The 144,179-nt window shown below is 41.7% G+C and overlaps 1 protein-coding gene and 2 pseudogenes across 1 annotated transcript in view; all 3 read left to right on the forward strand.

The window, feature by feature from the left end:
- The first annotated feature begins 6,257 nt into the window (after window positions 1-6,257).
- On the forward strand, window positions 6,258-17,450 carry LOC113885753 (annotated as a pseudogene).
- Window positions 17,451-51,761: 34,311 nt separating this feature from the next.
- Window positions 51,762-74,372, forward strand: LOC113885998 (annotated as a pseudogene).
- A 65,152-nt stretch (window positions 74,373-139,524) lies between these two features.
- LOC113885744 (pregnancy-associated glycoprotein 1-like) overlaps window positions 139,525-144,179 on the forward strand; it is a 9,200-nt gene continuing 4,545 nt past the window's right edge. Inside the window, exons 1-5 of the mRNA XM_027531358.1 lie at window positions 139,525-139,633; window positions 140,821-140,971; window positions 141,947-142,064; window positions 142,163-142,281; window positions 143,478-143,671. Of these exons, the coding sequence (XP_027387159.1) occupies window positions 139,533-139,633; window positions 140,821-140,971; window positions 141,947-142,064; window positions 142,163-142,281; window positions 143,478-143,671 (683 nt within the window). The 5' untranslated portion in view covers window positions 139,525-139,532. The remainder of the gene's footprint in view (window positions 139,634-140,820; window positions 140,972-141,946; window positions 142,065-142,162; window positions 142,282-143,477; window positions 143,672-144,179) is intronic.

Raw genomic sequence — 144,179 nt, forward strand, 5'->3', positions numbered from 1 at the left:
GGGTTCAGTTTCCCACCTCTTGGATGACAGATACTGGACTTGCTCCAGAATACTTGTTCCAGACTGATGCTCAGTGCCAATCAGTGGACAAGAGGCTCAGAGGTGGGTGTTGCTGAGGATGCTGAGGTTGCCTCTGGTGGGCAGGGGGCTGTAACTGTCTGGTGATGTTCATGGGTCCTGGGCTCAGACCTGGGAGTGGTAGACCACTTGGCACACAGCTGCTGTGACACCGAGGACCTTAGAGGCCTTGCCCCCTCAAAATTACCATCATTTGGATTCTGTGGGATGAGGTCAGGTACTTAAAAGTCAGATGTTACCCATGGGGAAGTTTGTAGATTCAGCAGAAACCCAAATTAGGCTGATGAATCATCTCTGCTAAAAAACTCAGAGAACTAGATATGCCAGGACTCTTAGACAAATTTTGTAGTATTTTAAATACCATTAAAGTAGGTCATCTTTTGGATGACCTGCCATTTGCTCTCTGGCTTGGGATGATACCCACAGTTAGGGTGGAATCAACAGGCTCTGGGGGATGTGGTCCCTCTCCCTGTGACTCAGTAGGAGTGAGTGCAGCTCTCTCCCCTCCATATCTGGTGCAGGAATTTCAGCAGGAAGGATGTGATCTCCAAGTTCAACCAGAAGACTCAGGTAGGTGTGGCCCACAGGTAGATGCTATTGTTTTCCCAATTGCTTTTTCCTTCCCTCCTGGGTCCTGTGAAAGCTGCCCACCTCCTGGTTATTGGGTTCTGAATTCCTCCTCTCTTCTCTTGCAAATATCCATGCAGTCCCACTTGTGGCTTCCTCTCTACCCAGGCCCAACCCTTCACATGCAGATGACACTAAAGAAGGGAAAACAAAGATGGGTCTGCCCAGTTCATTCTTTCTAAAAATGTCTGCATTCCTTCTGCTTCCAGACCCTGTCCTGAATCATTAACATCTCCAGCTAGATGACTCAGCTAAGCAGGGTAATGGAAATGCAGATGGTGGGGGGCGGTAAACTTGTCAGGTGTGTGGGACAGTGTTCAGATAACAAGAGATGAGTTGGAGTAAGGAACATGTTGTCCTCCAACCACTCATTCATTGGGGACCTACCTGAATCTGCTATCTTGGGCTCCTCATGGTATCTCTAAGATAGAAATTCAAAATTAGACTTTCTATAAACTTCTTACTACAAAACGGTTTCAAACATAACAAATATAATAAAGAAGAGTATCATAAACCCTATATTTTATCATTTGGCATCAGTAACTACAAAACTAACCTCTTAGTCCCACAGGTTGTCATAGACTGGAGACTATGCAACATCAAGGTGATGGCCAATTGATATCCTGGTGAAGACATTCTTGACTTGAATCAGTCTTTCTCTTCTTGCTATCTTCTCGCATGTGGTGGTTGAAGGGAACAAGAAGAGGGAGAATAAGAGATAAAAATAGGGAGAGGCTAATCCCATCATGAAGGACCACCATCCAAACCCCATGTCAACCTGGGTACCTCCCAAAGGCCCTACTTCCTAATACCATCACATTGGGAGTCAAGGCTGGACACAATTCAATCCACAGCAGCTATGCAGATCTGTTTTTAAATCAAGACAGACACTCATTTCATTCTCTCTTTTACTTCTTATTCATTTTTCCTGAAGTATTTTAGGGACAAGATGAACAATTCACAAAATGTACATAATGAGTATTTGGGGTAAAATAATGGGATGTTAAAAAAATGCTGTTTCTTCCCCCAAAATTAACATTTAATATGCAGTCCATTTGCAAATTTTCCTGATTCTCAAAAAGCAGATGTCGTTTCACAGTTTATTGAAAGAATGTACTCGTATGTTGTACTTGGTTGTTCTCATTTAAGATGAAATAACTCTTCCTCTCACAATTTTAATGCCATTCATTTGTTCAGAAACTGGGAGGAAGCAGGGTGGTTTGTCTTACAGAATGTCCCACTATTGGGTTTAGAGCAGGAGTTCACAATACCTGCACAGTTGGGCAGGACCAGGACCAGTCCTTGGTCTATTAGGAAACAGACCTCCACAGCAGGAGGTGAGCTGCAGGGCAGTGAGTGAGGTTTCATCTATATTATAGCTGCTCCCCATCACTCTCTCATCAACCCAAGAAGGGGCAGTCTAACTTGTTTTCCTGGAACTGTTTGTAGTTACATAACCTATGCTTAATAGAAATAAAAATAGCTTAAATATTGATGATTATTTTCCTTTCTCAGTGCTCAGAATGGTGAGTTGGTGCCCTAGCAATGTATCACAGTGACAAATTAGATGTTGCCTGTTAACATTTGGACACATTTGGCCAGCTTAAAATTAAATATTAAAAAACTAAGATCATGGGATTCAGCCACATCCTTCATGGCAAATAGAAGGAGAAAGGGTGGAAGCAGTGACAGATTTCTTCATCTTAGCCTTTAAAACCACTGTGGATGGTGATTGCAGCCATGAAATCAGAAGGCGTTTGCTTCTTAGCAGGAAAGCTATGAGAAACATAAACAGTGTGTTGAGAAGCAGAAACATCATTCTGCCCAACAAACTGGTAGATGTTTGGCTTTTCATTTGGAGACCTAAACTATCTGTCCATTCCCCATTGGCCTTTGAAATCCCTTAGCTTTCTGATCCTTCACTATACCCAAGATTACTTTGTGCATTTCTTTACCCAGTCCTGAAATCAGCCATCTCTTTAAGAATCCATGCATCGTCTGATGGGAAATGTATTTAGAAGCTACATGTGAGACCTCAGAATAGTCACTGTTATCAAGTTGTCATTGCTTGTAGGTTTTACATTGGTCAGAGAAGGAAGGACACATTTTCCTTAAAAAACTAAATTAAAAGGAATATAATTAGTTGGTATAAACTTATGCTTTCAGTTGAAGGTTTAAGACAGCAGGGTTTTAATTAAAGTTCTTTATGTTATGAGTGAACCTCTTTTTCTAGCCACTGAAAGGCTTACATCAGAACATTAGTTTTAATTCTTGTGTTGCTTTTACCTGTTAACATATATGTGATTCTGTCACAATAACAGAAGCAATATGAGGAATAATAAGTTGTTGAATATAGTTTCAGATTTCTTTCCTATTTTTCTTTTGATTTTTTTTTGGTTTTGTTTTGGATGGACAGTATTTTTGTTTTTCCTTAGAAGATATTCCACTCTGAATGTAGTCATAATTCTGAATTTTAAAGCCACTTAAGTAATGTGTTGTTATGGGCAGCTAGTCACCGACTTGATGCAATCGATTTATCAGCCTTTGTTCTCAATTTGTTGAGTTCAGTTCAGTCCTTCAGTCATGTCGGTCTCTTTGCAGCGCCATGGACTGCAGCATGCCAGGCTTCCTTATCCATCACCAACTCCCGGAGCTTACTCAAGGTCATGTCCATCGACTTGGACATGGTGATGCCATCCAACCATCTCATCCTGTCTTCCCCTTCTCTTGCTGCCCTCAATCTTTCCTAATATCAGGGTCTTTTCCAATGAGTCAGTTCTTCACATTAGGTGGGCAAATAATTGGAGCTTGAACTTCAGCATCAATTTTTCCAGTGAATATTCAGGAATGATTTGTTTAGGATGGACTAGTTTGATCTCCTTGCATTCCAAGGGACTCTCAAGAGTCTTCTCCAACACCATAGTTCAAAGGGCATATATTTGTGTCATTTGTCAGTGACGTCATAGTCCCCTTGTTGGGATTTACCCACCAGAACGGAATTTAAACAATGTGCAAAAATGAGTGTTATGACACCGTGCCCCATCTACACACATCTGGTGACTAGGAGAGGCTCCTGTTGTATTCAAGGGGCAGTCATTGATAGATCTCATGCAGGAATAGGCCCTGGGAGTCCTGGATGAGTCATTAAATAAGATTGTCTTTACTTGGCTGCCACTATTGTTTTGTCTTCTTTGATTGGGAAGACATTTCAGAATTGTCTTTTTTGTATGTTTGGTTTGGCAGACAAAATTTTTCACAGCATAGACCCTATGAGGAAATTATATCAGAAATATATCTATTTATCTTCAACAGTTAAACTTGTTGGTTTGTATGTCCCCGGTGATATTTCTTTATAAATAGAAAGGAAACACACATGTTCAGTGTGCATTCAGTCTCTTTGTAAATCAACCAACATGAATTAAATTCCTCTCTGTCCCCACTGCACTCCCAACTCTAGGCGAGAAATAAAATCCTGCAGAGACTGAAGGCTGATTCAAGCACATTGCTGTGGAGATTTCATTCCCACTGTTCCCCACCCCCTTTGGAAAAAACAATTAGTTGCTAATATTAAAATCAGTACATTGTACATATGCAACTTCTGACTTCTCTTGAAAACATGGCCAACTGTCCTGCTTTCCAGCATGGTTGAAGTGTAGGAAAGGCTGCTCCCAGTGCTGTGCTGGGAGGGTTCTGTGTTGCCCAGGGCCTCCTGGGGCCATGAGTTTGTGAGAACTAGACTGCTAGCTATCTTAAGATAAAGCCTACTTTTGTCTTGATCAACTTTGGCTTTGAAGCCTTTAACCCAGAACCCAGAACACATTATTTCCTTGTACATTTTTTGGATGATATAAAATATCTTGTGGATGCATATGACATTTCTTCCAATACTGAAACCATACAATTGAAGTACTACTCTGCCCTAAATCTTTGATGCAGACTGGCATCATAGACTTCCCCTGGTATCTGCCATTAGATCCACTACCTAAAGCCAGTTGTATGTCCCTGGGCTGTCCCTGAAGTCTTCACTTTGCCATTTGACAACTTATCCTCCTAGCAATCTCCTCTCCAATGAGGACATCAATGCATTGTCAGGGTCCAGCCTCAGCAGAGTCCAGGGATACCCTTAGGATGAACGGCATCGGCGAAAGATGACACAGGAAGACCAAACTTAGGTGAAGTGGGGTCTGCAGCTTTATTTTCAAAAGAAGCTTTTATACCCTAAGTTACAGATTTCCAAAAGTGAAAGATGCAGAGTCACGCAGAGTCAGCTCAACATTCCATCAGTTTTGACCTTTATTGAAACCAGGATGTTTTCTACATACCTTTCCATTTACAAGGGTCTTATGTTATGTACATTATCTTCTGGCCCGGAGGCCTGTTGACATTTTATGACCCTTTTCTGGTAAAGATTGGTCAACCAGAAAACTTGTTTTCCCTTAAAGTGTTTTTTCTTTATTTTTTCAATCTGTGTCAGCCTCAGAGAGTATTAAATAATGTTACATTCTTATGGAGCAAAGGTGCAGTGGGTTACAACAACAAAAAAAGAACTTATTAACTCAAAGGTCTAATGTTGTTAATGCCAAGGCTACTACTTGTTTTTCCTACATTCCAACCATATTAACTAATGCACTCCCAGGCACACAATGGATAAGGGATATGGAAACTTGGCAGCAAGCATTGGCTCAACAATGAAACCCTTCACCAGTACTATTATAATAATTTTTCACCCCCCGAAGGGCTCTATGTCCATTAGGACTTTTAGAATGCTTAGGCTTCCCATGCCTTTTATGGTTGGGAAGTTGTGAACAATCATGTGAGTTAGTTGCAAGAGTATGGATAAACCTGCCAAGCAAGCTAAAATGCCAACAGAGGGGTTTGAATTAAAATATTCCTTTCATGCCCAAGAGACTTATTAACTAGAGCCCTAAGTTGATTTTCTTCAGAGAAAGGTGGCCAGGGATAGCCCCCTGTTAATGTCAGAAGAGTTGGTGAAAGGCATAATATAGTAAACAGTAGACAGACAGACTTTGGTTTCAGGGTAGATGCTCGAGCAGGTTGAGGGAGTCCCTCGAGTCCTCATCAGCCTTGCCTGTCAGGTTTCCTCCACATGACCTTGTCATGGGTGGGATCTCCTGTGCTGGCTCCCGGCAATGCATATCTCATGAAGTGGCTAGGAAGATGACATGAAACCATGAATGTCAAGCATGGTCCTTAGTATCCATTTTCATGATGTTCTTAGCAGTTTTTTCCTCCAAGTAGGCAAGGTTCTCCATCTTCTTAGATGTCCATACAGATCAGTTTGATTTTCCAATCAAGCTTCGAGGAAGAGATTGCAGTTGAATTCTATGTATTCTGAGAAGCTTCAAAGTCCACTCACCAAGGACACTAATTAACTCGAGATTTTGTTGAGACCTTTGTGTTTTTTTCAGACCTATTTTTGGCCTAAAGACCTAAACTTCGGCATGTCAGAGCATATATAATTAGGGACTCCCAGTCACCACTACATGCTAAGAAACTGAACTTTCCTGAGTACTTGGAGCCAGGAGAGAAGCATGAAGTGGCTTGTGCTCCTCGACCTGGTGGCCTTCTCAGATTGCAGAGTCATGTAAGTATGGAGACTGTAAGCCACATCATATTAATTTCTGCAATTTTTCTTTTCATCTGATTATTATATTCATCCATTTTAGAAGGGAATGGAATATTTCCTTGACAATCTTAAAGTTCAACCTTTACTTATTGAGAAGTACTTTTCTATAGGAACTGTGGGTCCCAGGGTCTTGGTGTAGATTTGCATAGCTGCACAACTCTTGGGGTCCAGTCATGTCATGACTTATTGAAATTGGAACTCCTTGCAATTGTTCAGTGCACAGTCAATGCAGATGTAGGTGTGGTCCTGTGGAATAGCACTTTTCTACATTTTATTTAGCATGTTCTCTTTGTTCCCTCTCTACTTCAGTGTGTATAAGTCTATGTCTGCATCTCTGTATCACTGTCATGTATCTCTCCATCTCTTTGGAAGTCTCTGAGTGTATTTCTCTCTGTGTTGTTTTCTTTTAATTTTTCATTTGACTCATCTTTCCTTCTCAAGCCTCTACATTTCTATAACTTGTTCCCTATCTCCTGGATTCTTTTTTCAACTATTTCTTCTCTTTCAACTTGGAGAAACATTGGGAGAGCTACTTATACACTGTTTTATATCTGACAAGCAGTGTGACCACAGCCAATTCACAAGCCTCTTGCATTTCTAATTCCTCCCTTGTAAAAAAGGATAGGAATCCCCCTTCTGCCTCCTTTCCTGAGATTCTATGAGAAGGATACAGTGGAATGGCAACAGCAATGATAGTGGCTGTCATTGTTGAGACTTCCTATTTATCAGACACCTTATATCCATCACTTCACTATCCCCAAGATATCCTATTTGGAGGGTTTGAATCATTACATTCCACTATTTTACCAAAGGGGAGACTGGGAACCCACATGGTCATATGGCTTACCCAGCATTACAGAACAGAATCTTTATTCAAACCTATGTCTTTGGGTTCAGCAATACGTGAACCATGAACTTTCAGATGTTCAAGCTGGTTTTAGAAAAGGCAGAGGAACCAGATTGCCAGCATCTGCTGGATTATGGAAAAAGCAAAAGAGTTCTAGAAAAACATCTATTTCTGCTTTATTGACTGCCAAATCCTTTGACTGTGTGGATCACAATAAACTGTGGAAAATTCTGAAAGAGATGGGAATACAAGACCACCTGAACTGCCTCTTGAGAAACCTATATGCAGGTCAGGAAGCAACAGTTAGAACTGGACAAGGAACAACAGACTGGTTCCAAATAGGAAAAGGAGTATGTCAAGGCTGTATATTGTCACCCTGATTATTTAACTTCTATGCAGAGTACATCATGAGAAACCCTGGGCTGGAAGAAGCACAGGCTGGAATCAAGATTGCCGGGAGAAATATCAATAAACTCAGATATGCAGATGACACCACCCTTATGGCAGAAAGTGAAGAGGAACTAAAAAGCCGCTTGATGAAGGTGAAAGTGGAGAGTGAAAAAGTTGGCTTAAAGCTCAGCATTCAGAAAATGAAGATCATGGTATCTGGTCCTATCACTTCATGGGAAATAGATTGGGAAACAGTGGAAACAGTGTCAGACTTTATTTTGGGGGGGCTCCAAAATCACTGCAGATGGTGACTGCAGCCTTGAAATTAAAAAATATTTACTCCTTTGAAGGAAAGTTATGACCAACCTAGATAGCATATTGAAAAGCAGAGACATTACTTTGCCAGCAAAGGTCCGTCTAGTCAAGGCTATGGTTTTTCCAGTGGTCATGTATGGATGTGAGAGTTGGACTGTGAAGAAAGCTGAGCACTGAAGAATTGATGCTTTTGAACTGTGGTGTTGGAGAAGACTCTTGAGAGTCCCTTGGACTACAAGGAGATCCAACCAGTCCATTCTGAAGGAGATGAGCCCTGGGATACCTTTGGAGGGAATGATGCTGAAGCTGAAACTCCAGTACTTTGGGCACCTGATGCGAAGAGTTGACTCATTGGAAAAGACTCTGATGCTGGGAGGGATTGGGGGCAGGAGGAGAAGGGGACAACAGAGGATGAGATGGCTGGATGACATCACTGACTCGATGGATGTGAGTCTGAGTGAACTCTGGGAGTTCGTGATGGACAGGGAGGCCTGGCATGCTGCACTTAATGGGGTCGCAAATAGTCGGACACGAGTGAGCAACTGAACTGAAGTGATCCATAAAATTCTGATAATAAGGTGACTCATAAAAATGATTAGAAAATACACGGTGCCATTGCAATGACAGTAATACCTTGACAATGACACCTAATTGTAGCATATTATTTGTTTTCTTTGTCAAATGTTCAGTGAAAAAATACCTCTAAGGAAAGTGAAGACCATGAGAAATACCTTCAGTGAAAAAAACATGCTGAACAATTTCCTCAAGGAACATGCTTACAGACTGCCTCAGATTTCTTCCTGTGGCTCAAATATAATTATTCACCCCTGAGGAACATCATGGATGTGAGTGTTTTGGGAGGATGGTGCTCCAAAGCACCCCCTGATGCTCTAGCCTACCACTGGGGCTCAACTGGAGATGCCAGGTGGGAGGCTGGGGCTGGGGCTCCTGCAGGAGCAGAAGCACTGGGCCAAAGAGGCCCCACCCAGAGGAGATGGCACTATCATCCTCAACTCTTGTCTTGGTGACTGGGCTCAGAAATTTCCAGGTGGCAGGTAAACATCCATTTCTGTGTCAAAGATGTGTCATTGGTTTGAGGGAGATGGTTCCTTCTGAGCAGAGGGAAATACGACCCACTACAGTTCTCTTGCCTGGAAAAACCCAAGAACAGAGAGGCCTGGTAGGCTGCAGTCCATGGGGTCGCTAAGAGTCGGACATGACTGAGTGACTTCACTTTCAATTTTCACTTTCCTGAATTGGAGAAGGGAATTGCAACCCACTCCAGTGTTCTTGCCTGGAGAATCTCAGGGATTGTGGAGCCTGGTGGGCTGCTGTCTATGGGGTTGCACAGAATCAGACACGACTGAAGCGACTCAGCAAAGCAGCAGCAGCAGCAGCAATTCCTTCTGAACTAAGGGAGTGAACTAGTTACAGATGAAGAGTGAACCACCACTGATCAGAAGATAGAACCAACTGCAAAGCAATTGTGAATAACCAGGCAGAGGAATTCAGTTTCCACAGATGCAAGAACCACAGCAGTAAAGTTATTGAACCCGTATTCCATGTAAGGCCATCAGAATCCAACACAGCGGTTACGGTTTTTCAACTATAAAAATGGCTTATTTTGTCTTCAAGAATGCCCACGCCAGCCTGAGCGATAGGCAAACAGTAAATACATGTCAAATGAAAGGGTCACTTGTGTGGTGTTGATTGGATGTGATCTGAGTTTGGAGGGAGTGGCTGGGGTTGATCAAGAAGGACCTCCTGGATAAGGGGGTGCAAAGGCTGGGTTTGGAGAGACTACAGAGTTTCTCAAATGAAGGCAACAGGACTTCCCTGGGTGTCCAATGGTCCCGGATGCCCAGTGGTTATGCCTCTGAGCTTCCAATGCAGGAGGTACCACTTCAATGCCTGGTCATAGAATCAATATCCTGCATACAATGTAGCATAGGAAAAAAAAAATCAAATGCAAGCACCTCTGTGATCAAAGGCTGTGAGCTTCACAGTGGTTGGAAAGTGATCTCAAGAGATACATAGCACCCAGAGGGAGACATCAGTGTGGGAATAGAGGGTAGCCAGTTCTTCACTAATCCACTCCCTCCTTCTATCTGTAGATGCTCTACATGGGTAACATCACCAATGGAACACCCACTCAGGAATTCCAGGTTATCTTTGACACAGGCTCATCTGACTTGTGGGTGCCCTCCCTCTTTTGCCCCAGTCCAGCCTGTTGTGAGTACAGACACCCTGTACCCGGACCATCCTTCACTTGCCCTGCCACCCTGTTTCCATCCTTGGCACCTGATGACACTCATCTCTTGTGTCTGCAGCTACACAAGTTAGGTTCAGACATTACAAGTCTTCCACCTTCCAGCCTACCCAAAACACCTTCTGGGTAGCCTATGGATCTGGGAGCATGAAGGGATTTATTACTTATGACACTGTTCGGGAAACATGTAAAGAGAAGCTGAGTCAGGACTGGCTATGGAGTGACCCCTGCTTGCAAAACAGGTGCGGGACCATCTGTCAGGACCCTTCCTAGCCTAACTCCCATAGGTATTGACCATCTTATCCACAGGATCCTGTCCCTGGGGAGGCAGTACCCATGGTGACACACAAGCAAACAGATTAGCTAACCCAGGGAGTGGGTTGAGGTGTGGACTTGCAGCTCCTCTGCCCATGAGCAGTTCAAGACTCATTTTGCTGGGAGCGAGAAAAGGGGAAAAAAATAAATCACCTACTTTTATATTCACAGACTGTTCCAGGCAGTTTCAGGTAATACTTGGTTTAATCCTGCAACAACCCCACACAGCAGGTGGTCTGATTAGCTCATGAGACATATGAGGAAACTGAAGTGCAGACAGCAAGGGCCTTGCTGAAGTCACACATGTGGTAAATGGTGGAGCTGGGTTGGGTTTTCAGGACTGAAATTGCTGTAGGGTGTTTAGGGACAGGATAAAAATGATCTGGGGATCCTTGGGGCAGTCAAGGGCTTCAGGTATCCATAGTGGAAACTGGAGGCCGGAGATGTCAAGGGGCCTGATAAATGAGTTCTCACTCTAGGGTGCCTTTGAGAGTCTAATAAAATGTATGGCCTGCCTCCCCAAAGTACTTGAGTAGTTCCCCCCTCTCTCTTTATCTCTCATACACATTTGCACAAATACACACATATCCCCAAAAGTGAATTTCCCAGGCAGCAGTTTCATTGATACCTGCAAGAAAGACTATGTTTTTGGATTCTGTCTTCCTGGACAGATGCAGAATTCACAGTACCTTACAGAGAATTCACTCCATTCCTGTCATTAGGTCATAGTGTTGACAGAAAAGGCTACCTTGCTCTCGACTCATTTTGTCCACAAGGGGGCACTAATGGGTCCTGGCCTGACTCTTGGTTACCCCACCTGTACAGAAGCCACAAGGCCAATTTGACTCACTCAAGTGGTGTTTTTCAGAGGGGCAGATGTTTTAAAATTCACAGCCTCTCACAAATGAAACACAAATTTTCCTCCCAACATGGTCTAACCGTTTGAGGTCCACCAAAAACACAGCCCAGCCTCAATTCTTCTCTGAGGATTTAATGGCAATGCACCCCAGCCCAGTCCTAGCCCCAATTCTTGTATCTGTAAGTGGGAACACCCTTCTTTCCCACAGATAAGGGACCTTGTAAGTACTGACTAGCTGTTCGGTCTAAGCGTTGTGGAATACGGGTCTGAGGGTGTACCTTTTGCAGGTCAGGAAGCAACAGTTAGAATAGGACATGGAGCAACAGACTGGTTCCAAATAGGAAAAGGAGTATGTCAAGGCTGTATATTGTCACCCTGATTATTTAACTTCTATGCAGAGTACATCATGAGAAACCCTGGGCTGGAAGAAGCACAAGCTGGAATCAAGATTGCCGGGAGAAATACCAACAATCTCAGATATGCAGATGACACCACCCTTATGGCAGAAAGTGAAGAGGAACTAAAAAGCCTCTTGATGAAAGTGAAAGTGGAGAATGAAAAAGTTGGCTTAAAGCTCAGCATTCAGAAAATGAAGATCGTGGCATCTGGTCCTATCACCTCATGGGAAATAGATGGGGAAACAGTAGAGACAGTGTCAGACTTTATTTTTTTGGGCTCCAAAATCACTGCAGCCATGAAATTAAAAGATGCTTACTCTTTGGAAGAAAAGTTATGACCGACCTAGATAGCATATTGAAAAGCAGAGACATTACTTTGCCAACAAAGGTCTGTCTAGTCAAGGCTATGGTTTTTCCAGTGGTCATGTATGGATGTGAGAGTTGGACTGTGAAGAAAGCTGAGTGCAGAAGAATGATGCTTTTGAACTGTGGTGTTGGAGAAGATTCTTGAGAGTCCCTTGGACTGCAAGGAGATCCAACCAGTCCATTCTGAAGGAGATCAGCCCTGGGATATCTTTGGAGGGAATAATGCTGAAGCTGAAATTCCAGTACTTTGGCCACCTCATACAAAGAGTTGACTCATTGGAAAAGACTCTGATGCTGGGAGGGAATGGGGGTAGGAGGAGAAGGGGATGACAGAGGATGAGATGGCTGGATGGCAACACTGACTCGATGGATGTGAGTCTGAGTGAACTCCGGGAGTTGGTGATGGACAGGGAGGCCTGGCATGCTGTGATTCATGGGGTCTCAAAGAGTCAGACACGACTGAGCGACTGAACTGAACAGAACTGGGCTTGAACTACCCTAACATATACGTCTTTGGAGCTATCCCCACCTTTGACAACCTGAAGAATCAAGGTGCCATTTCTGAGCCTGTTTTTGACTTCTACTTGAGCAAGTAAGTCTGAGATGGACACTCCCTTTCTCCAAATTAGCTATAAGATGCTTTCAGTTGCACAAAAATTATTGAACACTTGATAAAGAAGAATCCTGAGAGATAATCTAACCCAGGATAAATATAGCCCCAGGGCTGTACCTGGCTTCACCACTGGCCTTTATAAATAACATTTTATTGGAACACAACCCTACTCCTGGACTCAAGACCAGTAACTTGGTCTAGGGGGTTGAGCAAGGAGGAAGACTAATGGAAGGCCACTGGAAACAATTTGGAGGAAAAAGCAATATGATTTGCTTATGAATTTGATCAGGAAGGAAGGAGAAGGATGATGGATATCTTTCCTTCCTCATTTGTATTCCACTGGGAGCCCTGGCCAGCAACCCAATTTGCAAGAGCCAGTGAAAAATGAAAGTGTGGGACACAAAACAAACATGTGGGACCTCTTGTTCAAGAAATACGAGGCATTTCAAGACAGGGAGATTAGAGGTGGGGTCCCTTCTGAGTGTGGCGCCTTTTGAACAGTAGAGGTCATAGGCCAGCAGAGCGAAATCTGGGTGTCCTGAACCCACACCCTTAGAACTCCCAGGCTTTGATTTTCCTGAAAAATGACAAGCTGGACAAGAAGAAAACCAATATGCTTCAGCACCGTGTCCTCTGAGTGTGTCTGAGCACTCAGGTCGCAGGAGGTAGGGCGTCTTCAGAAGATAGAGTGGGTGGAGCCAAGCCAGGTGACTCAGGTTCTAACCTGCTCTGTTCCACTCATTAGCCAGTAACCGACCTTGGTCTAGATCTCAATAGCTCTTAGCCTTGATTTCTGCATCTGTACATGGGGACCTTATTAGGGCCGTGATAGGTGGACCATCAGAGCTCTCAGACAGTGCTGTTGTTACTGTCCTCCAAGGATCCCCACTCTTTTCTCTCTACACATGCAGGCGAAAGGCAGTGAGATGATGTTTAGTGGGGTGGATAAATCTTACTACCAGGGAGCGCTCAACTGGACACCATTGATCCAAACGGGCGACTAGAGTGTACACATGGACCAGTAAGCCTCTCCCTCTGAGGGTCAGCTCAAGTGATGCTCCTGCTACTGTACATGGACACAGGCAGACACACACAAATGCATTCTCAGACACACAGTCACACAGACATATACACCACCCACAATGACACTGACACACAGACACATTGAAGCACACAAGCAGACACATATAAACATACACAGAGACACATATAAACATGCATAGCTAGTCAGAGACACACAAGCACTCACAGAGACACATACAAACACACATACAGACACAAATACACAAGCAGATAGATATGCAAACAACCCATGGGTTCATAATCCCCAGGCCTTCTGACCAGGGCTCTACCAGGGTCCTAAAAGGGTCTGGAGAGGTCTGTGCAGCTGGGAGAGGATTGCACCCACTGCCCTGTGAGGCGTGGAGCATGGCTAGAGGACTCTACAGTGTGATGAACAGAGGATCAGGGAGAATTTCTCCAGCCTGAAGAGAGGTATAAGATGAGCAACTGTCCGGAGCTATCTTCGACCAAGGAAGTTCTCAGTACAGATAAATGTCAGATAAAAAACAGGGAAAGTCCTGAACAAATCACAAGAACTGGTCTCCTAAGGAAGCAACTACTAAGAAGTGTAGAGAGATTTGCTGGAGTCTAAAGATGTGAAAGCAACAACTGAAAAAGACACCCCAAGTTCATGGGCACACAGTGGGGCAGGGGCTATAACAGAATCAGGAAGGTGGAATCCAGGAGTGACCTGAGAACAAGAGGCATAATTGATAGGATTCTGTGTGATACCCTCAGACAAAAGCTGACCCGTCCTTTGGAGTTTCTGTGGGCTAGTCATGTATTTCCTGGCCAGGGTCTCAGCGTCTGAGCTGGTTGTAGGAGTAGTGCTGGCAGACACCCCCTCCCAGAGGAGCCCCTCTCTCCCATCATAATGAGAATCAGCTGCCCTCTTGAATCTCAGTCTTCACTCTGTGATTGACCCGTTATTTGTTCCCAATCAGATACAGCGCTATGGATGTTTCTCATTCATTATTCTCACAGTCTTCATTCACTCACTAAACAGACAAGCCTTGGGTATCCACTGTGTGCCAGGCACTTTAAGGAGGCAATAAGGTAAAACTTGCCCTCCCATCTAAGAAGGCAGATGCACAGGAAACGAGACACACACATAGTGAATTGTGACTTTGGTACATGCTAGACATGAGGAAGTGTCTACAGAGACTGTCAGGAAAGGAGACTGATAATCAGTGGGGAAAAGACTTCCCTGAAACCATGACAATTAAGCTGGAATCTGGAAGATGAGAAGAAATTTGCTAGTCAAAGGGGAGGCTGCTCCTCTAGGAAGGAAGACCAGCTTGTGTCAACGGGCAAAAGAGCCTGGTGTATTCAAGTACTGCATTCAAGAATGTCAAGGAAGGTGCTGTGTTGGGAGCAAAGGAAAAGAGGGCAAGAGACAAAGGGCTGTTTAGAAGACAGTCAGGAAGGGGGCATCTCTGGGTAAACTCAGAGGGGCCTTGATGCCTGCTTAGTCATACTGTGTCTCAGCATCTCCATGAAAAAAAAGGTTATTGCTTGTTCTGGTGGCTGTGAGCCCTTTGTGGATACTGGGACATCACTGATCCTTGGCCCAAGAAGACTGGTCAATAATATCCAGAAACTCATCAGCGCCACGCCAAGGGGTTCCAAGGTGAAGGGTCATGCCCCAGGGTCACTCCCAGTCTCCACACACAAGAAGCATCTCCAGGGCCAACCTCTTTCCCTCTCTCTCTAATAGCACTACGTTTCATGTTTTGTGGTCAGTACCCTGCCCTCTATTATCTTTACCATCAATGGTATCAACTACCCAGTCCCAGCTCAAGCCTACATCTTCAAGGTGAGGAGAGGACCCTGAGGGGTGGTTCTCAAATAGGAACTTGCAGGAACCCTTGGGCTGCTGCATGGAAGAGGGTGCCCTCTGCAGGCCATCTCACACTATTGCAGATGCTGCTGAGCCTTGGGGCTGACCAGAGACTCCCACAACATGAACCACTTGAGAGTAAATGGCTGTCTGGGACACTGATCATCCTGAAATAAATGTGGAGATACCACGCCATGCTGGCATGGTGGGAGTCACAAGGAGATGGGATCACTCAGTGTTCAAAGAGCTTCGGTTCAATCTGAACCCACAGGTGGATGAACCCAGAAGGTCAGCTCTAGCAGTCCTTTAAATAAGTCATATGACAAGGAGAATGGCTGGGGACACTCCCAGTGTGCTGTCCCACCATAGGGATTAACAGTCTCCCTTCCCTTCTTGCAGTTTTCCCGGTTTAGATGATAAATTACATTGTCATCCTAGTTCTCAGATGCATCTTCCCCTTACTCTGGCCGGGTGCCCACTTTGTGAATTGGGATACCCGACCCCTCTGTGGGGAGGCTGGATGTTAATGTGAATAAAGGGTGCAAGGTGACTGCTCAGCCCTGGCACAGGGTGGAGGCTTCATGTCAGCTCCCTAGGGGAGTTCAGAGCTGGCTGATGGGCTCAAAGAAGACTTTGAGGAAGGGAGGGAATTTCAGGAATTCTAAAACTGCAAACTCATGGAGCCATATGGAGGGTCGCTTGGTTCTGGGCAAAACTGCACTGGATTTCATGCAAATGGCATCCCAAGGTGCTCTGCATTGAGGCACTGGGTACTTAATCTGGGTGATAAGGGCTACGGACTGACCTGTGGGGTTGGAAAACCAGAGTAGGTTACCCAACCAAGCCTGGAGTGGCCAAAGAGGGTGAGTGTGGGCCAAAGGAGGCTTCCCAGAGTTTCTAACTTAAATCTTCAATAACGTGTTGTGGGCACTGTTCTATTTAAGATGGATAACCAACAAAGGGTTACTGTGTAGAACGGGGAACTCCGGTTAATTATATGACAACCTGGATGGGAGGGGTATTTTTGCCACCAGGATACATGGATATATATGGTTGAGTCTGTTTACTGTCCCCCTGAAACTCAGAATATTGTTAATCAGCTATACTCCAATACAAAAAATAGATTTTTAATAAAGTACAGATTGTGGGGATGCAGGAGGAGAACCAGCATTCTCTGTAGAGAAAACAAGGAGCAGGGGTCAGAAGGAAATAAACAGGGAGAGAGGACAACTATGGACACTCTTTTTCTTTTCTAAAAATTTTATTGAAGTGTGGCTAATCTTCAGTGTTGTGTTAAGATCTGCTGCACAGCAATGTGACTCAGTTATGCACATACAGAAATATATAATACTTTTCTTATTCTTTCTCATGTGGTTTATCACTGGATATTTAATATATTTCCTTATGCTCTACAGTAGGACTTTGTGGTTTATCATTCCTCTGTATCCCCAACTCCCAGTCCTCCCCTCCCCCATACCCTCCCTCATGACAACCTCATGTCAGGCCTTATTTGGTTGTGGATGAACTCTCATATCCCCTGCTAATGAGAAAATCCCTTGATATTTACTAAAAGAGGGAAATAAAACCAGGAATTTTTTATTGCTGAGTCTGGATATTTGTGTGAGTCACAGGTAAGGGCTCAGGCTGACTGGTGTGTGTCTCTGACTCTCCCAGGATTCTAGAGGCCACTGCTATACCACCTTTAAAGGGAATACAGTGAGGACATCTACAGAGACCTGGATGCTGGGTGACGTCTTCCAGAGGCTGTATTTCTCAGTCTTTGATCGAGGAAATGACAGGATTGGCCTGGCACAGGCAGTATAAATGTTTGGAGTGGTTCAGGAATCAGTAAGGCCGCTCCGAGCAAACAATAAATCACACTTAGGGTACTCCTGCCCAGGATGCTGGTGAACTGTATTTGGTGGTCTGCACACCCTATTCTCAATAAAGAATAAAGTGTTTTACTCGTAATGGTGCTGAAACAAATGGGTGCCTCTGTTTGTGTCTGGGAGGTGTACAGTGTTCGGGAAGGATCTAGAACCAAGTCTGAATCACAGTTGAGAGGAGCCCACTTCCGACTGGCTTCCAGGAAATGGGAGACTCATTAAAATGATTCTGGGAATCCAGGACACAAGACTCAGAAGCACACATGATTGTCAATTTCCTCCAGAACTACATGACTGAAGCTGGGGAGAGGCAGCCCCAAAGAAAGCAACTGGGAGATAGTCTAGGCCATGGAATGGTTTGTGATGACCCACCAACTGCACCACCTCCTCAATCAGAGGAATTATAAGGGGTAATGAAATAAACTCTCTTCATCCCATCTCAAGGGATCTTATCACTGGGCTTCTCCTCCAGGGGAGTTTGGGTGAGGTACTTCATGCAGAGCTGGTTCCTTCTTGTTCCCACACCCCAGTCACCAGGTCTCTGCCACATAAGTCTGCTTTGTCCTTTCCAGTCCTTCTTGGTAAGTGGTGGCCCCAGTGGATCCCTGAGCCACCCTCCTCCTCCAGGGCCCAGAATGCCCCTTGCTTGGCCTCCAATGCTGCTGGGGAGAATGCAACGCCTGTATTGAGAGACCCAGGGTACTCAGAGCCTTCAACCTTTCTGAGTTTCTCCATGGGTGGGGATACAAACAGTTTGCTTGGAGCTGCCATGGTCAGGTACTTTTGCAGTGGAACCATCTGTTCTTTCCCCCTGGAGGCCCTCAGTAGATGCCTCAGCTGAGCCAGCAGGGGTCCCAGGTTGATTTCCTTTCAGATTGACTGGTTTGATCTCCTTGTTGTATAAGGGACTCTCAAGAATCTTCTAAAGCACCACAGTTCAAAACCTCAATGCTTTGGCATTCACCATTTTGTATGGTCCTGATCTCACATCTGTTCATGATTATTGGAAAAATGATAGCTTTGACACTACAGACCTCTGTAGCAAAGTGAGTCTCTGCTTTTTAATACACTGTGCAGGTGTTTCATAGCCTTTCTTCCTTCCAAGGAGCAAGTGTCTTTTAATTTTGTGGCTGCAGTCAAGGTCCATAGTGATTTTGGAGCCCAAGAAAATAAAATCTGCCACTATTTCCACTTCTCATTCATCTATATGCTATGAAGTGGTGGGACTGGATGCCATGAATGTTGAGTATCTTTTTGTGAATTGTTTTTTGAATGTTGAGTTTAAGCTAGTTTTTTTAATTTCCTCTCCTCATCGAGAGGTTCTTTAGCTCTTTTTTACTTTCTGCTATTATGGTAGTGTTATCTTCATATCTGTGGATGTTGATACTTCTCCCAACAATCTTGATTTCAGCTTTGGATTTATCCAGACCAGCATATTGAAAGATGTATCCTACATATAAGTTAAATAACCAGAGTGACAATGTATACCTTGTCATTCTCCTTTCCCAATTTTAAATCTTTCAGTTGTTCTGTGTCTGATTCTAACTGCTTCTTTTTGACCTACTATAGACTTGTTAGGAGAAAGGTAAGTTGATTTGGTACTCCCATTACTTTAATAATTTTCCAAAGTTTTTTGTGGTCAGCACAGCGAAAGGCTTTAGCATAGTCAGTGAAGCAGATGGAAATGTTTTTCTGAGATTCCCTTGCTTTCTCTATGATCCAATGGATGCTGGCAATTTGATCTCTGCTTTCTCAAACCAATTTGTATATCTGGAAATTCTCAGTTCATGAACTGTTGAAACTTAGCTTGAAGGATTTTGAGCACTACCTTGGTAGCAAGTGAGATGAGCACAATGGCACCATAGGTTGAACATTCTTTGGAATTGCCTTTCGTTTGGATTGGAATGAAAATTGACCTTTTCCAGCACTGTGGCCACTGCAGAGCTTTCCAAATTTGCTGACATATTGAATGCAGCACTTTGACAGCCTCATTCTTTAGGATTTTTAAACAGCTCAGCTGGAATTCCATCACCTTCCATTTCTTTCCTTGTAGTGATGCTTCCTAAAGCCCACTTGATTTCATACACCAGCATATCCGGCTTTATGTGAGTGACCCCAATATCATCCCTATCTTGGTCATTATGACCATTTTTGTATAGTTCTTCCATGCATTCTTGTCACCTCTTCTTAATCTCATCTGCTTCTGTTAGGTCTTTGAATTTTCTGTCCTTTATTGTGCCCATCTTTGCATGAAGTGTTCCTCTGGTATCTCAACTTTTCTTGAAGAGATCTATATTCTTTACAATTCTGTTCTTTTCCTCTAATTCTTGCACTATTCACTTATGAAGACTTTCTTATCTCTCCTTGCTATTCTCTGGAAGTCCGCATTCCATTGGGTATATCTTTTCCTTTCTCCTTTGCCTTTTACTTCTCTTATTTTCTCAGCTGTTTTTAAGGCCTCCTCAGGCAACCACTTTGCCTTGTAACATTTGTTTTTCTTGAGGATGGTTTTGATGACCACCTCTTGTACAATGTTACAAACCTCCATCCATAGTTCTTCAGGCTAACAGACCTAATTCCTTGAATCTACTTTTCATCTCCACTATATAATCATAAGGGATTTGATTTAGGTCATAGCTGAATGTTCTATTGGTTTTCTGTACTTTCTTCAATTTAAACGTGAATATTGTTTTCTTCTGCCTAAGCATTGCTTCCAGATCACCACACACCACTCCCAGTGGGTGTGGAGCAAAACCCCACAATTTGAGGACTGTTACCCTGGGTTTGTGCTTGGCTTTTCACATGCTTAGCTGTGTGAGCTTGATCAAGTCTCTTAACCTCAGTTTCCTCATCTGGAAAATGGGCACCATGATGATAATTCCACCTACTAGATTGCATGTATGCCTGCAAAGAGCAAGTGGCCCTGAGCGGGCTTTCTGAGTTCCTGCTGCTGCTGCTGCTGCAAAGTCACTTCAGTTGTGTCTGACTCTGTGCGACCCCATAGACGGCAGCCCACCAGGCTCCGCTGTCCCTGGGCTTATCCAGGCAAGAACACTGGAGTGGGTTGCCATTTCCTTCTTCTGAGTCTGGAACAAATATGAATTATTCTGCCACCTGGGGAGAAGGAAATCTGTTTAGAGGTTATGGCTGCCATTCCCAAGGCTAAATATTGATTCAAGCCAAATGACATCTATTTCTGAACCCTGACCCAGATCTCTGAGCTGGTGCTTCTGTTTTCTGGGCTCCCACAAGCGCTAATGATTACTGGCTCAGATTACTCCCCTCCTCAGCCTTACCAGTCAGTCTTTCCTTGTCAACTACTTCTCCCCTGAAATCACACTGCAAAGAAAGTCATACAGGCTCTTGGCCTCTTGTCAGTTTCCCACATCTCCAGCATAGCAAAGAGTAGCTGTTATGGGTACTTGTCATAGCAACAACTATGGCAACCTGTACAGTTCAATCTCAGCCTGTTAAATGCATCTTTCTCCATTTGGCCCCTCATGTTTAAATTACCTACAGTTGCCTTAGTAACCTTCCTATGCTTGCTGTTTAATGTTGAAATATGTCTGGATCTCATCTAGTTTTCTTTCCCAAGCATAATTCCAACCATGCAATTAAGTAACCATATATTTAGTCATCGAACTACCCACAAGAATTGACAAAAGCCAACCACCCATCATGCATTTCTTGCTTGCCCCAAAACACCATTGAAATGATCTGCTGAAACAATGTGATACAATGGCATGTACACTGCAGAAGGGACACTTTTTCACTGGATTTGTTTTTCACCTAGTGCAGAAAGTCTACCATAAGCCTAGCCCTCCAGTAGCTGGTCATCTAACTTTAGCAGACTCAGCCCACTCCAGATCCCTTCCACATCCCTCAGTAAAATCTAGAGAACAGACTCAGTCAAAATTCTCACTCCTGTAGAAAACATTTTTTTTTTTTTTTTTAGAAAACAATATTTGGTAATACATTGAAAATCTTGTGCTCCTTGCCTTGGATTCAAGGACCTGCACCAGAGGATGGGAAACCTCCCCTTCCACCAAAATCTTTCACCACTCCCACCAGGGCCACAGGCTTGACTGGACCCCAAACACTTCTGCCTGCTTGCTGATGTCCTCTGTACATCAGTTCAGTTCAGTCTCTCAGTCATGTCCAACTCTTTGCTATATCATGGGGTGCAGCTTGCCAGGTTTCCCTGTCCATCACCAACTCCCAGAACTTGCTCAAACTCATGTTCATCAGGTCAGTGATGCCACCCAACAATTTCATCTTCAGTCTTCCCCTTTGCATTCTGCCTTTAATCTTTCCATGCATAAGGGTCTTTTTAAATGAGTCAGTTCTTCCCATAAATTGACCAAAGTATTAGAGATTCAGCTTCAGCATCAGTCCTTCCAATGAATATTCAGGGCTTATTTCCTTTAGGGTGGACTGGTTGGATCTCTTTGCAGTCCAAGGGACTCTCAAAAGTCTTGTCCAACACCACAGTTTAAAAGCAACAATTCTTTGGTGTTCAGCTTTCTTTATGGTACAACTCTCACATCCATTACACCTTGGCAAAACCATAGCTTTGACTATACAGACCTTTGCTGTAAAGTAATGTCTCTCTAGCTTTTTAGTATGCTGTCTAGGTTTTTCATAGCTTTATCTTCTAAGGATCAGCGTCTCTCTCTTTTTTTTTTTTTCCACAGCTGCAGTCACTATCTCCAGTGATTTTGGAGCCCAGGATAATAAACCCTGTCACTGTTTTCATTGTTTCTCCATGTATTTTCTGTGAAGTAATGGAATGGGATGCCATAATCTTCGTTTTTTTGGTCTGTACATACCATATCAAGACCATCCTTAAGAAAAAGAAATGCAAAAATGTTGTCTGAGAAGGCCTTACAAATAACTTACAAAAGAAGAGAAGCAAAAGACAAAGGAGAAAAGAAAGACATACACATCTGAATGCAGAGTTCCAAAGAATAGAGGAAGAGATTTTTAAAAAGCCTTCCTAGTGATCAGTGCAAAGAAATAGAGGAAAACATTAGAATGGTAAAGACCAGAGATCGCTTCAAGAAAATTAAGAGATAGGGAGGGAATGTTTCAGGCAAAGATGGGCACAATTAAAGAGAGACATGGGATGGACCTAACAGAAGCAGAATATATTAAGAAGAGGGTGAAAGAATACATAGAAAAACTGCACAAAAAAGATATTAATGACCCAGATAATCACGATGGTGTGAACACTCACCTAGAACTAGACAATCCTGAAATGTGAAGTCAAATGGGTCTTCAGAAGCATCACTAAGAGCAAAGCTAGTGGAGGTGATGGCATTGTAGTGGAGCTATATCAGATCCTAAAAGATGATGCTGTTAATGTGCTGCACTCAATATGCCAGCACATGTGGAAAACTCAGCAGTGGCCACAGAACTGGAAAGGTCATTTTCCTTGCAATCCCCAAGAAAGGTGATTTAAAAGAATGTTCAACTACCACACAGTTGCACTCATCTCACATGCTACCAAAGTAATTTCTCCAAGCAAGTCTTGAACAGTACATAAACTGTGAAATTCCATATGTTCAAGCTGGATTTAGAAAGGGTGAGGAACAAGAGATCAAATTGTCAACATTCTTTGGATCATAGAAAAAGCAAGAGAATTCTAGAAAAACACCTACTTCTGATTTATTGACCATGCAAAAGACTTTGTGTGGATCACAACAAACTGTAGAAAACTTACAGGGACGGGAATACCAGATGATCTTACCTGCCTTCATAAAAATCTGTATGCAGGTCAAGAAGCAAAAGGTAGAACTGAACATGGAAAAGAAGACTGGTTCCAAATAGGGGGAAGGCATATATAAAGGCCGTATATTGTCACCTTGCTTATTTAACTTATATGCAGAGAACGTTATGTGAAATGCCCAACTGGATGAAGCACAAGCTGAGCTGAAATCAAGATTGCTGGGAGAAATATTAGCCTCAGATATGCAGAAGACACCACTTTCATGGCAGAAATTGAAGAGGAACTAAAGAGCCTCTTGATAAATGTGAAATAGGCGAGTTAAACATCTGGTTTAAACTTCACATTCACAGAATGAAGATCATGGAATTTGGTCCCATCACTTCATTGCAAATAGATGGGGAAACAATGGAAACAGTGAGAGACTTTAATTTTGGGGGCTCCAAGATCACTGCAGATGATGACTACAACCATGAAACTAAAAGATGCTTGCTCATTTGAAGAAAAACTATGTCAAACCTATACAAATTTTTTAAAAGTAGAGACATTACTTTGCTGAAAATTTCAGTATAATCAAAGCTATGATTTTTCCAGTTGTCATGTATGGATGTGACAGTTGCACCATAAAGAATGGTGAGCGATGAACAACTGATGGTTTTGAACTCTGGTGTTGGACAAGTCTGTTGAGAGTGCCTTGGACTGCAAGGAGATCCACCCGGTCATCCTAAAGGAAATCAATCCTGAATATTCATTGGAAGGACCAATGCTGAAATTGAACCTCCAATACTTTGGCCAACTGATGTGAAGAACAGACTCATTAGAAAGCACCCTGTTATTGGGAAAGATTGAAGGCAGGAGGAGAAGAGGATGACAGAGGATGAGATGGTTGGATTGAATCACCAACTAGATGGACATGAGTTTGCCCAAGCTCCAGGAGTTGGTGAAGAACAGCAAACCCTGGTGTGCTGCAGTCCATGGGGTTGCAAAGAGTCGGACATGACTGAGCGACTGAACTGAACTGAGCATATCACATAGCAAATACTATTTGTAATTGGCATGTTTTTCCAGCAAGACTGGGGCTCCCTAGGCCCCAAAAATATCCCAATCAAGTTTGTGCCCATGCACAGAAGTCAGTGTCTAGCATTCACAAGGCATTCAGTGAGTTCTGATTGCAGGAGGACCTCCATTTTAGTCGACATAAAGGAGTAAAGGACACATTTATCCTCCTGTCTCAAATAACTCCGAAGTATAAAAGACAAATGAAAGAGCATTGTTTTATATCAAATATCTGGCAGCAGAGAATGGATTCCCAAGGCGGGGACCAAATAAGGAGAGTTCTACAATTTCCCCAACTCTAGAAATAGTTTCCAACACATACATGGAAGATGTACCTAGGCAAAGACAAACACTCTCTCCAAGAAGAGAGAGTTATGACTCTGTATAGTTAGAGTTCACAGGAGAGAGATACATACAGAAAACTGTGGGAGGTACAGGTGATGCCCTTCAAGTTTTTAGCAGAGAGCTGATAGTACTGGTCTGAATTATAGGGAACAATCATTGAGTCTCAAATTGCACCAAGTCTAATTGTGTCCCCATCCATCAGCATGGAAATTACTTTTTTAATATAAATTAATTTATTTTAATTTATTTAATTACTTTACAATATTGTATTGGTTTTGCCATACATCAACATGAATCCTCCATGGGTGTACATGTGTTCCCCATCCTGAATCCCCCTCCCACCTCCCTCCCCATTCCATCCCTCTGGGTCATCCCAGCGCACCAGCCCTGAGCATCCGGTATCATGCACTGAACCTGGACTGGAGATTCGTTTCACATATGATACTATACATGTTTAAGTGCCATTCTCTCAAATCATCCCACCGTTGCCCTCTCCCACAGTGTCCAGAAGACTGTTCTATAGATCTGTGTCTCTTTTCCTGTCTCTCATACAGGCTATTGTTACCATCTTTCTAAATTCCATATACATGTGTTAGTATACTATATTGGTGTTTTTGTGTCTGGATTACTTCACTCTGTATAATAGGCTCCAGTTTCATCCACCGCATGAGAACTGATTCAAATGTATTCTTTTATTTTTTTAGTTTTTATTTTGTTTTTAAACTTTACAATATTGTATTTGTTTTGCCAAATATCAAAATGAATCCGCCACAGGTATACCTGTGTTCCCCATCCTGAACCCTCCTCCCTCCTCCCTCCCCATACCCTCCCTCTGGGTCGTCCCAGTGCACCAGCCCCAAGCATCCAGTATCTTGCATCAAACCTGGACTGGCAACTCATTTCATACATGATATTATACATGTTTCAATGACATTCTCTCAAATTTCCCCACCCTTTCCCTCTCCCACAGAGTCCATAAGACTGATCTATACATCAGTGTCTCTTTTGCTGTCTCGTACACAGGGTTATTGTTACCATCTTTCTAAATTCCATATATATGCGTTAGTATACTGTATTGGTGTTTTTCTTTCTGGCTTACTTCACTCTGTATAATAGGTTCCAGTTTCATCCATCTCATTAGAACTGATTCAAATGTATTCTTTTTAATGGCTGAGTAATACTCCATTGTTTATATATACCACAGCTTTCTTATCCATTCATCTGCTGATGGGCATCTAGGTTGCTTCCATGTCCTGGCTATTGTAAACAGTGCTGCGATGAACATTGGGGTACACGTGTCTCTTTCCCTTCTGGTTTCCTCAGTGTGTATGCCCAGCAGTGGGATTGCTGGATCATAAGGCAGTTCTATTTCCAGTTTTTTTTAAGGAATCTCCACACTGTTCTCCATAGTGGCTGTACTAGTTTGCATTCCCACCACCAGTGTAAGAGAGTTCCCTTTTCTCCACACCCTCTCCAGCATTTATTGCTTGTATACTTATGGATCGCAGCCATTCTGACTGGCATGAAATGGTACCTCATAGTGGTTTTGATTTGCACTTCTCTGATAATGAGTGATGTTGAGCATCTTTTCATGTGTTTGTTAGCCATCTGTATGTCTTCTTTGGAGATATGTCTATTTACTTCTTTGGCCCATTTTTTGATTGGGTTATTTATTTTTCTGGAGTTGAGCTGTAGGAGTTGCTTGTATATTTTTGAGATTAGTTGTTTGTCAGTTGCTTCATTTGCTATTATTTTCTCCCATTCTGAAGGCTGCCTTTTCACCTTGCTAATAGTTTCCTTTGTTGTGCAGAAGCTTTTAAGTTTAATTAGGTCCCATTTGTTTATTTTTGCTTTTATTTCCAATATTCTGGGAGGTGGGTCATAGAGGATCCTGCTGTAATGTATGTCAGAGAGTGTTTTGCCTATGTTCTCCTCTAGGAGTTTTATAGTTTCTGGTCTTACGTTGAGATCTTTAATCCATTTTGAGTTTATTTTTGTGTATGGTGTTAGAAAGTGTTCTAGTTTCATTCTTTTACAAGTGGTTGACCAGTTTCCCCAGCAACACTTGTTAAAGAGATTGTGTTTTCTCCATTGTATATCCTTGCCTCCTTTGTCAAAGATAAGGTGTCCATATGTGCATGGATTTATCTCTGGGCTTTCTATTTTGTTCCATTGATCAATATTTCTGTCTTTGTGCCAGTACCATACTGTCTTGATAACTGTGGCTTTGTAATAGAGCCTGAAGTCAGGTAGGTTGATTCCTCCAGTTCCATTCTTCTTTGTCAAGATAGCTTTGGCTATTCCAGGTTTTTTGTTATTCCATACAAATTGCAAAATTATTTGTTCTAGCTCTGTGAAGAATACCGTTGGTAGCTTGATAGGGATTGCATTGAATCTATAAATTGCTTTGGGTAGTATACTCATTTTCACTATATTGATTCTTCCAATCCATGAAGCTGATATATTTCTCCATCTATTAGTGTCCTCTTTGATTTCTTTCACCAGTGTTTTGTAGTTTTCTATATATAGGTCTTTAGTTTCTTTAGGTAGATATATTCCTAAGTATTTTATTCTTTCTGTTGCAATGGTGAATGGAATTGTTTCCTTAATTTCCTTTTCAGTTTTCTCATTATTAGTGTATAGGAATGCAAGGGATTTCTGTGTGTTGATTTTATATCCTGCAACTTTACTATAGTCATTGATTAGCTCTAGTAATTTTCTGCTGGAGTTTTTATGGTTTTCTATGTAGAGGATCATGTCATCTGCAAATAGTGAGAGTTTTACTTCTTCTTTTCCAATTTGGATTCCTTTTATTTCTTTTTCTGCTCTGATTGCTGTGGCCAAAACTTCCAAAACTATGTTGAATAGTAATGGTGAAAGTGGGCACCCTTGTCTTGTTCCTGACTTTAGGGGAAATGCTTTCAATTTTTCACCATTGAGGATAATGTTTGCTGTGGGTGTGTCATATATAGCTTTTATTATGTTGAGGTATGTTCCTTCTATTCCTGCTTTCTGGAGAGTTCTTATCATAAATGGATGTTGAATTTTGTCAAAGGCTTTCTCTGCATCTATTGAGATAATCACATGGTTTTTATTTTTCAATTTGTTAATGTGGTGTATTACATTGATTGATATGTGGATATTGAAGAATCCTTGCATCCCTGGGATAAACCCACTTGGTCATGGTGTATGATCTTTTTAAAGTGTTGTTGGATTCTGATTGCTAGAATTTTGTTAAGGATTTTGGCATCTATGTTCATCAGTGATATTGGCCTGTAGTTTTCTTTTTTGGTGGGATCTTTGTCAGGTTTTGGTATTAGGGTGATGGTGGCCTCATAGAATGAGTTTGGAAGTTTACCTTCCTCTGCAATTTTCTGGAAGAGTTTGAGCAGGATAGGTGTTAGCTCTTCTCTAAATTTTTGGTAGAATTCAGCTGTGAAGCCGTCTGGACCTGGGATTTTGTTTGCTGGAAGATTTTTGATTACAGTTTCAATTTCCGTGCTTGTGATGGGTCTGTTAAGATTTTCTATTTCTTCCTGGTCCAGTTTTAGAAAGTTGTACTTTTCTAAGAATTTGTCCATTTCTTCCATGTTGTCCATTTTCTTGGCATATAATTGCTGATGGTAGTCTCTTATGATCCTTTGCATTTCTGTGTTGTCTGTTGTGATCTCTCCATTTTCATTTCTAATTTTATTGATTTGATTTTTCTCCCTTTGTTTCTTGATGAGTCTGGCTAATGGTTTGTCAATTTTATTTATCCTTTCAAAGAACCAGCTTTTGGCTTTGTTGATTTTTTCTATGGTCTCTTTTGTTTCTTTTGCATTTATTTCTGCCCTAGTTTTTAAGATTTCTTTCCTTCTACTAACCCTGGGGTTCTTCATTTCTTCCTTTTCTAGTTGCTTTAGGTGTAGAGTTAGGTTATTTATTTGACTTTTTTCTTGTTTCTTGAGGTATGCCTGTATTGCTATGAACTTTCCCCTTAGCACTGCTTTTACAGTGTCCCACAGGTTTTGGGTTGTTGTGTTTTCATTTTCATTCGTTTCTATGCAAATTTTGATTTCTTTTTTGATTTCTTCTGTGATTTGTTGGTTATTCAGCAGCGTGTTGTTCAGCCTCCATATGTTGGAATTTTTAATAGTTTTTCTCCTGTAATTGAGATCTAATCTTACTGCATTGTGGTCAGAAAAGATGCTTGGGATGATTTCTATTTTTTTGAATTTACTAAGGCTAGATTTATGGCCCAGGATGTGATCTATCCTGGAGAAGGTTCCATGTGCGCTTGAGAAAAAGGTGAAATTCATTGTTTTGGGATGAAATGTCCTATAGATATCAATTAGGTCTAACTGGTCTATTGTATCGTTTAACGTTTGTGTTTCCTTGTTAATTTTCTGTTTAGTTGATCTATCCATAGGTGTGAGTGGGGTATTAAAGTCTCCCACTATTATTGTGTTATTGTTAATTTCTCCTTTCATACTTGTTAGCATTTGTCTTACATATTGCGGCGCTCCCGTGTTGGGTGCATATATATTTGTAATTGTTATATGTTCTTCTTGGATTGATCCTTTGATCATTATGTAGTGACCATCTTTGTCTCTTTTCACAGCCTTTGTTTTAAAGTCTATTTTATCTGATATGAGTATTGCTACTCCTGCTTTGTTTTCGTCCCTATTTGCATGGAAAATCTTTTTCCAGCCCTTCACTTTCAGTCCGTATGTGTCCCCTGTTTTGAGGGGGGTCTGTTGTAGACAACATATGTAGGGGTCTTGTTTTTGTATCCATTCAGCCAGTCTTTGTCTTTTGGTTGGGGCATTCAACCCATTTACGTTTAAGGTAATTACTGATAAGTATGATCCCATTGCCATTTACTTTATTGTTTTGGGTTCGAGTTTATACACCATTTTTGTGTTTCCTGTCTAGAGAATATCCTTTAGTATTTGTTGGAGAGCTGGTTTGGTGGTGCTGAATTCTCTCAGCTTTTGCTTGTCTGAGAAGCTTTTGATTTCTCCTTCATATTTGAATGAGATCCTTGCTGGGTACAATAATCTGGGCTGTAGGTTATTTTCTTTCATCACTTTAAGTATGTCTTGCCATTCCCTCCTGGCCTGAAGAGTTTCTATTGAAAGATCAGCTGTTATCCTTATGGGAATTCCCTTGTGTGTTATTTGTTGTTTTTCCCTTGCTACTTTTAATATTTGTTCTTTGTGTTTGATCTTTGTTAATTTGATTAATATGTGTCTTGGGGTGTTTCGCCTTGGGTTTATCCTGTTTGGAACTCTCTGGGTTTCTTGGACTTGGGTGATTATTTCCTTCCCCATTTTAGGGAAGTTTTCAACTATTATCTCTTCAAGTATTTTCTCATGGTCTTTCTTTTTGTCTTCTTCTTCTGGGACCCCTATGATTCGAATGTTGTAGCGTTTAATATTGTCCTGGATGTCTCTGAGATTGTCCTCATTTCTTTTAATTCGTTTTTCTTTTATCCTCTCTGATTCATTTATTTCTACCATTCTATCTTCTAATTCACTAATCCTATCTTCTGCCTCTGTTATTCTACTATTTGTTGCCTCCAGAGTGTTTTTAATTTCATTTATTGCATTATTCATTATATATTGACTCTCTTTTATTTCTTCTAGGTCCTTGTTAAACCTTTCTTGCATCTTCTCAATCTTTGTCTCCAAGCTATTTTTCTGTGATTCCATTTTGATTTCAAGATTTTGGATCAATTTCACTATCATTATTTGGAATTCTTTATCAGGTAGATTCCCTATCTCTTCCTCTTTTGTTTGGTTTGGTGGGCATTTCTCCTGTTCCTTTATCTGCTGGGTATTCCTCTGTCTCTTCATCTTGTTTAAATTGCTGATTTTGGGGAGTCCTTTCTGTATTCTGGCAGTTTGTGGAGTTCTCTTTATTGTGGCGTTTCCTTGCTCTGTGTGGGTTTGTACAGGTGGTTTGTCAAGGTTTCTTGGTTAGGGAAGCTTGTATCGGTGTTCTGGTGGGTGGAGCATTTATTGTACGTTTAGATCTTTAATCCATTTTGAGTTTATTTTTGTGTATGGTGTTAGAAAGTGTTCTAGTTTCATTCTTTTTCAAGTGGTTGACCAGTTTTCCCAGCAACACTTGTTAAAGAGATTGTCTTTTCTCCATTGTATATTCTTGCTTCCTTTGTCAAAATAAGGTGTCCATAGGTCCATAGGATTTTTGCATCTGTGTTCATCAGTGATATTGGCCTGTAGTTTTCTTTTCTTTCTTTTTTTTTTTGTGGCATCTTTGTCAGGTTTTGGTATTAGGGTGATGATGGCCTCATAGAATGTGTTTGGAGGTTTACCTTCCTCTGCAATTTTCTTGAAGAGTTTAAGTAGGATAGGTGTTAGCTCTTCTCTAAATTTTTGTAGAATTCAGCTGTGAAGCTGTCTGGACTTTTGTTTGCTGGAAGATTTCTGATTACAGTTTCAATTTCTGTGCTTGTGGTGTGTCTGTTAAGATTTTCTATTTCTTCCTGGTTCAGTTTTGGAAAGTTATACTTTTCTAAGTATTTGTCCATTTCTTCCATGTTGTCCATTTTCTTGGCATATAATTGCTGATGGTAGTCTCTTATGATCCTTTGTATTTTTGTATTGTCTGTTGTGATCTCTCCATTTTCATTTCTAATTTTGTTAATTGGATTCTTCTTTCTTTGTTTCTTGATGAGTCTGGCTAATGGTTTGTCAATTTTATTTATTCTCTCAAAGAACCAGGTTTTGGCTTTGTTGATTTTTCTTATGGTCTCCTTTGTTTCTTTTACATTTATTTCTGCCAGAATTTTAAAGATTTCTTTCCTTCTACTAACCCTGGTGTTCTTCATTTCTTCCTTTTCTAGTTGCTTTAGGTGTAGAGTTAGGTTATTTATTTGACTTTTTCTTGTTTCTTGAGGTATGCCTGGATAGCAATGAACCTTCCCCTTAGCACTGCTTTTACAGTGTCCCACAGGTTTTGGGTTGTTGTGTTTTCATTTTCATTTGTTTCTATGCATATCTTGATTTCTTTTTTGATTTCTTCTCTGATTTGTTGGTTATTCAGCAGCGTGTTGTTCAGACTCCCTATGTTGGAATTTTTAATAGCTTTCCTCCTGTAATTGAGATCTAATCTTATTGCATTGTGGTGAGAAAAGATGCTTGGAATGATTTCAATTTTTTGAGTTTACCAAGGCTAGATATATGGCCCAGGATGTGATCCATCCTGGAGAAGGTTCCGTGTGCACTTGAGAAAAAGGTGAAATTCATTGTTTTGGGGTGAAATGTCCTATAGATATCAATTAGGTCTAACAGGTCTATTGTATCATTTAATGTTTGTGTTTCCTTGTTAATTTTCTGTTTAGTTGATCTAGTCATAGATATGAGTGGGATATTAAAGTCTCCCACTATTATTGTATTATTGTTAATTTCCCTTTTCATACTTGTTAGCATTTGTCTTACATATTGTGGTGCTCTTATGTTGGATGCTTTAAATTTATAATTGTCATATCTTCCTCTTGGATTGATATTTTGATCATTATGTAGTGTCCTTCTTTGTCTCTATTCACAGCCTTTGTTTTAAAGTCTATTTTATCTGATATGAGTACTGCTACTCCTGCTTACTTTTGGTCTTCATTTGAATGAGATATCTTTTTCCAGCCCTTTACTTTCAATCTGAATGTGTCCCTTTTTTCGAGGATGGTCTCTTGTAGACAACACATACAGGAGTCTTGTTTTTGCATCCATTCAGCTAGCCTTTGTCTTCTGTTTGGGGCATTCAACCCATCTACATTTAAAGTCATTATTGATAAGTATGATCTCATTGCCATTTACTTTATTGTCTTGGGTTTGAGATTATACACCCTTTCTCTGTTTCCTCTCTAGAGAATATCCTTTAGTATTTGTTGGAGAGCTGATTTGGTGGTGCTGAATTCTCTCGGCTTTTGCTTTTCTGTAAACCTTTTGATTTCTCCTACATATTTGAATGAGATCCTTGCTGGGTACAGTAATCTGGGCTGTAGTTTTTTTTTTTTTTTCTTTTCATCACTTTAAGTATGCCTTGCCATTCCCTCCTGGCCTGAAGATTTTCTATTGAAAGATCAGCTTTTATCCTTATTGGAATCCCCTTGTGTGCTATTTGTTGTTTTTCCCTTGCTGCTTTTAATATTTGTTCTTTGTGTTTGATCTTTGTTAATTTGATTAATATGTGTTTTGGGTGTTTCAACTTGGGTTTATCCTGTTTGGGACTCTCTGGGTTTTTTGGACTTGCATGATTATTTCCTTCCCCAATTTAGGGAAGTTTTCAACTATTATCTCAAGTATTTTCTCATGGTCTTTCTTTTTGTCTTCTTCTGGGACTCCTATGATTTGAATGTTGGGGCATTTAACATTGTCCCAGATGTCTCTGAGATTGTCCTCATTTCTTTTAATTCTTTTTTTCTTTTTGCTTTCCCTCTCTGTTTCATTGATTTCTACCACTCTATCTTCTACCTCACTTATTCTATCTTCTGTCTCTGTTATCCTACTCTTGGTTCCTCCAGCATGTTTTTTTTTTTTTATCTCATTTATTGCATTATTCGTTATATATTGACTCTTTTTTATTTCTTCTAGGTCCTTGTTCAACCTTTCTTGCATCTTCTAAATTCTTGTCTCCAGGCTATTTATCTGTAATTCCTTTTTGTTTTCAAGATTTTAGATCATTTTCATTATCATTATTCGGAATTCTTTATTAGGTATATTCCCTATCTCTTCCTCTTCTGTTTGGTTTGGCAGACATTTATCCTGTTCCTTTACCTGTTCGGTATTTCTGTGCCTCTTCATCTTGTTTATATTGCTGTATTTGGGGTTGCCTTTCCGTATTCTGGCAGTTTGTGGAGTTCTCCTTATTGTGATGCTTCCTCTCTGTGGGTGGTGTTGGACGGGTGGCTTGTCAAGGTTTCCTGGTTAGGGAAGCTTGTGTCGGTGTTTGGGGGAGGGGGGTGGTGCGCGGACCTGTATTTCTCCTCTCTGAAGTGCAATGAAGGGTCCAGTAATGAGTTATGAGGTTTCAATGGGTTTGGAGTGACTTTGGGCAGCCTGTATATTGAAGCTCAGAGCTACGTTCCTGTGTTGCTGGAAAATTTGTGTGGTATGTCTTGCTCTGGAACTTGTTGGCCCTTGGGTGGTACTTGATTTAAGTGTAGGTAGGGAGGCGTTTGATGAGCTCCTATTGATTAATGTTCCCTGGAGTCAGGAGTTCTCTGGTGTTCTCAGGATTTAGACTTAAGCCTCCTGCCTCTGATTTTCAGTATTATTCTTACAGTAGCTGCAAGACTTCTCCATCTATACAGCACCAATGATAAAACATCTAGGTTAAAGATGAAAAATTTCTCCAAAGTGAGGGACATCCAGAGAGATTCACAGAGTTACATGGAGAAGAGAAGAGGGAAGAGGGAGACAGAGGTGACCAGGAGCAGAAGAGGGAGAATCAAAAGGGGAGAGAGCAAACTAGCCAGTAATCTCTTCCTTATGAGCTCTCCACAGTCTGGATCCCTCAGAGGTGTTCACAGAGTTACACAGAGAAGAGAAGAGGGAGGATGGAGATAGAGGTGAACAGGAGGAGAAGAGGGGGAATCAAAAGGGGAGAGAGAAGCTAGCCAGTAATCACTTCCCTAAAAAAGGACCATGCCAATGCCAAGGCTGTACATTGTCACACTGCTTATTTAACTTATATGCAGAGTACATCACGAGAAACACTGGGCTGGAAGAAGCACAAGCTGGAATCAAGATTACCGGGAGAAATATCAGTAACCTCAGATATGCAGATGACACCACCCTTATGGCAGAAAGTGAAGAGGAACTAAAAAGCCTCTTGATGAAAGTGATAGAGGAGAGTGAAAAAGTTGGCTTAAAGCTCAACATTCAGAAAATGAAGATCTGGTATCTGGTCACATAACTTCATGGGAAATAGATGGCAAAACAGTAGAAACAGTATCAAACTTTATTTATTCGGGCTCCAAAATCACTGTAGATGGTGATTGCAGCCACGACATTAAAAGATGCTTACTCCTTGGAAAGAAAGTTATGACCAACCTAGATAGCATATTGAAAAGCAGAGATATTACTATGCCAACAAAGGTCTGTCTAGTCAAGGCTATGGTTTTTCCAGTGGTCATGTATGGGTGTGAGAGTTGGACTGTGAAGAAAGCTGAGCAGTGAAGAATTGATGCTTTTGAACAGTGATGTTGGAGACGACTCTTGAGAGTCCCTTGGACTGCAAGGAGATCCAACCAGTCTATTTTAAAGGAGATCAGTCCTGGGTGTTCTTTGAAAGAAATTTGCTAAAGCTGAAACTCCACTACTTTGGCCACCTGATGCGAAGTGTTGACTCATTGGAAAAGACTCTGATGCTTGGAGGGATTGGGGGCAGGAGGAGAAGGGGAAGACAGAGGATGAGATGGCTGGATGGCATCACTGACTCGATGGATGTGAGTCTGAGTGAACTCCAGGAGTTGGTGATGGACAGGGAGGCCTGGCATGCTGCAATTCATGGGGTTGCAAAGAGTTGGACATGACTGAGTGACTGAACTGAACTAACTTATGTGCTGTCCACAGTCTGGATCCCTCAGAGATGTTCACAGAGTTACACAGAGAAGAGTAGAGGGAGGTAGAAGACAGAGGTGGCCAGGGAGATAAAGTGTGGAATCAAAAGGAGAGAGACAGATCCAGACAGTAATCAGTTCCCTAAGTGTTCTCCACAGTCGGGAACACTCAAAAAGGTTCACAGAGTTGGGTAGAGAAGACAATCGGGAAGGGAGGAGATAGAGGCAACCTGGTAAAGAAAAAGGAGATCCAAATTGGAAGAGAGCAATCAGGCCAGTGATCTCTCTCCCAAGTAAAAGTGGTTACTGAAGATTGGGTTCTTAAAGGTACAAAATTGATACCAAATACCAAAAAGCAAAATTTGAAAATCTAGAGTAGAATTTGGATTCTCAAAAATACAGTATTTAAGGAAAAAAACCAAGTCACAAATATATATATATATATATATATATATATATATATATATATATATATGAAGTTTGCTTTAAGAAATAGGGTCTTTTTTTCAAAGTAATAGTAGGTTATAAAAATGAAAATTAAAGGAGTAGTAGAGGATGCAAAAATTAAAAAAAATTAAATTTAAAGAATGAAAATAGTAAAAAAATATATATAGGACTTTCTCTGGTGTTTTTGTGAACAGTGTGGGGTCAGTTTGCTTTCAGTTAGTTTCTTCATCCAGCTTATAGTTCTCAAGATCTATAGTGTCCTCCTTATGTAGTCGGTGCTAACTGCAGGGTTTTAATCTATTGCACCTGTCACTTCCAGGGCGGTTCCCTCTGTTTTAGTTTCTTCTGTTTACTGGTCTCTTCAGTGTCTAATTTCCACCCTAACCCAAGGGGGTGGTGGTGAACAATTTTTTAGGCTCACTTGTTCAGTCATGCTGTGGGGAGGGAGGAACGCTGCAAACAAATATCACTGGCGTGTGTGGGGAGTGCTCCCAGTTTCTCAGGCACACTGAGTTTGCCCCCGCTCACAGTGTGTGTGCTTTCACAGTCTACACTGCTCAGCCTCTAGGTTGCTCTGCCAGGAATTGTCTAAGGAGAGCCCTGGGTTGCATGCACTTCCCAGGTCTAAGCTGCTCAGGTTTAAGTACTTGGGTACTCCTTAAAGGCGCAGACTCGGTTGGGCCTGCGTTTTGTGCCCTTCCCAGGTCTGAGCCACTCAGTTGACCAGGTGTTTGGAGAGCACAGTCACTGCTACTTATTGCCTCTCTCTTCCCTGCTGCTCATTTTTCTGGGTGTACAACCGGCACACCTTCTCAGGCGGACGTTAACTGTCCAGAATCCCAAGAAGTCTTGGTGAGCAACAAACTCTGCTTGCAGTTTGGTAGATGATGCCTCTCTGGGGCCGAGATTTCCCCCTTCCGGCTTTGGCTGCCCTCGCCTCCCTGTCTCTGGCAGGGGATGGGCTGGTCCACAGCTGGCTAGCTCTGCTTAGTCCTTTGCTCTGTGAGAAGGCCTGGCGGTGTCTAAGTTTATGGGTTTTTGCTGGGGTAGCTATCCCAGGGTCTGGTTTGTTATTTCAAGTTAATTCCCTCAGATTGCCCTCGGGGCATTCAGGTCCGGTCCTTATTTTAAGCAATGCAGCCCGTGCCTCCCTGCCCAGCCCCCGCTTGCTAGTGGTGGATGCAGGTTTCTGTGCTGCTTCTGTGCTGGGAGTTACAGTGGGGCATGCAGTCTGTGGGTTTAAATTATTTATTTATTTTTCCTCCCAGTTATGTTGCCCTCTGAGGTTCCAAGGGTTGCCACAGACTCGCCAGTGAGAGTGTTTCTTGGTGTGCGGAAACTTCTCTCTTTTTTAAGACTCCCTTCCCGGTATGGATCTTTGTCCCTACCTCTTTTGTCTCTGTTTTTATCTTTTACATTTTTTCCTACCCCCTTTTGAAGACAATGGGCCGCTTTTCTGGGTGCCTGATGTCTTCTGCTTGTCTTCAGAAGTTGTTTTGTGGCATTTACTCAGTGTTCAAATGTTCTTTTGATGAATTTGTTGGGGAGAAAGTGGTGTCCCTCTCCTATTCCTCTGCCACCTTAGGACTGCCCTCGAAATTACTCCTATTTCCCATGAGATCAATAGGGCCCTGAAGACAATATTGCCTTCCTAGTGGGGAATAGTAAACATGGTCTTAAGGCTGGTTGCATCTCATCTTAAAAAACTTTACAGCAAGCCTTCAAAAAATGCAAATGTTTCCAAGAAATTAACAGTGTTTGCAAACAGTGAAAGGAATAGTTTATAAAAATTAAAAAATATCCAGCATCCAAAGGTAAAGTGACCACATCCACAATCCAATTTAAAATTTCCATATAAATTGTAAAAATATTTGTCCTAGTTTCATCTCAATATTGCTAGGTAATTATACTCTGATTAAGATAAATAATTAAATTTAAAAGAAAAACAAATTACAGATGTGTAAAGAAGAAAGAAAATATCCATAATGAGGGAAAAATCAATTAGTAAAAATACAAGTAAAATATATATGGCATAATTAGCAGGGAAGGACATTAAAATGCTTACTACATCAATAATCCTTATATTCATGAAGCTGAAGAATATTAAGTATGTTAAACAGAGACATGTAAGATAGACATGCAAAGACTGTGGGAAAAATTAATTGTGCATCAGAGAAATTTGAAGTAATTTTACAAGTGTTAAAATATGTGTAAATGAAATCCCACAGGAAGTGAACAACAGGAGAATAGAGCAAAGAACTTCATAAGTACTGGCTGAAAAATTCCCAGGTATACTGAAAGCTTTAAACCCATTAACACAGAAGCTCAATTAATTCAAGGCCAAGAAATATGAAAACTATACAATGGCATATCATAATTCATGTTTTAAGACAATCAACCAAAGAAATGTAACCAGAAGGAGAAACAGACACAGTAGAACAAAAAAATGGGGATGACAGCAGATTAGGCAAATGAAATAATGTTAGCCAGAGGACAAAGGCACCGCATCTTAAATGCTGAGAGAAATATAATTGGCTCAGAATTCTATACCCCAGAAAAATACATATCAAAAACAGGATAAAATACTTTCTTAGACATACAACAACTACAAGAGTGCATCACCACCAACAGACCTTTTATAAAACGTTTCAAGTCAGAAGGAATTTAAAACGAAGTGAAAATCTGGATCTACAGTGGGAATGAACAGTATCCAAAATGATAAACATGTAATACGTATTAAAATGTAAATATATGGACTTCCTTGGTGGTCCAGTGGTTAAGGATCTGCTTTGCAATGCAAAGCATTTGCAAATGAAAAAGGTTTGTCCTTTGCCAGAGAACTAAGATCCCACATGCCACTGGACAACTAAGCCTGAATGTCTCAAATAGAGTTTACATGCTGGAAGTACTGAGCTTTCCCTCCTCAAATAGAGAGTCCCTACCACAAGGAAGATTCTGCATGCCACACTAGGACCCAGTACAGACAAAGAAATGATAAATAGATAAATGATTTAATAATTATCATAATTAATAATGGTATACTGGCAAGTTAAAGATGAATACTATGGATCTTAAAACTATTTAAGAACAGTTACACTTAATAAAGTGACAAAGGATATAAAAGGGAATCATAAAAACTACTCAGTCACAAAGAAGTCAGGGATAAAAAGAGACATGGAAAGAAAGAACATGGGACAAACTGAAGATAAAGAGCAAGATGATTGAAATAAACCCAACTAGAATTAACCTCATTAGTGAAGGCAATGGCAACCCACTCCAGTATTCTTGCCTGGAGAATCCCATGGATGGAGAAGACTGGTGGGCTACAGTCCATGGGGTCACAAAGAGTCGGACAGGACTGAGCAACTTCACTCACTTTGAGAGTTAACACCTCACATGTGAACCAAGGCCGAAGATATAACCCAGGGCCCAGACGACAGCAGATTCCCATACACTGCACTGTGCAGCCAAAACAGAGCCTGCCAGACCCCAGGGCCCTACGTGCTTGGGGACAGAATAGCACCAGAAAATTATATGGAACAGTAAATTAGAAGACTTCAATCATACAAAGTACATCCTCTGTTTATAAAGAAATGGCATTAGAAACCAATGTTCACTGGACAGAAGAAGAATAAGGTGCTTGCATAATGCAGACTTTCCATCTTTCAGAATTCTAATTCTTTTCAGGAGGGAGCAGATAAATTGACAGGACTTACATCTCTTCAGTAGTAGACCTACTTGACAAACATAGACAATACTAGACATACATGTTTGATTTTCATGGTTCACTCTCCTCTCTCTTCTCCTCTCTTGCTCATCCTGGGCAACAAGTCATGCTCCTTTAAACCACAGCTCAATCACTACACACAAAGCCAGATGATATTTCCTGAGTCTTTCACATAAACCAGTGAAAACTTGTTTCCTCATATTTTGCGCTCTTGGCTCTTTTCAACCAGTCACGGCTCTTGTCCTATCTCCTGGGATCCTGGTCCTCTGTCACTTGCACACATGTTCCCATCCACAGGGTCTCAGTTACATCCAAAGAAATTCCTATTCAGAGTGGCCATAAAATTCCTATTCAGAGTGGCCATAATACACGTAAAAAGTGAAAGAACAGGCAGCTCATTACTCTCCTCTCTTGTCCCTTCACTACATACATTCACTGAAAACCTGTGTAGCAAGTTTGTTACATACAAACTTTCAAGTTGAAAACTTTCAATCATTTAAAAGTGCATTTGCATGTGCCATCACATCAGTTAGTTCACAGATCTGACACACATTGTTTTGGGCACATCTAAGAAAAGTTGGTGTGCTTTTTTGTACTTTACTGTACAGAATGGTGTGGAGTACAATAGTCCAAGACTTTTATGTCAAGCCAACGCTTTCTGAAAGGAAGCATAAATTCAGTTGTAGTGTAGATGGTACTACTATTCTATTTTTAAAGGTGTACTTAGCTGCTAAGCTGTGTCTGAATTTTCAACATATGGACTGTAGTCTGCCAGGCTCCTCTTGCCATGGGGATTCTCCAGACCAAGAATACTGGAGTGTGTTGCCATGCCCTATCCAGGTACCACAAGATTAAAAATGTTTCTTTTATTGTTTGTGTTTTTTTTTTTTATGTATTATTAGTGTGAAAAGTATCATAAAGCTATTAAACTACACTAATATATAGGTAAATGTCTTTGTTGGCTATCTAAGTAACTTTGTTGGATTTATGAAGAAATTGGGACTTTGAACACTCTTTTTAAAAGTAACTTGTTTATATACAGGGGGCTTACTGTTCTGCTAAACCTGTGGGTCCAAACGTGAACGCATCTCCTCCAGGTCCAAGGAAGTCACATTCTTGGTTGGGATTTTAGAGGAAACGTGAGATCTCCATAATTCTAGCGATTTCAGTATTTTCAAAAGACTGTGATCAGGACAAACAAATAGTAAAGTAGAAATAGTCATTGTGTTTCTACCCACTTCTAGAAAGTGTTGCTAAGTTCTCAATACTGGATCTTGTAATGCTGGTGGATTAGATGGAGAAGTGATGTGAACAGAAATAAGGAAGGTGAGACAGGTAGGTCAGAATGTGAGGTAACAAAGACAAGGTATTTAGAAGCTGAAGAATTGAGAGAGATTTGGGACCTGGGTTGGAAAAGCAGTTTGCAAAACAAATTGGGTCATGTGGTACGTTTAATCCTCATTCCAGTTCTTAGAAGATCTCTACTGACCAGTCTGCCTCTATTTTCTGGAGCACAGTTCAGATCCATCTAGCTGTTTCTCATTGCTGCTCCTTTCTCCTGGCTCCCACACTGTTCCCAGACATTCAGCTTATTCTATTCTTTTTATTTGTTGTTGTTCTTTAAGTCAGGCACTGCAGGCTACTTACAAAATGTTTGGCAAAGCTAGTACAATATTGTGGAGTTTAAAAATAAAATAAAATTAAAAAAAAAAGTACAAGTCATTGGGAAAAAAAAAGATCTGTTTTCTTCTTCTCTTTAAAAACTGCAAATGGTTTGTTATATAACCATGAGCCCAGTAGCTACAGGACTGCATTTCCTGCCCACCCGTTCTCTTAGTCATGACAGGTGACTTAGAGATACAAGCAGATATGTAAGAGGGATTTCTTGGAAGACTGCTTTCAAGGAGCTGATTTAGTTGAGAGATGGGACTCTTACCTTCCCTACTTTCTTTCTAACTGTTGTCTGGATTTTAGTTGTGATGGCTGGAACTCCTGCAGTTGTATTGGACAAACATGTAACTTTGGAGATGGATAGCACACAATCTCTGGCTGGACCACCTCCAGCTTTGTTTCAGTGGCAGAGAAAAATCAATTTTATCTTGCTAAATTATAGTTGTTTTAGTTTTTTGCAATGTGCATCCACACTTAATCCTGATACTACTATGTGTTTAATACATTATAGCTTTAATATTTTGTTGGGTTTGGTGAACATATTTATATTTTACATTTCTCTAATTTTTTATTTTATAAATTGATTCATCAACCATTATACCTAAATTGTATAAATGAAAAATTATGATTATAAGCATGCTTTTCTTTGGATTTTGAATTTTATACTTTCATATCTTCTTTCCATTCTTGTTTTCTCCATATTTGTACAGCCTGGGCCATGTCCTCTCTTATAACCTCATCCATATCCATATCTGCAGGCCAAAACTGACAGAGAGCTCTGTGGGGAGAACCAAAGAAGAATGAATACAGGGATATGAATGAGGGGTGGTGGCCCTTGTAACTCATCATGAATGTTCTGAACTTTGATCACATTCCCCTGTCCTTCTGTGTGCCCACCACCCCCAGGTTTGCCATGACCATGGAAGATTCTTTGGCCAGTGGGATTTGAGTATAGGTGATATGTCACTTCCAAATGGAAGTATTATTTTCTGTCCCACTAGCTGGAATGCAGATGTAACGACAGGGGCTGGAGCAGCCATTTTAGACCAGAGGTAAATAGCATGGACCAACCCCACGTCCAAGGAGCTGTGGTTGCATGGGCACAGGAGGGCCTAGAGGAGCAATTCCATATTGAAGGTCAGGAAGGGCAGTGGTGAGAAGATACCCCTGGTCCAAGATAAGGAGCAATGGCTGCGCTTTGCTGGAGCAGCCCTGAAGAGATACCCCATGCCTAAGCTAAGAGAAACCCAATTAAGACGGTAGGTGTTACAAGAGGGCATCAGAGGGCAAACACACTGAAACCATACTCACAGAAAACTAGTCAATCTAATCACACTAAGACCACAGCCTTGTCTAACTCAATGAAACTAAGCCATGCCCGTGTGGCAACCCAAGATGGGCAGGTCATGGTGGAGAGATCTGACAGAATGTGGTCCACTGGAGAAGGGAATGGCGAACCACTTCAGTATTTATGCCTTGAGAACCCCGTGAACAGTATGAAAAGGCAAAATGATAGGATACTGAAAGAGAAACTCCCCAGATCAGTAGGTGCCCAATATGCTACTGGAGATCAGGGGAGAAATAACTCCAGAAAGAATGAAGGGATGGAGCCAAAGCAAAAAGAATAACCAGCTGTGGATGTGACTGGTGATAGAAGCAAGGTCCGATGCTGTAAAAAGAAATATTGCATAGGAACCTGGAATGTCAGGTCCATGAATCAAGGCAAATTGGAAGTGATCAAACAAGAGATGGCAAGAGTGAATGTCGACATTCTAGGAATCAGCGAACTGAAATGGACTGGAACAGGTGAATTTAACTCAGATGACCATTATATCTACTACTGCGGGCAGGAATCCCTCAGAAGAAATGCAGTGGCCATCATGGTCAACAAAAGAGTCCAAAATGCAGTACTTGGATGCAATCTCCAAAACGACAGAATGAGCTCTGTTTGTTTCCAAGGCAAACCATTCAATATCACAGTAATCCAAGTCTATGCCCCAACCAGTAATGCTGAAGAAGCTGAAGTTGAACGGTTCTATAAAGACCTACAAGACCTTTCAGAACTAACACCCCAAAAAGATGTCTTTTTCATCATAGGGGACTGGAGTGCAAAAGTAGGAAGTCAAGAAACACCTGGAGTAACAGGCACATTTGGCCTTGGAATACGGAATGAAGCAGGGCAAAGACTAATAGCGTTTTGCCAAGAAAATGCACTGGTCATAACAAACACCCTCTTCCAACAAAACAAGAGAAGACTCTAAACATGGACATCATCAGATGGTCAACACCGAAATCAGATTGATTATATTCTTTGCAGCCAAAGATGGAGAAGCTCTATACAGTCAGCAAAAACAAGACCTGGAGCTGACTGTGGCTCAGACCATGAACTCCTTATTGCCAAATTCAGACCTAAATTGAAGAAAGTAGGGAAAACCACTAGACCATTCAGGTATGACCTAAATCGAATCCCTTATGATTATACAGTGAAAGTGAGAAATAGATTTAAGGGCCTAGATCTGATAGATAAAGTGCCTGATGAACTATGGAATGAGGTTCATGACATTGTACAGGAGACAGGGATCAAGACCATTCCCATGGAAAAGAAATACAAAAAAGCAAAATGGCTGTCTGGGGAGGCCTTACAAATAGCTGTGAAAAGAAAGGAAGTGAAAAGCAAAGGAGAAAAGGAAAGATATAAGCATCTGAATGCAGAGTTCCAAAGAATAGCAAGAAGAGATAAGAAAGCCTTCTTCAGCGATAAATGCAGAGAAATAGAGGAAAACAACAGCATGGGAAAGACTAGAGATCTCTTCAAGAAAATCAGAGATACCAAAGGAATATTTCATGCAAAGATGGGCTCGATAAAGGACAGAAATGGTATGGACCTAACAGAAGTAGAAGATATTAAGAAGAGATGGCAAGAATACAGAGAAGAACTGTACAAAAAAGATCTACACGACCCAGATAATCACGATGGTGTGATCACTGACCTAGAGCCAGACATCCTGGAATGTGAAGTCAAGTGGGCCTTAGAAAGCTTCACTATGAACAAAGCTAGTGGAGGTGATGGAATTCCAGTTGAGCTATTCCAAATCCTGAAAGGTGATGCTGTGAAAGAGCTGCACTCAATATGCCAGCAGATTTGGAAAACTCAGCAGTGGCCACAGGACTGGAAAAGGTCAGTTTTCATTCCAATCCCAAAGAAAGGCAATGCCAAAGAATGCTCAAACTACCGCACAATTGCACTCATCTCACATGCTAGTAAACTCATGCTCAAAATTCTCCAAGCCAGGCTTCAGCAATATGTGAACCGTGAAATCCAGATGTTCAAGCTGGTTTTAGAAAAGGCAGAGGAACCAGAGGTCAAATTTGCGAAAATCCGCTGGATCATGGAAAAGCAAGAGAATTCCAGAAAAGCATCTATTTCTGCTTTATTGACTATTCCAAAGCCTTTGACTGTGTGGATCACAATAAACTGTGGACAATTCTGAAAGAGATGGGAATACCAGACCACCTGGTGTGCCTCTTGAGAAATTTGTATCCAGGTCAGGAAGCAACAGTGAATACTGGACATGGAACAACAGACTGGTTCCAAATAGGAAAAGGAGTTCGTCAAGGTTGTATATTGTCACCCTGTTTATTTAACTTATATGCAGAGTACATCATGTGAAATGCTGGACTGGAAGAAACACAAGCTGGAATCAAGATTGCCAGGAGAAATATCAATAACCTCAGGTATGCAAATGACACCACTCTTATGGCAGAAAGTGAAGAGGAACTAAAAAGCCTCTTGATGAAAGTGAAAGAGGAGAGTGAAAAAGTTGGCTTAAAGCTCAACATTCAGAAAATGAAGATCATGGCATCCAGTCCCATCACTTCATGGGAAATAGATGGGGAAACAGTGGAAACAGTGTGAGATTTTATTTTTCTGGGCTCCATAATCACTGCAGATGGTGACTGCAGCCATGAAATTAAAAGATGCTTACTCCTTGGAAGGAAAGTTATGACCAACCTAGATAGCATATTCAAAAGCAGAGACATTACTTTGCCAGCAAAGGTCCGTCTAGTCAAGGCTATAGTTTTTCCTGTGGTCATGTATGGATGTGAGAGTTGGACTGTGAAGAAGGCTGAGCACCGAAGAATAGATGCTTTTGAACTGTGGTGTTGGAGAAGACTCTTGCGAGTCCCTTGGACTGCAAGGAGATCCAACCAGTCCATTCTGAAGGAGATCAGCCCTGGGATTTCTTTGGAAGGAATGATGCAAAAGCTGAAACTCCAGTACCTGGCCACCTCATGCAAAGAGTTGACTCATTGGAAAAGACTGATGCTGGGAGGGATTGGGGGCAAGAGGAGAAGGGGATGACAGAGGATGAGATGACTGGATGGCATCACTGACTCATTGGACGTGAGTCTGAGTGAACTCCGGGAGTTGGTGATGGACAGGGAGGCCTGGCATGCTCCGATTCATGGGATCGCAAAGAGTCGGACACAACTGAGTGAGTGATCTGATATGATCTGAGGTAGCACAGGTGGAAGATATGATAAGAAAGAAGTGGATCCCCATTTCTGTGGAGAGTCCTACAGTAACATTATATGACAGAGAATTGAAATTATATTGTATTTAAGATAATGTTATTTAGGGTTTGATTACAGTCGTTGAAACTGTAATCTAACACTCATAATAGAATAACAGATCTTTGTGTTAGCCTTGTCTTGACATTGGGGTCTGAATGAGACAATATCTACTGACATATACTTATAAGTGAGTCAAGTGACAGCCCTGCCCTCTGGAAGGTGTGATCTAGTGTGGGATTCAGAAACTGAAGCAAGAACAAACCACATGTTAGGACTGCTTCAAGATCCTGTAGGAATACTTGGGAGGGGAACCTCAATCAGTCCTGATCTCAGGAGGTTTCTTGAAGCAGAGACAATCCTCTCTTAGTCTCCTCATAAACATGCCATGGTGCCAAGTTTCATGTAAAAGTTATGTATTTCAAATTCCTTCCAGAATGTTTTCCCTTTGATCCAGTGCTTAAGATATGCGTTTGGACCTGGTCTGGGAAGATTGCAAATGCCCCAGGGCAAATAAGCCAGTGGGCACAACTACTGAGCCTGAGTGCCCTAGAGCCTGTGATCAACTTTACGAGAAGCACAGGATTGAAAATCTAGTGCACTGCCATTACAGAGTAGCCCTTGCTTGCTGAAAATAGAGAATTCCTGAGCAGCAATAAAGACCTGCTGCTGCTGCTAAGTCACTTCAGTTGTGTCCTACTCTTTGTGTCCCCATAGACATCAGCCCGCCAGGCTCTGTGATCTCTGGCATTCTCTAGGCAAGAACAGTGGAGTGGGTGGCCATTTCTTTTTCCAATGAATGAAAGTGAAAAGTGAAAGTGAAGTCGCTCAGTCATGTCCAACCCTCAGCGACCTATGGACTGCAGCCTTCCAGGCTTCTCTGTTCATGGGATTTTCCAGGCAAGAGTACTGGAGTGGGGTGCCATTGCTTTCTCCACAATGAAGACCTAGTGCTGTCAAAAAAAAAAAAAAAATTCTCCCAGAGAAACCAGTGAGGTCTCAGGGGAAGCAGGACATGTAAAAGGATGAAACCAGTCTGAGTCTGATATCATGCAAGTCGTGGAGAGGGAAGATACAGCCTGTTTTCACAGGGAACTTGGGATATAAGTTGTGCCTCAAATGTGCCCCAACCCAAGGCTAGGGAGCTGGGATTTCACTCTCCCACTGTCTCCTCCCTCTCATCCTTCAACTAACACCCAGCTAGAGTCTCCAAGCCCTTGTATCAGATCCTCCAAAGACAAATCAAAGGTGACACTAGAAGCAAAAGACACCAAAGCTCAGGAAAATGCAAACTCAGATAATGTCTAGATTTCTGCACCCGTTCTGCCATCTCCAGCACCATATCTGAAACCCTGAAAGTCTAAAGAACTCCATGGGTCTCTACATGAAAGCATTTTAAAAAACAATTTCAGATTTTGATTTATATAGGAATGTTGTTGATTTACGGCATTGTACTAATATTATATGTATGGGAAATTAATTCTGTTATACATACACACGTATCCATTGTTTCTTAGATTCTTTTCCCATACAGGATATTATAGACTACTGATCAGAATTCCTGTGCTGTGCAGTAGGTCATTATTGGTTATCTATTAAATAAAGTAGTATACATATATTAATCTCAAACTCTCAATTTATCTCTCTCCCACCTTTCCACTTTGTTAACTATATTTATTGTTTTGACGGAAGGAAGGGTCTAGGCACTTTTTGGATGAAGGTCTCTACTTGTGACAGTGCAGTGGCCAGGGAAAGCAAGCCTGAGAGAGACTCATTTGAGATGATGCTAAATGTTTAGAAGGACCCAGCCATACAAAAAGCTGGGAGAATAATATTCTAGGTGTGGGAAGTAGCCCCTGCTAAGGACCAAGGTAACCAAGTTTAATAAATGGCTACCCTTCCACTGCCAACCTTCCTTGCATGCTTGGAACTTGGCCTACAGGTCAACCACCACGACCTCATCCCATGCTTCACTTGTGAGTTAGAAGAAATGAGGCATGTCAGCCTTCCCAAGAAGGGAGAACCTGGGGCTATTACGAGGCTGAATATGGTCTGGACAACCTGTTTATCACCAGGAGCATCAGGTGCCAGGGGCACCACCAATGCCTCTGACTATCTCCATGTACTTGTTCTCAGGAGTAGAAACACCAAGGAACCAATAGAGCAAAGAAACAAATAATGGCTGCTGTTTCATCTTGCCCCAGGTGATTCCCATGGCCCTTTGACCACACTGCTCTCTGACCAAAAACTCTTTCCTCTATTCCTTCTTCAAAGGTGGCTTGTGAATAACATCAGAACCTGACTGTGAAGCCTGGTGGCTGGAACTCAACTCGCAGTCAGCTGGGACCCAGAGATGTCCAGCCTTGTCCTGTGTTTCTGTCCTTTTCTCCAACCAGATTCATAAAGCAAAGTCTCTACAAAATATAAGGGTGATTGTAATTCTCTCAAGGCCTTCCAATCTGCAAAGTCTATTTGGAGAATGAAAGAGGGAACACATCCCCTGCATCCAGGCTAGTTTCAGACCCCAACCTCACTCAGCCAGTGGTTCCCTGAGGAAACATAAGGCACATATCTAAGTTGCCAGAAGGCTGAGAAGAGAATGCTTCTTTCTGTGAATGCAGGTTCATGTTACCCAGTCAGCAAAGGGTCTGTCTTGTGTGAAGGAGGAGTGGGAGCTCTGGGGATCTGAGTTGGGAGTGAGTCAGTCACCACCTTCACAACTGTCTCTGAGCGTGGGTCTCCCCCACTGTGCCTGGAACCCCGAAGAAAGATCACTGAACACTGCTTTCCTGCTGCTACATGCAGGCAGGTCTGCTGATAAAATCGAAATCAGACTTGAGGGGCAACGGGAAAGAAATTTTTACTCTGGTGCTTGCAGACCTCTGAGAGGTACCCAGGAGTGGATGCAATTGGGCTTTCTCTCATCTTTCCCTTACTGGAAGTCTCCTAGCCTGGAAACCAGAGATTCTGGGTCCCAAGCCTTCACTAACTTACCTGCAGCTAAGGTGAGTCATACACCCCAGGGTTCAGTTTCCCATCTCTTGGATGAGGGAGACTGGACTTGCTCCAGAACACTTGTTCCAAAATAAGGTTCAATGCCAATCAGTGTCCCAGTTGCCCAGAGGTGCATGTTGCTGAGGATGCTGAGGCCGCCTCTGTTGGGCAGGGGGCTGTAACTGTCTGGTGATGTTCATGGGTCCTGGGCTCAGGACTGGGAGTAGTAGACCACTTTGCACACATCTACTGTGACACCTAGGACCTTAGAGGCCTAGCCCCCTGGAACTTTTCATCATTTGGGTTCTGTGGGATGAGATAAGGTAGTTATAAATCAGAAGTTACCACTGGGGAAGCTTGTAGATTCCTCAGCAGAAACCCAAATTATGCTGATGAATCATCTCTTAAAAAAAAAAAAAAAAAAAAAAAACCTCTGGGAACTAGATATGCCAGGACTCTTAGACAAATTTTGTAGTATTTTAAATACCATTTTAAGTAGGTCATCTTTTAGATTACCTGCCATTTGCTCTCTGGCTTGGAATGATACCCACAGTTAGAGTGGGATCAAAGGGCCTCTGGGGGAGGCTCTCCCTCTCCCTGTGACTCATTAGCAGTGAGTACAGCTCTCTCCCCTCCACATCTGGAGCAGGAATTCCAGCAGGAAAGACACAACCTCCAAGTTTAACCGGAAGACTCAAGAAGGTCTGGGCCTCAGGGAGGCCCTTTTCTTTTCCCAATGCTTCTTCCTTCCCTCCTGGGTTCTGTGCAGGCTGCCCACCTCCTGGTTACTGCACTCTGAATTCCTGCTCATTTCACTTCCAGATATCTATGCAGTCCCACTTGTGCCTTCCACCCTATCCAGGCCCAATCCCTCACCTGCAGATGGCATTAAAGAAGGGAAAGCCAAGACGGGTCTTCCTAGTTCATTCTTCCTAAAAATGTATGCATTCCTTCTGCTTCCAGACCCTGTCCTGAATCATCAATATCTCCACTAGATGACTCAGCTTAGCAGAGGAATGGAGATGCAGATGGGAGAGGGGGGCAGTAAGGGTGTCAGGTGTGGGGGAGAGTTTTCAGATGACAAGAGATAAGTTGGAGTAAGGAGCATATGGTCTTGCAACCACTCATTCATTGGGGACCTGCTTGAATCTGTTATCTTGGTCTCCTCAGGGTATCACTAAGACAGAAATTTCAAAATGGACTTTCTATAAACTTCTTACTGCAAAACAATTTCAAACATAACAAATATAAGAAAGAAGAGTGTTATACACCCTACATTTCATCATTCGGCATCAGTAACTACAAAACAAACCTCTTAGTCCCACAGGTTGTCATAGACTGGAGACTATGCAACATCAAAGTGGTGGACAATTGAGTTCACAGGAAGACATTCTTGACTTGCATCAGTCTTTCTCTTCTTGTTATGTTCTCACATGTGGTGGTTGAAGGGAACAAGAAGAGGGAAAATGAGAGAGGAAAAAGAGGGAGAAGCTAATCCCATCATGAGGGACCACCATCAAAACCCCATCTCAACCAGAATACCTCCCAAAAGTCCTACTTCCTCATACCATCATATTGAGAGTCAAGGGTGGACACAATTCAATCCATAGCAGCTATGCATAGCATAGCAGCTATCTGTTTTTAAATCAAGACAGACTGTCATTTCATTCTCTTTTACTCCTTATTCATTTTTCCTTAAGTATTTTAGGACGAATGAACATTTCATAAGATATACATAATGAGTATTTGTGGTAGAATGATAGGATATGAAAAAAAATGCTCTTTTGTTCCCAATAAAAGGAATATTTAATATCCAGTCCATGTGAAAATTTCCCTGATTCTCAAAAAGCAGATGTCTTTTCACAGTTTATTGAAAGAATGTATTCATATGTTGCACTTGGTTGTTCTCCTTTAGGACTAAATAACTGTTCCTCTCCCAATTTTAATGCCATTTGTTTGTTCAGAAACAAGGAGGAAGCAGGGTGGTTTGTCTTACAGAATGTTCCTATTGGGACAATATCCCAATGTCACTATTGGATTTAGAGCAGGAGTCCACAATACCAGCACAGTGGGTCAGGAACAGTACCAGTCCTTGGTCTATTAGGAACAAGACCTCCACAGCAGGAGGTGAGCTGCAGGCCAGTGAGTGAGGCTTCATTTGTATTATAGCTGCTCTCCATCACTCTCTCATCACCCCTAGAAGGGACATTCTAGATTCTTTTCCTGGAACTGTTTGTAGTTACATAACCTATGCTTAATAGAAACAAAAATAGCTTAAATATTGATGATTATTTTTCTCTCTCAATGCTCAGAATAGTGAGTTGGTGCCCCAGTAGTCTATCACAGTGACAAATTGGATGTTGCCTATTAACATTTGGACACATTCAGACAGCTTAAAATTAAATATTAAAAGCCCCATCCTTTATGGCAAATAGAAGGAGAAAAGGTGGAAGCAGTGACAGATTTCTTCATCTTGTAAAACCACTGTGGATGCTGATTGCAGCCATGAAATCAGAAGGCATTTGCTTCTTGGCAGGAAAGCTATGAGAAACATAAACAGTGTGTTGAGAAGCAGAAACATCATTCTGCCCAACAAACTGGTAGATGTTTGGCCTTTTCATTTGGATTCCTAAACTTTCTCTCCAGTCCCCATTGGTCTCTGAAGTCCCTCAGCTTTCAGGTCCTTCAGGAATCCCAAGATTAATTTGAGCATTTCTTTACCCAGTACTGAAATTAGCCATCTCTTTAAGATCGTCTGATGAGAAATGTATTTGGAAGCTAGATGTTAGACCTCAGAATAGTCCCTGTTATCAAGTTGTCATTCCTTTTAGGCTTTACAGTGGTCGTAGGAGGAAGTACACATTTTCCTTAAAAATTAAAATAAAAAGGAATATAATTAGTTGGTACAAAATTACACTTTCAGTTCAAGATTTAAGACAGCAGGGTTTGAATTAAACTTCTATATGTTACGTATGAACCTCTTTTTCTAGCCACTGAAAGGCTTACTTCACAACATTAGTTTTAATTGTTGTCGTGCTTTTACCTGTTAATATACATACGATTCTGTCACAATAACAGAAACAATATGAGGAACAATAAGTTGTTGAATTATTGCTCGCCACAGCTGCAATGGTGGTGCAGATGCATGGCGGCTGCAACAAGAGCGCAGATGCATGGCAGAGAGGAACTACCCCACGTCCACATCAGGGGCAGCAGCCGAGAGGAGCTACCCTACTTCCAAGATAAGGACCAGCAGCTGTACTTTGCTGGAGCAGCTGTGAAGAGATACTGCACGTCCAACATAAGAGAAACCCAAGTAAGACTGTAGGCACTGAGAGAGGGCATCAGAGGGCAGACAGACTGAAACCACAATCACAGACAACCAGCCAATCTATCACATGGACCACAGTCTTATCTAACTCAATGGAACTAAGCCATATCCTGTGGGCCCACCCAAGAAGGACGGGTCATGTTGGAGAGATCTGACAGAATTTGATCCACTGGAAAAGGGAATGGCAAACCGCTTCAGTATTCTTGCCTTGAGAACCCCATGAACAGTATGATAAGGCAAAAAGATACGATAATGAAAGATGAACTGCCCAGGTAGGTAGGCACCCAATATGCTACTGGAGATCAGTGGAGAAATAACTCCAGAAAGAATGAAGGGATGGAGCCAAAGCAAAGACAACAACAAGTTGTGTATGGGACTGGTGATAGAAGCAAGATAAGATGCTATAGAGAGCAATATTGCATAGGAACCTGGATTATTAGGTCCATGAATCAAGGCAAATTGGAAGTGGTCAAACAGGAGATGACAAGAGTGAACATAGACATTCTAGGAATCAGCGAACTAAGATGGACTGGAATGGGTGAATTTAACTCAGATGACCATAATATTTACTTCTGTGTGCAGGAATCCCTTAGAAGAAATGGAGTAGACATCATAGTCAACAAGAGTCTGAAATGCAGTACTTGGATGCAATCTTAAAAATGAGAGTATGATCTCTGTTCGTTTCCAAGGCAAACCATTCAATATCATGGTAATCCAAGTCTATGCCATGATCAGTAATACCAAAGAAGCTGAAGTTGAACAGTTCTATGAAGACCTACAAGACCTTCTAGAGAACACCCAAAAAAGGTGTCATTTTCATTATAGGGGACTGGAATGCAAAAGTAGGAGTCAAGAAACACCAGGAGTACACACAAATTTGGACTTGGGGTACAGAATGAAGCAAGGCAATGACTAATATTTCTGCCAAGAGAATGTGCTGGTCATAGCAAACAACCTCTTTCAACAACACAAGAGAAGACTCTACCCATGGACATCAACAGATGGTCTACACCCAAATCAGATTGATTATATTCTTTGCAGCCAAAGATGGAGAAGCTGTATACAGTCAGCAAAAACAAGACTGGGAGCTGAAGGTGGATCAGATCATGAAATCCTTATTGCCTAATTCAGACTGAAATTGAAGAAAGTGGAGGAAAGTACTAAATAATTCAGGTATGACCTAAATAAAATCCCTTAGGACTATACAGTGGAAGTGAGAAATAGATTTAAGAGACTAGATCTAATAGACAGAGTGCCTGATGAACTATGGACGGAGGTTCATGACATTGTACAGGAGACAGGAATCAAGACCATCCGCATGGAAAAGAAATGCAAAAAAAGCAAAATGGCTGTCTGAGGAGGCCTTACAGATTGCTGTGAAAAGAAGGGAAGCAAAAAGCAAAGGAGAAAAACAAAGATATACCTATTTGAATGCAGAGTTCCCACGAATAGCAAGGAGAGATAAGAAAGCCTTCCTCAGCAATCAATGCAAAGAAATAGAGGGAAACAACAGAATGGGAAAGACTAGAGATCTCTTCAGGAAAATTAGAGATACCAAGGGAATATTCCATGCAAAGATGAGCTCAATAAAGGACAAAAATGGTATGGACCTAACAGAAGCAGAAGATATTAAAAAGAGGTGGCAAGAATACACAGAGAAACTGTACAAAAAGGATCTTCACGACCCAGATAATCACAATGGTGTGATCACTCACCTAGAGCCAGACATCCTGGAGTATGAAGTCAAATGGGCCTTAGGAAGCATCACTACGAACAAAGCTACTGGAGGTGGTGGAATTCCAGTTGAATTACTTCAAATCCTGAAAGATGCTGCTGTGAAAGTGCTGTACTAAACATGACAGAAAATTTCAAAAACGAAGCAGTGCCCACAGGACTGGAAAAGGTCAGTTTTCATTCCAATTCCAAAGAAAGGCAGTGCCAAAGAATGCTCAAACTACAGCACAATTGCACTCATCTGACACACTAGTAAAGTAATGCTTAAAATTTCCCAAACCAGGCTTCAGCAATATGTGAACCATGAACTTCCAGATGATCAAGCTGGTTTTAGAAAAGGCAGATTAACCAGAGATCGTATTGCCAACATCCAGTGCATTATCAAAAAAGCAAGAAATTCCAGAAAAACACCTCCTTCTCCTTTACTGACTGTGCCAAAGCCTTTAACTGTGTGGATCACAATAAAATGTGGAAATTTCTTAAAGAGATGGGAGTACCAGACCACCTTATTTGCCTCTTGAGAAACGTGTACGCAGGTCAGGAAGCAACTGTTAGAACTGGACATGAAACAACAGACTGGTTCCAAATAGGATAGGAGAACGTCAAGGGTGTATATTGTCACCGTGCTTATTTAACTTATATGTAGAGTACATCATGAAGACTCTGGGCTGGAGGAACCACAGGCTGGAATCAAGATTGCCAGGAGAAATATCCATAGCCTCAGATATGCAGATGACACCACCCTACTGCAGAAAGTTAAGAAGAATAAAGAACCTCTTGATAAAGGTGAAAGAGGAGTGAAAAAGTTGGCTTGAAGCTCAACATTTAGAAAACTAAGATCACGGCATTGGGTCCCATCACTTCATGCCCAGTAGATGGGTAAATAGTGATGACAGTGGTTGATTTCATCTTTCTGGGCATCAAAATCACTGCAGATGGTGATTGCAGCCATGGAATTAAAATACATTTACATCTTGAAAGGAAAGTTGACACCAATCTAGACAGCATATTGGAAAGCAGAGACATTACTATGTCAACAAAGGTCCGTGTAGTCAAGGCTATGGTTTTTCCAGTGGTCATGGATGGATGTGAGAATTGGACTATAAAGAAAGCTGAACCCCAAAGGATTGATACTGTTGAGCTGTGGTGTTGGAAAAGACTCTTGATTGTCCCTTGGACTACAAGGAGATCCAACCTGTCCATCCTAAAGGAAATCAGTCCTGAATGTTCACTGAAAGGACTGATGCTGAAACTGAAACTCCAATGCTTTGGCCACCAGCTCTTGCAAAGAGCTGACTCATTTGAAAAGACCCTGATGTTGGGAAAGATGGAGGACAAGAGGAGAAGGGGATGACAGAGGATGAGATGGTTGGATGGCATCACCAAGTCAATGGACCTGAGTATGTGTGGACTTTGGGAATTGGTGATGGACAAGGAGGCCTTGTGTGCTGCCATTCAAGGGCTCACAAATAGTCGGAAACGACTGAGCAACTGAACTGAACTGAAGTTCTTGAATATAGTTTCAGATTTCTTTCCTTTTTTTCTTTTTTTTTAAATTTAAATTTATTTATTTTAATTGGAGACTAACTACTTTACAATATTGTATTGGTTTTGCCATACATCTACATGAACCCACCATTGGTGTACACGTGTTCCCCATCCTGAATCCCCCTCCCACCTCCCTCCCTGTACCATCCCTCTGGGTCATCCCAGTGCACCAGCTCCAAGCATTCTGTATCCTGCGTCAAACCTGGACTGGTGATTAGTCTCTTATATGATATTATACATGTTTCAATGTCATTGTCCCAAATCATCCCACCCTCGCCCTCTCCTACAGAGTCCAAAAGACTGTTCTATATATCTGTCTCTTTTGCTGTCTCACATACAGGGTTATCCTTACCATCTTTCTAAATTCCATATATATGCGTTAGTATACTGCATTGGTGTCTTTCTTTCTGGCTTACTTCACTCTGTATAATAGGCTCCAGTTTCATCCATCTCATGAGAACTGATTCAAATGTATTCTTTTTAATGGCTGAGTAATACTCCATTGTGTATATGTACCACACCTTTCTTATCCATTCATCTGCTGATGGACATCTAGGTTGCTTCCATCTCCTGGCTATAATAAACAGTCCTGTGATGCACATTGGGGTACACGTGTGTCTTTCAATTCTGGTTTCCTCAGTGTGTATGCCCAGCAGTGGGATTGCTGGGTCATAAGGCAGTTCTATTTCCAGTTTTTTAAGGAATCTCCACACTGTTCTCCAGAGTGACTGTATTTGTCTGCTTTCCCACAAACAGTATAAGAGGGTACCCTTTTCTCCACACCCTGTCCAGCATTTATTGCTTGTAGACTTTGGATCACAGCCATTCTGCCTGGTGTGAAATGGTACCTCATTGTGGTTTTGATTTGCATTTCTCTGATAATGAGTGATGTTGAGCATCTTTTCATGTGTTTGTTAGCCATCTGTATGTTTGGAGAAATGTCTGTTTAGTTCTTCGGCCCATTTTTTGATTGGGTTGTTTATTTTTCTGGAATTGAGCTGCATGAGTTGCTTGTATAATTTTTGAGATTAGTTGTTTGTCAGCTGCTGCAGTTGCTATTATTATCTCCCATTCCAAAGGCTGTCTTTTCACCTTGCTTATAGTTTCCTTTGTTGTACAGAAGCTTTAATTTTAATTAGATTGCATTTGTTTATTTTTGCTTTTATTTCCAGTATTCTCAGAGGTGGGTCATAGATGATCCTGTTGTGATTTATGTCGGAGAGTGTTTTGCCTATGTTCTCCTCTAGGAGTTTTAGTTTCTGGTCTTACATTTAGATCTTTAATGCATTTTGAGTTTATTTTTGTGTATGGTATTAGAAAGTGTTCTATTTTCATTCTTTTATAAGTGGTGACCATTTTTCCCAGCACGATTTGTTAAAGAGATTGTCTTTTCTCCATTGTATATTCTTGCCTCCTTTGTCAAAGATAAGGTGCCCATAGGTGTGTGGATTTATATCTGGGCTTTCTATTATTTCCATTGATCTATATTTCTGTCTTTGTGCCAGTACCATACTGTCTTGATGACTGTGGCTTTCTAGTAGATCCTGAAGTCAGGAAGGTTGATACCTCCAGTTCCATTCTTCTTTCTCAAGATTGCTTTGGTTTCAAGGTTTTTTGTATTTCCATACACATTCTGAAATTATTTGTTGTAGCTCTTTGAAAAATACTGTTGGTAGCTTGATAAGGATTGCATTAAATCTATAGATTGCTTTGGTTAGTATACTCATTTTCACTATATTGATTCTTCCAATCCATGAACATGGTATATTTCCCTATCTATTTGTGTCCTCTTTGATTTCTTTCACCAGTGTTTTATAGTTTTCTATATATAGGTCTTTCAGTTTCTTTAGGTAGATATATTCCTAAGTATTTTATTCTTTTCATTGCAATGGTGAATGGAATTGTTTCCTTAATTTCTCTTTCGATTTTCTCATTATTAGTGTATAGGAATGCAAGGGATTTCTGTGTGTTGATTTTATATCATGCAACTTTACTATATTCATTGATTAGCTGTAGTAATTTTCTGGTGGAGTCTTTAGGGTTTTCTATGTAGAGGATCATGTCATCTGCAAACAGTGAGAGTTTTACATCTTCTTTTCCAATATGGATTCCTTTTATTTATTTTTGTGCTCTGATTTCTGTGGCCAAAACTTCCAAAACTATGTTGACTAGTAGTGGTGAAAGTGGGCACCTTTGTTGTTCCTGACCTTAGAGGAAATGCTTTCAATTTTTCACCATTGAGGATAATGTTTGCTGTGGATTTGTCATATATAGCTTTATTATGTTGTGGTATGTTCCTTCTATCCCTGCTTTCTGAAGAGCTTTATCATAAATGAATGTTGAATTTTGTCAAAGGCTTTCTCTGCGTCTATTGAGATAATCATATGGCTTTTAATTTTCAAATTGTTATTGTGATGTATTACACTGATTGATTTTTGGATATTGAAGAACCCTTGCATCCCTAGGATAAAGCCCACTTGGTCATGGTGTATGAACTTTTTAATATGTTTTTGGATTCTGATTGGTAGATTTTTGTTAAGGATTTTTGCATCTACTTTCATCAGTAATATTGGTCTGTAGTTTTCTTTTTCTGTGGCATCTTTGTCAGGTTTTGGTATTAGGGTAATGGTGGCCTCACAGAACTTGTTTGGAGGTTTACCTTCCTCTGCAATTTTCTGGAAGAGTTTAAGTAGGATAGGTGTTAGCTCTTCTCTAAATTTTTGGTAGAATTCAGCTGTGAAGCCGTCTGGACGTGGTCTTTTTCTTTGCTGGAAGATTTCTGATTACAGTTTCAATTTCCGTGCTTGTGATGGGTCTGTTAAGATTTTCTATTTCTTCCTGGTTCAGTTTTGGGAAGTTGTACTTTTCTAAGAATTTGTCCATTTCTTCCACGTTGTCCATTTTCTTGACATATAATTGCTGATGGTAGTCTCTTATCATCCTTTGTGTTTCTGTGTTGTCTATTGTGATCTCTCCATTTTCATTTCTAATTTTATTGATTTGATTTGTCTCCCTTTGTTTCTAGATGAGTCTGGCTAATAGTTTATCAGTTTTATTTATCCTTTCAAAGAAACAGCTTTTGGCTTTGTTCATTTTTGCTGTGTGGTCTCTTTTGTTTCTTTTGCATTTATTTCTACCAGAATTTTGAAATTTCTATCCTTCTACTAACCCTGGGGTTCTTCATTTCTTCCTTTTCTAGTTGCTTTAGGTGTAGAGTTAGGTTATTTATTTGACCTTTTTCTTGTTTCTTGAGGTATGCCTGTATTGCAATGAACTTTCCCCTTAGCACTGCTTTTACAGTGTCCCACAGGTTTTGGGTTCTTGTGTTTTCATTTTCATTTATTTCTGTGCATATTTTGATTTCTTTTTTGATTTCTTCTATGATTTGTGGTTATTCAGCAGCGTGTTGTTCAGCCTCCATATGTTGGAATTTTTAATAGTTTTTCTCCTGTAATTGAGATCTAATCTTACTGTATTGTGGTCAGAAAAGATGCTTGGAATGATTTCAATATTTTTGCATTTACCAAGGCTAGATTTATGGCCCAGGATGTGATCTATCCTGGAGAAAGTTCCGTATGTGCTTGAGAAAAAGGTGAAATTCATTGTTTTGGGATGAAATGTCCTATAGATATCAATTAGGTCTAAATGGTCTATTATATCATTTAAAGTTTGTGTTTCCTTGTTATTTTTCTGTTTAGTTGATCTACCCACAGGTGTGAGTGGGGTATTAAAGTCACTCACTAGTATTGTGTTATTGTTAATTTCCCCTTTCATATTTGTTAGCAATTTTCTTACATATTGTGGTGTTCCTATGTTGGGTGCATATATATTTATAATAGTTTCATCTTCTTTTTCGATTTATCCTTTGATCATTATGTAGTGTCCTTTGGCTCTTTTCACAGCCTTTGTTTTAAAGTCTATTTTATCTGATATGAATATTGCTACTTCTGCTTTCTTTTGGTCTCTATTTGCATAGAATATCTTTTTCCAGCCCTTCAGTTTCACTCTGAATGTGTCCCCTATTTTGAGGTGGGTCTCTTGTAGACAGCATATATAGGGGTCTTGTTTTTGCCCATTCACCCAGTCTTTGTCTTTTGGTTGGGGCATTCAACCCATTTGTGTTTAAGGTAATTATTGATAAGTATGATCCGATTGTCATTTGCTTTATTGTTTTGCATTTGAGTTTATACACTCTTTTTGTGTTTCCTGTCTAGAGAATATCCTTTAGAGGATTTGTTGGAGAGCTGGTTTGGTGGTGCTGAATTCTCTCAGCTTTTGCTTGTCTGTAAAGCTTTTGATTTCCCCTTCATATTTGAATGAGATCCTTGCTGGGTACAGTTATCTGGGCTGCAGGTTATTTTCTTTCATCACTTTAATTATGTCTTGCCATTCCCTCCTGGCCTACAGAGTTTCTATTGAAAGATCAGCTGTTTCTTTATGGGAAACCCCTTGTGTGTTATTTGTTGTTTTTCCCTTGTTGCTTTTAATATTTATTCTTTGTGTTTGATCTTGTTAATTTGGTTAATATGTGTCTTGTGGTGTTTCACCTTGGGTTTATCCTGTTTGGGACTCTCTGGGTTTCTTGGACTTGAGTTATTATTTCCTTCCCCATTTTAGGGAAATTTTCAATTATTATCTCCTCAAGTATTTTCTCATGGTCTTTCTTTTTGTCTTCTTCTTCTGGGACTCTTATGATTCCAATGTTGGAGCATTTAATATTCTCCTGGAGGTTTTTGAGATTGTCCTCATTTCTTTTAATTCATTTTTCTTTTTTCCTCTCTGATTCATTTATTTCTACCTTTCTATCTTCTACTTCACTAATTCTATCTTCAGCCTCCATTATTCCATTTTTTGTTGCCTCCAGAGTGTTTTTGATCTCATTTATTGCCTTATTTATTATATATTGACTCTTTTTATTTCTTCTAGGTCCTTATTAAACGTTTCTTGCATTTTCTCAATCCTTGTCTCCAGGCTAGTTATCTGTGAGTCCATTTTGATTTCAAGATTGTGGATCATTTTCACTATCATTATTTGGAATTCTTTATTAGGTAGATTCCCTATCTCTTCCTCTTTTGTTTGGTTTGATGGGCATTTATCCTGTTTCTTTACTTGCTGAGTATTCCTCTTTCTCTTCATCGTGTTTAGATCTCTGAGTTTAGGTTGGCCTGTCTTTATTCTAGCAGTTTGTGGAGTTCTTTTTATTGTCGAGTTTCCTCATCGTGGGTGGGGCTGTACGGGTGGCTTGTCAAGGTTTCTTGGTTAGCGAAGCTTGTATCAGTGTTCAGGTGGGTGTAGCTTGATTTCTTCTCTCTGGAGTGCAGTGAAGTGTCCAGTAATGATTTATGAGATGTCAATGGTTTTGCAGTAACTTTGGGCAGCCTGTATATTGAAGCTCAGGGCTGTGTTCCTGTGTTACTGGAGAATTTGTGTGGTATGTCTTGCTCTGGAACTTGTTGGCCCTTGGGTGGTGCTTAGTTTCAGTGTAGGTATGGAGGCGTTTGATGAGCTCCTGTCGATTAGTGTTCCCTGGAGTCAGGAATTCTCTGGTGTTTTCAGTATTTGTACTTAAGCCTCCTGCTTCTGGTTTTTAGTCTTATTTTTACAGTAGTCTCAATGCTTCTCCTTCTATACAGCACCATTGATAAAACATCTATGTTAAAGATGAAAAGTTTCTCCTCAGTGAGGGACACCCAGAGAGGTTCACAGAGTTACATGGAGAAGAGAAGAGGGAGGGAGGATGGATTTAGAGGTGACCCAAACGAGATGAGGTGGAATCAAAAGAGGAGAGTGCAAGCTAGCCACTAATCACTTCCTTATGTGCACTCCACAGTCTGGACTGCTCCTAGATGTTCACGGAGTTATACAGAGAAGAGAAGATGGAGGAAGGAGACAGAGGTGGCCAGGAGGATAAAAGGGGGAATCAAAAGTAGAGAGACAGATCCAGCTAGTAATCAGTTCCCTATGTGTTCTCCACCATCCAGAACACACTGGTGATTCACAGAGTTGGGTAGAGAAGAGAAGGGGGAGGGAGAAGACAGAGGTGAACTGGTGGAGAAAAAGGAGAGTCCAAAAGGGGAAAGAGCAGTCAAGCCAGTAATCTCGCTCCCATGTAAAAATGGGCCTGAAGATTGGGTTCTCAAAGGTACAAAATTTATAACAAATACCAAAAAGCAAAGATTAAAACGCTAGACTAGAGGTTGGATTTTCAAAAATACAATATTAAAGAAAAGAAGAAGAAGAAGAAAAAAAAGAAGACAAAGTCACAAGAATTATAAATATGAATATATATATATATGTTTGCTATAAAAAATAGGGTCTTTTTTGCAAAGTAATAGTAGGTTATAAAAATGAAAATTAAAGGAGTAATAGAGGACTTAAAATTTTAGAAAAATTAAAAAAATAAAAGAATGATTGTAAAAATAGTAAAAATATATCTAGGACTTTCTCTGGTGTTGTAATGGGCAGTGTGGGGTCCGTTCGTTTTTGGATAGTTCCTTGGTAGGGCTTATATTTCTCAAGATCTATAGGCCCCTTCCTATGTAGTTGGTACTAACTACAGGGTTTTAATCTATTGCCCCTGTCACTTCCAAGGTGGTTCCCTCTGTTTTAGCTTCTTCTCTTTGCTGGTCTCTTCAGTTTCTGATTTCCACCCTAACACAAGGGGGGCTGTAGTGGACACTTTTTTAGGATCACTTGTTCAGTCGTGCTGTGGGGAGGGAGGGATGCTGCAAACAAATAACACTGGCGTGTGCTCGCACTGTCTCAGCCACACTGAGCCTGCCTTCTCTCAAGGCTCATGTGCCCTCCCTTCCCACAGTGCTCAGGCTGTAGGTTGTTCTGCCGAGACCGTCGGAGGCCAGCCCTGGGCTGCATGCACCTCCCAGATCTAAGCCACTCAGGTTCAGGTGCTTGGGTAGTCCTCAGAGGCTCAGACTCTGTTGGGCCTGCGTTTTGTGCCCTTCCCAGGTCCGAGCAGCTCAGGTGATGAGGTGTTTGGTGAGTGCTGTCACTGAGACTTATCACCTCCCCCGTCCCTGCCACTCGGTTTTCTGGGTGTACAGCCGGCACACCTTCTCAGGCAGATGTTGACCATCCAGAACCCCAAGAAGTTTTAGTTAGCAAAGAAGCCTGCTTGCTGTTTGGTAGATAATGCCTCTCTAGGGCTGCGATTGCCCCCTTCCAGTTCTGGCTGCCTGTCACCAGAGGTATGGTCTGCAGCGGGCTAGTTCTGTTCAGTCCTTTGTTCTGTGCATGGGCCTGGCGATGTCTTAGATTAGGGCTTTGCGTATGGTAGCTATCCCAGAGTCTGATTTTCTAGCCCAAGTTAGTTTGCTCAGATTGCCCTCGAGGCATTCAGGCCCGGTCCTTACTCTAAGCAATGAAGCCTGTGCCTCCCTGCTCAGCCCCCCATTGCTAGTGGCGGGTGCAGACATTTGTGGTGCTTCTCCACTGGGGGAGTTACCATTGGGCTCCTAATCTGTGGGTTTTAATTATTTATTTATTCTTCCTCCCTGTTATGCTGCTCTCTGTGCTTCCAAGGCTTGAGGGTGTTTCCTGGTGTTTGGAAACTTCTCTCTTTTTAAGACTCCCTTCCCAGGATGGAGCTCCATCCCTGCCTCTTTTGTCTCCGTTTTGTCTTTTTTATTTTTTGCTACCTCCTTTCGAAGACACTGGGCTGCTTTTCTGGGTGCCTGATGTCCTCTGCCGGCATTCAGAAGTTGCTATGTGGAATTTACTCAGCGTTTAAATATTCTTTTGATGAATTTGTGGGGAAGAAAGTGGTTTCCCCATCCTATTCTTCCAACATCTTAAGACCACCCCCCTCCTTTTTTTCTTTTGGTTTTCTTTGGTTTTGTTTTTGATGGGCTGTATTTTTGTTTTTCCTTAGAAGATATTCCACTCTAAATGTAGAGTCATAAGAGGAATTTTAAAGCCACTTAAGTAATGTGTTGTTATAGATAGCTAATCAGCAACCTGATGCCATTACCTTTATTAGTCTTTGTTCTCAATTTGTTCAGTTCAGTCCAGTCCTTCAGTTGTGTCCGTCTCTTTGCAATGCCATAGACTGCAGCATGCCAGGCTTCCCTATCCATCACCAACTCCTGGAGCTTGCTCAAGCTCATGTCCATCGACTTGGTGATGCTATCCAACCATTTCATCCTCTGTTTTCCGCTTGTCCTCCTGCCTTTAATCTTTCCTAACATCAAGGTTTTTCTAATGAGTCAGCATGTTTAGTATATATTCAGTCTCATTTTAAATCAACCAACATGAATTAAATTCCTTTCTGTCCCTACTGCACTCCCAACTCTAGGCCAGAAACAAAAAATTGCAGAGACTGAAGGCTGATTCCATCACATCACTGTGGAGATTTCGTCCCCCCACCCCCCCTTTTTTCCCCCAGAAAAACAAAAATTAGTTGCTAACATTAAAATCAGTAGATAGAAAAAAAAAAATAAAATCAGTATATTGTACATAAATATCCAAACATCTGATTCTCTTGAAAACATGACCAACTTGCCTGCGTTCCAGCATGGGTGAAGTGGAGGAAAGGCTGCTCCCAGAGATAAGGCCTGTGCTGCCCAGATTCCAACATGGCCACCTAGTCCTAGTATCATATCTCCTGCCTCCTGGGGCCATGAGCTTGTGAGAGCTAGACTTCTAGATCTCTTAAGATAAAGACTACTTTTGTCTTGATCAACTTTGACTTTGAAGCCTTTAACCCAGAACCTAGCACACAGTTCTTCCTTATACAGTTGTTGGATGGATATAAAATATCTTGTGGATGCATATGACATTTCTTCCAGTACTGAAACCATGCAATTGAAGTATTGTTCTGCCCTAAATCTTTGATGCAGACTGGCATCATAGGTGACCCTGATGTCTGCCAATAGACCCACTACCTTAAGCCAGTTGTATGTCCCTGGGCTGTCCCTGAAGTCTTCACTTTGCCATTTTTCAATTTATCCTCCTAGCAATCTCTTCTCCAATGAAGACAGCAATGCATATCTCATGAAATGGCTAGGAAGATGACATGAAACCACAAATGTCGAGCATAGACCCTAGTATCCATTTTCATGATGTTCTTAGAAGTTTTTTTTTTTTTTTTCCGTGTAGGCAAGGTTCTCTGTCTTCTTAGATGTCCATGCAGATCAGTTTGATTTTCTAGCTAAGCTTCAAGGAAGAGATTACAGTTCAATTCTCTGTATTCTGAGAAGCTTCAAAGGCCACTGACCAAGGACACTGAGGAAGGTAAAGATTTTATCAAGACCTTTGTGTTTTTTTTTTTTCAGATCTTTTAGTGGCCTAAAGAGAAAAACTCAGGTAGGTCAGAGTATATATAACTGGGGGCTCCTGGTCACCACTACATGCTATGAACCCAAATGTCCCTGAGTACTTGGAGCCAGGAAAGAAGCATGAAGTGGCTTGTGGTCCTTGGGCTGGTGGCCTTCTCAGAGTGCATAGTCAAGTAAGTATAGGGACTGCAAGTCATATCATATTCCTTTCTCAGATTTTTTTTTTCATCTGATTATTGGTCTACCTCTCAGGTCTAGAAGGGAATGGAATATTTCCCTAAGAGTCTTAAAGCTCAACTCTTACTTATTGATAAGTAACTTGCTATAGGAACTGTGGATCCCAAGGTCTTGGTTGGGTTGCACAAATCTTGGGGTCCAATCATATCATGACCTATTGAAAATGCAACACCTTGTAACTGTTCAGTGCACAGTCAATGCAGATGTCGATGTGGTCTTGTGGAATAGCACTTTCTATATTTTATTCAACATGTCCTCTTTTTTCCCTGCCTACTGCAGTGTGTATATGCCTATGTCTGCATCTCTGTATCACTGTCGTTTATCACTCCATCTCTTTGGAAGTCAGTGGAGTGTATTTCTCTTTGTGTTGTTTTCTTTTAATTTTTCACTTGACTCTTCCTTCCTTCTCAAGCCTCTGAATTTCCCTTACTTGTTCCCTATATCTTGGATTCTTCTTTCAACTCTCTCTTCTCTGTCAACTTGGAGATAGATACACTGTTTTATATCTGACAAGCAGTGTGACCACAGCCAACTTAGAAACCTCTTGCATTTCAAATTGCTCCCTTGTAAAAGAGGATAAGAGTCCCCCTTCTACCTTCTTCCTTGAGATTCTATGAGAAGGAATGAATGGGATGGCAACAGCAATGCTAATGGCTATCATTGTTGAGACTGGAAGATCCTCTGGAGAAGGAAATGGCAATCCACTCCAGTATTCTTGCCTGGAAAATCCCCCTGGTGGGTTACAGTCAATGTGGTCGCAAAGAGTGGAACACGACTGAGCGACTTCCCTTTCACTTTCACTGTATATACATCACTTCACTTATCCCCAAGGTATCCTATTTGGAGGGTTTGTATTGTTACATTCTACTATTTTGCCGAAGGGGAGACTGAGACATCACATGGTCATATGGCTTATTCAAGACTGCAGAACAGAACCTGTATTGAAATCTATGTCTTTGCCATGGTATATGCATAAAATTCTGATAATAATGTGCCTCATAAATATGATTAGAAAATACACAAGGCCATAACAATGCAGTTATACCTTAACACTGACAGCTAATTGTAGCATCTTCTTTGTTTTCTTTGTCAAATGCTCAGTGAAAGAATACCTCTAAGGTGAGTGAAGACCATGAGAAAAACCCTCAGTGGAAAAAACATGCTGAACAATTTCCTGAAGGAGCATGCTTACAGACTGCCCCAGATCTCTTTTCATGGCTCAAATCTAACTATTCATCCACTGAGAAACAGCATGGATGTGAATATTTTGGGAGGATGGTATTCCACAGTGCCCCCTGGTGCTCTAGCTTAGCACTGGGGCTCATCTGGAATTGCCAGGTGGGATGTTGGGGTTAGGGTTCCTGAGGAGGCAGAGACACTGGAAAACAGGGACCCCCCCAACCAGAGAAGAAGGCACTCTCACCCTCAACTGTTGGTCTTTGTGACTGTGGCCCGGAAATTATCAGGTGTCAGGTAAATATCCATTTCTGTGTCAAAGATGTGTCATTTGTTTGAGGGCGATTGTTCTTTCTGAACTAAGTGAACCACTCAGTTACAGATGAAGAGTGAACCATCACTGATCATAAGTTAGAACCAACTGGAAAGCAATTGTGAATCCCCAGGCAGAGGAATTCAGTTTCCACAGATGCAAGAACGACAGCGCTAAAAAGTTACTGAACCTGTATTCTGTGTATGGACATAAGAATCACTGTGGTTACTGTTTTTAGATTAGACCAAGGGCTTATTTTTACTTCAACAGTGCCCATGCCAGCCTGAGAAATAGACAAAGAGTAAATACATGTCAAATGAAAGGGTCACTTGTGAGCTGTTGATTGGATGTGGTCTGAGTTTGGAGATAGTGGCTGGGGTTGATCAAGAAGGACCTCCTGAAGAAGCGGGTGCTAAGGCTGGGTTTGAAGAGACACAGAACTTCTCAAATGAAGGCATCAGGACTTCCCTGGGTGTCCAGTGGTCCTGCAATCCCAGTGGTTATGCCTCTGGGCTTCCCATACAGGAGGTACCAGTTCAACACCTGGTCATAGAGTCAATATCCTGCATAATGTAGCACAGGAAAAATATATCAAATGCAGATACCTCTGTGACCAAAGTCTGTGAGCTGCACAGTGGTTAGAAGTTGATATCAAGGGATATGTGACACTGAGCGGGAGGCATCAGTGTGGGAATAGAGGGTAGCCAGTTCTGCACTAACCCACTCCTTCCTTCTCCCTGTAGTTGGTCTACCTGGGTAGCATCACCATTTGAACACCCCCTCAGGAATTCCAGGTTATCTTTGACACGGGCTCATCTGACTTGTGGGTGCCTTCTGACTTTTGCCCCAGTCCAGCCTGTTGTGAGTACAGACACCCTGTACCCGGACCATCCTTCACTTGCCCTGCCACCCTGTTTCCACCCTTGGCACCTGATGACACTCATCTCTTGTTTCTGCAGCTATACATGTTAGGTTCAGACATCATCAGTCTTCCACCTTCCAGCTTACCAAATAGACCTTCAGCATCACCTATGGATCTGGGAGAATGAAAGAAGTTGTTGCTCATGACACAGTTTGGGTAACAGTGTAACATATGCTGAGTCAGGACTGGCTAGGGAGTGACCACTACTTGCAAAACAGATCCAGGACCATCTGGCAGGACCCTTCCTAGCCTAACTCCCATAGATATTGGCCATCTTATCCACAGGATCATGTCTCTGGGGAGGCAGTGCCCATGGTGACACACAAGCAAAGAAATTAGGTAACCCAGAGAGTGGCTTGAGGTGTGGACTTGCAGCTCTTCCGCCCATGAGCAGTTCAAGGTTCATTTTGCTGGGAGTGAGAAAAAAGGATAAAAGCACCCACTTTTATATTCACGGACTGTTCCAGGCACTTTCAGGTGATAACTGGTTTAATCCTGCATCAACCCCACACAGCAGTTACTCTGGTTAGCTCATGAGACATATGAGGAAACAGTGCAGACAGCAAGAGCCTTGCTGAGGGCACACATGTGGTAAAAGGTGGAATTAGGCTGGCTTATCAGACTGAAGTTGCTGTGGGGTGGTTGGGGACAGGATAAAACTGATCTGAGGACCCTGGGGGAAGTCAAGGGCTTCAGGTATCCATAGTGGGAAACTGGAGGCCTGAGAAGTCAAGGGGCCTGATAAATGAGTTCTCACTCTAGAGGACCCTTGAGAGTCTAATTAACCTATGGCCTGCCTCCTCCAAATTATTTGAGTAGTTCCACTCTCTCACTTTCTCTCTCATACACACTCACAGAAATATACACATATCCCCAAAAGTGATTTCCCCAGGCAGTAATTTCATAGAACCCTGCAAGCAAGATTGTGTTTTTGGCTTCTGTCTTCCTGGACAGACCCAGAATATACCGTACATTACAGAGAATGCAGTCCATTCCTGTCATTAGGTCACAGTGATACCAAACAGAAGGGTATCTTGCTCTCAATTGTTTTGTCCATAAGGTGGCACCACTGGGACCTGGCCTAACTCTTAGTTGCCCCACTTGTACAGAAGCCACGAGACCAATTTGACTCAGTCAGGTGGTATTATTCAGAGGGGCAGATGTTATAAAATTCACAGCCTCTCTCAAATGGAACCCCAATTACCCTCCCAGCTTGGTCTAACCATCTTTGGGCCACCACAGACAGAGCCCAGCCTCAATTCTTCTCTGAGGATCTAATGGCAATGCATCTCAGGCCAGTCCTAGCCCCACTTCATGTATCATGTATTATGTATCATGTAAGTGGGAACACTCTTTTTTTCCCACAGACTGGGGACCTTGTAAGCACTGACCAGCCATTCGGTCTAAGCATGGTGGAATATGGGTTGAGGATATATGTTTTGATGGTGTCTTGGGCTTGAACTACCCCAACATATCCTTCTCTGGAGCCATCCCCATATTTGACAACCTGAAGAATCAAGGTGCCATTTCTGAGCCTGTTTTTGCCTTCTACTTGAGCAAGTAAGTCTGAGATGGACAATCCCTTTCTCCAAATTAGCTGTACGATGCTTTCAGGTGCATGGAAATTATAGAACACTTGATAAAGAAGTATCCTGAGTGATAACCTAACCCAGGATAACTATGGACCCAGGACCCTACCTGGCTTCACCCCTGGCTTTTATAAATAAAATTTATTGGAACACAAGCCTACTCCTGGGCTCAAGATCAGTAACTTGGTCTGGGCGGGGGGCAGGGGGGGGGCGCGGCGGTGAGTGAGGAGAAAGGCTAATGGAAGGCAACAGGAAACAAGTTGAAGAAAAAGGCATTAGGTTATGCTTATGAATTTGATCAGGAAGGAAGGAGAAGGATGGTGGATATCTTTCCTTTCTCATTAGTATTTCACTGGGAGCCCAGGACCAGCTACCCAATTTGTAGGAGCCAGTGAGAAATGAAAGTGTGGGACACAAAAGTGTGGGACCCCTTGTTCAAGAAATATTAGGCATTTCAAGACAGGGAGAGCAGAGGTGGGGTCCCTTCTGTGTTTGGGGCCCTTTTGACAGTAGAGGTCACAGGCCATTGGAGCCAATGCTGGGTGACCTGAACCCACACCCTTAGAATTCCCAGGCCTTGATTTTCCTTAAAAAATGACAAGGGGGAAGCCAAAACACTTCAGCACCCTGTCCTCTGAGGGTGTCTGAGCACTCAGGTTGCTGGAGATCCAGGGCGTCTTCAGAAGACATAGTGGGTGGAGCCCAGCCAAGTGATTCAGCTTCTAACCTCCTCTGTGCCACTCATTAGTCAGTAACAGACTTCAGTCTCGATCTCAATCTCTCCTAGACTCAATTTCTGCATCTGTACATGGGGACCTTATTAGGGCCTTGATGGGTGGACAAGCACAGCTGTCAGACAGTGCTATTGTTACTGTCCTCCAAGGATCGCTCCTCACTTCTCTCTACAGAGATGAGCAGGAGGGCAGTGTGGTGATGTTTGGTGGGATGGACCACTGCTACTACAAGGGAGAGCTCAACTGGGTACCATTGATCCAAGCGGGTGACCGGAGTGTACACATGGACTGGTAAGCCTCTTCCTCTGAGGGTCAGCCCAAGTGATGCTCCCACTACTGTACATGGACACAGAGAGACACACACAAATGTATTCTCAGACACACAGTCACACAGACATATACACTACCCACAATGACACAGACAGACACACAGACACATGGAAACACACAAGCAGACATGTATAAACCTACACAGAGACACATATAAACATGCATAGCTAGTCAGAGATGCACAAGCACACACAGAGACACATACAAACACACATACAGACAAACACACAAGCACATAGATATACAAACAACCCATGGGTTCATAATCCCCAGGCCTTCTGAGCATGGCTCTGATCATGGTCCTAAAAGGCACCAGAGAGGTCTGTGTACCTGGGAGAGGGCTGTACCCACTTCCCTTTGAGGTGGGGAGCATGGTTAGAGGATTTTACCATGTGGTGACAGAGGACCAGGGAAAATATCTCCAGCCTGAACAGAGTTATGGTAAGATGACCAACTGTCCAGGGCTACCTAGGACATAGGAAGTTCTCAGTACAGATAAATTTCAGTTAGGAATCAGAGACAGTCCCGAGAAAATGGGGAAAACTGGTCTTCTTAGGCAGCAGCTACCCAGCAGTGGAGAGAGGTTGGCTGCAGTCTTAAGATGTGAAAGCAACTAATAAAAAAGACACACCAAGTTCTTGGGCACAGAGTGGGACAGGGGCTATTACAGAGAATCAGGAAGGTGGGATCCAGGAGTGACCTGAGGACAAGAGGCATAATTGATAGGATTCTGTGTGATACCCACAGACAAAAGTTGACCTGTCCTTTGGAGTTTCTGTGGCCTCATCATGTATTTCCTGGCCAGGGTCTCAGGGTCTGAGCTGGTTGTAGGAGTAGTGCTGGGAGACACCCTCAATCAGAGAAGCCCCTCTCTCTCCCTACTATGAGAATCTGCTGCCCCTGTGAATCTGCATCTTCACTCTGTGTGTGACCTGTTATTTGTTCCCCACCAGATACAGCTCTCTGAAGGTTTCTTATTGTTTTCTCAGTCTTCATTCACTCATTGGACAGACAAGCTTTGGACATCCACTGTGTGCCAGGCACTTTAGGGAGGCAAGGAGAATAAAACTCGCCTTCACATCTAAGAAGGCAGATGTACATGAAGTGACTTGCCCACAAAGTGAATTGTGACTTTGGTACATGCTAGACATGCAGCAGACTTAGCAGCAGCAGACATGAGGAGGAGAAGGCAATGGCAACTCACTCTAGTACTCTTGCCTGGACGATCCCAGGGACAGCGGAGCCTGGTGGGCTGCCCTCTATGAGGTCACACAGAGTCGGACATGACTGAAGTGAGTTAGCAGCAGCAGACATGAGGAAGGGTCTACAGAGAGTGACTAAGACAGGAGACTGATAAACACTGGGGAAAAGACTTCCTGAAAACAATACAATTAAGCTGGATTCTGGAAGATGAGAAGAAATTTGCTAGTCAAAGTGGAGTGGAATCTTCGAGGAAGGAAGTCCAGCTTGTGTCAAGGTACAAAAGATCCTTGTGCATTCAAGTACTGCATTCGAGGATGTCAAGAAAGGTGCTATGTCGAGAGCAAAGGAAAAGAGGGTGAGAGATGAAGGGCTGTTTAGGAAACAGTTGGGAAGGGGACAACTCTGGGGAGGCTCAGAGTGACCTTGATGCCCACTTTCTTCCTTTGTCTCTCAGCATCTCCACTGAAAGAAAGGTTATTGCTTGTTCTGGAGGCTGCAAGGCCTTTGTTGACACCGGGGCAGCATTCATCGAAGGCCCAAGAACACTGGTCGATAACATGCAGCTCATCGGGCCCATGCCACCAGGTTCCAAGGTGAAGGGTCATGCTCCAGGGTCACTCCCAGTCTCCACACATAACAAGAATCACCAGGGCCAACCTCTCACCCTCTCTCTCTAACAGCACTATGTTTCATGTTCTGCAGTCAATACACTGCCCTCTATTATCTTCACCATCAATGGCATCAACTACCCAGTGCCAGGTCGAGCCTACATCATCAAGGTGAGGGGACAATACTGAGGGTTGGTTCTCAAACTGGAGCTTGCAGGAACCCTTGGGCAGCAGCAGCTGGGAGGAGGGCGCCCTCTGGAGGCCATGTCAAACCATTGCAGGTGCTGCTGAGCCCTGTAGCTGTGCCAGTGACTCCCACAAAACCAATCAGTTGAGAGTAAAGGGCCGTGTGGGACACTGATCTTTCTGAAATAAATGTGGAGAGGCCGCACCATATGTCATGGTGGGAGTCAGGGAGAGGGGAACACTAAGGTCCTCAGTCCACAAAGAGCTTCAATTCAATCTGAACTCAGAGATGCATGAACATGAAATTTAGCACTAGCAGTCCCTGAAATAGGCCATGTTACAAGGAGAATGGCTGGGGACAGTCCCAGTGTGATGTCCCAGCATAAGTTAACAGGCTCCCTTCCCTTCTCAGAGTTTTCCTTGTTTGGATGATAAATTACATGGTCAGCCTAGTTCTTGGCTGCATCGCCCCTTGCTCCGGCCAGGTGCCTCTTTTGTGAGTTGGGGTACCCGACCCCTCTGTGGTGACGTTGGATGCTAACGTGAATAAAGTGTGCACTGTGACTGCTCAGCCATGGCACTGTGTGGAGGCTTCATGTCAGCTTCCAGTGGGAGTTCAGAGCAGGCTGATGGGGTCAAAGAGAGCTTTGAGGAAGGCAGAGAATTTCAGGAATTCTAAAACCAGAAACTCATTGAGCCATATGGAGGGTTGCTTGGTTCTAGGCAAAACTGCACTGGATTCCACGCAAATGGCATCTCAAGATGGTCTGCACTGGGGCACTGGGGACTTACTCTGGGTGATGAGGGCTACAGACTGACCAGTGGGGTTGGGGAGCCAGAGTACGTTACCCAACCAATCCTGGAGTGGCCAAAGAGGGTGAGTGTGGGCTGAAGGAGGTTTCTCAGAGTTCCTGAGTTAAATCTTAAAGACAGTGTTGTGGGCACTGCTCTATTTAAGATGGATAACCAACAACGAGTTGCTGTGTAGCACAGGGAACTCCACTCAGTTATATGACAGCCTGGATGGGACGGGTGTCTTCGAGACCAGGACACCCGGATACATACGGTTGAGTCCCTTTACTGTCCACCTGAAACTCAGAATATTGTTAACCAGCTATCATTCCAGTTCAGTCGCTCAGTCATGTCCAACTCTTTGCGACCCCATGAATCACAGCACACCAGGCCTCCCTGTCCATCTTCAACTCCCGGAGTTTACTCAGACTCACGTCCATCGAGTCAGGGATGCCATCCAGCCATCTCATCCTCTGTTGTCCCCCTCTCCTCCTGCCTCCAATCCCTCCCAACATCAGAGTCTTTTCCAGTGACTCAACTCTTTGCATGAGGTGGCCAAAGTACTGGAGTTTCAGCTTCAGCATCATTCCCTCCAAAGAAATCCCAGGGCTGATCTTCAGTACGGACTGGTTGGATCTCCTTGTATTCCAAAGGACTCTCAACACTCTCTCCAACACCACATTTCAAAGGCATCAACTCTTCGGTGCTCAGCTTTATTCACAGTCCAACTCTCACATCCATACGTGACCACTGGAAAAATCATAGCCTTGACTAGATGGACCTTTGTTGGCAAAGTAACCAGCTATACTCCAATACAAAATAAAGTTTTTTTTTAAATAAAGTACAGATTGTGGGGACGCAGGAGGAGAGGAGAACTAGCATTCTCTGCAGAGAAAACAAGGAGCAGGAGTCAGAAGGAAAGAAACAGGGAGTGAGGAGAGCTATGGACACACTTGTTCTTTTCAAAAAAATTATATTGAAGTGTGGCTAATCTTCAGTGTTGCATTACATTCTGCTGCACAGCAGTGTGACTCAGTTATACACATAAAAATATATATATTTTCTTATTCTTTTTCATGGGACTTATTGCTGAATACTGAATATAGTTTCTTATGCTCTACAGAAGGACTTTGTTGTTTTTCATTCCTCTGTTTCCCAACTACCACTCCTCCCCTCCCCCACACCCTTCCTCATGGCAACCTCATGTCTTGGACCTCTTTGGTTTTGGATGAACTCTTATATCCCCAGATGCTGTGAAAACCCCTTGATACTTACCAAAAGAGGGAAATAAAACAAAGAATTGTACTTGGTCTGGATATTGCGGGGAGTCTCCGGTAAGGTCTCATGCTGACTGGTGTGTGTCTCTGGCTCCCCCAGGATTCTAGAGGCCACTGCTATACTGCCTTTCTAGAGAACACTGTGAGTCCATCTACAGAGACCTGGATCCTGGGTGACGTCTTCCTGAGGCTGTATTTCTCGGTCTTTGATTGAGGAAATGATAGGATTGGCCTGGCACAGGCAGTGTACATTCTTGGAGTGGTTGAGGAATCAGTAAGGCTGCTCAAGACACACACTCACTTACACTTTGGGCACTTCTGCCCAGGATGCTGGTGAACTGTGTTTGGTGGTCTGCACACCTTATTCTCAGTAAAGAATAAAGTGTTTCACTCTTAATGGTGCTGAAACAAATGGTTGCCTCTGTTTGTGTCTGGGAGTGCAGTATCTAGAACCAAGTCTGTAAAAATTGAGAGGAGTCCTATTCCAACTGGCTTAAAGGAAAAGGAAGACTCATTGAAATGATTCTTGGAACCCAGGACACAAGACTCAGAGCAAATAAAAAGATCTCAGTAACTGGACCCAAGAAATCAGAAGTTATCAGTTCTCTCTATCTTACCCTCAGTTTTTCCCTTCCCTCTTCTTTGATGGTCTTAGCCTGACAACTTTCTTCCTTTAGGCTTCTACACCTAGTGATGGCCTCCAAGCTACCTGCCCTAGGTTTGTATATCCTGAAGGCATCCCCTAGTAAGGAAAGAAGCTTGGAGCCATTAGAGTTCAAGGGTGTTCCCTGAATGACCCATCTCAGTTCACATGTACAGCCCGAGATCAGCCATCCTGGCAGGGCCATGGGGTCGTATGATTGGCTTTACATGGTCACTGGCCATGACACAGCAGCACACATGATTGTCAAATTCCTCCAGAACTACATGACTGAAGCTGGAGAGACAGCCCCAAGGATAGCGACTGGGGGATGGTCTAGGCCATGGAAGAGTTTGTGATGATCCACCAACTCAACCACCTTCTCATTCAGAGGAATTATAAGGGGTAATGAAATAGACTCTCTTCATTCCATCTCAGATGATCTTATCACTGGACTTCTCCTCCAGGGGATTTTGGGTGAAGTCCTTCATGCAGAGCTGGTTCCCTCTTGTTCCCACAACCCAGTCATCAGCTCTCTGCCACATAAGCCTGCTCTGTCCTTTCCAGTCCTACTTGGTAAATGGTGGCCCCAGTGGATCCCTAAGCCATCTCTCTCCTCCAGGGCCCAGAATGCCCCTTGCTTGGCCTCCAATGCTGCTGGGGAGAATGCAATGCATGTATCGGGGGACCCTGGGTACACAGAGCCTTCAGCCTTTCTGAGCTTCCTCCAGGGGTGGAGCTACAAAGTATTTGCTTGGAGCTGCCCTGGTTAGGCACTTTTGCAGTGGGAACATCCGTTCTTTCCACCTGGACCCCTCAGTAGATGCCTCAGCTAAGAGAGCATGGGTCAGAGGTTGATTTCCTTTCAGATTGACTGGTTTGATCTCCTTGTTGTATAAGGGACTCTCAAGAATCTTCTCAAGCATAACAGTTAAAAAGCTCAATTCTTTGGCATTCACCCTTTCGTATGGTCCAGATCTCACATCTGTACATGATTCCTGGAAAACCATAGCTATGACACTACAGACCTCTGTAGCAAAATGAGTCTCTGCTTTTTAATACACTGTCCAGGTTTTTCATAGCCTTTCTTCCTTCCAAGGAGCAAGTGTCTTTTAATTTTGTGGCTGCAGTCAAGGTCCATAGTGATTTTGGGGTCCAAGAAAATAACATCTGCCACTGTTTCCACTTCCCCCTCATCTATATGCCATGAAGTGATGGGACTGGATGCCATGAATGTTGAGTATTTTTTTGTGAATAGTATTTTGAATGTTGAGTTTTAAGCAAGCTTTTTTCATCTCCTCACCTTATCAATTGGTCTTTAGTTGTTTGCTTTCTGCTATTATGGTGGTGTCATCTTCATATCTGTGGATGTTGATATTTCTCCCAGCAGTTTTGATTCCATCTTGGGATTTATGCAGTCCAGCATATCGAATGATCTTTCCTACATAAAAGTTCAATAAGCAGAGTGACAATGTATACTGTGTCATGCTCCTTTCCCAATTTTAAATCTTGTAGTTGTTCTGTGTCTGATTCTAACTGCCAATTTTTGACCTACATACAGACTTTCAGGAGATAGGTAAGGTTATCTGCTACTCCCATTCTCTTAAAAATTTTCCTCAGTTTGCTGTGGTCCACACAGTGAAAGGCTTTAGCACAGTTAGTGAAGCAGATGAAGATGTTTTTCTGGAATCCCCTTTCTTTTTCTCTATGGTTCAAAGGATTTTGGCAATTTGATCTCTGGTTCCTCAAACCAGTTGTACATCTGGAAGTTCTCATTTCATGTACTGTGAAGCTTAGCTTGAAGGATTTTGAGCATTATCTTGCTAGCAAGTGAGATGAGTGCAATTGCATAAGTTGAACATTCTTTGCAATTGCCTCTTTTTTGAATTGGAATGAAAACTGACCTTTTCCAGCACTGTGGCCACTGCTGAGTTTTCCAAATTTGCTGACATATTGAATGCAGCACTTTTACAGCCTCATTCTTTAGGATATTTTAAACAGCTCAGCTGGAATTCCATCACCTCCACTAGCTTTGCTTTTAGTGATGTTTCCTAAGGCCCACTTGACTTCATGCTCTAGTATATCTGGCTTTACATAAGTGACCCAAACATCATCTCTATCTGGGTCATTATGACCATTTTTGTATAGTTCTTCTGTGCATTCTTGCTACCTGTTATTAATCTCATCTGCTTCTGTTAGGTCTTGGACTTTTCTTTCCTTTATTGTGCCCATCTTTGGATGAAATATTCCTATGGTATCTCCAATTTTCCTGAAGAGATTTATACTCTTTACAATTTATTGTTTTCCTCTAATTCTTGCACTTTTCATTTATGAAGACTTTATTATCTCTCCTTGCTATTCTCTGGAAGTCTGCATTTCATTGGGTATATCTTTCCCTTTCTTGTTTGCTGTTCACTTCTCTTCTATACTTAGCTGTTTTCAAGGCCTCCTCAGGCAACCACTTTACCTTTTCACATTTGTTTTTCTTGGTGATGGTTTTGGTCACCAACTCCCATACATGTTACAAACCTCCACTCATAATTCTTCAGGCTACCAGACCTAATCACTTGAATCTATTTTTAATCTCCACTGCATAATCATAAGGGATTTGATTTACATCATAGCTTAATGGTCTAGTGGTTTTCCTTACTTTCTACAATTGAAGCCTGAATATTGCATGCTTCTGCCTAAGCAAGTGCAGATTATAGTGCCAGATTACCACCCACCACTCCGTGTAGGTATGGAACAAAAAAGACAGTTTGAGGACAATACAGTGGAAGTGAGAAATAGATTTAAGGGACTAGATCTGATAGACGGATTGCCTGATGAACTATTGACAGAGGTTCATGACATTGTACAGGAGACAGGGATCAAGACCGTCTCCATGGAAAAGAAATGCAAAAAAAGCAAAATGACTGTCTAAGAAGACCTTACAAATAGCTGTGAAAAGAAGAGAAGTGAAAAGCAAAGGAGAAAAGGAAAGATATAAGCATCTGAATGCAGAGTTCCACAGAATAGCAAGAAGAGATAAGAAAGCCTTCCTCAGCGATCAATGCAAATAATAGAGGAAAACAACAGAATGGGAAAGACTAGAGATCTCTTCAAGAAAATTAGAGATATGAAGGGAACATTTCATGCAATACTGGGCTTGATAAAGGACAGAAATTGTATAGACCTAACAGAAGCAGAAGATATTAAGAAGAGGTGGCAAGAATACATAGAAGAACTGTACCAAAAAACAGCTTCATGACCCAGATAAACACGATGGTGTCATCACTCACCTGGAGCCAGACATCGTGGAATGTGAAGTCAAGTAGGTCTTAGAAAGCATCACTATGAACAAAGCTAATGGAGGTGATGGAATTCCAGTTGAGCTATTTCAAATCCTGAAAGATGATGCTGTGAAAGTGCTGCACTCAATATGCCAGCAAATTTGGAAACTCAGCAGTGGCCACAGGACTGGAAAAGGTCAGTTTTCATTCCAATCCCAAAGAAAGGCAATGCCAAAGAATGCTCAAACTACTGCACAATTGCACTCGTCTCACATGTTAGTAAAGTAATGCTCAAAATTCTCCAAGCCAAACTTCAGCAATATGTGAACTATGAACTTCCAGATGTTTATGCTGATTTAAGAAAAGGCAGGGGAACCAGAGATCAAAGTGCCAACATCTGCTGGATCATGGAAAAAGCACGAGAGTTCCAGCAAAACATCTATTTCTGCTTTATTGACTGTGCCAAAGTCTTTGACTGTGTGGATCACAATAAACTGTGGAAAATTCTGAAAGAGATGGGAATACCAGACCACCTGACCTGCCTCTTAAGAAACCTGTATGCAGGTCAGGAAGCAACTGTTAGAACTGGACAAGGAACAACAAACTGGTTACAATAGGAAAAGGAGTATGTCAAGGGTGTATATTGTCACCCTGCTTATTTAATTTATATGCAGAGAACATCATGAGAAACGCTGGGCTAGAAGAAGCACAAGCTGTAATCAAGATTGCCAGGAGAAATATCAATAACCTCAGATATACAGATGACACCACCCTTATGGCAGAATCTGAAGAGGACCTAAAAAGCCCCTTGATGAAAGTGAAAGAGGAGAGTGAAAATGTTGGCCCAATGATCAACTTTAAGAAAACTAAGACCATGTCATCTGGTCCCATCACTCATGGGAAATAGATGGGGAAACAGGGGAAACAGTGTCAAACTTTATTTGGGGGGCTCCAAAATCACTGCAGATGGTGACTGCAGCCATGAAATTACAAGACGCTAACTCCTTGGAAGGCAAGTTATGACCAACCTAGATAGCATATTGAAAAGCAGAGATATTACTTTGCCAACAAAGGTCCATCTAGTCAAGGCTATGGTTTATCCACGGATCATGTATGGATGTGAGAGTTGGACTGTGAAGAAAGGTGAGCGCCAAAGAATTGATGCTTTTGAACTATGGTGTTGGAGAAGACTCTTGAGAGTCCCTTGCACTGCAAGGTGATCCAACCAGTCCATCCTAAAGGAGATCAGCCCTGGGTGTTCACTGGAAGGACTGATGCTGAAGCTGAAACTCCAATACTTTGGCCACCTCATGCGAAGAGTTGACTCACTGGAAATGACCCTGATGCTGGGAGGGATTGGGGGCAGGAGGATAAGGAGATGACAGAGGATGAGATGGCTGGATGGCATCACCGACTCGATGGAAATGAGTTTGAGTGAACTCCGGGAGTTGGTGACGGACCAGGAGGCCTGGCATGCTGTGATTCATGGGGTTGCAAATGACAGACATGACTGAGCAACTTAATTGAACTGACCCTAGGTTTGTTCTGGCGTTTCACATACATAGCTGTGTGACCTTGATCAAGTCCCTTAACCTCTGTTTTCTCCTCTGGAAAATGGGCACCGTGATGATACTTTAACCTTTTAGACTGCATATGTGCCTGCAAGGAGCAGGCGGCCCTTAGAGGACTTTCTGGTTCCTGAGTTTGGAACAAATGTGAATTATTTTGCCACCTGGGGAGAAGGAAAATTTCTGTTTAGAGGTTATGCCTGCCATCCCCAAGGTTAAATACTGATTCAAGCCAAATGACATCTATTTCTGAACCATAACACAGAACTGAGTTGATGTTTCTGTTTTCTGGGGTCCCACAACAGCTAATGATTACTGTCTCAGATTCCTCCCTCCCTCAGCCTTACCAGTCAGCCTTTCCTTGCTAACTACTTCTAGCCTGAAATCAACTGCAAGGAGAGTTGTAAGGCGTTTGGTCTCTTTTCGGTTTCCCACATCTCCAGTGTAGCAACAAGTAGCTGTTTTGGCTTCTTGTCATAGCAACAACTATGGCAACTTGCACAGTCCAATCTCAGCCTGTTAAATTTAACTGTCCCCATATGGCCCCTCATGGTTAAAATACCTACAGTGGCCTTAGAAACCTGCCTATGCCCGCTGTTTAATGAGGAAATATGTGTGGACCTGATCTAGTTTGCTTTCCCAAGCATGATTCTAACCATGCATTGAAGGAACCAGACATTTAGTCATCTAACTACAAACAGGAATTGACTAAAGCAAACCACCCTGTTGGGGGCCGGCATGAGGCACTCCGCCCGTGACAAAGGTCATGAGGAAGGACATACGCAAAGGCGGGATCGAGCCTCAGGAGTCCCCCCTGGAAATCCTCGAGCATCTACCCCCATAACCAGAGCCTGCCTACTTTACTACTTTGTGCTCATCTACACCTCTGACTTTACGGGGGGCTGTCCCCCACCACCTCTTTCGGAGAAGGAGTTAACTTAGAGCTCCATTTAATAAAAACTCCTGGGTGTGATAAGAGTGTTTTAACCTACAAACTCCTCTGAAGGTTCTCTAGCCTACCTGACAGGCTTGTCCAGCCACATGTGATTGCTCACAGCCTCCCAACCATGAGAGGCACGAGATGCTTTAAACCTTCTGAAAACAGGTTATTTAGAGAAGTTAGAAAATTATTAGTATAAGTATAGTGGGCTGATTAGAAATTGTATTGGTGAAGGGTTTTTCATTTGTTGAGCCAATGTTTACTGCTAAGTCTCTACATCCCCTGCCCTTATACACATTAATGAATATATAGAAGAAATAAGTATTAACCTTTGATATAAATCACGTTAGACCTTAGGCCAAGTAAATTCTTTCCTTAACTAAAACCCACTACACCCTCACCCTATAGGAATGTAACTTTATTTGAGTGACGTCTGTTTTAAGAATAATCACCCTTGGAGAAATAAGTGTTGACTGACCACTGTCACAAGGAGAGGGTCATAAATCGTCAGCAGGTCCCCCTGGCCAGAAGATGATGTAACACCCCTAAGACCTCTGTATACATTTGTGTGAAGCACCTGACTTTAATAAAAGTCAGGACTGCTGTCCCCGCGTGACTTTTGTATAACATCTCAGTGTATAAAAACAGACTCTGGAAAATAAAGAATTGGGATCAGTTTCTCGAAATACTGGTCTCCCCATGTCGCTCTCTCTCTCACTCTGGCTGTCTCCATCTGGAGTGCGGAACCCACCATGCTTACTAATTATGCCTGGGCTTCTAAGATCTGACCAGGGAGGCCTCAGTGTCTCCTTTCCTTCGGGAGAATGGAAGGACGCTTGCAGCCTATGTAAGTGGTGCAAGCTTCTTTTCTTGAAGTTTTATTGGTCTCCCGCATAAACCAAGCTACTCAGCCTCTTTTCTCCACTGAATTTTCCTAGTGAGCTATCCTCATTCTATTACTCTTTATATCTTTGCTGAATATTTAAATAGTCGCCGACGCCATCCCCGCTTCGAATACCCTGGATCAGCCGGGGCTGGACCCCGGCACCACCCATCGTGCATTTCTCGCTTACCTCAAAACAATATTGAAGTGATCTGCCATGACAATCTCTTACATTGGCATGTACACTCTAGACGGGACACTTTTCCTCTGGACTCGTTTTTCACCTAGTGCAGAATGTCTACCACGAGGCTGGCCCTCACCTGGGTTTTGCAGACTTAGCCCACTCCAGATCCCTTCCACATCCGTCAGTAAAATCTAGAGAAAAAACTCAGTCAAAGCTCTCACTTATGCAGAAAAACAGCTTTTGTTTTTTTTAGAAAACAGTGTTTGGTAACACATTCAAAATTTTGTGCTCCTTGCCTTAGATTCAAGGACTTGTACCAGAGGATGGGAAGCTTCCCCTTTGATCTAAATCTTTCTCTACTCCCACCAGGGCCAGAGGCTTCACTGGATCCTGTGCCCTCACTGGTATTGTTCAGTTGCTAAGTCATGTCTGACACTTTGTGATTACATGTATGGCAGCAAAACAGGCTATCTCATCTTTCACTATTTTGCGGAGTTTCCTCAAACATGTCCATTGAGTCGGTGATGCCATCTCATCATCTCATCCTTTTGACACCTCTCCTTCTGCCAACAATCTTTCCCAGCATCAGGGTCTCTTCCAATGAGCTGGCTCTTCACATCAGGTGCCCTAAATGTTGGAGCTTCATCTTCAGCATCAGTCTTTGCATTAAATATTGCTCTACCACTTCCAAAACAAAACTCATGTTTCCAATCACCTAACAATATTGAGCATTGATAAGGTTTCATAGAACAAGGATATTGTCCCCTGGGAAATCCCAGCACTGCCGCCCTGCCTTTCTCTTACCATTCTCTCCACCTGGCATAGAATTGTTTCCCTACAGCTTCTCTTGCTTGAAAAGGCCTACCAACCTATCATTGTCAGCTATCCAGGAGCTGTTGCTTCCTCTTTACCCAAAGACTTCTGCCTGCTCCCTGATTGTCCTCTGTACATCAGTTCAGAGGACTTGCTATATCATGCTAACTTCTTGCTATATCATGGGGTGCAGCACACCAGGCTTCCCTGTCCATCACCAACTTCTGGAGCTTGCTCAAACTCATGTTCATCAAATTGGTGATGTCACCCAACAATTTCATCTTCTGTCTTCCCCTTTACCTCCTGCCTTTAATCTTTCCCAGCATCGGGGACTTTTCTAATAAGTCAGTTCTTCCCATCAGGTGGCCAAAGTATTGGAGGTTGAGCTTCAGCATCGTTCCTTCCAATGAATATTCAGGACTTATTTCCTTTAGGGTGGACTGGTTGGATCTCCCTGCAGTCTGAGGGACTCTCAAGAGTCTTGTCCAACACCACAATTCAAAAGCATCAATTCTTTGGTGCTCAGCTTTCTTTATGGTCCAACTCTCACACCCATCACAACTTCTGGCAAAACCATAGCTTTGACTATACAAACCTTTGCTGGTAAATCAATGTCTCTACTTTTTAGTATGCTGTCTAGGTTTTTCATAGCTTTATCTTCCAAGGATCAGTGTCTCTTTTTTCACAGCTGCAGTCACTATTTCCAGTGATTTTGGAGCCCAGGAAAATAAAGCTTGTCACTGTTTCCATTGTTTCCCCATGTATTTGCCATGAAGTAATGGAATGGGATGCCATGGTCTTCGTTTTTTTGAACTGTACATACCATTTCAATATCATCCCTAAGGAAAAAAAATGCAAAAAGCTTGTCTGAGAAGGCCTTACAAATAACCATAAGAAGAGAAGCAGGAGGCAAAGGAGAAAAGAAAGACATACCCATCTGAAGGCAGAGTTCCAAAGAATAGCAAGGAGAGATTAAGAAAAAAAAGCCTGCCTAAGTTATCAGTGCAAAGAAATAGAGGAAAACAACAGAATGGGAAAGACCAGAGATCTCTTCAAGAAAACTAGAGATAGGGAGGGAACATTTCATGCAAAGGTGGGCATAATAAAGGACAGAAATTATATGGACCTAATAGAATCAGAAGACATTAAGAAGAGGTTGAAAGAATACATAGAACTGTACAAAATAGATATTAATGACCCAGATAACCACAGTGGTGTGATCACTCACCTAGAGCTAGACATCCTGAGATGCACATCAAGTGGGCCTTCAGAAGTATCACTAGGAGCAAAGCGAGTGGAGGTGATGGCATTGCAGTTGAGCTATTTCAAATCTTAAAAGATGATGCTGTTCAACTGCTGCACTCAGTATGTTAGCAAATTTGGAAGACTCAGCAGTGGCCACAGGACTGGAAAGGTCATATTCATTCCAATCCAAAAGCAAGGCAATTTCAAAGAATGTTCATCTCCCACACAGTTGCACTCATCTCACATGCTACCAAAGTAACTTCTCGAAGCAAGTCTTAAACAGTACAGGAACTGCGAAATTCCATAAGTTCAATCTGGATTGACAAAACACAGAGGAACCAGAGATCAAACTGCCAGCATCTGCTGGATCATAGAAAAAGCAAGAGAATTGCAGAAAAACACCTAACTCTGCTTCATCGACTTTGCAAAAGCCTTTGACTGTGTGGATTACAACAAGCTGTGGAAAACTTACAGAGATTGAAATACCAGACCACCTTATCTGCCTTCTGAGAAATCTGTATGCAGGTCAAGAAGCAACAGCGAGAACTGAACACGGAATAGAGTGGTTCCAAATCAGGAAAGAAGTATGTCAAGGTTGTATACTATCACCCTGATTACTTAAATTAGATAAAGAGTACATCATGAAAAATGCCCAACTGGATGAAGCACAAACTGGAATCAAGATTTCTGGGAGAAATATCAATAACATCAGATATGCAGATGACACCACCCTCATGGCAGGAAATTAAGAGGAACTAAAGAGCCTCTTCATGAAAGTGAAAGAGGAGAGTGAAACATCTGGCTTAAACTACCCATTCAGAAAATGAATATTATGGCATCTAGTCCCATCACTTCATGGCAAATAGATGGGGAAACAATGGAAACAGTGAGAGACTTTATTTTTAAGGGCTCCAAAATCACTGCATATTATGACTACTGGATGCTTGGGGCTGGTGCACTGGGACGACCCAGAGGGATGATATGGGGAGGGAGGAGGGAGGAGGGTTCAGGATGGGGAACACATGTATACCTGTGGAAGATTCATTTTGATATATGGCAAAACCAATACAATATTGTAAAGTTAAAAAAAAATAAAAAAAATAAAAGATGCTTGCTTGTTTGAAGAAAAGCTATGACAAACCTAGACAGGATTTTTAAAAGCAGAGACATTTTGATATATGGCAAAACCAATACAATATTGTAAAGTTAAATAAAATAAAATTAAGAAAAATAAAAGCAGAGACATTACTCTGTATAATCAAAGCTATGATTTTTCCAGTTGTCATGTATGGATGTGACAGTTGCACCATAAGGACTGGTGAGCAGTGAATTGATGGCTTTGAACTGCGGTTTTGGACAAGACTCTTAGAATCCCTTGGACTGCAAGGATATCCAACCAGTCAATGCTAAAGCAAATCAATCATGAGTATTCATTGGAAGCACTGAATCTGAACCTGAAGCTTCAATACTTTGGCCAACTGATGTAAAGAACAGAGTCATTAGGAAAGACCCTGTTGCTGGGAAAGATTGGAGGATGAGATGGTTGGATGGCATCACTCACTTGATGGACATGAGTTTGAGCAAGCTTCTGGAGTTGGTGAAGGACAGGGAGGCCTGGCGTGCTGCAATCCATGAGGTTGCAAATAGTCAGACATGACTGAGCGACTGGACTTAATTGAACATACCTCATAGAAAATACTATTTGTAATTGGCATGTTTCTCCAGAAAGACTGGGGCTCCCTAAGGCCCCAACACTTATACCCAGGAAAGTATGAGCCCATTCACAGAATTCAGCACCTAGCATTCACAAGGCATTCAGCGAGTTCTGATTCCAGGGGGACCTCCATTTTGGTAGACATAGAGGAGCAAAAGACACATTTATCCTCCTGGATCAAATAACTCCAAAATAGACAAGATAAACGAAAGGGTAGTTTTTACATCAAACATCTAGCAGCAGAGAATGGATTCGTGGTGGTGGTGGGGATGCAGCAAGCAAGGTGAGTTCTACAATTGCCCCAACTCTAGAAATAGTTTCCAACACATACATGGAGGGGTTATCTAGGCAGAGAAAACAGTCTCCCCAAGAATAGAGATTTGAGACTCTACATAGTTAAGAGTTCACAGGAGAAAGCTACACAGATAGAACTGTGGGAAGGTACAGATGAAAGCCCTGCAGTTTTCAGTGGAGAGTTAATAGTACTGGTTCGAATTATAGGGAACAACCCTTGAGCCTCAAATTGAGACAAGTCTAATTGTGTCCTCACCCACCAGAGTGGAAATTATTCATAATTCCCATGACATAAGTAGGGCCTTGAAGACAATATTGCCTTGCTAGTGGGGAATAATAAACCTGGTCTAAAGGCTGGTCTCATTTCAGCTTAAAAAACTGAACAGCAAGCCTTCCAAAAGTACAACTGTTTCCAAGAAATTAACCCTGTTTGCAAACAGTGCCAGGAATAATTTATAATAATTAAAAAACATCTAGCATCCAAAGGGTAAAAGTGACCACATTCAACATCCAATTTAAAATTTCCATATAAATTGTGAAAGTATTTGTCCTAGTTTCTTCACAATATTGTAAAGTAATTATCCTCTAACTAAGATACATAAATTTAAAAAGAAAAAAATTCCAGATGTGCAAAGAAACAAGAAAATATCCAAAATAAGGGGAAAATCAATCAGTAAAAACATGCTCAATCACTACAAAAATATCCGGATGGTATTTGCCGAGTCTTTCACATACACCAGTCAAAAATTGTTTCCTCCTCTTTTACACTTCTGGCTCTTTTCAACCAACCATGGCTCTTGTGCCATGTCCTGGAATCTTGGTCCTCTGTCACTTGCAGTTATGTCCTAGTTCCATCAGTATATTGTAAAGTAATTATCCTCATATTAAGATGAATAAATTTAAAAATAAAAAAATTCAGGATGTGCAGAGAAGCAAGAAAACATCCATAATAATGGAAAAATCAACGAGTAAAAACACAGTTAAAAATATATATTACGTAATTAGTAGGGAAGGACATTAAACTGTGTACTACAATAATAATCCTTATATTCATGAGGCTGAAGAGTATTGTGTATGTTAAATAGATACATGGAAAATAATAATGGAAAGAATATGGGAGAAATTAATTGTCCATCACAGAACTTTGAAACAACTTTAAAAATACTAAAATATATGTAGATGGAATCCAACAGGAAGTTAGAGACAAGAGAATAGAGAAAAGAACTTCATAAGTACTGGCTGAAAAATTTCCAGATATGATGAAAACTTTAAACCCACAAACACAGAAGCTCAATTAACTCAAGGACAAGAAGTATGACAACTATATAAAGGCACATCATAATTCATTGCCTAAAACAATCAATCAAAGAAATGTAACCAGAAGGAAAAACAGACACAGCAGAACAAAAACTGGGAATGACAGCAGATTAGGCATATGAAACAATGTTAGCCAGAGGACACTGGCACCACATCTTAGAGTGCTGAGAGAAATATAATTGACTCAGAATTCTATACCCAAGAAAAATATATATCAAAAACAAGATAAAATACTTTCTCAGATGTACAACAACTACAAGACTGCATCGCCACTAACAGACCAATCTGATAAATGTTTTATAAAAGGTCTCAAGTCAGAAGAAATTTAAAAGGAAGGGGAAATCTGGATCTACAGGGGGAAGGAACAGTGCCCCAAATGATAAACATGTAATATATATTAAAAGGTAAATATAATGACTTTCCCAGTGGTCCAGTGGTTAAGGATCTGTTTTGCAATGTAGGGGATGCTGGTTTGTTTCTTTGCCAGAGAGCTCAAATCTCACATGCCACTGAGCAATTAGGCCTGCGTGTCTCAAATAGAGGTTATATGCTGCAAGTACTGAGCTTGCCCTCCTCAAATAGAGAGTCCCTACCACAAGGAAGATCCTGGATGCCACACTAAGCCTCAACACAGCCAAAGAAATGATAAATAAATATATAATTTAATAATTATTAATAATTATCATAATTAATAATGATAGACTGGAAAGTTAAAGATGCACACCATGGATCTTAAAACTACTTTAAAAAAGTTACAGTTAATAAAGTGATAAAGTCGGAAAAAGGGAATCATAAAAACTACTCAGTAACAAAGAAGTCAGGGATAAAAAGAGACATGGGAAGAAAGAACATGGGACAAACTGAAGATAAAGAGCAAGATGATAGAATTAAACCCAACTAGAGTTAACCCCTCAGATGTGAACCCAGACTGAAAATAAATTGCAGGCCCCAGATGACAGCAGATCCCCATACACTGCACTCTGTAGCCGAAAATGAGTCTGCCAGGCTTCAGGGCCCCATGTGCCTGGGCACAGAACAGCACCAAAAGTTTATATGGAACAGTAAATTAGAAAACTTCAATCATATGATAAACATGTAATATATACATGTTTATATATCCTCTGTTTATAAAGAAAGTAGATCCTCTGTTTATAAAGAAATTTCATTAGAAATCAATGTTCACTGGACAGAAGAAGAATAAGGTGCTAGCATGGTGTGGACCTTCCCTCCTTTACTACTTTAATTCTTTCCATGAAGGAGCAGATAAATTGACAGGACTTACATCTCTTCAATACTAGGTATACTTGACCTGGGACACATGTTCGATTTTCATGGTTCATTCTCCTCTCTTTGCTCATACGGACCAACAGAGACTGCTCCTCTAAAGACAGCTCAATAACTACAAACAAATCCAGATGATATTTGCCAAGTCTTTCACATAAACCAGTGAAAACTGTTTTCCTCCTAATTTGCACTCCTGGCTCTTTTCAAACAACCATGGCTCTTGTGCCACGTTCTGGAATCCTGGTCCTCTGTCACTTGCAGCATTGTTCCCATACACCAGGCCTCAGTTATGCTCAATGGAATTCCTATTCAGAGTGGCCATAATACATGCAAGAATGGAAACAACAGGCAGCTCCTTACTCTCCTCTCTTGTTCATTCACTACATACATTCACTGAACACCTGTGTAGCAAGTCTGTTACAAACAAACCTTCAAGTTGAAAACTTTCAAACATGTAAAACTGCATTTTAATGTGCAATCACATCAGTTAGTTCACAGATCTGACACACATTTTCTTGGGCACATCCCAGACAAGTGGGTATGCTTTTGTATACTTTACTGTACAGAACTGTATGGAGCACAATAAGTGTTAGTTGCTCAGTCAGGCCTGGCTCTTTGCGACTGCATGGACTGCAGCCCACCAAGCTCCACTGTTCATGAGATTTTTCCAGCAATGATAGTGGACTGCATTGCCATTTCCTTCTGCAGGGGATCTTCCCAACCAAGGGATTGACCCCAGGTCTCCTGCACTGCAGGCAGACTCTTTACCGACTGAACTACCAGGGAAGCTGATGGAGTACAATAGTGCGGTATTTTTATTTCAAGCCTACGGTGTCTGAAAGGAAGCACAAATGCAGTGGTGATATAGATGGTACTACTGTTCTATTTTTAAAAGTGTTCTTAGTTGCTCAGCTGTGTTCAACTTTGGCAACATATGGACTGTAGTCAGCCAGGCTCCTCTTGCCATGGGGATTGTCCAGACAAGAATACTGGAGTGGGTTGCCATGCCCTATCCAGGTACTGCAAGACTAAAAATGTATCTTTTTCTGTTTGTGTTTGTTTTTAATGTATTATTTGTGTTAACAGTATCATAAAGCTAATAAACTAGAGTAATATATAGCCATTTGTCTTAGTTGGCTGTCTAAGTAACTTTGCTGGACTTATGAACATATTGGGATGTTTGAACACCCTTTTGAAATGTAACTTGTTCATATACAAGGGACTTACTCTCCTGCTAAAACCTGTGGATCCAAAAGTGAGTGCATCTCCTCTAGGTCCAAGGAAGTCACATTCTTGGTTGGGATTTTAGAGGAAACTTGAGATCTCCATAATTCTAGCCATATCAGTCCTTCAAAAGACCTTGATCAGGAGAAACTAATGTTAAAGTGGAAATAGTCATTGTGTTTCTACACACTTCTAGAAAGTGTTGCTAACTCCTCAGTACTGGATCTTGTAATGCTGGTGACTGGGTGGTGAAGTGATGTGAACAGAAGTAAGGAAGGTGAGACAGGTAGGTCAGAATGTGAGGTAACAAAGTCAAGGTGTTTAGAAGCTGAAGAATTGAGAGAGATTTGTGACCTGAGTTGGAAAAGCAGTTTTCAGAACAAATTGGGTCCTGTGGTATGTATAAAGATCTCTACTGACCAGTCTGGCTTTTTTTTTTTTTTTTTTCTGGAGCACAGTTCAGATCCATCCAACTGTCTCTCATTGCTGCTGCTTCTTCCTGGCTCCCACACTGTGCCTAGCTGTTCAGCCTTATATATTCAGAAAAGGTTTGTTCTTTAAGGCAGACTCTGCTGGCTGCCTACAAAATGATCTATTCTCTGCTTCTCTTTCAAAACTGAAAATAGTTTGTTATATAGCCATAAGCCCAGTAGCTACAGGACTGCATTTCCTACCCACCGGTGCTTTTGGTCATGACTGGTGCCTGAAATGCAAGCAGACCTATAAGAGGGATTTCTTGGAAGATTGCTTTCAAGGAGCTGATTTAGCTGAGAGATGAGTCTCTTCCCTTCCCTACCTTCTTCCTAACTGCTCCCTGGTTTTTAGTTGTGATGGCTGGAACTCCTGCATTTGTATTGGACAATCATGTAATGCTGGAAATGGATACCACCCAAGATCTCACTGGCCCACCTCCAGCTTTGGTTCAGTAGGAGAGAAAAATCAATTTTACCTTGCTAAAGTTATGGTTGTTTTAGTTTTTTGCAATGTGCATCCAAACTAATCCTGATACTACTATGTGTTTAATGTGATATAGCCTTATTATTTTGTTGGGTTTAGTGAATATATTTAAATTTTACATTTCTCTTATTTTTTATTTTATAAATTGATTCACCAATGACAGGTATACCTAAATTGTATAACTGCAAAATTATTATTATAAGCATACTTTCCTATAGATTTTGCATTTTATACTTTCTTATTTTCTTTCCTTTCTTGTTTTCTTCATATTTGTACAGCCTGGGCCATTTCTCTCTTATAACCTCATCCATATCCATATTGCAGACCAAAACAGGGTTAAAGCTGTGTGGGGAGAACCAAAGAAGAATGAATTACAGGGACATGAATGAAGGGTAGTGGCCTTTTTTACTCAACATGAATGTTCTGTAGTAGGATCACATTCCTCTGCCCAGCTGTGGACCTACCACTCCAAGATTTGCCATGACCATGGAAGATACCTCAGCCAGTGGGATTTGAGTAGAGGTGATATGTCACTTCCAAATGGAAGTATTATTTTCCTGTCCAATAAGCTGAAATGCAGATATAATGACAGGAGCTGGAACAGCCATATTAGACCAGACGTAAGTAGCACAGGTGGAAGCTGTGACAAGAAAGAAGTGGGTCTTCATTCCTGTGGAGAGACCTGCACTAATATTATATGAAAGAGAATTGAAATTGCATTGTATTTAAGACAATGTCATTTAAGGTTCGATTACAGTAGTTGAACCAGTAATCTAACACTCATAATAGTATAACTGATCTTTGTGTTAGCCTTGTCTTGACATTAGAGTCTGGTATAATGAGACAAGATCTACTGACGTATACTTACAAGTGAGTCAAGTGAAGCACTACCCTCTGGAAGCTGTGATCTAGTGTGGGTTTCAGAAACTCAAGCAAGAACAAAGTGGCATGGTGGGGACAGCTTCAAGATGCTGTAGGGACATTTGGGGGGGAAACCTAAATCAGTCCTGGTCCCAGGAAGTTGCTTGAAGTAGCGGACTATGCTCTATTGGTCTCCTTAAAAATAGGCCATGGTGCCAAGTTTCATGTAAAAGTGATGTATTTCAAATTCCTTCCAGAGTGTTTTCCCTTTTGATCCAGTGCTTAAGATATGCGTTAGAGACCTGGCTTGGGAAAATTTCAAATGCCCCAGGGCAACTAAACTGGCAGGCCACAACTACTGAGACTGAATGCCCTAGAGCCTGTGATCTGCATCAAGAGAAACACAGGATTTAAAAGCCAGTGTAGTGAAATTACAGAGTAGCCCCAGCTCGCTGCAAATAGAGAAGTCCTGAGCAGCAATGAGGACCTAGTGCAGCCAAAATTTTAAAAAAAAAAAAAAAAAATATATATATATATGTATAGGGAAAAAAACAATAAACAAGAATTGTGGGAAACTTTTATATCCCACTCACACCTATGGATAGATCAACTAAACATGGAAATAACAAGGAAACACAAACTTTAAATGATACCATAGCCCAATTAGGCCTAATTGATATCTATAGGACATTTCACCCCAAAACAATGAATTTCACCTTTTTTGCAGGTGCACATGGAACCTTCTCCAGGATAGATCACATCCTGGGTCATAAATCTAGCCTTGGAAAATTTAGAATAATTGAAATAATCCCAAGCATCTTTTCTGGCCACAATGCAGTAAGATTAGATGTCAATTACAGGAGAAAAACTATTAAAAATTTCAACATATGGAGGCTGAACAACATCCGAATGAATAACCAACAATTCAGAGAAAAAATAAAAAAGGAAATAAAAAAATGCATAGAAAGGAATACAAATGAAAACACAACAACCCCAAAACTATGGGACACTGTAAAAGCAGGGTTAAGGGGAAGGTTCATAGCAATACAGGCTTACCTCATGAAACAAGAAAAAATTCAAGTAAATAACATAAATCTACACCTAAAGCACCTAGAAAAGGAAGAAATGAAGAACCCCAGGGTTAGTAGAAGGAAAGAAAACTTAAAAATTAGGGCATAGATAAATGTAGAAGAAACAAAGGAGACCATAAGAAAAATCAACAAAGTCAAAAGCTGGTTCTTTAAGAGGATAAATAAAATTGACAAACCATTAGACAGACTCATCAATAAACAAAGGGAGAAGAATCGAATCAACAAAATTAGAAATGAAAATGGAGAGATCACAACAGACAACACAGAAATACAAAGGATCATAAGAGACTTCTATCAGCAACTATACAACTATCAGCAACAATAAAATAGACAACTTGAAGAAATGGACAAATTCTTAGAAAAGTATAACTTTCCAAAACTGAATCAGGAAGAAATAGAACAGCTTAACAGACCCAGCACAGAAATTGAAACTGTAATCAGAAATCTTTCAGCAAACAAAAGCCCAGGACGAGACAGCTTCACAGCTGAATTCTACCAAATATTTATAGAAGAGCTAACACTTATCCTACTTAAACTCGTCCAGAAAATTGCAGATGAAAAAAAACTGCCAAACTCATTCTGTGAGGCCACCATCACCCTAATACAAAACCAGACAAAGATGCCATATATAGGCCAATATCACTGATGAACATAGATGCAAAAATCCTTAACAAAGTTCTAGCAAACAGAATCCTACAACATATTAAAAAGATCATACATCATGACCAAGTGGCCTTTATCTCAGGGATGCAAGGATTCTTCAATATTCACAAATCAATCAATGTAATACACCACATTAACAAACTGAAAGATAAGAACCATATGATTATCTCAATAGATGCAGAAAAAGCCTTTTTAAAAATTCAACAACCATTTATGATAAAACCCTCCAGAAAGCAGGACTAGAAGGAACATACCTCAACATAATCAAAACTATATATGACAAACCCACAGCAAACATTATTCTCAATGGTGAAACATTGAAAGCATTTTCCCTAAGTCAGGAATAAGACAAGGGTGCCCCCTCTCATCATTACTATTCAACATAGTTTTAGAAGTTTTGGCCACAGCAATCAGAGCAGAAAAATAAATAAAAGGAATCCAGACTGGAAAAGAAGAAGTAAAATTCTCACTGTTTGCAGATGACATGATCCTCTACATAGAAAACCCTAAAGACTCCATCAGAAAATTACTAGAGCTAATCAATGCATATAGTAAAGTTGCAGGATATAAAATCAACACACAGAAATCCCTTTCATTCCTATACACAAATAATGAGAAAATAGAAAAGAAATTGAGGAAACAATTCCATTCACCATTGCAATGAAAAGAATAAAATACATAGGAATATATCTATCTAAAAAACAGAAGCTGTATATATAGAAAACTATAAAACAATGGTGAAAGAAATCAAAGAGCACACTAATAGATGGAGAAATATACCGTGTTCATGGATCAGAAGAATCAATATAGTGAAAATGAGTATTCTACCCAAAGCAATCTATAGATTTCATGCAATCCCTATCAAGCTACCAATGGTATTTTTCACAGAACTAGAACAAATAATTTCAAAATTTGTATGGAAATACAAAAACCTCGAAGAGCCAAAGCAATCTTGAGAAAGAAGAATGGAACTGGAGGAATTACCCTGCCTGAATTCAGACTCTACCACAAAGCTACAGTCATCAAGACATTATGGTACTGCAATAAAGAAAGAAATATATCAGTGAAACAAAATAGAAAGGCAAGAGATAAATCCACTCACCTATGGACACCTTTATCATTGACAAAGGAGGCAAGAATACACAATGGAGTAAAGTCAATCTTTTTAACAAGTGTTGCTGGGAAAACTGGTCAACCACTTGTAAAACTGAGGCTACAACACATTCTAACACCATACACAAAAATAAACTCAAAATGGATTAAATCCAAACATAAGACCAGAAACTGTAAAACTCCTATAGGAAAACATAGGCAAAACACTCTCCGACATAAATCACAGCAGGATCCTCTATGACCCAACTCCCAGAGTATTGGAAATAAAACAAAAAGAAATAAATGGGACCTAATTAAACTTAAAAGCTTTTGCATAATGAAGGAAACTATAAGCAAGGTGAAAAGACAGCCTTCAGATTGGGAGAAAATAATAGTAAATGAAGCAATTGACAAAGAATTAATCTCAAAAATATACAAGCAACTCCTGAAGCTCAATTCCAGAAAAATAAACTACCCAATTAAAAAATGGGCCAAAGAACTAAACAGACATTTCTCCAAAGAAGACATACAGATGGCTAACAAACACATGAAAAGTTGGTCAACATGGCTCATTATCAGAGAAATGCAAACCAAAAACACAGTGAGGTACCATTTCATGCCAGTCAGAATGGCTGCTGTCCAAAACTCTACAAACAATAAATGCTGGAGAGGGTGTGGAGAAAAGGGAACCCTCTTACACTGTTGGGGGGAATGCACACTAGTACAGCCACAATGGAGAACAGTGTGGAGATTCCTTAAAAAACTGGAACTACAACTGCCATATGACCCAACAATCCCACTGCTGGGCATACACACTGAGGAAACCAGAATTGAAAGAGACTCGTGTATCCCAATGTTCATTGCAGCAATGTTTATAATATCCAGGACATGAAAGCAACTTAGATGACCATCAGCAGATGAATGGATAAGAAAGCTGTAGTACATACACACAATGGAATCTTCAGTTCCGTTCAGCCACTCAGTCGTGTCTGACTCTTTGTGACCCCATGAATCACAGCATGCCAGGCCTCCCTGTCCATCACCAGCTCCCAGAGTTCACTCAGACTCACCTCCATCGAGTCAGTGATGCCATCCAGACATCTCATCCTCTGTCCCCTTCTCCTCCTGCCCCCAGTCCCTCCCAGAATCAGAATCTTTTCCAATAAGTTAACTCTTCACATGAGGTGAGGTGGATAAAGTACTGGAGTTTCAGCTTTAGCATCATTCCTTCCAAAGAAATCCCAGGACTGATCTCCTTTAGGATGGACTAGTTGGATTTCCTTGCAGTCCAAGGGATGCTCAAGAGTCTTCTCCAACACCACAGTTCAAAAGCATCAATTCTTTAGCTCTCAGCCTTCTTCACAGTCCAACACTCACATCCATACATGACCACTGGAAAAAACCATAGCCTTGACTAGACGGACCTTTGTTGGCTAAGTAATGTCTCTGCTTTTGAATATGCTATCTAGGTTGGTCATAACTTTTCTTCCAAGGAGTAAGCCTCTTTTAATTTCATGGCTGCAGTCACCATCTGCAGTGATTTTGGAGCCCCGTAAATGAAGTCTGACACTGTTTCTAATGTTTCCCCATCTATTTCCCGTGAAGTGATAGGACCAGATGCCATGATCTTCGTTTTCTGAATGTTGAGCTTTACGCCAATTTTTCACTCTCCACTTTCAATTTCATCAAGAGGCTTTTTAGTTCCTCTTCACATTCTGCCATAAGGGTGGTGTCACTGCATATCTGAGGTTATGGATATTTCTCCTGGCCATCTTGATTCCAGCTGTGCTTCTTCCAGCCCAGCGTTTCTCATGATGTACTCTGCATAGAAGTTAAATAAGCAGGGTGAAAACATATAGACTTTATGTACTCCTTTTCCTATTTAGAAACAGTCTGTTGTTCCATGTCCAGTTCTAACTGTTGCTTCTGGACTTGCATATAGGTTTCTCAAGAGGCAGGTCAGGTGATCTGGTATTCCCATCTCTTTCAAAATTTTCCACAGTTTATTGTGATCCATAGAGTCAAAGGCTTTGACATAGTCAATAAAGCAGAAATAGATTTTTTTCTGGAATTCTCTTGCTTTTTCCATGATCCAGCAGATGTTGGCAATTTGATCTCTGGTTTCTCTGCCTTTTCTAAAACCAGCTTGAAGATCTGGAAGTTCATGGTTCACGTATTGCTGAAGCCTGGCTTGGAGAATTTTGAACATTACTTTACTAGCGTGTGAGATGAGTGCAATTGTGCAGTAGTTGGAGCATTCTTTGGCATTACCTTTATTTGAGATTGGAATGAAAATGAACATTTTCCAGTCCTCTGGCCACTGCTGAGTTTTCCAAATTTGCTAGCATATTGAGTACAGCACTTGTACAGCATCATCTTTCAGGATTTGAAATAGCTCAACTGGAATTCCATCACTTCCACTAGCTTTGTTCATAGTGATGCTTCCTAAGACCCACTTGACTTTACATTCCAGGATGTCTGGCTCTAGGTCAGTGATCACACCATCGTGATTATCTGGGTCATGAAGATCCTTTTTGTACAGTTCTTCTGTGTATCCTTGCCACCTCTTCTTAATATCTTCTGCTTCTCTTAGGTCCATGCCATTTCTGTCCTTTATAGAGTCCATCTTTGCATGAAATATTCGCTTGGTATCTCTAATTTTCTTGAAGAGATCTCTAGTCTTTCCCATTCTGTTTTTTGCCTCTATTTCTTTGCATTGATCGCTGAGGAAGGCTTTCTTATCTCTTCTTGCTATTCTTTGGAACTCTGCATTCAGATGCTTATATCTTTCCTTTTCTCCTTTGCTTTTCACTTCTCTTCTTTTCACAGGTATCTGTAAGGCATCCTCAGACAGCCATTTTGCTTTTTTGCATTTCTTTTCCATGGGGATGGTCTTGATCCTTGTCTCCTGTTCGATGTCAAGAACCTCCATCCATAATTCATCAGGCACTCTGTCTGTCAGATCTAGTCCCTTAAATCTATTTCTCACTTCCACTGTATAATCATAAGGGATTTGATTTAGGTCATACTTGAATGGTCTAGTGGTTTTCCCTACTTTCTTCAATTTAAGTCTGAATTTGGCAATAAGGAGTTCCTTATCTGAGCCACAGTCAGGTCCTTGTCTTGTTTTTGTTGACTGTGTAGAGCTTCTCCATCTTTGGCTGCAAAGATATAATCAATCTGATTTCAGTGTTGACCATCTAGTGATGTCCATGTGTATAGTCTTCTCTTGTGTTGTTGGAAGATGGTGTTTTATATGACCAGTGCATTTTTCTTGGCAATACTCTATTAGTCTTTGCCCTGCTTCATTCTGTATTCCAAGGCCAAATTGCCTGTTACTCCAGGTGTTTCTTGACCTCCTGCTTTTGCATTCCAGTCCCTATAATGAAAAGGATATCTTTTTTGGTTGTTAGTTCTCAAAGGTCTTGTAGGTCTTCACAGAACCATTCAACTTCAGCTTCTTCAGCATTACTGGTTGGGGCATAGACTTGGATTACTGTGATATTGAATGGTTTGCCTTGGAAACGAACAGAGATCATTCTGTCGTTTTTGAGATTGTATCCAAGTACTGCATTTCGGACTCTTTTGTTGATCATGATGGCTACTCCATTTCTTCTGATGGATTCCTGCCCACAGTAGTAGATATAATGGTCATATGAGTTAAATTCATCCATTCCAGTCCATTTTAGTTGCTGGTTCCTAGAATGTTGACGTTCACTCTTGCCATCTCCTGTTTGACCACTTCCAATTTGCCTTGATTCATGGATCTGACATTCCAGATTCCTATGCATAATTTCTCTTTACAGCATTGGACTTTGCTTTAATCACCAGTCACATCCACAGCTGGGTATTGTTTTTGCTTTGGCTCCATCCCTTCATTCTTTCTGGAGTTATTTCTCCTCTGATCTCCAGTAGCCTATTGGGCACATACTAACCTGGGGAGTTCCTCTTTCAGTATCCTATCATTTTGTCTTTTCATACCGTTTATGGGGTTCTCAAGGCAAGAATACTGAAGTGGTTTGCCATTCCCTTCCCCAGGGGAGCACATTCTGTCAGATCTCTCCACCATGACCCGCACATCTTGGGTTGCCCCACGGGCATGGCTTAGTTTCATTGAGTTAGACAAGGCTGTGGTCCTAGTGTGATTAGATTGACTAGTTTTCTGTGAGTATGGTTTCAGTGTGTTTGCCCTCTGATGCCCTCTTGCAACACCTACCGTCTAACTTGGGTTTCTCTTACCTTGGCGTGGGATATCTCTTCATGGCTGCTCCAGCAAAGCGCAGACATTGCTCCTTACCTTGGACGAGGGGTATCTCCTCACCGCTGCCCTTCCTGACCTTCAACGTGGGATAGCTCCTCTAGGCCCTCCTGTGCTGGTGCAGCCACAGCTTCTTGGACGTGGGGTTCGTCCTCCCAGCCATCGCCCCTGGCCTCAGGCTTGGGGACGTGGGGTAGCTCCCCCACCTGCCACCCCTGACCTCGGATGCTGGGTATCTCCTCTCGGCTGCCCCCCCTGACCTCGGATGCAGGGTAGCTCTTCTCAGCCATTCCTGCACCGTCGCAGTCTGGTACTCTCGGACGCTGCCCCTGACCTCGGACGTGGGGTAACTCCTCTTGGCCGTGCTTAGCGCGCCGGTCGCAGCCGCCTGTGATTAGCACGCCAGTCGCAGATGCTTCGGTCGTGTCTGACTCTGTGTGACCCCATAGACGGCAGCCACCAGACTCCCCCGTCCCTGAGATTCTCCAGGCAAGAACACTGGGGTGGGTTGCCATTTTCTTCTCCAGTGCATGAAAGTGAAAAGTGAGAGTGAATTCGCTCAGTAGTGTCCGACTCCTAGCTACCCCATGGATGGCAGCCTCCCGGGCTCCTCCGTCCATGGGATTTGCCAGGCAAGAGTACTGGAGTGGGTTGCCATTGCCTTCTTACACAGAGACACATAAAAACATGCATAGCTAGTCAGAGACACACAAGCACACACAGACACACACAAACACACATACAAACAAACACACAAGCACATAGATACACAAGCAACCCATGCGTTCATAATCCCCAGGCCTTCTGATCAGCTCTCTGACTAGGGTCCTAAAAGGGTCCGGAGAGGTCTGTGCAGCTGGGAGAGGGCTTCACTCACTGCCTTGTGAGGCGTGGATCATGGTTAGAGGATTCTACAGTGTGGTGAACAGAGAATCAGGGAGAATTTCTCCATCCTGAACAGAGGTATAAGATGACCAACTGTCCGGGGCTACCTGGGACCAAGGAAGTTCTCAGTACAGATAAATGTCAGTTTAAAAACAGGCAAAGTCCTGAGCAAATCGTGAGAACTGGTCTCCTAAGGGAGCAACTACTGAGAAGTGTATAGAGATTTGCTGGAGTCTTAAGATGTGAAAGCAACTAATAAAAAAAGACACGTCAAGTTCATGGGCACACAGTGGGGCAGGGGCTATAACAGAGAATCAGGAAGGTGGAATCCAGGAGTGGCCTGAGGACAAGAGGCATAATTGATAGAATTCTGTGTAATACCCTCAGACAAAAGCTGACCCGTCCTTTGGAGTTTCTGTGGGCTAGTCATGTATTTCCTGGCCGGGGTCTCAGGGTCTGAGCTGGTTGTAGGAGCAGTGCTGGCAGACACCCTCTCCCAGAGGAGGCCCTCTCTCCCACCACTATGAGAATCAGCTGCCCTCGTGAATCTCCATCTTCACCCTGCGATTAACCCATTATGTGTTCCCAATCAGATACAGCTCTATGGATGTTTCTCATTCATTATTCTCACAGTCTTCATTCACTCACTATACAGACAAGCATTGGGAATCCACTGTGTGCCAGGCACTTTAAGGAAGCAATGAGGTAAAACTTGCCCTCACATTAAGAAGGTAGATGCACAGGAAATGAGACACACACATAGTGAACTGTGACTTTGGTACATGCTAGACATGAGGAAGTGTCTACAGAGACTGTCAAGAAAGGAGACTGATAAACAGCAGGGGAAAGACTTCCCTGAAACCATGACAATTAGCTGAAATCTGGAAGATGAGAAGAAATTTGCTAGTCAAAGGGGAGGGGCCTCCTCTAGGAAGGAAGACCAGCTTGTGTCAAGGTGCAAAAAAGCCTGGTGTATTCAAGTACTGCATTCAAGAATGTCAAGGAAGGTGCCGTGTCACAAGCAAAGGAAAAGAGGGCAAGAGACAAAGGGCTGTTTAGAAGACAGTCAGGAAAGGGCAAGCTCTAGGGAGACTCAGAGTGACCTTGATCCTTCTCAGTCACACTGTCTCTCAGCATCTCCATGAAAAGAAAGGTTATTGCTTGTTCTGGTGGCTGTGAGCCCTTCGTGGATACTGAGACATCACTGACCTTTGGCCCAAGAAGACTGGTCAATAACATCCAGAAACTCATTGGTGCCACGCCAAGGGATTCTGAGGTGAAGGGTCATGCCCCAGGGTCACTCCCAGTCTCCATACACAAGAAGGATCTCCAGTGCCAACCTCTCTCTCTCTCTGTCTCTAATAGCACTGTTTCATGTTTTATGGTCAGTACCCTGCCCTCTATTATCTTCACGATTAATGGTATCAACTACCCAGTCCCAGCTCAAGCTTACATCCTCAAGGTGAGGAGAGGACCCTGAGGCGTGGTTCTCAAATAGGAACTTGCAGAACCCTTGGGCTGCTACGTGGAAGAGGGTGCCCTCTGCAGGCCATCTCACACTATTGCAGATGCTGCTGAGCCCTGGGGCTGGCCAGACTCTGACAATAGGAACCACTTGAGAGTAAAGAGCCATCTGGGACACTGATCATCTTGAAATAAATGTGGAGACACCACACCATGCTGACATGGTGGGAATCAATAGGAGATGGGATCACTCAGTTCCTCATTGTTCAAAGAGCTTCAGTTCAATCTGAACCCTCAGATGGATGAACACTGGAGGTCAGCTCTAGCAGTCTTTGAAATAAGTCATGTGACAAGGAGAATGGCTGGGGATACTCCCAGTGTGCTGTCCCACTATAGGGATTAACAGTCTCCCTTCCCTTCTCGCAGTTTTCCTGGTTTGGATGATAAATTACACAGTCACTCTCATTCTCGGATGCATCTTACCCTAGCTCTGGCTGGGTGCCCCCTTTATGAGTTAGGATACCTGACCCCTCTGTGGGAAGGCTGGATGCTAATGTGAATAAAGTGTACACAGTGATTGTTCAGCCCCAGCATAGGGTGGAGAATTCATGTCAGCTATCTAGGGGAGTTCAGAGCTGGCCGATGGGCTCAAAGAAGACTTTGAGGAAGGGAGAGAATTTCAGGAATTCTAAAACTGTAAACTCATGGAGCCATATGGAGGGTCGCTTGGTTCTGGGCAAAACTGCACTGGATTCCATGCAAATGGCATCCCAAGGTGCTCTGCAATGGGGCACTGGGGACTTACTCAGGGTGATGAGGGCTACGGACTGTCCGGTGGGGTTGGAAAACCAGAGTACATTACCCAACCAAGCCTGGAGTGGCCAAAGAGGGTGAGTGTGGGCCAAAGGAGGCTTCCCAGAATTTCTAAGTTAAATCTTCAACAATGTGTTGTGGGCACTGTTCTATTTAAGATGGATAACCAACAAAGGGTTACTGTGTAGAACAGGGAACTCCAGTTAATTATATGACAACCCAGATGGGAGGGGTATTTTTGCAACCAGGATACATGGATGTATATGGTTGAGTATGTTTACTGTTCCCCTGAAATTCAGAATATTGTTAATCAGCTATACTCCAATACAAAATAGAGTTTTTTAATTAAGTACAAATTGTGGGGATGCAGGAGGAGAACCAGAATTCTCTGCAGAGAAACCAAGGAGCAGGAGTCAGAAGGAAATAAATAGGGAGAGAGTACAACTATGGACACTCTTTTTCTTTTCTAAAATGTTTATTGAAGTGTGGCTAATCTTCAGGGTTGCGTTAAGATCTGCTGCACAGCAATGTGTCTCAGTTATACACATACAGAAATATATATTCTTTTTCTTATACTTTTTCATGTGGTTTATCACTGGATATTTAATATATTTCTTTATGCTCTACAGTAAGACTTTGTGGTTTATCATTCCTCTGTATCCACAACTCCCAGTCCTCCTCTCCCCCACACCCTTCCTCATGGCAACCACATATCTTGGCCCCTTCAGTTGTGGATGAACTCTCATATCCCCTGCTAAGGAGAAAATCCCTTGATACTTACCAAAAGAGGAAATAAAACCAAGAATTGTGCTTGGTCTGGATATTTGTGGGAGTCGCACGTAAGGGCTCAGGCTGACTGGTGTGTGTCTCTGACTCCCCCAGGATTCTAGAGGCCACTGCTATACCACCTTTATAGAGAACACAGTGAAGACATCTAGAGAGACCTGGATGCTGGGTGACGACTTCCTGAGGCTGTATTTCTCAGTCCTGAATTGAGGAAATGACAGGATTGGCCTGGCACAGGCAGTATAAATGCTTGGAGTGGTTCAGGAATCGGTAAGGCCGCTCCAAGCAAACGCTAAATCACACTTCGGGTACTCCTGCCCAGGATGCTGGTGAACTGTATTTTGTGGTCTGAACACCCTATTTTCAATAAAGAATAAAATGTTTTACTTGTAATGGTGCTGAAACAAATAGGTGCCTCTGTTTGTGTCTGGGAGGTGTACAATGTTTGGGAAGGATCTAGAACCAAGTCTGAATCACAGTTGAGAGGAGCCCACTTCCAACTGGCTTCCAGGAAATGGGAGACTCATTTAAATGATTCTGGGAATCCAGGACACAAGAATCAGAGCAAATACAAAGATCTCAGTGACTGGACCCAAGAAATCTGAAGTCATCAGGTCTCTATTCCACACCCTCACACTTTCATTCCCTCTTCTTTGATGGTCTTAGCCTGACAACTTTCTTCCTTAAGGCTTCTACACCTACTGAGGGAGTCCAAGCTACCTGCCCTAGGGTTTTATATCCTGAAGGCTTCTCCAATAAGGAAAGAAAAGATTGAAGACATCAGAGTTCAAGGGTGTTCTCTGAATGACCCACCTCAGATCATGTGTACAATCCTAGATCAGCCATCCTGGCAGGGCCATGCTGTCCTATGATTGGCTTTACATGGTCCTGTGGCCCTGACCCAGCAGCACACATGATTGTCAGTTTCTTCCAGAACTACATGACTGAAGCTGGGGAGAGGCAGCCCCAAGGATAGTGACTGGGAGATGGTCTAGGCCATGGAAGAGTTTGTGATGACCCACAAACTCCACCACCTCCTCATTCAGAGGAATTATGAGGGGTAATGAAATAGACTGTCTTCATCCCATCTCAAATGATCTTATCACTGGGCTTGTCCTCCAGGGGAGTTTGGGTGAGGTACTTCATGCAGAGCTGGTTCCATCTTGTTTCCACACCCCTGTCACCAGCTCTCTGCCACGTATGCCTGCTCTGTCCTTTCCAGTCCTACTTGGTAACTGGTGGCCCCAGTGGACCCCTGAGACACCCCCCTTCTCCAGGGCCTAGAATGCCCCTTGCTTGGCCTCCAGTGCTGCTGGGGAGAATGCAACGCCTGTATCAGGAGACTCAGGGTACTCAGAGCCTTCAGTCCTTCTGAGTTTCTCCATGGGTGGGGATACAAACTGTTTGCTTGGAGCTGCCATGATCAGGCACTTTTGCAGTGGAACCATCCATTCTTTCCACCTGGAGGCCCTCAGTAGATGCCTCAGCTGAGACAGCAGGGGTCAGAAGTTAATTTCCTTTCAGATTGACTGGTTTGATCTCCTTGTTGTATAAGGGACTCTCAAGAATCTTCTCAAGCACCACAGTTCAAAAGCTCAGTGCTTTAGCATTCACTGTTTCTTACAGATATCATGCCTGTACCTGATTTCTGGAAAAATCATAGCTTTGACACTACAGACCTCTGTAGCAAAGTGAGTCTCTGCTTTTTAATACGCTGTGCAGGTTTTTCATAGCCTTTATTCCTTCCAAGCAGCAAGTGTCTTTTAATTTTGTGGCTGCAGTCAAGGTCCATAGTGATTTTGGAGCTCAAGAAAATAAAATCTGCCACTTTTTCCACTTTTCCCTCATTTATATGCTATGAAGTGATGGGACTGGATGTCATGAATGTTGACAATCTTTTTGTGAATAGTTTTTTGATTATTGAGTTTAAGGTAGTTTTTCATCTCCTCTTCTCATTGAGAGGCTCTTTAGCTCTTTTTTGTTTTCTGCTATTAAGGTAGTATTATCTTCATATCTGTGGATATTGATACTTCTCCCAGCAAACTTGATTCTAGCTTGGCATTTATCCAGACCAGCATATTGAAAGATGTATCCTACATATAAGTTAAATAAGCAGAGTGACAATGTATACCTTGTCATTCTCCTTTCCCAATTTTAAATCTTTCAGGTGTTCCATGTCTGATTCTATCTGCTGCTTTTTGACCTACATACAGACTTGTTAGGAAAAAGGTAAGTTGATCTGGTACTCCCATTCCTTAAGAATTTTCCACAGTTTGTTGTGGTCCACACAGTGAAAGTCTTTAGCATAGTCAGTGAAGCAGATGGAAATGTTTTTTTCTGAGATTCCTTTGCTTTCTTTATGATCCAATGGATGTTGGCAATTTGATATCTGCTTCCTCAAACCAGTTTGTATATCTGGAAATTCTCAGTTCATGAACTGTTGAAACTTAGCTTGAAGGAATTTAAACATTACCTTGCTAGCAAGTGAGATGAGCACAATGGCAGGATAGGTTGAACATTCTTTGGAATTGCCTTTCGTTTGGACTAGAATGAATATTGACCTTTTCCAGCACTGTGGGCACTGCAGAGCTTTCCAAATTTGCTGACATATTGAATGCAGCACTTTGACAGCCTCATTCTTTAGGATTTTTAAACAGCTCAGCTGTAATTCCATCACCTTCCCTAGCTTTTCTTGTAGTGATGCTTTCTAAAGCCCACTTGACTTCATACTCCAGCATATCCGGCTTTATGTGAGTGACCTCAGCATCATACCTATCCCGGTCATTATGACCATTTTTGTATAGTTCTTCCATGCATTCTTGTCACCTCTTCTTAATCTCATCTGCTTCTGTTAGGTCTTTGACTTTTCTCTCCTTTATCGTGCCCATCTTTGCATGAAGTGTTCTTCTTGTATCTCCACTTTTCTTGAAGAGATCTATACTCTTTACAATTCTGTTCTTTTCCTCTAATTCTTGCACTATTCACTTATGAGGTCTTTCTTATCTCTCCTTGCTATTCTCTGGAAGTCTGCATTCAATTGGGTATATCTTTCCCGTTCTCCTTTGTCTTTCACTTCTCTTATTTTCTCAGCTGTTTTTAAGGCCTCCTCAGGCAACCACGTTGCCTTGTCACATTTGTTTTTCTTGAAGATGGTTTTGATGACCACCTCCCATACAATGTTACAAACCTCCATCCATAGTTCTTCAGGCTAACAGACCTAATTCCTTGAATCTACTTTTCATCTCCACTATATAATCATAAGGGATTTGATTTAGGTCGTAGCTGAATATTCTAGTGGTTTTCCTTACTTTCTTCAATTTAAACGTGAATATTGTTTTCTTCTGCCCAAGCATTGCTTCCAGATCACCACCCACCACTCCCAATGGGCCTGGAGCAAAAACACACAATTTGAGGACTGTTACCCTGGGTTTGTGCTTGGCTTTTCACATGCTTAGCTGTGTGAGCTTGACCAAGTGTCTTAACCTCAGTTTTCTTATCTGAAAAATGGGCACCATGATGACAATTCCACTTTCTAGATTGCGTGTGTGCCTGCAAAGAGCAAGTAGCCCTGAGAGGTCTTTCTGGGTTCCTGAGTCTGGAACAAATATGAATTATTCTGCCACCTTGGGAGAAGGAAATCTGTTTAGAGGTTATGGCTGCCATTCCCAAGGCTAAATATTGATTCAAGCCAAATGACATCTATTTCTGAACACTGGCCCAGAAATCTGAGTGGATGCTTCTGTTTTCTGGGCTCTCAGAAGCAGTAATGATTACTGGCTCAGATTATTCCCTTCCTCAGCCTTACCAGTCATCCTTTCCTTGTCAACTACTTCTCCCCTGAAATCACACTGCAAAGAAAATTGTACAGGTTCTTGGCCTCTAGTCAAGTTTCCTACATCTCCAGCTTAGCAACAAGTAGCTGTTATGGGTACTTGTCATAGCAACAACTATGGCAACCTGTATGGTTCAATCTCAGCCCGTTAAATGAATCTTTCCCCATTTGGCCCCTCATGTTTAAATTACCTATAGTTGCCTTAGTAACCTTCCTATGCTTGCTGTTCAATGTCGAAATATGTCTGGACCTCATCTAGTTTTCTTTCCCAAGCATAATTCCAACCATGCAATTAAGTAACCATATATTTAGTCATCGAACTACCTACAAGAATTGACAAAAGCCAACCACCCATCATGCATTTCTTGCTTGCCCCAAAACACCATTGAAATGATCTGCTGAAACAATGTGATACATTGGCATGTACACTGCAGAAGGGACACTTTTTCACTGGATTTGTTTTTCACCTAGTGCAGAAAGTCTACCATAAGCCTAGCCCTCCAGTAGCTGGTCATCTAACTTTAGCAGACTCAGCCCACTCCAGATCCCTTCCACATCCCTCAGTAAAATCTAGAGAATAGACTCAGTCAAAGTTCTCACTCCTGCAGAAAACAGTTTTTTGTTTTTTTAGAAAACAATATTTGGTAATACATTCAAAATCTTGTGCTCCTTGCCTTGGATTCAAGGACCTGCACCAGAGGATGGGAAGCCTCCCCTTCCACCTAAATCTTTCACCACTCCCACCAGAGCCACAGGCTTGACAGGACCCCAAAGACTTCTGCATGCTCTCTGATGTCCTCAGTTCAGTTAAATCTCTCAGTCATGTCCAACTCTTTGCTATATCATGGGGTGCAGCTTTCCAGGTTTCCCTATCTATCATCAACTCCCAGAACTTGATCAAACTCATATTCATCAAGTCAGTGATGCCACCCAACAATTTCATCTTCGGTCTTCCCCTTTGCCTTTTGCCCTTAATCTTTCCCTGCATAAAGGTCTTTTCTAATGAGTCCGTTCTTTCCATAAATTGGCCAAAGTATGGAGGATGGGTTCCTGAGGTAGGGAGCAAGCAAGGAGAGTTCTACAATTGCTCCAACTCTAGAAATAGTTTCCAACACATACATGGAAGGTGTACCTAGGCAAAGACAAACAGTCTCCCCAAGAAGAGAGATTTATGACTCTATTTAGTTAGAGTTCACAGGAGAGAGATACATACAGAAAACTGTGGGAGGTACAGGTGATGCCCTTCAAGTTTTTAGCAGAGAGCTGATAGTACTGGTCTGAATTATAGGGAACAATCATTGAGTCTCAAATTGCACCAAGTCTAATGTGTCCCCATTCATCAGCGTGGAAATTACTCATTTTTAATATACATTTATTTATTTTAATTGGACTGCTAATTACTTTACAATATTGTATTGGTTTTGCCATACATCAACATAAATCCTCCATGGGTGTACACATGTTCCCCATCCTGAATCCCCCTCCCACCTCCCTCCCCATTCCATCCCTCTGGGTCATCCCAGTGCACCCACCCGTGCATCCTGTATCATGCATTGAACCTGGACTGGAGATTCATTTCACATATGATAATATACATGTTTCAATGCCATTCTCCCAAATCATCCCACTGTCGCTCTCTCCCACAGAGTCCAGAAGACTGTTCTATAGATCTGTGTCTCTTTTCCTGTCTCTCATACAGGCTTATTGTTACCATCTTTCTAAATTCCATATATATGTGTTAGTATACTATATTGGTGTTTTTCTGTCTTGCTTATTTCACTCTGTATAATAGGTTCCAGTTTCATCCACCTCATTAGGACTGAGTCAAATGTATTCTTTTAAATGGCTGAGTAATACTCCATTGTGTATATGTTCCAAAGCTTTCTTATCCATTCATCTGCCGATGGTCATCTAGGTTGCTACCATGTCCTGGCTATGATAAACAGTGCTGCGATGAACTTTTGCGTACATGTATCTCTTTCAGTTCTGGTTTCTTTGGTGTGTATGCCCAGCAGTGGGATTGTTGGGTCATAGTACTAAGTCAATTCAGTCGTGTCCAACTCGGTGCGACCCCACAGATGGCAGCCCACCAGGCTCCCCCATCCCTGGGATTCTCCAGGCAAGAACACTGGAGTGGGTTGCCATTTCCTTCTCCAGTGCATGAAAGTGAATTTGCTCAGTCTTGTTCGACTCTTAGCGACCCCATGGACTGTAGCCCACCAGGCTCCTCCGTCCATGGGATTTTCCAGGCAAGAGTGCTGGAGTGGGGTGCCATTGTCTTCTCCATGTTGGGTCATATGGCAGTACAATTTCCAGTTTTTTTAAGGAATCTCCACACTGTTCTCCATAGTGGCTGTAGTAGTTTGCATTCCCACCAACAGTGTAAGAGGGTTCCATTTTCTCCACACCATCCTCTGCATTTGCTGCTTGTAGACTTTTGGATAGCAGCTGTTCTGACTGGCGTGAAATGGTACCTCATTGTGGTTTTGATTTGCATTTCTCTGATAATGAGTGATGTTGAGCAACTTTTCTTGTGTTTGTTAGCCATCTGTATGTCTTCTTTGGAGAAATGTCTGTTTAGTTCTTTGACCCATTTTTTGATTGGGTCGTTTACTTTTCTGGAATTGAGCTGCAGGAGTTGCTTGTTTATTTTTGAGATTTTTTTTTTTTTCAGTGGCTTCATTTACTATTATTTTCTCCCATTCCGAAGGCTGTCTTTTCACCTCGCTTATAGTTTCCTTTGTTGTAAAGAAGCGTTTAATTTTAATTAGGTCCTATTTGTTTCCTTTTTGCTTTTATTTCCAATACTCTGTGAGGTGGGTCATAGAGGATCCTGTTGCGATTTATGTCAGAGAGGATTTTGTCTATGTTCTCTGCTAAGAGTTTTATAGTTTCCAGTTGTACGTTTAGATCTTTAATCCATTTTGAGTTTATTTTTGTGTATGGTGTTAGAAAGTGTTCTAGTTTCATTCTTTTACAAGTGGTTGACCAGTTTTCCCAGCAACACTTGTTAAAGAGATTGTCTTTTCTCCATTGTATATTTTTGCCTCCTTTGTCAAAATAAGGTGTCCATTGATCCATAGGATTTTTGCATCTATGGTCATCAGTGATATTGGTCTGTAGTTTTCTTTGTTTGTGGTATCTTTGTCGGGTTTTGGTATTAGGGTGATGGTGGCCTCATAGACTGAGTTTGGAGGTTTACCTTCCTCTGCGATTTTCTGGAAGAGTTTAAGTAGGATAGGTGTTAGCTCTTCTCTAAATTTTTGGTAGAATTCAGCTGTGAAGCTGTGGACTTTTGTTTGCTGGAAGATTTCTGATTACAGTTTCAATTTCTGTGTTTGTGATGGGTCTGTTAAGCTTTTCTATTTCTTCCCGGTTCAGTTTGGGAAAGTTGTACTTTTCTAAGAATTTGTCCATTTCTTCCACGTTGTCCATTTTCTTGGCATATAATTGCTGATGGTAGTCCCTTATGATCCTTTGTATTTCTGTGTTGTCTGTTGTGATCTCTTCATTTTCATTTCTAATTTTATTTATTTGATTTTTCTCCTTTGTTTCTTGATCAGTCTGGCTAATGGTTTGTCAATTTTCTTTATCTTCTCAAAGAACCAGCTTTTGGCTTTGTTGATTTTTGCTATGGTCTCTTTTGTTTGTTTTGCATTAATTTCTGCCCGAATTTTAAAGATTTATTTCCTTCTACTAACCCTGGGGTTCTTCATTTCTTCCTTTTCTAGTTGCTTTAGGTGTAGAGTTAGGTTGTTTATTTGACTTTTTTTTCTTGTTTCTTGAGGTATGCCTGTATTGCAATGAACCTTCCCACAGGTTTTGGGTTCTTGTGTTTTCATTTTCATTTGTTTCTACACATATTTTGATTTCTTTTTTGATTTCTTCTCTGATTTGTTGGTTATTCAGCAGCGTGTTATTTAGCCTCCCTATGTTGGAATTTTTAGTAGTTTTCCTCCTGTAATTGAGATATAATCTTACTGCATTGTGGTCAGAAAAGATGCTTGGAATGATGAAAAAAAATTTTTTTTTCTGAGTTTACCAAGGCTAGATTTATGGCCCAGGATGTGATCTATCCTGGAGAAGATTCCGTGTGCACTTGAGAAAAAGTTGAAATTCATTGTTTTGGGGTGAAATGTCCTATAGGTATCAATTAGGTCTAACCAGCCTATTGTATAATTTAATGTTTGTGTTTCCTTGTTAATTTTCTGTTTAGTTGATCTATCCATAGGTGTGAGTGGGGTATTAAAGTCTCCCACTATTATTGTGTTATTGTTAATTTCCCCCTTCATACTTGTTAGCATTTGTCTTACATATTGTGGTGCTCCTATGTTGGGTGCATTTATATTTATAATTGTCATATCTTCCTCTTGGATTGAAATTTTGATCATTATGTAATGTCCTTCTTTGTCTCTATTCATAGCCTTATTTTAAAGTCTATTTTATCTGATATGAGTATTGCTACTCCTGCTTTCTTTTGGTCTCTATTTGCATGAGATATCTTTTTCCAGCCCTTTACTTTCAGTCTGAATGTGTCCCCCCTTTTTTTTTGAGGTCGGTCTCTTGTAGAAAACATATATAGGAGTCTTGTTTTTGTATCCATTCAGCCAGTCTTTGTCTTCTGTTTGGGGCGTTCAACCCATCTACATTTAAGGTCATTATTGATAAGTATGATTTTGTTGTCATTTACTTTATCATCTTGGGTTTGAGATTATACACCCTTTCTCTGTTTCCTCTCTAGAGAATATCCTTTAGTATTTGTTGGAGATCTGGTTTGGTAGTGCTGAATTCTCTCAGCTTTTGCTTTTCTGTAAACCTTTTGATTTCTCCTACATATTTGAATGAGATCCTTGCTGGGTACAGTAATCTGGGCTTTTTTTTTTTTTTTAATTTCATCACTTTAAGTATGCTTTGCCATTCCCTCTTGGCCTGAAGAGTTTCTATTGAAAGATCAGCTGTTATCCTTATGGGAATCCCCTTGTGTGCTATTTGTTATTTTTCCCTTGCAGCTTTTAATATTTGTTCTTTGTGTTTGATCTTTGTTAATTTGATTTATATGTATTTTGGGTGTTTCACCTTGGGTTTATCCTGTGTGAGACTCTCTGGGTTTCTTGGACTTGCATGATTATTTCCTTCCCCAATTTAGGGAAGTTTTCAACTATTATCTCAAGTATTTTCTCATGGTCTTTCTTTTTGTCTTCTTCTTTTGGGACTCCTATGATTCGGATGTTGGGGCATTTAACATTGTCCCAGACGTCTCTGAGATTGCCCTCATATCTTTTAATTCTTTTTTTTTTTTTCACTCTCTGTTCCATTGATTTCTACCATTCTATCATCTACCTCAATTATCCTATCTTCTGCCTCTGTTATTCTACTCTTGGTTCCCTCCAGCATGTTTTTTAATCTTATTTATTTCCTTATTTGTTTTATATTGACTCTTTTTTATTTCTTCTAGGTCCTTGTTAAACCTTTCTTGCATCTTCTTAATCCTTGTCTCCAGGCTATTTATCTGTAATTCCTTTTTGTTTTCAAATTTTTGGATCATTTTCACTATCATTATTCAGAATTCTTTATTAGGTAGATTCCCTATCTCTTCTTCTTTTGTTTGGTTTGGTGGACATTTGTCCTGTTCCTTTGCCTTCTGGGTATTTTTCTGCCACTTCATCTTGTTTATATTGCTGTGTTTGGGGTTGTCTTTCCGTATTCTGGCAGTTTGTGGAGTTCTCTTTGTTGTGATGTTTCCTCTCTGTGGGTGGTGTTTGACGGGTGGCTTGTCGAGGTTTCCTAGTTAGGGAAGCTTGTGTCAGTGTTCTGGGGGGTGGAGCTGTATTTCTTCTCTCTGAAGTGCAATGAAGTGTCCAGTAATGAGTTATGAGATTTCAATGGGTTTGGAGTGACTTTGAGCAGCCTGTATATTGAAGCTCAGGGCTATGCTTCTGTATTGTTGGAGAATTTGTGTGGTATGTCTTGCTCTGGGACTTGTTGGCCCTTGGGTGGTACTTGATTTAAGTTTAGGTATGGAGGCGTTTGATGAGCTCCTATTGATTAATGTTCCCTGGAGTCAGGAGTTCTCTGGTGTTCTCAGGATTTGGACTTAAGCCTCTTGCCTCTGGTTTTCAGTATTATTCTTACAGTAGCCTCAAGACTTCTCCATCTATAGAGCACCAATGATAAAACATCTAGGTTAAAGATGAAAAGTTTCTCCATAGTGATGAACATCCATAGAGGTTCACAGAGTTACATGGAGAAGAAAAGAGGGAGGAGGGAGACAGACGTGACCAGGAGCAGAAGAGGAAGAATCAAAGGAGGAGAGAACAAGCTAGCCAGTAATCACGTCCTTATGAGCTCTCCACAGTCTGGATCCCTCAGAGATGTTTATAGAGTTACACAGAGAAGAGAAGAGGGAGGATGGAGATAGAGGTAAACAGGAGGAGAAGAGGGGGAATCAAAAGGGGATAGAGAAGCTAGCCAGTAATTACTTCCCTAAAAAAGGACCATGCCAATGCCAAGGCTGTACATTGTCACCCTGTTTATTTAACTTATATGCAGAGTACATCATGAGAAACACTGGGCTGTAAGAAGCACAATCTGGAATCAAGATTGCTGGGAGAAATATCAATAACCTCAGATATTCAGATGACACCACCCTTATGGCAGAAAGTGAAGAGGAACTAAAAAGCCTCTTGATGAAAGTGATAGAGGAGAGTGAAAAAGTTGGCTTAAAGCTCAACATTCAGAAAACGAAGATCATGGTATCTGGTCCCATAACTTCATGGGAAATAGATGGTGAAACAGTAGAAACAGTGTCAGAGTTTATTTATTTAGGCTCCAAAATCCCTGTAGATGGTGATTGCAGTCATGACATTAAAAGATGTTTACTCCTTGGAAGGAAAGTTATGACCAAAATAGATAACATATTGAAAAGCAGAGATATTATTTGGTCAACAAAGGTCCATCTATCAAGGCTATCGTTTTTACAGTGGTCATGTATGGATGTGAGAGTTGGACTGTGAGGAAAGCTGAGTGCCGAAGAATTGATGCTTTTAAACAGTGATGTTGCAGAAGACTCTTGAGAGTCCCTTGGACTGCAAGGAAATATAACCAGTCCATTTTAAAGTAGATCAGTCCTGGGTGTTCTTTGGAAGGAATGATGCTAAAGCTGAAACTCCAGTACTTTTGCCACCTCATGCGAAAAGTTGACTCACTGGAAAAGACTGATGCTGGGAGAGATTGGGGGCAGGAGGAGAAGGGGAAGACAGAGGATGAGATGGCTGAATAGCATCACCGACTCAATGGACATGGGTTTGAGCAAATTCCGGGAGTTGGTGATTGACAGGGAGGCCTGGCGTGCTGCAGTTCATGGGGTCGCAAAGAGTCGGACATGGCTGAGTGACTGAATGAACTGAACTAATGTGCTCTTCATAGTCTGGATCCCTCAGAAATGTTCACAGAGTTACACAGAGAAGAGAAGAGGAAGGAAGGAGACAGATGTGGCCAGGGGGATAAAGGGTGGAATCAAAAAAGAGAGACAGATCCAGCCAGTAAACAGTTCCCTAAGTGTTCTCCACAGTCTGGAACACACAAAGAGATTCACAGAGTTGGGTAGAGAAGAGAAAGGGGCAGGGAGGAGATAGAGGCGACCTGGTGGAGAAAAAGGAGATCCAAATTGGAAGAGAGCAATCAGGCCGTGATCTCTCTCCCAAGTAAAAATGGTTACTGAAGATTGGGTTCTTAAAGGTACAAAATTGATACCAAATACCAAAAAGCAAAATTTGAAAATCTAGAGTAGAATTTGGATTCTCAAAAATACAATATTTAAGGGAAAAAAAAATATATATATGAAGTTTGCTTTAAGAAATAGGGTCTTTTTTTTCCCCCCAAAGTAATAGCAGGTTATAAAAATGAAAATTAAAGGAGCAGTAGAGGACATAAAAATTAAAAAACAAAAATTAAATTTAAATAATGAAAATAGTAAAAAATATACCTAGGACTTTCTCTGGTGGTGTTGTGAATAGTGTGGGGTCAGTTCGCTTTCAGATAGTTCCTTCATCCAGCTTATACTTCTCAATATCTACAGTCTCCTCCCTATGTAGTCAGTGCTAACTGCAGGGTTTTAATCTATTGCACCTGTCACTTCCAGGGAGGTTCCCTCAGTTTTATCTTCTTCTGTTTACTGGTCTCTTCAGTGTCTAATTTCTACCCTAACCCAAGGGGGTGGTGGTGGACAATTTTTTAGGCTCATTTGTTCAGTCATGCTGTGGGGAGGGAGGAACGCTGCAAACAAATATCACTGGCATGTGTGGGGAGTGCTCCCAGTGTCATGGGCAAACTAGGTTTGCCCCCGCTCACGGTGTGTGTGCTTTCACAGTCTACACTGCTCAGGCTCTAGGTTGCTCTGCCAGGAACTGTCTGAGGTGAGCCCTGCGTTGCATGCACCTCCCAGGTCTAAGCCTTTCAGGTTCAGGTACTCAGGTACTCCTCAAAGGCACAGACTTGGTTGGGCCTGCGTTTTGTGCCCTTCCCAGGTCCGAGCCAATCAGTTGAACAGGTGTTTGGAGAGCACGGTCACTGTGACTTATTGCCTCTCCCTTCCCTGCCGCTCATTTTTCTGGGTGTACAACCGGCGCACCTTCTCAGGTGGATGTTGACTGTCCAGAATCCCAAGAAGTCTTGGTTAGCAGCAAACTCTGCTTGCAGTTTGGTAGATGATGCCTCTCTGGGGCTGTGATCTCCCCCTTCTGGCTCTGGCTGCCCTCGCCTCCCTGTCTCTGTCAGGGGATGGGCCTGTCCACACCTGGCTAGCTCTGCTCAGTGCTCTGTGAGAAGGCCTGGTGGTGTCTTAGTTTATGGCTTTTTGCTGGGGTAACTATCCCAGGGCCTGGTTTGCTATTTCAAGTTAATTCCCTCAGATTGCCCTTGGGGCATTCAGGCCCAGTCCTTATTTTAAGCAATGCAGCTTGCACCTCCCTGCCAAGCCCCCTGTTGCTAGCGGCGGATGCAGGTGTCTGCGCTGCTTCTCTGCTGGGAGTTACCATGGGGCATGTAATCTGTGGGTTTAAATTATTTATTTATTTTTCCTCCCAGTTATGTTGCCCTCTGAGGTGCCAATGCTTGCCACAGACTCGCCAGTGAGAGTGTTTCCTGGTGTGTGGAAACTTCTCTCTTTTCTAAGACTCCCTTCCCATTATGGATCTTTATCCCTACCTCTGTTGTCTCTCTTTTTATCTTTTACATTTTTTCCTACCTCCTTTTGAAGACAGTGGGCTGCTTTTCTGGGTGCCTGATGTCCTCTGCCTGCATTCAGAACTTGTTTTGTGGCATTTACTCAGCGTTCAAATGTTCTTTTGATGAATTTTTTTTTTTTGGAAAAAAGTGGTCTCCCTGTCCTATTCCTTTGCCATCTTAGGAGTGCCCTCGAAATTACTCCTATTTTCCATGAGATCAGTAGGGCCCTGAAGACAATATTGCCTTCCTAGTGGGGAATATTAAACATGGTCTAAAGGCTGGTTTCATCTCAGCTTAAAGAACTTTACAGCAAACCTTCAAAAAATGCAGTTGTTTCCAGGAAATTAACAGTGTTTGCAAACAGTGAAAGGAATACTTTAAAAAATTTTTAAAAAATCCAGCATCCAAAGGTAAAGTGACCACATCCACAATCCAATTTAAAATTTCCGTATAAATTGTGAAAGTATTTGTCTTAGTTTCATCTCAATGTTGTAAGATAATTATATTCTGATTAAGATAAACAATTAAATTTAAAAAGAAAAAAAATCCAGATGTGTAAAGAAGAAAGAAAATATCCATAATGAGGGAAAAATCAATTAGTAAAAATACAAGTAAAATATATATGACATAATTAGCAGGGAAGGACATTAAAATGCTTACTACATCAATAATCCTTATATTCATGAAGCTGAAGAATATTGAGTATGTTAAATAGAGACATGTAAAATAGTCATGCAAAGACTGTGGGAAAAATTAACTGTGCATCAGAGAGATTTGAAGTAATTTTAAGAGTGTTAAAATATGTGTAAATGGAATCCCACAGGAAGTGAATGGCAGGAGAAATGTAACAAGAAGAAGAAAGACACAGTAGAACAAAAAATGGGGATGACAGCAGATTAGGCAAATGAAACAGTGTTAGCCAGAGGACACTGGCACCACATCTTAAATGCTGAGAGAAATACAATTGACTCAGAATTCTATACCCAAGAAAAGTACATATCAAAAACAAGATAAAATACTTTCTCAGACATACAACAACTACAAGACTGCATCACCACCAGCAGACCTTTCATAAACGGTTCAAGTCAGAAGGAATTTAAAACGAAGTGAAAATCTGGATCTACAGGGGGAATGAACAGTTCTAAAAATGATAAACATGTAATATGTATTAAAAGGTAAATATATGGACTTCCTTGGTGGTCCAGTGGTTAAGAATCTGCTTTGCAATGCAAAGCATTTGCAAATGGCAAAGGTTTGTTCCTTTGCTGGAGAACTAAGATCCCACATGCCACTGAACAACTAAGCCTGCATGTCTCAAATAGAGTTTACATGCTGCAAGTACTGAGCTTTCCCTCCTCAGATAGAGAGTCCCTACCAAAAGGAAGATTCTGCATGCCACACTAGGACCCAGTACAGACAAAGAAATGATAAATAAATAATGATTTAATAATGATCATAATAATGGTATACTGGCAAATTAAAGATGAATACTATGTATCTTAAAACTATTTAAAAACAGGTACACTTAATAAAGTGACAAAGGATATAAAACAGAATCATAAAAAAATATTCAGTCACAAAGAAGTCAGGGATAAAAAGAGACATGGAAAGAAAGAACATGGGACAAACTGAAGATAAAGAGCAAGATGATCAAAATAAGCCCAACTGGAATTAACCCCATTGGTGAAGGAAATGGCAACCCACTCCAGTATTCTTGCCTGGAGAATGCCATGGGCGGAGGAGCCTGGTAGGCCACAGTCCATGGGGTCGCAAAGAGTTGGACACGACTGAACAACTTCACTCACTTTCCGAGTTAACCCCTCAGATGTGAACCTAGACTGAAGATATAACCCAGGGCCCAGATGACAGCAGATCCCCATACACTGCACTGTGCAGCCAAAAACAGAGCCTGCCACGCCCCTGGGCCCCACGTGCTTGGGGACAGAACAGCACCAGAAGATTATATAGAAGAGTAAATTAGAAGACTTCAATCATACAAAGTACATCCTCCGTTTATAAAGAAATGGCATTAGAAATCAATGTTCACTGCACAGAGGAAGAATAAGGTGCTAGCATAATGCAGACCTTCCATCTTTTAGAACTCTAATTCTTCTCAGGAGGGAGCAGATACATTGACAGGACTTACATCTCTTCAATACTAGACATACTTGACAAACATAGACAATACTAGACATACATGTTTGATTTTCACGGTTCAGTCTCCTCTCTCTTCTCCTCTTTTGCTCATCCTGGGCAACAGGGAATGCTCCTCTACACCACAGCTCAATCACTACACACAAATCTGGATGATATTTGCCGAATCTTTCACACAAACCAGTGAAAACTTGTTTCCTCGTATTTTGCACTCTTGGCTGTTTTCAACCAACCATGGCTCTTGTCCTACCTCCTGGGATCCTGGTCCTCTGTCACTTGCAGCCATGTTCCCATCCACGGGGCCTCAAATACACCCAGTGAAATTCCTATTCAGAGTGGCCATAATACATGCAAAAGGGAAAGAACAGGCAGCTCGTTACTCTCTTCTATTGTTCCTTCACTACAAACATTCACTGAAAACCTGTGTAGCAGGTTTGTTACATACAAACGTTCAAGTTGAAAACTTTCAAACATATAAAAGTGCATTTGCATGTACCATCACATCAGTTAGTTCACAGATCTGACACACATTGTCGTGGAAACATCCAAGACAAGTTGGTGTGCATTTGTGTACTTTACTGCACAGAACGTTATGGAGTACAATAGTGCAAGACTTTTATGTCAAGCCTGCTGCTGCTAAGTCGCTTCCATCGTGTCCAACTCTGTGCGACCCCATAGACGGCAGCCCACCAGGCTCCCCTGTCCCTGGGATTCTCCAGGCAAGAACACTGGAGTAGGTTGCCATTTCCTTCTCCAATGCATGAAAATGAAAAGTAAAAGTGAAGTCGCTCAGTCGTGTCCGACTCTTCGCGACCCCATGGACTGCGGCCCACCAGGCTGCTCCGTCCATGGGATTTTCCAGGGAAGAGTGCTGGAGTGGGGTGCCATTGCCTTCTACGCTTTCTGAAAGGAAGTATAAATTAAGTGGTAATGTAGATGGTACTACTATTCTATTTTTAAAGGTGTGCTTAGTTGCTCAGCTGTGTCTGAATTTTCAACATATGGACTGTAGTCTGCCAGGCTCCTCTTTCTATGGGGATTCTCCAGACAAGAATAGTGGAGTGGGTTGCCATGCCCTATCCAGGTACTGCAAGATTAAAAATGTTTCTTTTATTCTTTGTGTTTGTTTTTTATGTATTATTAGCGTGAAAAGTATCATAAAGCTATCAACTACACTAATATATAGCCAAATGTCTTAGTTGGCTACCTAAGTAACTTTGCTGGATTTATGAAGAAAATGGGACTTTGAACACCCTTTTCAAAAGTAGTTTATTCATATACAGGGGACTTACTGTTCTGCTAAACGTGTGGATCCAAACGTGAATGCATCCCCTCCAGATTCAAGGAAGTCACATTCTTGGTTGGGATTTTAGAGGAAACGTGAGATCTCCATAATTCTAGCGATTTCAGTATTTTCAAAAGACTGTGATCAAGACAAACAAATACTAAAGTATAAACAGTCATTGTGGTTCTACCCACTTCTAGAAAGTGTTGCTACATTCTCAATACTGGATCTTGTAATGCTGGTGGACTAGATGGAGAAGTGATGTGAACAGAAATAAGGAAGGTGAGACAGGTAGGTCAGAATGTGAAGTAACAAAGACAAGGTATTTAGAAGCTGAAGAATTGAGAGAGATTCGGGACCTGGGTTGCAAAAGCAGTTTGCAAAACAACTTGGGTCATGTGGTATGTTTAATCCTCAGTTCAGTCCTTAGAAGTTCTCTACTGACCAGTCTACTTCTATTTTCTGGAGCACAGTTCAGATCCATCTAGCTGTTTCTCATTGCTGCTCCTTTCTCCTGGCTCCCACAATGTGTCCAGACGTTCAGCCTACTCCATTCTTTTTTGTTGTTGTTGTTTTTCTTTAAGGCAGGCCCTGCAGGCTACCTACAAAATGATCTATTTTCTGCTTCTTTTTCAAAACTGAAAATAGTTTGTTGTATAGCCATGAGCCCAGTAGCTACAGGACTGCATTTCCTGCCCACCCATTCTCTTAGTCATGACAGGTGACTTAGAGATACAAGCAGATCTGTAAGAAGGATTTCTTGGAAGACCGCTTTCAAGGAGCTGATTTAGCTGAGAGATGTGACTCTCACCTTCCCTACTTTCTTCCTAACTGTTGCCTGGATTTTAGTTGTGATGGCTGGAACTCCTGCAGTTGTATTGGACAATCATGTAACCTTGGAGGTGGATAGCACCCAAGCTCTGGCTGGACCACCTCCAGCTTTGTTTCAGTGGCAGAGAAAAATCAAGTTTATCTTGCTAAAGTTATAGTTGTTTTAGTTTTTTGCAATGTGCATCCACACTTAATCCTGATACTACTATGTGTTTAATACGTTATAGTTTTAATATTTTTTTGGATTTAGTGAACATATTTATATTTCACATTTCTCTAATTTTTTTTTAATATTTAAAATTTTTATTTAAAATCTAATTTTATTTTATTTTTTTTTAAACTTTACATAATTGTATTAGTTTTGCCAAATATCAAAATGAATCCGCCACAGGTATACATGTGTTCCCCATCCCGAACCCTCCTCCCTCCTCCCTCCCCATACCATCCCTCTGGGCCGTCCCAGTGCACCAGCCCCAAGCATCCATCATAATAATTTTTTATTTTATAAATTTATTCATTAATCTTTATACCTAAATTGTATAAATGCAAAATTATGATTATAAGCATGCTTTTCTTTGGATTTTGAATTTTTATAATTTTGTATCTTCTTTCCATTCATGTTCTCTCCATATTTGTACAGCCTGTGCCATGTCCTCTCTTATAACCTCATCCATATCTATATCTGCAGGCCAAAACCGACAGAGAGCTGTGTGGGGAGAACCAAAGAAGAATGAATACAGGGATATGAATGAGAGGTGGTGGCCCTTGTAACTCATCATGAATGTTCTGAACTTTGATCACATTCCCCTGCCTTTTTGTGTGCCCACCACCCCCAGATTTGCCATGACTATGGAAGATTCTTTGGCCAGTGGAATTTGAGTAGAGGTATGTCACTTCCAAATGGAAGTATTATTTTCTGTCCCACTAGCTGGAATGCAGATGTAATGACAGGAGCTGGAGAAGCCATGTTAGACCAGAGGTAAGTAGTACAGGTGGAAGATGTGACAAGAAAGAAGTGGGTCCCCTGCACTAACATTATATGACAGAGAATTGAAATTGTATTGTATTTAAAATAATGTTATTTAGGGTTTGATTACCATCATTGAACCTGTAACCTAACACTCATAATAGAATAACTAATCTTTGTGTTAGCCTTGTCTTAGGGTCTGAATGAGACAATATCTACTGACATATACTTATAAGTGAGTCAAGTGACAGCCCTGCCCTCTGGAAGGTGTGGTCTAGTGTGGGATTCAGAAACTGAAGCAAGAACAAAGCCACATGGCAGGACAGTTTCAAGATCCTGTAGGAACCCTTGGGATGGGAACCTCAATCAGTCCTGATCTCAGGAGGTTGCTTGAAGCAGGGACAATCCTCTCTCAGTCTCCTCATAAATATGCCATGGTGCCAAGTTTCATGTAAAAGTTCTGTATTTCAGATTCCTTCCAGAGTGTTTTCCCTTTTGATCCAGTGCTTAAGATATGCATTTGGACATGATTTGGCAAGATTGCAAATGCCCCAGGGCAACTAAGCCACTGAGCCACAACTACTGAGCCTGAATGCCCTAGAGACTGTGATCAACATTAAGAGAAGCACAGGACTGAAAAGCTAGTATACTGCCATTACAGAGTAGCCCCTGATCGCTGAAAATAGAGAAGTCCTGAGCAGCAATGAAGACCTGCTGCTGCTGTTAAGTCACTTCAGTCATGTCCAACTCTGTGCGTGCCCACAGACATCAGCCCACCAGGGTCTGAGATCCCTAGGATTCTCCAGGCAAGAGCAGTGGAGTGGGTTGCCATTTCTTTCTCCAATGCATGAAAGTGAAAAGTGAAAGTGAAGTTGCTCAGTCATATACGAACCTCAGTGACCCCATGGACTGCAGCCTTCCAGGCTTCTCTGTTCATGGGATTTTCCAGGCAAGAGTACTGGAGTGGGGTGCCATTGCTTTCTCTGAAATGAAGACCTAGTGCTGCCAAAATTAAAAGAAAAAAATAAATTCTCCCAGAGAAACCAGTGAGGTCTCAGGGGAAGCAGGACATGTAAAATGATGAAACCAATTTGGGTCTGATATCATGCAAGTCATGGAGAGGGAAACTACAGCCTGTTTTCACAGGGAACTTGGGATATAAGTTGTGCCTCAAACGTGCCCCAACCCAAGGCTAGGGAGCTGGGATTTCACTCTCCCACTAGCGTCTCCCTCTCATCCTTCAACTAACACTCAGCTAATGTCTCCAAGCCCTTGTATTAGAGCCTCCAAATACAAATCAAAGGTGACACTAGAAGAAAAAGACACCACAGCTCAGGAAAATGCAAACTCAGATAATGTCTAGATTTCTGCACCCGTTCTGCCATCTCCAGCACCATATCTGAAATCCTGCAAGTCTAAAGAACTCCATGGGTCTCTACATGAAAGCATTTTTTAAAACAATTTCAGGTTTTGATTTATATAGGAATGTAGTTAATTTACAGCATTGTATTAATATGAGTTGTATGGGAAATTAATTCCATTATACATACACATATATCCATTAATTCTTAGATTCTTTTCCCATACAAGATATTACAAACTATTGATCAGAATTCCTGTGCTGTATTGTAGGTCGTTATTGATTATCTAGTATACATGTATTAATCTCAGACTCTCAATTTATCTATCTCCCACCTCTCCACTTTGTTAACTATATTTATTGTTTTGAAGGAGGGAAGTGTCTAGGCACTTTTTGGATGAAGGTCTCTGCTTGTGAGAGTGCAGTGGCCAGGCAAAGCAAGCCTGAGAGAGACTCATTTGAGATGATGCTAAATGTTGAGAAGGACCCGGCCATACAAAAAGCTGGGAGAAAAATATTATAGACGTGGGAAGAGGCCCCTGCTTAGGACCAAGGTAATCGAGTTTAATAAATGGCTATCCTTCCTTGCATGCTTGGAACTTGGCCTGTCAGCCACCATGACCTCATCCCATGTTTCACTTGTGAGTTAGCAGCCATGAGGCATATCAGCCTTCCCAAGAAGGGAGAACCTGGGGCTATCACAAGGCTGAATATGTTCTGGACAATCTAGTTATCACCAGAAACATCAGGTGCCAGGGGCACCACCAATGCCTCTGACTGTCTCCATGTACTTGTTCTCAGGAGTAGAAATGCAAAGGAACGAATAGAGCAAAGAAACAAACAAGGGCTGCTGTTTCACCTTGCCCCAGGTGATTCCCATGGCCCTTTGACCACACTGCTCTCTGGCCAAAAACTCTTTCCTCTATTCCTCCTTCAAAGGTGGCTTGTGAATAACATCAGCACATGACTGTGAAGCCTGGTGGCTGGAACTCATCTCCCAGTCATCTGGGACCCAGAGATGTCCAGCCTTGTCCTGTGTTTCTGTCCTTTTCTCCAACCGGATTCATAAAGCAAAGTCCCTACAAAATATAAGGGTGATTGTAATTCTCTCAAGGCCTTTCAATCTCCAAGGTCTATTTGGAGCATCAAAGAGGGAATGCATCCCCTGCATCCAGGCTAGTCTCAGACCCCGACCTCGCTCAGCCGGTGGTTCCCTGAGGAAACATAAGGCACATATCTAAGTTGCCAGAAGGCTGAGGAGAGAATGCTTCTCGCTGTGAATGCAGGTTGATGCTACCCAGTCAGCCAAGGGTCTGTCTTGTGTGAATAAGGAGTGGGAGCTCTGGGGATCTGAGTTGGGAGTGAGTCAGTCACCACCCTCATGACTGCCTCCAAGGGTGGGGCTCTGCCACTGTGCCTGGAACCCAGAAGAAACAGCACTGAACACTGCTTTTCTGCTGCTACATGCAGGCAGGTCTGCTGATAAAATTGGAACCAGACTTGAAGGACAACGGGAAATAAATTTCCATTCTTGTGCTTGCAGACATCTGAGAGCTTACCCGGTAGTGGATGCAATTGGGCTTTCTCTCATCTTTCCCTTACTGGAAGTCTCCTAGCCTGGGAACCAGAGATTCTGGGTCCCAAGTCTTCACTAACTTACCTGCAGCTAAGGTTAGTCATACACCCCAGGGTTCAGTTTCCCATCTCTTGGATGATGGAGACTGGACTTGCTCCAGAACATTTGTTCCAGACTGAGGTTCAACACCAATCAGTGTCCGAGTTGCCCAGAGGTGCATGTTGCTGAGGATTCTGAGGTTGCCTCTGGTGGGCAGGGGGCTGTAACTGTCTGGTGATGTTCATGTGTCCTGGGCTTAGGACTGAGAGTGGTAGACCACTTGGCACACAGCTGCTGTGACACCGAGGACCTTAGAGGCCTTGCCCACTGGAACTTACCATCATTTGGGTTCTGTGGGATGAGATCCTGTAGTTATAAATCAGAAGTTACCACTGGGGAAGCTTGTAGATTCCTCAGCAAAAGCCCAAATTAGGCTGATGGATCGTCTCTCAAACAAACAAACAAACAAGAAACAAACAAACAAACAAAAAAACCTGAGAACTAGATATGCCAGAATTCTTAGACAAATTTTGTAGTATTTTAAATACCATTTTAAGTAGGTCATCTTTTAGATGACCTGCCATTGGCTCTCTTGCTTGGGTTGATACCCACAGTTAGATTGGAGTGCCTCTGGGGCAGGTTGTCCCTCTCTGTGTGACTCATTAGCAGTGAGTACAGCTCTCTCCCCTCCACATCTGGAGCAGGAATTCCAGCAGGAAAGCCATGACCTCCGAGTTTAACCGCAAGACTCAAGAAGGTCTGGCCCTCAGGGAGGCCCTTTTCTTTTCCCAGTGCTTCTTCCTTCCCTCCTGGGTCCTGTGCAAGCTGCCCACCTCCTGGTTACTGCACTCTGAATTCCTGCTCACTTCACTTCCAGATATCTATGCAGTCCCACTTGTGCCTTCCACCCTATCCAGGCCCAATCCCTCACCTGCAGATGGCATTAAAGACGGGAAAGCCAAGACGGGTCTTCCCAGTTCATTCTTCCTAAAAAATGTATGCATTCCTTCTGCTTCCAGACCCTGTCCTGAATCATCAATATCTCCACTAGATGACTCAGCTTAGCAGAGGAATGGAGATGCAGATGGAAGAGGGGGCCAGTAAGGGTGTTAGGTGTGAGGAAGAGTTTTCAGATAACAGGAGATGAGGTGGAGTAAGGAGCGTATGATCTTCCAACCACTCATTTATTGGGGACCAGCCTGAATCTGTTATCTTGGGCTCCTCAGGATATCACAAAGACAGAAATTTCAAAATGCACTTTCTATAAACTTCTTACTGCAAAACAATTTCCAACATAACAAATATAAGAAAGAAGAGTGTCATGCACCCTATATTTCATCATTCGGCATCAGTAACTACAAAACTAACCTCTTAGTTCCACAGGTTGTCATAGACTGGAGACTATGCGACATCAAAGTGGTGGCCAATTGAGTTCACAGGAAGACATTCTTGACTTGCATCAGTTTTTCTCTTCTTGCTATGTTCTCACATGTGATGGTTAAAGGGAACAAGAAGAGGGAGAATGAGAGAGAAAAAGAGGGAGAGGCTGAGCCTTCATGAGGGACCACCATCAAAACCCCGTGTCAACCAGGGTACCTCCCAAAGGTCCTACTTCCTAATGCCATCACATTGGGAGTCAAAGGTAGACAGAATTCAATCCATAGCACCTATCTGTTTTTATTTTTTATTTTTATTTTTTTTATTCTTCCAATTTTATTTTATTTTTAAACTTTACATAATTGTATTAGTTTTGCCAAATATCAAAATGAATCCGCCACAGGTATACATGTGTTTTTAAATCAAGACAGACCCTCATTTCATTATCTCTTTTACTCCTTATTCATTTTTCCTGAAGTATTTTAGAGACAAATGAACATTTCACGAAATGTACATAATGAATATTTGTGGTAGAATAACAGGATATAAAAAAAAAAAAAGCTCTTTTGTTCCCAATAAAAGGAACATTCAATATCCAGTCCACGTGCAAAATTCCCTGATTCTCAAAAAGCAGATATCTTCTCACAGTTATTGAAGAATGTATTCATATGCTGCACTTGGTTGTTCTGCTTTAGGACAAAACAATTGTTCCTCTCCCAACTTTAATGCCATTTGTTTGTTCAGAAACAGGGAGGAAGCAGCGTGGTTTGTCCTACAGAATGTCCCACTATTGAGTTTAGATCAGGAGTCCACAATACCAGCACAGTGGGTCAGGACCAGTACCAGTCCTTGGTCTATTAGGAACCAGACCTCCACAGCAGGAGGTGAGCTGCAGGCCAGTGAGTAAGGCTTCATCTGTATTATAGCTGCTCCCCATCACTGTCTCATCACCCCCAGAAGGGACAGTCTAGCTTGTTTTCTGGGAACTGTTTGTAGTTACATAACCTATGCTTAATAGAAACAAAAATAGCATAAATATTGATGATTATTTTCCTTTCTCAGTGCTCAGAATGGTGAGTTGGTGCCCTAGCAGTCTATCACAGTGACAAATTAGATGTTTCCTATTAACATTTGGACACATTGGGCCAGCCTAAAGTTAAATATTAAATAAAAAACTAAGATCATGGGATCCAGCCCTATCCTTTATGGCAAATAGAAGGAGAAAAGGTGGAAGCAGTGACAGATTTCTTCATCTTAGTTTGTAAAATCACGGTGGATGCTGCCTGTAGCCATGAAATCAGAAGGCATTTGCTTCTTGGCAGGAAAGCTATGACAAACATAAACAGTGTGTTGAGAAGCAGAAACATCATTCTGCCCAACAATCTGGTAGATGTTTGGCCTTTTCATTTGGATTCCTAAACTTTCTGTTCAGTCCCCATTGGTCTTTGAATTCCCTCAACTTTCTGGGCTTTCAAGATTCCCAGATTATTTTGAGCATTTTTTACCCAGTCCTGAAGTCAGCCATCTCTTTAAGATCGTCTGATGAGAAATGTATTTGGAAGATAGATGTTAGACCTCAGAATAGTCACTGTTATCAAGTTGTCACTACTTCTAGGCTTTACAGTGGTCAGAGAAGGAAGTACACATTTTCCTTAAAAATTAAAATATAAAGGAATATAATTAGTTGGTACAAACATGCTTTCAGTTCAATATGTAAGACATCAAGGTTTGAATTAAACTTCTATATGTTATGTGTGAGCCTCTTTTTCTAGGCACTGAAAGACTTACTTCAAAATATTAGTTTCAATTACTGTCTTGCTTTTGCCTGTTAACATACATACAATTCTGTCACAATAATAGAAACAATATGAGGAATAATAAGTTGTTGAATTATTGCTCATCACAGCTGCAATGGTGGTGCAGATGCACGGCGGCTGCAACAGGAGCACAGATGCGTGGTGGAGAGGAACTAGCAATCATCCACATCAGGGGCGGCAGCCGAGAGGAGCTACCCTACTTCCAAGGTAAGGAGTAGCGGCTGCACTTTGCTGGAGCAACCGTGAAGAGATACCCCACGTCCAAGGTAAGAGAAACCCAAGTAAGACTGTAGGCACTGAGAGAGGGCATCAGAGGGCAGACAGGCTGAAACCAACAATCACAGACAACTAGCCAATCTGTCACACGACCACAGCCTTGTCTAACTCAATGGAACTAAGCCATGCCATGTAGGCCCACTCAAGATGGATGGGTCATGTTGGAGAGATCTGACAGGATGTGGTCCACTGGAGAAGAGAATGGAAAACCAGTTCAGTATTCTTGCCTTGAGAACCTCATGAACAGTATGATAAGGCAAAAAGATAGGACACTGCAAGATGAACTCCCCAGGTCAGTAGGCACCCAATATGCTACTGGAGATCAGTGGAGAAACAACTCCAGAAAGAATGAAGGGATGGAGCCAAAGCAAAGACAACACCCAGTTGTGGGTGGGACTTTGATAGAAGCAAGATTTGATACTGTAGAGAGCAATATTGCATAGGAACCTGGATTGTTAAGTCCACGAATCAAGGCAAATTGGAAGTGGTCAAACAGGAGACGACAAGCATGAATATAGACATTCTAGGAATCAGTGAACAAAGATGGACTGGAATGGGTGTGTTTAACTCAGATGACCATAATATTTACTTCTGTGTGCAGGAATTCCTTAGAAGAATTGGAGTAGACATCATAGTCAACAAAAGATTCTGAAATGCAGTACTTGGATACAATCTCAAAAATGACAGTATGATCTCTGTTTGTTTCCAAGGCAAACCATCCAGTATCACAGTAATCCAAGTCTATGCCAAGATCAGTAATACCAAAGAAGCTGAAGTTGAACAGTTCTATGAAGACCTACAAGAACTTTTATAAAACACCCCCAAAAGGTGTCATTTTCATTATAGGGGACTGGAATGCAAAAGTAGAAGTCAAGAATCACCAGGAGTAGCACACAAATTTGTCCTTGGAGTACAGAATGAAGCAGGGCAAAGGCTAATAGAGTTCTGCCAAGAGAATACACTGGTCATAGCATACACCCTCTTTCAACAACACAAGAGAAGACTCTACACATGAACATAACCAAATGGTCGACCAAAATCAGATTGATTATATTCTTTGCAGCCAAAGATGGAGAAGCTCTATACAGTCAGCAAAAACAAGACCAGGAGCTGACTGTGGCTCAGATCATGAACTCCTTATTGCCAAATTCAGACTGAAATTGAAGAACGTGGGGAAAAGCACTAGACCATCAGGTATGACCTAAATCAAATCCCTTATGACTATACAGAGGAAGTGAGAAATAGATTTAAGGGACTAGATCTAACAGACAGAGTGCCTGATGAACTATGGACAGAGGTTCATGACATTGTACAGGAGACAGGGATCAAGACCATCCCTAAGAAAAAGAAATGCAAAAAAGCAAAATGGCTGTCTGAGGAGGCCTTACAGATAGCTGTGAAAAGAAGGGAAGAAAAAAGCAAAGGACAAAAGCAAAGATATACCTATTTGAATGCAGAGTTCCAACGAATAGCAAGGAGAGATAAGAAAGCCTTTCTCAGCGATCAATGCAAAGAAATAGAGGAAAACAATAGAATAGGAAAGACTAGAGATCACTTCAGGAAAATTAGAGATACCAAGGGAATATTCCATGCAAAGATGAGCTCAATAAAGGACAGAAATGGTATGGACCTAACAGAAGCAGAAGATATTAAGAAGAGGTGGCAAGAGTACAAAGAAGAACTGTACAAAAAAGATCTTCATGACCAAGATAATCACGATGGTATGATCACTGACCTACTGCCAGCCATACTGGAATGTGAAGTCAAATGGGCCTTAGGAAGCATCACTACGAACAAAGGTAGTGAAGGTGATGAAATTCCAGTTGAGCTATTTCAAATCCTGAAAGGTGATGCTGTGAAAGTGATTCACTGACTATGCCAGCAAATTTGGAAACTCAGCAGTGGCCACAGGACTGGAAAAGGTCAGTTTTCATTCCAATCCCAAAGAAAGGCAGTACCAAAGAATGCTCAATCTACAGCACAATTGAACTCATCGCACATGCTAGTAAAGTAATGCTTAAAATTCTCCAAGCCAGGCTTCAGCAGTATGTGAACCATAAACTTCCAGATGTTCAAGCTGGTTTTAGAAAAGGAAGAGGAACCAGAGATAGTATTGCCAACATCCAGTGGATTATCAAAAAAGCAAGAAATTCCAGGAAAACACCTAGTTCTGCTTTAGTGACTATGCTAAAGCATTTGAGTTTGTGGAGCATAATAAAATGCGGAAACTTCTTAAAGTGATGGGAATACCAGACTGCCTGATTTGCCTCTTGAGAAACCTGTAAGCAGGGCAGGAATCAACAGTTATAACTGGACATGGAACAACAGACTGGTTCCAAATAGGAAAGGAGTATGTCAAGACTGTATATTTTCACCCTGCTTATTTAACTTATATGCAGAGTTCATCATGAAAACGCTAGGCTGGAGGAAGCACAGGCTGGAATCAAGATTGCTGGGAGTAATATCCATAGCCTCAGATATGCAGATGACACCACCCTATTGCATAAAGTGAAGAAGAATAAAGAACCTCTTCATGAAGGTGAAAGAGGAGAGTGAAAAAATTGGCTTAAAGCTCAACATTTAGAAAACTAAGATCACGGCATCTGGTCCCATCACTTCATGGCCAATAGATGGGTAAAGAGTGAAGACAGTGGTTGATTTCATTTTTCTGGGCTCCAAAATCACTGCAGATGGTGATTGAAGCCATGAAATTAAAAAACGCTTACATCTTGAAAGGAAAGTTGACACCAATCTAGACAGCATATTGAAAAGCAGAGACACTACTATGTCAACAAAGGTCCGTGTAGTCAAGGCTATGGTTTTTCCAGTGGTCATGTATGGATGTGTGAGTTGGACTATAAAGAAAGCTGAGCCCCAAAGAATTGATGCTTTTGAACTGTGGTGTTAGAGAAGACTCTTGAATGTTTCTTGGACTACAAGGAGACCCAACCGGTCCATCCTAAAGGAAATCAGTCCTGAATGTTCACTCGAAGGACTGATGCTGAAGCTGAAACTCCAATGCTTTGGCCACTTGTTGCAAAGAGCTGACTCATTTGAAAAGACCCTGATGTTGGGAAAGATGGAGGGCAGGAGGAGAAGGGGATGACAGAGGATGAGATGGTTGGATGGCATCACCAACTCAATGGAACTGAGTATGTGTGGACTTTGGGAGTTGGTGATGGACGAGGAGGCCTTGTGTGCTGCTGTTCACGGGCTCACAAAAAGTTGGACACGACTGAGCAACTGAACTTAACTGAAGTTGTTGAATATAGTTTCAGATTTCTTTTTTTTAATTTAAATTTATTTATTTTAATTGGAGGCTAATTACTTTACAATGTTCTATTTGTTTTGCCATACATCAACATGAATCCACCACGGGTGTACACATGTTCCCCATCCTAAACTGCCCTCCCACATCCCTCCCCGTACCATCCCTCTGGGTCATCCCAGTGCACCAGCCCCAAGCATCCTGTATCCTGTACCAAACTTGGACTGACGATTAGTTCTTATATGATATTATACATGTTTCAATGCCATTCTCCCAAAAAGTCCAAAAGATTGTTCTAAACATGTATCTCTTTTGCTGTCTCGCATACAGGGTTATCATTACCATCTTTCTAAATTCCATATATATGTGTTAGTATACTGTATTGGTGTTTTTCTTTCTGGCTTACTTCACTCTGTATAACAGGCTCCAGTTTCATCCACCTCATTAGAACTGTTTCAAATGTATTTTTTTTAATGGCTGAGTAATACTCCATTGTGTATATGTACCACAGCTTTCGTATCCATTCATCTGCTGATGGACATCTATGTTGTTTCCATGTCCTGGCTATTATATACAGTGCTGTGATGAACACTGGGGTACACGTGTCTCTTTCAGTTCTGGTTTCCTCGGTGTGTATGCCCAGCAGTGGGATTTCAGGGTCATAAGGCAGTTCTATTTCCAGTTTTTTTAAAGAATCTCCACACTGTTCTCCTGAGTGGCTGTACTAGTTTGCATTCCCACCAACAGTGTAAGAGGATTCCCTTTTCTCCACACCCTCTCTAGCATTTATTGCTTGTAGATTTTTGGATCACAGCCAATCTGACTGGCATGAAATGGTACCTCATTGTGGTTTTGATTTGCATTTCTCTGATAATGAGTGATGTTGAGCTTTTTTTTTTTTTTTCATGTGTTTGTTAGCCATCTGTATTCTTCTTTGGAGATATGTCTATTTATTTCTTTGGCCCATTTTTTGATTGGGTCGTTTATTTTTCTGGAATTGAGCTGCATGTGTTGCATGTATATTTTTGAGATTAGTTATTTGTCAGTTCCTTCTTTTGCTATTATTTTCTCCCATTCCGAATGCTCTCTTTTCACCTTGCTTATAGTTTCCTTTGTTGTGCAGAAGCTTCTAATTTTAATTAGGTCCCATTAGTTTATTTTTGCTTTTTTTCCCAGTATACTGGGAGGTGGGTCATAGAGGATCCTGCTGTGATTTATGTCGGAGAGTGTTTTGCCTATGTTCTCCTCTAGGAGTTTTATAGTTTCTGGTCTTACATTTAGATCTTTAATCCATTTTGAGTTTATTTCTGTGTATGGTGTTAGAAAGGGCTCTAGTCTCAATCTTTTACAAGTGGTTGACCAATTTTTCCAAGACCACTTGTTAAAGAGATTATCTTTTCTCCATTGTATATTCTTGCCTCCTTTGTCAAAGATAAGGTGTCCATAGGTGTGTGGATTTATCTCTGGCCTTTCTATTTTGTTCCATTGATCTATATATTTCTGTCTTTTGCCAGGACCATACTCTCTTGATGACTGTGGCTTTGAAGTAGGGTCTTTAGTCAGGCTAGTGATTCCTCCAGTTCCATTCTTCTTTCTCAAGATTGCTTTGGCTATTCGAGTTTTTATTGTATTTCCGTACAAATAGTGAAATTATTTTTTCTAGCTCTGTGATAAATACCATTGGTAATTTGATAGGGATTGGGTTGACTCTATACATTGGTTTGGGTGGTATACTCATTTTCACTATATTGATTTTTCCGATCCATGAACCCGGTATATTTCTCCATCTATTAGTGTCCTCTTTGATTTATTTCACCAGTGATTTATAGTTTTCTATATAAAAGTCTTTAATTTCTTTAGGTAGATATATTCCTAAGTATTTTATTTTTTTCATTGCAATGGTGAATGGAATTGTTTCCTTAATTTCTTTTTCGATTTTCTCATTATTAGTGTATAGGAATGCAAGGGATTTCTGTGTGTTGATTTTACATCATGCAACTTTACTGTATTCATTGATTAGCTGTAGTAATTTTCTGGTGGAGTCTTTAGGGTTTTCTATGTAGAGGATCATGTCATCTGCAAACAGTGAGAGTTTTACTTCTTCTTTTCCAATATGGATTCCTTTTATTTCTTTTTCTGCTCTGGTTGCTGTGGCCAAAACTTCCAAAACTATATTAAATAGTAGTGGTGAAAGTGGGCATCCTTGTCTTATTCCTGACCTTAGGGGAAATGTTTTCTATTTTTCACCATTGATGTTAATGTTTGCTGTGGGTTTGTCATGTATAGCTTTTATTATGTTGAGGTATGTTCCTTCTCTTCCTATTTTCTGAAGAGTTTTTATCATAAATGGGTATTGAATATTGTCAAAGGCTTTCTCTGGATCTATTGAGATAATCATATGGCTTTTATTTTTCAATTTTTTAATGTGGTGTATTACATTGATTGATTTGCAGATATTGAAGAATCCTTGCATCCCTGGGGTAAAGCCCACTTGGCCATGGTGTATGATCTTTTTAATATGTTGTTGGATTCTGATTGCTAGAATTCTGTTAAGGATTTTTGCATGTATGTTCATCAGTGATATTGGTCTGTAGTTTTCTTTTTTGTGTCATCTTTGTCAGGTTTTCATATTAGGGTGATGGTGGCCTCATAGAATTAGTGTGGAGGTGTACCTTCCTCTGCAATTTTCTGGAAGAGTTTAAGTAGATAGATGTTAGCTCTTCTCTAAATTTTTGGTAGAATTCAGCTGTGAAGCTGTCTGGACCTGGGCTTTTTTTTTTGCTGGAAGATTTCTGATTACAGTTTCAATTTCTGTGCTTGTGATGGGTCTGTTAAGCTTTTCTATTTCTTCCCGGTTCAGTTTTGGAAAGTTGTACTTGTTTAAGAATTTGTCCATTTCTTCCAAGTTGTCCATTTTATTGGCATATAATTACTGATAGTAGTCTCTTATGATCCTTTGTATTTCTGTGTTGTCTGTTGCGATCTCTCCATTTTCATTTCTAATTTTATTGATTTGATTTTTTCTCCTTTTGTTTCTTAATGAGTCTGGCTAATGGTTTGTCAATTTCATTTATCCTTTCAAAGAACCAGCTTTTGGCTTTGTTGATTTTTGCTATGGTCTCTTTTGTTTTTTTTACATTTATTTCTGCCCTAATTTTTAGGATTTCTTTCCTTATACTCACCCTGGGGTTCTTCATTTCTTCCTTTTCTAGTTGCTTTAGGTTTAGAGTTAGGTTATTTGTTTGCTTTTTTTCTTGTTTCTTGAGGTATTCCTGCATTGCTATGAACTTTCCCCTTAGCACTGATTTCAGTGTCCCACAGGTTTTGGGTTGTTGTTTTTTCATTTGTTTTTATGCATATGTTGATTTGTTTTTTGATTTCTTCTGTGATTTGTTGGTTATTCAGCAGCGTGTTGTTCAGCCTCCATATGTTGGAATTTTTAATATTTTTTCTCTTGTAATTGAGATCTAATCTTACTGCATTGTGGTCAGAAAAGATTCTTGGAGTAATTTCAGTTTTTTGCATTTACCAAGGCTAGATTTGTGTCCCAGGATGTGATCTATCCTGGAGAAGGTTCCGTGTGCGCTTGAGAAAAAGGTGAAATTCATTGTTTTGTGGTGAAATGTCCTATAGATATCAATTAGGTCTAACTGGTCTATTATATCATTTAAAGTTTGTGTTTCCTTGTTAATTTTCTGTTTAGTTGATCTATCCATAGGTGTGAGTGGCGTATTAAAGTCTCCCACTATTGTGTTATTGTTAATTTCCCCTTTCATACTTGTTAGCGTTTGCCTTACATTTTGTGGTGCTCCTATGTTGGGTGCGTGTATATTTATATTTGGTATATCTTCTTCTTGGATTGATCCTTTGATCATTATGTAGTGTCCTTCTTTGGCTCTTTTCACAGCCTTTGTTTTAACGTCTATTTTATCCGATATGAGGATTGCAACTCCTGCTTTCTTTTGGTCTCTATTTGCATAGAATATTTTTTTCCAGCCCTTCAGTTTCAGTCTGAATGTGTCCCTTATTTCGAGGCGAGTCTCTTGTAGACAACATATATAGGGGTCTTGTTTTTGTATCTATTCAGCCAGTCTTTGTCTTTCGGTTGGGGCATTCAACCCATTTTCGTTTAAGATAATTATTGATAAGTACGATCCCGTTGCCATTTACTTTATTGTTTTGGGTTTGAGTGTATACACCCTTTTTGTGTTTCCTATCTAGATAATATCCTTTAGCATTTGTTGGAGAGCTGGTTTGGTGGTTCTGAATTCTCTCAGCTTTTGCTCGTCTGTAAAGCTTTTGATTTCTCCTTCATATTTGAATGAGATCCCTGCTGGGTACAGTAATCTGGGCTGTAGGTTATTTTCTTTCATCCCTTTAAGTTTGTCTTGCCATTCCCTCCTGGTATGAGGACTTTCCATTGAAAGATCAGCTGTTATCCTTTGGGAATCCCCTTGTGTGTTATTTGTTGTTTTTCCTTGCTGCTTTTAATATTTGTTCTTTGTGTTTGATATTTCTTAAATTGATTAATATATGTTTGGGGGTGTTTCACCTTGGATTTATCCTGTTTGGGACTCTCTTGGTTTCTTGGACTTTAGTGATTATTTCCTTCCCCATTTTAGGGAAGTTTTCAACTATTATCTCCTCAAGTATTTTCTCATGGTCTTTCTTTTTATCTTCTTCTTCTGGGATGCCTATGCTTCGAATGTTGGAGCGTTTAATATTCTCCTGAAGGTCTCTGAGATTGTCCTCATTTCTTTTAATTTGATTTTCTTTTTTCCTCCCTGATTCATTTATTTCTACCCTTCTATCTTCTACTTCACTAATCCTATCTTCTGCCTCCATTATTCTACTATTTCTTGCCTTCAGAGAGTTTTTGATCACATTTATTCTATTATTCATTATATATTGACTCTTTTTTATTTCTTCTAGATCCTTGTTAAACCTTTCTTGCATCTTCTCAGTCCTTGTCTCCAGGCTACTTATCTGTGATTCCATTTTGATTTCAAGATTTTGGATCATTTTCACTATCATTATTCAGAATTCTTTATCAGGTAGATTTCCCATCTTTTCCTCTTTTGTTTGGTTTGATGGACATTTCTCCTCTTCCGGTACCTGGGGGGTATTCATCTGTCTCTTCATCTTGTTTATATTGCTGAGTTTAGGGTGGTCGTTCTGTATTCTGGCAGTTTGTGGAGTTTCCTCACTGTGGGTAGGGTTGTACAGGTGGCTTGTCAAGGTTTCCTGGTTAAGGAAGCTTGTTTCGGTGTTCTGGGGGGGGGGGGGTGTGGAACTGGATTTCTTCTCTCTGGAGTGCAATGAAGTGTCCAGTAATGAGTTATGACGTGTCAATAGTTTAGGAGTAACTTTGGGCAGCCTGTACATTGAAGCTCAGGGATGTGTTCCTGTGTTGCTGGAGAATTTGTGTAGTATGTCTTGCTCTGGAACTTGTTGGTCCTTGGGTGGTGCTTGATTTCAGTGTAGGTATGGAGGTGATTGATGAGTTCCTGTCCATTAGTGTTCCCTAGAGTCAGGAATTCTCTGGTGTTCCCAGGATTTGGACTTACACCTCCTGCTTCTGGTTTTCAGTCTTATTCTTACAGTAGTTTCAAGACTTCTCCTTCTATACAGCACCATTGATAAAACATCTATGTTAAAGATGAAAAGTTTCTCCACAGTGAGGGACACCCAGAGAGGTTCACAGAGTTACATGGAGAAGACAAGAGGGAGGATGGATTTAGAGGTGACCAGAATCAGATGAAGTGGAATCAAAAGAGGAGAGAGCAAGCTAGCCAGTAATCACTTCCTTATGTGTGCTCCACAGTCTGGACTGCTCAGAGATGTTCACGGAGTTATACAGAGAAGAGAAGAGGGAGGAAGGAGACAGAGGTGGCCAGGAGGATAAAAGGCGGGGAATAAAAAGGAGAGAGAAAGATCCAGCTAGTAATCAGTTCCCTAAGTGTTCTCCACCATCCGGAACACTCTGCTGATTGACAGAGTTGAGTAGAAAAGAGAAGGGGGAGAGAGGAGCCAGAGGCGGCCTGGTGGAGAAAAAGGAGAGTTCAAAGGGAGAGAGAGCAGTCAAGCCAGTAATCTCACTCCCAAGTAAAAATGGGGACTGAACATTGGGTTCTCAAAGGTACAAAATTGATAACAAATACCAAAAAGCAAAGATTAAAACTCTAGACTAGGAGTTGTATTTTCAAAAATACAATAATAAAGAAAAGAAGAAGAAAAAAACAAAATAAAACAAGACAAAGTCACAAAAATTATAAATATGTATGTGTGTGTGTGTGTGTGTGTGTATGTGTGTGTGTATATATATATATATATATATATATATATGAAGTTTGCTTTAAATATAGGGTATTTTTTTGCAAAGTAATAGTAGGTTATAAAATTAAAATTAAAGCAGTAATAGAAGACTTAAAATTAAAAAAATAAAAAATGATCATAAAAATAGTAAAAATATATCTAGGACTTTCTCCGCTGCTGTTGTGGACAGTGTGGGGTCAGTTCATTTTTGGATAGTTCCTTGGTCCGGATCATATTTCTCAAGATCTATAGGCCTGTTCCTATGTAGTCGGTACTAACTACAGGATTTTAATCTATTGCACCTGTCACTTCCAAGGCGGTTCCTTCTGTTATAGCTTCTTCTGTTTGCTGGTCTCTTCAGTGTCTGATTTCCACCCTGACACAAAGGGGGAGGTGGTGGCACTTTTTTTAGGCTCACTTGTTCAGTCGCGCTGTGGGGAGGGAGGGATGCTGCAAACAAATAACACGGCCATGTGTTTGCAGTGCCTCAGCCACACTGGGCCTGCCCCTGCTCATGGCACCTGTGCCCTCCATTCCCATGCTGCTCAGGCTGTAGAATCCTCCGCCAGGAACCATTCGAGGCCAGCCCTGGGCTGCATGCACCTCTCAGGTCTAAGCCACTCAGGTTCAGGCACTCGGGTAGTTCTCAGAGGCACAGACTCAGTTGGGACTGCATTTTGTGCCCTTCCCAGGTCAGAGCAGCTCAGGTGATGAGGTGTTTGTTGAATGTGGTCACCGTGACTTATCACTTCCCCTGTCCCTGCAGCTCAGTTTTATGGGTGTACAACTGGTGCACCTTCTCAGGCAGATGTTGACCGTCCAGAACCCCAAGAAGTCTTAGTTAGCAAAGAAGCCTGTTTGCAGTTTGGTAGATAATGCCTTTCTAGGGCTGCGATTGGCCCCTTCCAGCTCTGGCTGCCTCTCACTTGGAGGGGATGGACTGCAGTGGGCTAGTTCTGTTCAGTCCTTTGTTCTGTGTGTGGGCCTGGCAGAGTCTTAGGTTAGGGCTTTGCGCGTGGTAGCTATCCTGCAGTCTGGTTTGCTAGCCTAAGTTAGTTTGCTCAGATTGCCCTCGGGGCATTCAGGCCCTGTCCTTACTCTAAGCAATGCAGCCTGTGTCTCCCTGCCCAGTCCCTGCTTGCTAGTGGCGAGTGCAGGCATCTGCGCTGCTTCTCCATTGGGGGAGTTACCATTTGACTCATAACTTGTGGGTTTTAATTATTTATTTATTTTTCCTCCCTGTTATGTTGCCCTTTGTGCATCCAAGGCTTGCCACGGACTCGGCAGTGAGAGTGTTTCCTGGTGTTTGGAAACTTCTCTCTTTTTAAGACTCCCTTCCAGGTACAGAGCTCTGTCTCTACCTCTTTTGTCTCTTTTTGGTCTTTTATATTTTTTCCTACCTCCTTTCGAGGACAATGGGCTGCTTTTCTGGGTGCCTGATGTCCTCTGCCGGCATTCAGAAGTTGTTTTGTGGAATTTACTCAGCGTTTAAATGTTCTTTTGATGAATTTGTGGGGGAGAAAGTGGTTTCCTCATCCTATTTTTCCAGCATCTTAAGACCACCCCTCCTCCTTTTTTTCTTTTGGTTTTCTTTGGTTTTGTTTTAGATGGACAGTATTCTTGTTTTTCCTTAGAAGATATTCCACTCTGAATGTAGAGTCATAAGTCTGAATTTTAAAGCCACTTAAGTAATGTGTTGTTATAGGTAGCTAGTTAACAACCTGATGCAATTAGATTTATTAGTCTTTGTTCTCAATTTGTTCAGTTCAGTTCAGTCCTTCAGTTGTGTCCATCTCTTTTCAATGCCATAGACTGAAGCATGCCAGGCTTCCCTCTCCATCACCAACTCCCACAGCTTGCTCAAGCTCATGTCCATCGACTTGGTGATGCTATCCAAGTATCTCATCCTCTGTCTTCTGCTTCTCCTCATGCCTTCCATCTTTCCTAATATCAGGATCTTTTTCAATGAGTCAGCATTTTTAGTGTGCCTTCAGTCTTTAAATCAACCAACATGAATTAAATTTCTCTCTGTCCCTACTGCACTCCCAACTCTAGGCCAGAAACAAAAAATTGCAGACTGAAGGCTGATTCCAGAACATCACTGTGGAGATTTTGTTCCAAATTTTTTTTTTTTTTTTGGGAAAAAAAAATTAGTTGCTAACATTAAAATCAGTAGATTGTACATAAATGTCCAAACTTTGATTCTCTTGAAAACATGGCCAACTTGCCTGATTTCCGGCATGGGTGAAGTGGAGGAAAGGTTGCTCCCAGTGGTAAGGCCTGTGCTGCCCTGATTCCAGCATGGCCACCTAGTCCTAGTATCATATCTCCTGCCTCCTGGGGTCATGAGCTTGTGAGAACTAGACTTCTAGATCTCTTAAGATAAAGACTACTTTTGTCTTGATCAACTTTGACTTTGAAGCCTTTAACCCATAACCTAGCACACAATTCTTCCTTGCACAGTTGTTGGATGATATAAAGTATCTTGTGGATGCATATGACATTTCTTCCAGTACTGAAACCATGCAATTGAAGTATTGCTCTGCCCTAAATCTTTGATGCAGACTGGCATCATAGGTGCCCCTGATGTCTGCCAATAGACCCACTACCTTAAGCCAGTTGTATGTCCCTGGGCTGTCCCTGAAGTCTTCACTTTGCCATTTGACAACTTATCCTCCTAAAAATCTCCTCTCCAATGAAGACAGCAAAGCATATCTCATGAAGTGGCTAGGAAGATGACATGAAACCAGGAATGCTGAGCATGGCCCCTAGTATCCATTTTCATGGTGTTCTTAGCAGTTTTTTCTCCATGTAGGCAAGGTTCTCTGTCTTCTTAGATGTCCATGAAGATCAGTTTCATTTTCCAGCCAAGCTTCAAGGAAGAGATTACAGTTCAATTCTCTGTATTCTGAGAAGCTTCAAAGGCCAGTGACCAAGGACACTGATGAAGGTAAAGATTTAATCAAGAACTTTGTGGTTTTTTTTTTTTTTTTTCCAGACCTTTCAGTGGCCTAAAGGGGAAAACTCAGGTAGGTCAGAGCATATATAACTAGGGGCTCCTGGTCACCACTACATGCTAAGAACCCAAACTTCCCTGAGTACTTGGATGCAGGAAAGAAGCATGAAGTGGCTTGTGGTCCTCGGGCTGGTGGCCTTCTCAGAGTGCATAGTCAAGTAAGTATGGGGACTGTAAGTCACATCATATTCCTTTCTCGGATTTTTCTTTTCATCTGATTATTCTTCCACCGATCAGGTTTAGAAGGAAATGGAATACTTCCCTAAGAGTCTTAAAGTTCAACTCTCACTTATTGATAAGTAACTTGCTATAGGAACTGTGGATCCCAAGGTCTTGGTTGGGTTGCAAAAATCTTGCAGTCTAGTCATGTCAAGACCTATTGAAAATGCAACTCCTTGTAACAGTTCAGTGCACAGTCTATGCAGATGTCGATGTGGTCCTGTGGAATAACACTTTTTACAATTTATTCAACATGTCCTCTTTTTTCCCTACCTACTTCAGTGTGTATATGCCTATGTCTGCATCTCTGTATCATTGTCATTTATCTCTCCATCTCTTTGGAAGTCACTGGGAGTGTATTTCTCTTTGTGTTGTTTTCTTTTCACTTTTCATTTGACTCTTACTTCTTTCTCAAGCCTCTGAATTTCCCTTAGCTTTTCCCTATATCTTGGATTCTTCTTTCAACTCTCTTTTCTCTTTTAACTTTGAGAAAAATACACTGTTTTATATATACTGTTTTATATCTGACAAGCAGTGTGACCACAGCCAACTCAGAAACCTCTTGCATTTCAAATTGCTCCCTTGTAAAAGAGGATAAGAGTCCCCCTTCTACCTCCTTCCTTGAGATTCTATGAGAAGGAATGAGTGAGATGGCAATAACAATGCTAATGGCTGTCATTGTTGAGACTGGAAGATCCCCTGGAGAAGGAAATGGCAATGCACTCCAGTATTCTTGCCTGGGAATTCTCATGGATGGAGGAGCCTAGTAGGCTACAGTCCATGTGGTCTCAAGGAGTCGGACACGACTTCACTTTCACTTTATATACATCACTTCACTTATCCCCAAGATATCCTATTTGGAGGGTTGTATTGTTACATTCTACCATTTTACTGAAGGGGAGACTGAGACACCACATGGTCATATGGCTTACGTAAGATTGCAGAACAGAACCTGTATTGAAATCTATGTCTTTGTCATGGTATAGGCATAAAATTCTGATAATAATGTGCTTCATAAAAATTAGATTAGAAAATACACAGGGCCATTACAATGACAGTTATATCTTAACACTGACAGCTAATTATAGCATCTTCTTTGTTTTCTTTGTCAAATGATCGGTGAAAGAATACCTCTAAGGAGAGTGAAGACCATGAGAAAAACCCTCAGTGGAAAAAACATGCTGAACAATTTCCTGAAGGAGCATGCTTACAGACTGTCCCAGATTTCTTTTCGTGGCTCAAATCTAACTAGTCACCCGCTGAGAAACATCAAGGATGTGAGTATTTTGGGAGGATGGTGCTCCACAGTGCCCCCTGGTGCTCTAGCCTAGCACTGGGGCTTATCTGGAGGAGCCAGGTGGGATGATGTGGATGAGGTTCCTGCAGGAGGCAGAGACACTAGAAAACAGGGACCCCCAACCAGAGGATAAGGCACTCTCATCCTAAACTCTTGGTCTTTGTGACTGGGCATGGCAATTACCAGGTGGCAGGTAAATATCCATTTCTGTGTCAAAAAAGTGTCATTTGTTTGAGGGTGATTGTTCCTTCTGAACTAAGTGAGCCACTCAGTTACAGATGAAGAGTGAACCATCACTAATCAAAAGGTAGAACCAACTGAAGAGCAACTGTGAATCCCCAGGCAGAGGAATTCAGTTACCACAGATGCAAAGACGACAGCACTAAAAAGTTACTGAACCTGCATTCTATGTATGGACATAAGAATCACCGTGGTTACTGCTTTTAGATTAGGAAAAGGGCTTATTTTGTCTTCAAGAATGCCCATGCCAGCCTGAGAGATAGGAAACGAGTAAATACAGGTCAAATCAAAGGGTCACCTGTGTGGTGTTGATTGATTGTGGTCTGAGTTTGGAGGGAGTGGCTGGGGTTGATCAAGAAGGACCTCCTGGAGGTGCGGGTGCTAAGGCTGGGTTTGAAGAGACTACAGAGCTGCTCAAATGAAGGCACCAGGACTTCCCTGGGTGTCCAGCAGTCCTGGAGGCCCAGTGTTTATGCCTATGGGATTCCCATGCAGGCGGAACCACTTCAACACCTGGTCATAGAGTTAATATCCTGCATACAATGTAGCACAGGAAAAATATATCAAATGCAGATACCTCTGAGACCAAAGCCTGTGAGCTGCACGGTGGTTAGAAAGTGATCTTAAGAGATATGTGACACCCAGAGGGAGGCAGCAGTTTGGGAATAGAGAGTAGCCAGTTCTGCACTAACCCACTCCCTCCTTCTCCCTGTAGTTGGTCTACCTGGCTAATATCACCATTGGAACACCCCCTCAGGAGTTCCAGGTTATCTTTGACACAGGCTCATCTGACTTGTGGGTGCCCTCTGACTTTTGCACCAGCCCAGCCTGTTGTGAGTACAGACACCCCCTACCCGGACCATCCTTCACTTGCCCTGCCACCCTGTTTCCATCCTTGGCACCTGATGACACTCATCTCTTGTGTCTACAGCTAAACACGTTAGATTCAGACATCTTCAGTCTTCCACCTTCCGGCTTACCAATAAGACCTTCAGCATTACCTATGGATCTGGGAGAATGAAAGGAGTTGTTGCTCATGACACAGTTCGGGTAACAGTGTAACATATGCTGAGTCAGGACTGGCTAGGGAGTGACCACTGCTTGCAAAACAGATGCAGGACCATCTGGTAGGACCCTTCCTAGCCTAACTCCCATAGATATTGGCCATCTTATCCACAGGATCATGTCTCTGGGGAGGCAGTGCCCATGGTGACACACGAGCAAACAGATTAGCTAATCCAGAGAGTGGTTTGAAGTGTGGACTTGCAGCTCCTCTGCCCATGAGCAGTTCAAGGTTCATTTTGCTGGGAGCAAGAAGAAAGGATAAAAGCACCCACTTTTATATTCACAGACTGTTCCAGGCACTTTCAGGTGATAACTGGTTTAATTTGCAACAATGCCACACAGCAGTTACTCTGATTAGCTCATGAGACATATGAGGAAACTGAGGTGCAGACAGCAAGGTCCTTCCTGAGGGTACACATGTGGTAGAAGGTGGAGTTAGGCTGGCTTTTCAGGACTGAATTTGCTGTGGGGTGTTTGTGAACAGGATAAAACTCATCTGAGGACCCTCGGCGCACTAAAGGGCTTCAGGTATCCGGAGTGGGAAACTGGTGGCCTGAGAAGTCAAGGGGTCTGATAAATGATTTCTCACTATAGAGGACCTTTGAGAGTCTAAAAAACCTATGGCCTTCCTCCCCCAAAATACTTGAGTAGTTCCACTCTCTCTTTTCTCTCTCATACACACTCAGAGAAATATACAAATATCCCCAAAAGTGATTTCTACAGGCAGTAATTTCATAGAACCCTGCAAGCAAGATTGTGTTTTCGGCTTCTGTCTTCCTGGACAGATGCAGAATCCACAGTACATTACAGAGAATGCAGTCCATTCCTGTACTTAGATCACAGTGATGTCAAAGAGAAGGCTATCTTGCTCTTGATTGTTTTGTCCATAATGTGGCACCAATAGGACCTGGTGTGATTCTTGGTTGCCCCACCTGTACAGAAGCCATGAGGCCAAATGACTCACTCAGGTGGTATTTTTCAGAGGGGCAGGTGTTATAAAATTCACAGCCTCTCTCCAATGGAACCCAAATTCCCCTCCCAGCTTGATCTCACTGTCTGTCTGGCACTGAAGACAGAGCCCAGCCTCAATTCTTCTCTGAAGATCTAATGGTAATGCATCCCAGCCCAGTCCTAGCCCCATTTTATGTATCTGTAAGTGGGAACACTCTTCTTTCCCACAGATTGGGGACCTTGTAAGCACTGACCAGCCGTTCGGTCTAAGCGTGGAGGAATATGGGTTTGATCATATACCTTTTGATGGCGTCTTGGGCTTAAACTACCCCAAAATATCCTCTTCTGGGGCAATCCCCATCTTTGACAAGCTGAAGAATCAAGGTGCCATTTCTGAGCCTGTTTTTGCCTTCTACTTGAGCAAGTAAGTGTGAGATGGACAATCCCTTTCACCAAATTAGCTGTAGGATGCTTTCAGTTACACAAAAATTATAGAACACTCGATAAAGAAGTATCCTGAGAGATAATCTAACCCAGGATAACTATGAACCCAGGACCCTACCTGGATTCACCCCTGGCTTTTAGAAATAAAAGTTTATTGGAACACAAGCCTACTCCTGGGCTCAAGACCAGTAAATTGGTCTAGCGGGGTTAGTGAGGAGGAAGGCTAATGGAAGGCAACAGGAAATAAGTTTAAGTAAAAGGCATTAGGATTTGCTTATGAATTTTATAAGGAAGGAAGAAGAAGGATGGTGGATATCTTTCCTTCCTCATTAGCATTTCACTGGGAGCCCAGGACCAGCTACCCAATTTGTAGGAGCCAGTGAGAAATGAAAGTGTGGGACACAAAAGTGTGGGACCCCTTGTTCAAGAAATATGAGGCATTTCAAGACAGGGAGAGCAGAGGTTGTGTCCCTTCTGAGTTTGGGGCC

This window comes from Bos indicus x Bos taurus, chromosome 29 (assembly GCF_003369695.1).
Source record: "Bos indicus x Bos taurus breed Angus x Brahman F1 hybrid chromosome 29, Bos_hybrid_MaternalHap_v2.0, whole genome shotgun sequence".
Taxonomy (NCBI): domain Eukaryota; kingdom Metazoa; phylum Chordata; class Mammalia; order Artiodactyla; family Bovidae; genus Bos; species Bos indicus x Bos taurus.